Consider the following 117455-nt stretch of genomic DNA (forward strand, 5'->3'; position numbering starts at 1 on the left):
CCCAAAAGAAATCTGCAAAGGATTCATTGCCTCCCATCCATAATTCACACATCAGTGCATTGGGTTGCTGAGAAGAATATTTGGGCGCAAGGCATATGAAGTAGCGAGAAACTTGAGAAAACTACACAATGAGAAACTTTATAATTTGTAATCTTCACCAAATATTATCAGGATAATCCAATCAATGGGGAATTGGAGAAATGAGAAATTCACATAAAATTTTAATCTGAAACCTGAATGGATGATATCAGTTAGGATACTTTAGCGCAGACTTAAGGATAATATTAAAATGAATCTTAAGGATAAGACTTGTTTCATCCTGTTCAGAATTGAGACCACTTGCGAGCCCCTGTGAGAATGATCCTGAACCCTGGGCGGTAAATTTACTGACCAGCTGAGCGACTATCAGCTTCTGAAGAAAGAGTCAGCTCCATGGCGTTATTAATAAGACTACCGGATGCAGCAGTAGGGTAGTTGCGAGCATTACGGGGCAGTGGCAAACGACTCACCCACTCAGAGGCACCAGTTCACTCGCCACAACAGAGCGAAAACGATTCACGGTCACGAAATGTTATCGCTTCGGAAACACTCGTGCCTCCCCCCCCCCCCCCCCAAAAAAAAAACTTCCGTAACCTTCGTCCCTTTGCAGCTCCCAGCCGACAACAACGCAACGTTGCCCAGTGTTCACGGGTAAGCCAAATCTCTGGTCTATAAACGATTTTTCACTTTGTACGAACATAACCTCTTGTGGCCACCACCTAAGTTTTTTAACCGCATGGGGCAGAATGTATTTGAAGAGTTGATAATCGCTCTGCTAGCCTCTGCCTTTTATGAAATCAGAAGGTTGACCACTGTTCACAAATCTGCCACCAGTTCCCACCCTGACCCAAAAGAATCCGATCTACAGCCTCCCTCCCAAAGCAATGCCTTGAGATTCATTTTAATACTATCCTCCCAATTATAATTTTATAATATCGACCTTGCCATCATGCAGGCATTTTAAGGAGAAGCAGCATTAGTGACTTTCCATGTATGGGCCTGAAATGTTGTGTGGTAACATATATCTTTCATCCATGCTGCATAAATGAGGTAGTTCCACCCTCACAACTTACATCCCTTAAATGCAAATCAATATCCATCTCTTTCTTGGTCTTACAAGTGTACATATTCCACCAAAATACTGTCTACACTCATCTCCCCAATTCCAGCCACACATTTCGGCTTCCTAATAATATACGGTAAAATATATAAATCATGAAGTCTCTCATTATTTAATAATAAGTCAATAAATAGTGAAACTACAAATGAAAAGGGAAAACTGTTGATTATTCCCACGCAGTGTACCTACTCAGTTACGCAAAAGTTTATTCTCCCTAAGATCCATTTCAATATTTTACTTCCATCCTCACCCAGGTCCTTCAAATGGTCTCTTCTCTTCAGGTTTTATAACCGAAATGTTGTATGCCTTTCTCATCTCAACCTATTCGTGCTACATGCACAACCCAAATCATACTCCTTGATTTCATTACCCTAATAATATTTTGTTAAGTGCACAACAGTATGCATTACTGTAAACAGAATCCTGAAGTTACTGAGAGCAGAAATTTAGTCAGAGAAATTTTCATCCACAGCTCCAGTTTCACAACTGTCCAGTGGCAATCATATACCAGAAATGCAGCTATCATTATCATCATCAAGAATAATAACAGCAGCAGCAGCAACAGTAATTGATGGTACTCGATATTATTACACAATACATATCTGGACACCCCATCACAAATTCAGCCCTGTGCCTCAAATACAGTTATCCATGCAGGATTTGAGGTTTTCACAGCGGTCAGCCTGAACATTGCTGTCTTCTGGGTTATTGCGCCGAGTGGTCTGGTAGATTTATACCAGACTACTCGGTGCAGTAACCCAGAAGACAGCAATCTTCACAGTTATCCTCCTCACAATGGTTACAAAACCAGTGTTTACATTTTTACCACAGTTGACAACACAAACAAATTTTCATAATTTTCCTAAATCATATTTATTGCCTTGTCTGGAGCAATACTCACCAACAACAGTTTCAACTAATGTTCCAGGAAATCCTCTGGCTGATTCTTCATCTACACTTGTAGCTTCACTCTGTTCCATGTTATGCAAGTTGAATCTTGATTTAAATCTTTGAAACCATCCTTTACTTGCCTGGAAGGTTTCTTCTTGGGAGCCATCACCATGAGTTGATTTCAGGTTCTCAAACAAACTTCTAGCCTTAGCCTGAATTACTGCAGGGCTCACAGGTACATGGCAGCACATCTGATCATCAAGCCATTTTATCAGAAGCTTTTCCATTTTTGTGATGAGGCCAGCGCGCTGGCGAATGTATTTAGCTTGCATAGGGGCCTGACCTTTAACCTCTTCCAATATTCTGGCCTTATCCTTCATAATTCTTACCACAGTAGTGCGGGGAAGTTCCAATTTTTTAGCTATTTTGGTATTTGATTCACCATTGTCTGCCAATTTAATTATTTTGTATTTAATTTCCAAACTCACTGACTTTCTACTACGTTTCACAGTAGAAAAATCACTCACTGATGTGTTTTTCCTATTGCCAGTCATATTTAGCAAGGTTTAGATGGTTAAAGTCTGTAAATACACTTCAGAATAGGCTCCAAAAAATGTCACAATGGAAATAAAACTCCCTCACCAACACACGCTGCACTGTTTGGCTCTACTTGAATGGAACACGTTTTGTAAACTGGTCCATCGATTGCATCACATAGCATAATAAATGTAGGTCGCTGCAATCTGAGATATATCTGTAATGACAATAACAACAATAAGTCATCATAACAATAAAACAATAGTAATAACTGTGAGATTAACTAGAGCAGCGTTTCTCAACATACCACTGGTAGTAAGCGAGCCAATGTGGAGTAAGAAAATCAAAAGATAATATTAACATAAATAAGTTTTCCCTGAACGCATTTGGTTAATGATATATTTAATGTGTTAAATTATAATTAGTGGTATGCCAGCGAAAAAGGGTAAGAACCCCTGAACTAGAGGCATTGTGTAAAGATAATGCAAGGCAAAAGATTAATGAAATAACTTACAAATATGCTTCCAATTCCAGAAAAGATTTCAAATGAGTATGTCCAGAATATGACAAAAATACTCAGCAGACAATGACAGTAAGGTGTACAATTTTAAAATGTATTCTTTATGATTATTTGCCCCCTTTATCATCCTCGTTTATTTATCACAGGTAAAAATCTAATGTCATAGCTAATAAAGAGTGGAGACTGTACAATGCACAGGGTTATAAATCCTTTTGTTAACAACGTTACTAAAAAGTACAGATACTATACTGCTGAAGTATCTTCCTTGGTTTTATTACATGTTTAATAAAATGAGAAATGTTTTACACAATTTGTAGATTTTAATAACATCTATATTTTATGTCATGTATCAAATTTTACTAATGAGCCCTTTAAAAATTACGAAATTTCAACTTCAGCTTCATGTTATATTATATTAATAAGGGCCAACATGAAATTCACTCTTCAAATTACTGGCCTCTCTCCAATACTAAATTTCATTAAATACATAGTGAAACCTGGAATGCCTCTCTTGGTTCCTGTGCAAACTTAATCATCAAACTTTCTGCAGATCATCAACATTGGCTTTTCCAAACTGCCGATATAGTGGAGTTCCTATAGAACATTTTAAGCAAGAAATTCTAGAGCTAAAGTAATAAGATGCAGTAAAAGTAACCAAAGGATGAATGCATTAGATCATAAATGTCTAAGTGGTGATGCTGATGATAACAATACTTGTACAACTGAATTACCAGTCAACCTGATGTATGAAACCAGGAAGACCCTGCTCCTGAGGCAGTTCTGTTCTTTGTTGATGCAAAATTAATTTTGTGGTAAAACTGTCATAATTTCTGATGAATATCGAATGGTAACATATTAATGATGTTACAGACAAGCCATGATCAACATGTGGTCTTAATCCTCTGCCCTTCAGGCTGTCTGAACAAGCTGCTGTAACTGACATCACTAGCAGAATTAGGTTATGCCTATTTGGCATCTGCTGTTATCTGCCTAAAACTGTAATTCGATGTGTTCTATTTTACTTCCACTTGAAGATAACGTTTTTTTTTTTAAAAAAAAAAAAGGCTTACAGAATAATGCATAATATTTAAATCTGTCCAGGACAAACAACTGTGAGAACTGTGACACCAAAGTTAGTCTTACGGACTAGAATTAGGATTTCTGTGTGGTGCATGTGGGACCATATGTTGTCAATACTGCAGTGTGTATAGTAACACAAACTGCAAACACTACAGTGTCTACAACTATGAAACTGTTCATTAAACTGCCAAAATTTAAAAAGAAAAAACATACATTCACTGATAATTTTGGTCAATTCTGCAACATTCTCAAATAAGCTGAGTTGTACTGCTATGTAAGAGAATACCAGCTGATTGGCAGGCTCTGTGAACAGAATCTGTATGAAAACCTACATTTACATCACCAACATGGCACCTATGGCAAATTATTCATCACATAGCTTATAGAATCTGCTGCAACTATAGTTAATATTATACGCTTATCAGTTTGCTCCTCACAGCACTGTTTCAAGTCTGAAGATGGCTGTCTTCTGGGTTGTTGCACCATGTAGTGTGGTAATAGTTTACTGATGTTTCAGAGGTCCTTGCTGCCTGTATCATTAGGGCAGTCACCCTGAGCAGCAAGGACCTCTGAAACATCAGTAAACTATTACCATACTACATGGTGCAACAACCCAGAAGACAGCCATCTTCAGACTCACCACTGTGAGAACCTCAAATCATACACATTTCAAGCCTACTTATATTCTGTTCAATAGGTACTAATAAAATGCAGTACTTTCTCTGGAGACAGATTGAAGGTGACTATACGCATGCTTTCATTTCCAAGGTCTGAGAAAATCACGAAACCTTCCATTCATGTGCATTATGCATCTTCATAGTGAAGGGCTTAGAAAAAATAAAACTCAATTAAGACTCCTGATATCTGCACACCTCTCTTGGGTAATAGGAGGGTGGGAGGAGAGGTACCAGCATAATCATTGCTATCTACTCCTAAAATAAATCTATGTGACCTTCACACCAATCTGTTATCAGTTCTCATTTCTAGACTATTATAATGGGATAAAGCTGAGTCACTATATGGCATATAACTTTATCTGCAAGTCAGTTGCGTTTCACTGTTGAGTAAAACAGTGATTACAGGTAAGCTGACTATTTAATGACTTACTAAGTTTACTTATATATTACTGATCATGCTGTGAAGATAATTTTCTGATGATCTAGAGATGAGAATATTCATGGGCAGTAGACATGGAAGTGGCTCAGCTGTATTTCAAGTAACTGTACCAGGATTTACTTGGAAAGCATGAGGAAAATCATGCAAACTTCACTCCAAGATACAATTGTAAACAAACTTGTACTGTTATAGAAAGTGGTGCTAATGGAATCACTTATTTTCAGTGAAAAAACATGGACACCCTTGGATATAAATATAAATTGAACAATCACATCTCAAAACTCTAAAGACTAAAGTGCTAATTAACACAACTCATTAGTATTTACTGGTAAACTTAACCACTAATCTATGTTAGTATCAAAGTTACAAATATGTGAAGCTTCATCACCACTGCTACTGGCATGCTGCTTAGGAAGGGTATCAACTTTCTATTTACAGATCCCATGATGGAGGCTATACAGTTTGACCCCCAGAACAAAAAGCTGTCTCTCATCAAGGTTCCATTACCCGCAGATCCGAAGAAAAATGAAGTTGTGATTCGTGTGGCATATGCTGGTATCTGTGGAACTGATCTACACATAACTGAGGTGCATAACAGCTAATGCAGTTGTTCCAGTCCTTAGTCAGGGACCTTGTTTGCTTTCTCTCTCTCCCCCCCCCCACCCCCCCACCCCAAGGATCATATTGGTTTTGAGTAAGCAGTGTTTGTCGGACACTCAACTGTGGAAGGTTGTAGGCTTTTATTCCTCCTTTACCCAGCTTGCAGTTCATATACAGTAATATAAAACTGTAGGATATTTATGTGTCCAAATATGGCTAGTCTCTTTACTAATGAACTCAATCAAGTGAAAATAAACATTTATACCAATTTTAAAGTTTCAAGTCAGTAGCAATGAGTATGTCATAAGCAAATGATTCTTTTCAGTAACTGACACAGAACAAAAAGTGAAGTAGTTTTATTCTGAATAGTTCTAGACAACATTATAAAGATAGAATGACTGATTATTTGCAATTGTCCACAGGCTCAGGAATCAATTCACACAGAATGTTAAGTCATAGGGAAAATTGTATTAACAGAAATTTTGGTTCATGTCACTTCCTCTACTCTGCATGTAATGGATACGCTGCAGTGACCTGAACACCCATCTAGTCTGTAATAATATCCTGCACCTCAGTGAAGTTGGCATTAGTGGAAGGAAGGCTTGTATTATATATTATACAGAATGACTGAACATCCATGCAACCAATTCTGACACATGCTCCATTTATAAAAATATAAATGACATTGAAAACAATGCTGTATTGAGTGTTGGAAATGTCCACCACTTTCTGTGATGTATGCATATCATCGCTTAACACTGAAGGTCAGCCAGAATGCTTTCTGTCCTGCACGCTTCCTGTGCCATGGAAACGGTTCACCAAATGTGATACTGCCAATTGTTTTTGGCACAGACGACTCAGAAAATGTATCCCTAAACACTACATTAATTAAAAACAAGATACCAGGTAGTGTCTGACACTGAATACTCATTACATTGTGAAACAGTCATCCTTGCACTTCAGCTGTTGAAAGAAAACTGATGGACTGGTGCCAGCAGGTTCCAACATGATATAACCTGTGTGGGCTCTTTTATAGTCACAGTGATGTATGTTTATTAATTCAGTCAAATTGTACTGAATTGCAACCATCAAATATTTTAATATGGGCTACATGACTTTTCAATCAAACTGTACAATCTACAAATTTAAAACACTCGTGCATTTATGAACAAAGTTTAGAAGCCCAGTCACTGCAAGAAGTAATTTATTGTATTCTTAATTTGGACCGCAGGTCTCACTTCTTGTAAAGCAATGTCCTTGCAACACTTTCACACCAACATTTACCACCAGTGTTTCTTCTACCCAACCAAATTGCTTTATATTATGAGATTTCCTTGTGTAAAGAATCCTCATTAGAGTCTAAGCAAAAAACAAAGTTGTTCTTCAGATGTGATGCCTTGTTGTGCCACTGTCTGGTAACAAGCCAACTACGTCTCTTCCCATTCTAGGGTACGTTTCCCTGCCGTGAAACACCAGTCACTTTGGGACATGAGTTCAGTGGAGTGGTAACATCTGTGGGGTGTGATGTCACTCACATCAAAAAAAGGTGACAATGTGGCTGTGGATCCAAACAGGTACAAAAATGATTTGGTGGTGTTAGTACAGCAATAACAAAATACAGGAAATATTGCTTGGTAGAAGTTTACTAAAAAGCAAGCAAATAGTTCTGCATAATTTTCTTGTCCCACTACTGTTTTTACTACATTTTCCAGTAAAATTTTGTGCATTTAACTTCCTCCTTGTATACTAGAACTTATTATACAGTCTTTTTCATATGTTTCATTACCTGTCTTTGGTTCAAGTATTGGCACATGTCAGGCACTCTGAAACTTTGTTGAACACGTATATGGTATTAAGATACTGACACAGAGAATGAAGTGATGTAAGGACATAAAAGAGTTCATGCAATAACACAAAAGCAAACCAACATAAAACACCTACATTGACATTGCAGTGGGTGCTTCACATGTGATGCATGTCACAGTGGTAATTACCACTACTGCAGTGGTGGTGGGATTGACAAGATCACTGGGATATACCAAAATGGGGGGTGGGCAGAGTTTTGCGTGGTGCCAGCCGACCAGGTGCACAAACTACCCAAAAACATCTCACTCCAGCAAGGTACGTCTTAAGCTAACATACTAAGCAAGAATGTGAAAATGCTCCCAAATGGAACTAAATATTCTTCAATGCCACCATCAAAAAAGACTATCACTGATTGAATTTAATAGCATTCTCCTGACCTCCCGAGTGATGTTTCCCAAGAAAAACATTGTATATAACTTCCGTTTCTACATTTTCAACAATCACAACTTCCTTATTTAAATTCTCTTATAATAATAGTTGAAGAGTAAAAGCTATTTCCATTTTAGTTCATTCCACTGCTGTCATATAGAGTTGTCTGTTACTTGTGACGGACAGACATGATTCAACCTCTTATCTGCTGTGCAGCTGGTCTGACAGAGCCACTGTCATGTGTTGCCCATGGTTGGGACCGCATCACTCCCATTGCTGTGGGATCTAGGATCCTCATCCTTGGAGCAGGAATCATTGGCAATCTGTGGGCCAGTGTTCTGCACCTTCAGGGCCATCGCAGGGTAACAATCAGTGAGCCACAGGAAGCACGCAGGAAACTGCTTCAAAAGCTAGGTTTGTATAATCAGGACTATTTTATTTAAGTATTTATAGTTCATTTACCGAAGCTCTTTCTGTAACTCTGACTACATAGCGATGGATGAGAGGATGTGGAAGGAATCACTCTTGGTCTTATCCTAGCATTTGCCCGGAGGGAGTGAGAACAAAACAAAAACCCCAGTCACGACAGCCAGTCTCTGGGCCGAGATTTGAAACCTTAACCTCCCGAATATGAAGGAGTGTTAACCACAAGACCACAACATTCAGTTGATCAGGACTGGAAATGGTTACAGTTGCAGAATGATATGTAAGTTACTGAATGATCTGCACAGACAAGTAGAATCAACTGAGAATTTGTGACGGCATGAATGCTAAATACTTGGCAGCACTAAGGAAACTGAGTAAAACCAAAATTATATTAAATGACCAAGATTCAACTAGATACTCCCTAAATACAAGTCAGCTGTTTTATTGTTGAGGTACTTCCTCTACTTATTAGTATCTGAAATGTTTATAGAGTGACGTTATCAAATATAAACTGAATCTTTGTGTAATGTTCAACCTACTTGAAAATTAACTGTGTATTTAGGTGTTAAACAAGTCTACAAAGTAAGGGTGTGCATTTTAAAGTTCAGAAGGAAAGTGTAGTTAGGCACAACTTGTACATTTGCATGTGTACTACTAATAGATGTCTTTGTAACATGCTGCTCGATAATTTTCACATGCCCAAGTTAAAATGATCCTTCAGTTTCCACCAACACACCAAAATAATGCACATATTGCAAATTCTCATTTTTATACAAAACAACTGTGAGTTTCAAAAACCTGTATGCATGTAAAATGTCAGAAATACAAACTGAATAATGCCAGTGATGCTCCTATCTCACAAGTTTGCATGATTCCATACTAACATTCTTGATTTCAGAAAAATGGTGAGGTCTCACAGAAACAGTGTTGATTATACGGTTGTCTATAGTTCAATCAGGGACAGACGAAAGAACAGATGCATACAACTTGCTTACAGAAAATGAAAGAATAAATGGTTAAAATGTTAAAAAATATACAAGAGCAAAATGATCTATAACAAACAGAAACCTATCCATACACTGCACGCTCTACTCTCCACCTGCTTTTTCTCTCCTGTGTCACCACAATAAGTTCATATCAAATCATTAAATACAGAATGCCAGCATTAGATTCCATTTCTGGTTGCCATGGAAACTAGTATAAAGATGGCTGTAATGCAACACCATGTAGTCTGACAGATATTGACCAGCATTTCAGAGGAGCTTACTGCCTCCATCATCAGAGTGACTGACTGAGGCTGTAAACTCATCCAAAACATCGGTCAATATCTACCAAATTACATGGTGTTTCATCACAGAAGATGATCACCTTTAACTGCAGCATTGTTTCAGAAACTGGTTTTGAGATCATTACTCCAGATGAACTTAAAACATACCGAGCAAAGGACCTCAGTTGGGGTATGGACCTAGTGATTGACTGCAGTGGCTATGCCCCTGCCATGGAGGAAGCACTGACATACATCAACCTAGGAGGAACGCTGTGCATCTTCGGTGTTTCATCCCCCAAAGCAAAAATGAGGTGCAGTATTATCATTTGATTCAGACCCAAGTGCTTTTCAGCGATAAGTCCAGAGACCAGTCTGTGTGGTAATAAACTGTGTTTTAGGCATGTTGACAACAGTGCACCTATTTAGCTTTGCACTTTTTATCTATCTGCCTGTATGTAATGACTCTGATGAATGGAGTTTCATGAAATTTTATGTTGGATAGTTTTACAAAAATTTTCAACATATTTTAGTTAAAACCTGACACTTCACACGGAGCCTGGAGAACCCCATACATCCGGACAACCTTGACATTAATGGTGTTATTCAAATTCTGATGAATACACCAAAACTGTTACATTATGCCTACATTTCCTAATGTGTCTGTGTTGTAGTGTATCTCCCTACCTGCTTTACAAGAATGAGCTGAAGATCATTGCCGTTAAAGTCAACCCATTCAGCTTTCCCAAGGCTTTGGGCATGATTGATGCTATGGGCTCCAGGTAAGGAACAAACTAATCTGCTCACATCAACTGATGACTGTTTGTTGTTGTTTCTCGGCTCTACAACCCGGTTGTGGGTTTTCGCCGCCTCCTATTTCAGAGGTTTCTTGGTCTTAAAGAGTGCATTTATGATTAGTGAGTGACCAGCCCATTGACTCTGCACAATTTCTACTCAATCCTGATTTGACTGCCAGAGCCATCTAGCAGTTAATCAGGAGACTTGGGTGAGAAATGGCCACTGAATTTTGTTTACGAAACATCTCGTACATGCTCTTAAAGTTCTTTTACATGTCGTAAATCTACGACATGGGACCACCGGCTTTACTTCCACTCCGAAAGAAGTTGTGCTACAGATTTCTACCTTGGCCGGGATTGAACCCGCGAACCTTGGGTCCAGTGGCAAGCACGCTAACCACTAGTCCACCGAGGGGAACACCTGATGACTGTAGTACTTGTAAAAGTGTAAAAGCAGAAGGCACAGGTCCCAGTCTGTACACTATAACACAAACCTGTTACATTAACTTCTTCAAAAGAGAAAACCATAATACTGTGTTTCCAAAAAGTGATCCAATTTTAATTATATTTATTCATTAAACTATATGTCATATATAATTATGTTTGGTGTCACTACACAAATCAGTCTTGGTAGGAAAAGCATTTTAAACATGAGCACAGTTAGTATTCAAGGCCGTCTATTGTCATCCTTAGAAATAATGCACTGTGACCACAACTGCTGAAGTATTTTGTTTACTTTTTAAATTATGCACGGGCTGTTTCTACAATCAGAATTCTTAAGAAAACTTTAAATGAAATCACACAGGCCAAAATATGGAGAGTATGCTGGGCAGAAACAGCAATTCCTGAAAAGTGTAGGTAACTGGCTAGACAAAACTCAGTCATGAAGAAGCTAATTGAAAAACTCCAGCACTACTGTTTGCAATCCTCTGGGTTGTTGCGCTGTGCAGTCTGGTAGAAGTTTATAGACGTTTCACAGGTCCTTGCTGCCTCCATCATCATTGCCATGATGATGGAGGCAGCAAGGACCTTTGAAGCATACGTAAACTTCTACGAGACTGCACAGTGTAACAACCCAAGAGACAGCCATCTTCAGACTCACTGCCGTGAAAACCTCAAATCCTACAAAGTGAAGAGTATGTTTCATGCAGGACACAAGATCAAGCAGGTGTTCAGCAAGATTAGTTGCACTGATGCAGGCAGCATTAATCCTCTTTGATGCATGTGTAAGTAAATGGAAATCTTCTGCAAGGCAAATGAAGCCTTTTGTATGGTTAACAACATGGTGCTTCTAAAATCTAGTTACAAATGTACTAACTGGAATATTAACAAGCATGGAATGTTAACGAATACACATTTTAATGGCATTGTATTAATCAAGAAACTATTAGTTAAAGTTACCAGACTTCTTGATTTGGGTCCATAAAAATATAAATATTTCCTAGGCTAATTAATGTCACAAGACATCCATCCCTCCCCTAATATTTGAACTTCAATGGTTGCTTGACTGATTGATAACAGGATTAAAGTTGGTTCAACACCAGTTAATGTTTAAAACTGTCAATACATCAAATGGTAATTAAAAGCAAAAATCAAAAAAACATAATAATAACCTAACCTAAATTTTGTACCATAATGGCACGTTTCCTATTAAAAAGCAATAGTTTTGCCACTATAAATCAGACACCAAAGCAATGCAGTGGAATATGTAAAGATGTATCCTTCTCTTTATAATTCATTAATGAGGTTAACAGTGAAACTGCTTTGATACGAATGTCACAAATGCCTCTTGTATGGGTAATGACCAACACTTTCCTTTCTTTGCTTGCTGTCACACGCAGCTTGCGTCCGTTTGACCGGTTGGTTTAATTCTTTGCCTATCACTTCTATTCAATTTCTGACTTGTGAATATCATAGCAGAAATTAAATAAATTTCAAAAATAATTTTGCAGTACATGACCACGTTTATGTGTTCATGATTTTGAGGTTTATTTATATTTTCTAAGCCTATGAAACTATTCCAACAAACCTAGCTCACCTAACCTGTCTCGAAGCTCGGATTTCACTTAAAGTTACTTCCTAGTAACACACACCATTGTAACTTACCTCACGTAATTAATCACCAGATTGTAAAGATATGTTTAAAATCGTTCGAAACACCAGGAAGAAGAGGCCGGACTTGTTGAAAATTAGGAAGGTTCAAGCTTAACAACCCGAAACACGTAACTTTGCTTGTTTACAAATACCGCCCATATTGGTTGACAGCATTGCTGATAATGGAAGTTACGTAACAGGACCGCCAACTTAAAATGCAAATTAACTGAAAACATCAAATTTCGGTATAGAATCACAATCCTCTCATTCAGAATCGCATAAATGTATTTTTTATTGGAGGAATCAGCATGATGTTAAGCAGAACTGAAGAGCACGGCGTGACGGAAAGATGCGTACCAATGCAACATATTATGAAGGTGTGATAAAGCTCCTTATAATCTCAGTTACTGATGCGCCGACTCCACATATCCCCTGAAAAGAGCCTCGAGGTATCGGCCTGGATGCAATTTGTTGGGCATGATTGATAGCTGGGATTCAATTCATGATATGAGCAGGAAATTTTCTCATCAATAACATCCAAGCCAGATCTTGAGCCCACCCATCCTAGGCAGTGTGTAGTGGAGTTCCTTTCACAGGATAAATAAGCTGCAGCTTGAAGCTGATATCTCACCTCCATTTAGTGCTGAGACAGAGTGGGTGGAGTGTTACATCCCTTCTTAAAACCATAGTACTTGTGTAGAGAAACAATTTTACCTTCACCTTTACCTTATCGGATTGGGTCAACAATGTCTGGGCAAAAATATTAGGGTTCCATCATGAATTTAAGTTTTGGACAAAATAGTTTATAATAATCTTCTTGATAAATTTTTGATCTTACAAAGTTGTTCACATTGTACTGACAGAAAAATGACAGTAGAAATTGTTTTTGTGAGGTTACAGAGAGACAGAAAAGTCTTAGAGTCTAAACTTTGTGTATTAGGATACCGATTGTTTCTTCTTATTATAAACATCTTTTAACAATAATTAATATGATTAGGAAAATAACCAAACTGCACCGCATAACACCAAGAATACGTTTGCTGCATGTCCTGTTCATGTCCCTCTGTTATTCTCCCATTGCACGTGTGATGAATAAGGGCATGTAAGAATTTTGCTTTTTAATTGTCCTTCCAAATGGAGGAAAGTACATTGACTTCAATGTTAATTTTTCTGCACTTTTCAGCATGAAATAATGATTTCTCAAATGCAACTTGGAGTCTTCAGCACTTGATTGGCTGAGTGGATATATTAATAACTGGTATTTTAAATGTGTGTGATCTACAAACATGCTTTATGCAAGATAACCTGACTACATAAAAGTAAAGGCTACTTTATGTGAAGGTTTATATATAATATGATACTGTAAAAAAAACATACAAAGGAAGGAAACAGTAAACTCTTAAACTACATGAATCAATTGACAAGTGTAACAAAAAGTAATTTTGTAATTCTGCTAAAATATAACTACAGGGTATTTTCCAGATTAGTACTTTGTACAGCATATGCAGTTTACTGCATCCAGTCACATACAAGGTAATTCTTAACTACATTCATTAAATATAATGATCATGTCCCATTCCTAAAAAGAAGCCAGAAAGTTCATATAAACATACATGCAACCACTTCATTAGTGAGAACTTGAAGCATCAGTATATCAGATAAGTGAAACAGCATATTAGAAGCCCATTTATTTTTGTACTTAAACATACTTTAACAGCAACTTAATGTTTATAAAGTGTTTACAGAAGTTGTTTAAAATGCTGTTCACTATTTTGAATGCATAACTGAGCCCTGTGGAACAAAGAATTCTTGGTACTAGTAAACTGAAAGATTCCAGTCATGTCTTATTATCGTCACAGCCACCTGAATCAAATGTGAATGCTAGTCCTGCATGTTGACTCTTACAAGTAAATTATGCCCTTCAGATGCCCTCACAGGTACATGTGATGAAGAGTCCAAAAACTGCTTTATGTTGCAGGTGAAATGAGCAGGAGCTCCAACACGCATAAATAACACAGTCTGTTAAATTGCTACTGGTATATCCAACAGTAGTTGAGGGAAATTCTTCTGTTGAAAATGTAAACAAGACGCCCGAACGGTTTACACAGTAGCTCATAAGGTCCTATGATGAAATCAGCAGTTATTTCTGCCCAAACATTAATTGTAAACTGGTGCTTCATTGCTGCACCCCCTAACAAGACACTTACAACCGTATGATTATTGGAGCTTCTTGGCTTGATTTTAGGAGCAGAAATAAATCATGATATATAGTACATGTGTCCCGGGCCGTAGCCGCGCGGTCTGAGGCATTATGCTTCAGACCGGCAATATGGAATGCACGCTGGTTCGAGTCTTGAGTGAGAAGAAATTTTCTCATGAGCTTTCGACCAGTGTATGGGACCGGTGCCAACCCAGCATCGTGAGGAAATTGGAGAGCTACAATGGGTAGCGTAATCCGGTCAGGAAAACTAGCAATGGCTGGGGGTTCGTCGTGCTGACCACACGTCACCCTATATCTGGTTGGATGATCGTTTACCTCTGCTTAGACATGTGAACGTGAGGTCAGCAGTCAAGCTAGTCGGCTTTGGCTCTCTGGAGCTGTTACGCCACGGATTTATTTATATAGTACATGTAATTAAGAATTACCCCCCTGTATATTACATATTGAATTTCTTGTTCAATTAATTTCATTGCCTGGTGTGTGTAGGTATCTGGACTATGAAAAACTTGGCATCAAGACATACTCTTTGAGCCAGTATGAAGACGCGCTTCAAGCTCTCAAGGAGGGGACAATTGCAAAGGCGATGTTCAAGTTGGAGAAGTAACAAAACAGAGATTTAACTCTAAGCTATAAGAGAATGTAGACAGTACTGGAATTACTGTAATTCCATCAAAATTGTATTAATTTAATTATGATATAACAACAGACACATTGCAGCATTATGACACCATTTTCAATGCTCTTTCCACTTTACTGTCTGTATATTGGTCATAGGATTCATACACTTTTAGTACATAATGACAACAAAGTCTCCAGATCTTTCTAGAGGGAAGAAAGTAAAACACAGTATCATTATATCAAGTTCTTCCATCCAGAATGTCTGCTTCTGTCTTCCAGACCTTCCAAGAACCATAAAATTGTAACATTTAAGTAAAGATTAAATGATTCAATAGTAACATCAAAAATACCCTATTACTTTCAGCTTCTAAGAGACAACCCATACTGTCATCCACTGACAAAATTATATTTCTGACCATCAAGTGAGTAGTCAGCAACAAAAAGATCACAGCTGCCTCGTTTATTCAAAGTTATAGGACCACAATCAGTCAATTGGAATTAGGGAACGGCATGTCCTGCACGCCAAATATAATGATTTCACTGCCATGATTAATTAATTATTAGCTGTAATTCCTTCTTCACTCATACCAAATGATTTCCAATTGATTACTGGGTGTAAGTAACTGATATATTCTCACTAACGGCCTATTAAAAGATTAAATCAATGATGAGTAAATGTACTGACTTTCCACACGTCACATCGAACCTCTTCTGGTTGCTCATAAAAAGTGGAATGCCAAATGTGAATGTTGTCTGTGAATCTGTGACCTAATATATCTGGGCAGATTTTTTATAAAATTTGTTGGGGAAACTTTACATCAACAATTACCTCAAAACTACGTTTCATAATTGCGTCACTAAAAGAAAAATTCTGTTCAGTATCGCGCTGTACTGCTGACTTATCTTGCTGTTCTTCAGCACTAACCTAGCCATTATCATCACCGGTCGAGTTGTTAGAATTATTGCTACATATTAGGAAAGTCCTAGTGAGTCTAATAAAAATGTGCTTAAATGAAACCTGTAGCAAAATTCGAGTAGGTAAATATTTATCTGAGTCATTCTTCATCAAGAACGATCTAAAACAAGGAGATGCTTTGTCTCCCTTGCTCTTTAACTTTGTGGTAGAATATGCCATCAGGAAAGTCCAAGATCAGCAGGAGGGTTTGCAATTGAATGGGACACATCAGCTATTGGCATTTGCTGATGATGTTAATTTATTGGGGGACGATATGAATACAATAAAGAGGAATGCAGAAGTTTTACTAGAGGCTAGTAGACACGTGGGGCTAGAAGTAAATTCAGAAAAAAACTAAGTACATGTTAGTATCCTGTCAGCAGACAAGCCTGCAGAATCATATTAGGGTGGCTAATAAATCCTTTGAAAATGTCACAAAGTTCAAATATTTGGGAACAACAATAACAAATCAAAATGATACTCGTGAGGAAGTTAGGAGGAGACTAAATTCCGGAAATGCTTGCTACTTCTCAGTTCAAAATATTTCGTCTTCCCGTTTGATTTCTAAGCACCTGAACTTCAAATATACGAAAATAATTCTGCCTGTTGTCTTGCATGGGTGCGAAACATGGTCTCACACTCTGAGGGAGGAACATAGATTGCAGGTGTTTGAGAATAGGGTGTTAAGGAGGATATTTGGGCCTAAGAGGGAAGACGATGGGGCGTGGAGAAAACTGCATAATGATGAGCTTAGAAATTTGTAGTCTCCCCCAATATTGTCAGGGTAATTAAGTCAAGAAAAATGAGATGGGCTGGGCATGTAGCGCGCATGGATGGGACAAGAGGTGTGCACCAGGTATTGGATGGGAAGCCTGAGGGGAAGAGACCTCTGGGGAGACCTAGACGTAGATGGGAGGATAATGTCAGGCAGGATCTATGGGAGATAGGAGCTGAAGGAGACTGGATTTCGTTGGCCCAGGACAGGGTCTGGTGGAGGGCTTTGGTTAATTCGGTGATGAACCTTCGGGTTCGGTAAGCCATCTACATAGTTAGTTATTAGGAAAGTCCCGAGTTCAAATCTAGTCACGGATGTCGGTTATCCTGGATAAGATTATTCGTGGTTTTCCTTAGCACTTGCATACAAATGCCGGATGACTGGGGCATTAAATGATATCACGATCATTTCTTTCATATCCTTTTGAGTGCATTATCTTTACTCATTCGATGCCATAAAACCAAACAAATGACTGGGATAAATGAAGAATAAATAAACAGCGTCATCACCCCCATTACGGCTTACGCCGTTGATGTGAGCCGAACGAGGCCGATTACTACCGAGACCTGTGATGGGGTGTGCGCGTCTGGCGTCTGGGTCTCAGTTATGTTCAGCGGTGTGCAGGGTGCACTCTGCTGTTTTCGGTGTGGTACGCTGGGGCCAGTTTCTGTCCAACTCGGTCTCGAAGCCAGACCCCTAGCTGTCAGTTCAAGTTTCCTCCAGTGCTTCATTTCAATTTAAATCAACCGAAACAAAATTCCAACAACTGTGAATTCAAGAAAATCAAATATAATTAATAATTATTTTTGTAATAATAATAACTGTAATAAATACAGGTGATGATAAGAGTAAGTGGGACGCTGAAAGGCGAGCACCTGTTGGATTACGTAATAATGTGAGATGCAGGTGGATCGATTGGCGGAGAAGCACTGAATCTCATGTTCTATTTCTGTTGGAAGCGTTGTCATGACAACGCCGAGATGCTGCACGTGACTCAGTAAGTACACTCCGCATTGGAAGTCTACGACTTCAAGACGGTTTTTAGACACAGTATGCTTCTACTTTCTGTCTCTGGCTTAATCTGCATGCATTCTAAAGTTTCCTACTTTGCTTTGCGGATCTAGAAAAATAATACCTGGCTATCATGTTTCCAACTTTCGGTTAAGACCGCGGGTGACTTCAGACAGCCAGCGATAGACAAGAAAACCTCCCAACTTGCCGACTGAAGGGGTTAACCCCATCGGTTAGCTTTCTGTGGAAACTCACAGTTGGTACTCTGATGTGGTGAGTGTAAAAGGGGGCCCGCCCCCAAATCCTGTGACTAACGTACCAAGGTTCGTCAGTCGCAGGGCGCAGACACTTGGGTTACAACTCTTGCGGCTTCCAGATATGTCTGCAATGCTCTTCGGGGGCGCTTAGAGCAATCGTCGAGCACTGCAGACAATGCCGAAGGCTGCTGAGGTAAATCTTCCAGTAAAAATGAGCAGTGATAATTTGAGGAACATGGTTATGACAGCCGGGTCATTTGTACGCATGGCAGGAGGGCGTAGGCATGTCGTTCACATACAGATTACAGAGCACGGCGGAGACGTGTCCACCCTGGTCTACACCGAACCGCAAGCTACGACGAGTATATGTGGCCGATTCGAAGGGCGTTTTAAATGCCCTGAAGTGAGGATTCGGTGTTCACCAGATAAACATAAAAGATGAAGATAGTAAGCTTGTTAAAGTGACCTTCGACCCACGCGGCGTCGAAGGCTTCAGTACACGCATCGAGGAAAACCGCGCCGGTTCACAGCTTGCCAAAGGTTCTATTAACTTTATCAGCTGTAGCGTCGTGCAACGTAAGAGACGAAACCCAAATGACTAGGATCTTCTCAAGAGACGGCCAACAGCACCAGGTCGAAGGCAAAGAGGACTCCTCTCCCAGCTTCAGTACATCGTGTTTAAATCCTGGTGGAAAGTTTTGCGTTAGGAGGATTGCGTTGAACACGTCAAGCGCCTTGGTAGATGCCTCAGGACCCTATTCGTGCCCAGAGCCTTGCCAACCCCGAGTCCTTGATGGCCTGTAGACGTCCGAAGCTATATTAACACAGCGCCATTTCTTGTAACAATGTACCAGCGCTACCCTTCATGCCATGTGCAGACGTTTCTCACACCGTCAGTCCGCTGAATTTGTATTATAATTTCAAGAATATCAACAATTTCCGACAAAATGGATAGGTGTCCGTTGCAGTCCGGTGCTATGATGAAGAAACAAACATGCCTATAGAATGTTTTGTGGCTATTCGAGGCTCAACGTCTGTTGGCTCGTTGTCAATTTTTAACGAACCTCATTTTGTTATTCGTAAATTAAGAGTTGATTGGTCAAACATTGTCCTATTTTATTTCGATGGTGCAGGAACCACGTCTCGTTGTATAGAAGGTGTTCAGGTAAAGTTCAAAGAGACTGTTATGTGCATTGAGTGAATTTAGTACATGCGTTTACCTCTTTGGAATAAATATTAAGAACAGCTCGAAATAGGCCATGGCCTTTTTGACCAACTGAAGACTTCTGAGTTTATTTTCCGTATTAAAATGATGCATCCCACTCTCCAGCTGATACTTAAAGTTAGCAAATCATTACAAAGTTTAGAACTCAATTTATATCTGGAACTGCCGGAGTAAAACCTCTCCGTTTTACCGTTACTGCACTGAGAAATAGAGAATATCTTCAAGAACTCTACAAGACAATTAGTGAAATTTGCAAAAACATGGTGTTTCTATTCCAGCTTTTAAACAAAAACGATAAGTTTACTGTCATGTTGGCGACACTGCAAACACCCAGTATCTTCCGGAATCAAAACGTGAGGAAATATATATTACTTCGTTCTGGCCATCATTGGCCACCACGGTAACAGAACTCGACCTGAGATTTAAACAGGAAACTTTAAACGTAGCAACTGCAATGGACAACCTTTTGAATTTGGATATCGTAAAAGACCGGTAAAAAATGTTGTTCGAGACATCTGGGGCTTCTCTAGGCCATGGGTTCTCATCCTTTTTCGCTGGCGTACCAAGAATCATAATCTGACACATTAAATGTACCACCACAGGAAGCCAAAGTTCACAGTGGACTGTAGAGCTTGAAACGAAGAAGAAATGTACCACCAACCGAATATGTTCAGGGAAAACTTATTTCTTTAACGTTTTACAATTATATTAGTGTTCCCTAGGTGGATTATTTGTTTTTATTTATATTTCTTAATTTGTTTTGCTTTGTGTTAATATTGTTTCTATTTTGGGTTTGCCTGTACTTGGCTGTTATATTTAATACTGTACATGTATAAGTTTAGTTAATCTGTTTGTGTACTATTTTTCATTATTATTTCATTATTATTGCATGTACGAGGTGCGATCGGAAAGTTTCAAGACTGCGCGTATAAAAACCCGTACACTTATCTCAGGTATTAAATTCATCCATCACCCTCGAAGCAGTTCCCCTGGGAGTGAACACAACGATCCCAGCGCCGCTGCCAAGCCTGGAAGCATCCCTGGAAATCTTTCTTTGTCAGCCTGTCAAGCACAATCTGCGATTCTGCCTGAATCTCTTCTATCGTCTCAAATCTCCTTCCCTTTAGCTGAATTTTCATCTTTGGGAAGAGGAAGAAGTCACAAGGAGCTTAGAAAGGAAGTTGGGGTCGGTTCTTGCAAGATCTTTGAGCTCCTGACAAACGAGAAGTCGATTCTGCTTCTGGTCCTCAGACAGGATGCGTCGCATGTGGAGTTCTTCCTTTAGAATCAGCTGACAGGTCCCATAGCCTATCCCAACAATGTCGCACAAGTCGTTGATGGTACGACGTCGATCTTCGTGAATGGCCTGCCGAATCTTCGTAACATTTTCGGGCGTTGTGCTCGAAGATGGTCGTCCAGAACGCTCGTCATCATCGACAGAGGTTCGGCCATTTTTAAAACGTGAATGCCACACAAAAGTTTGTGCACGACCATTGCGGACTCCCCAAATGCTTGCTTTAGCATTTCATAGGTTTCCGTAGCCGTTTTGGCGAGTCTTTGGCAAGAGATTCAGGCAGAATCGCAGATGGTGCTTGACAGGCTGACAAAGAAAGATTTCCAGTGATGCTTCCAGGCTTGGCAGCGGCGCTGGGATCGTTGTGTTCACTCCCAGGGGAACTACTTCGAGGGTGATGGATGAATTTAATACCTGAGATAAGTGTACGGGTTTTTATACGCGCAGTCTTCAAACTTTCCGATCGCACCTCGTATTATCAGTGTTTGCCTGTTATTGGCTTCTTGCTGTTGGCAAACACGTAAATAAATTAATTGAATTGAATTATCTTTTGATTTTCTTAATTAGTTCGCGTACCACAGGTTGAGAAACGTTGCTCTAGACGAATCGGAAACCGAAATATGGCTTCTGCGAAGCGACGATTTCTTTAAGAGGAAACGTCAATAAACGAACGGTTCAATCGCTTAAACCCATGAGACAGATGCGGGACCTTTAATTCGTTCGCAAACGAGAGTCGGGATTTTGCACTTGTTCCTGTCACACGCTATTCGTGCGAAAGGGCATTCCCCGAGTTATCCCACGTTAAATGCAAGTTGCGCTCAACAACGACGAAGGACCGACTCCAAAACTTAACGCATCTCTACGTAAATCAGGACGTTGCAACATCGGTCAATGAAGATGCTGTAATTGATGAATTTAAGACAATAGTACAATTTCAGTGACATCTCGCTTCATAAAAGAACACTTCCTATATATTACTAACATTTTAAGATAGTGTAATTTCGTCATATTGTGAATATTATAACAATTATTTATTTTAATCCGTCTGATCACAATATTTAAAATTTCTTATAATTAAGATAACAAAATATCATTCATTTTAAATATTGTGATCAGACGGATTAAAATAAATAATTGTTATAACATTTTAAATTAATTGTGATTATTATTTTATTATTAATGCACTCCAAACAAAGGTAACAACATTTTAATGTAATTTAGTTTACTATTTATTGTTTAATTTAAGTTTAGTTCATTAATCATTAATATTTTTTATTTCTGTGTGTGCGTTCAAATACGTAAACAATAAAAAAAAAATTCTACTATACGACTCTAGTTCAGTCTATTAAAGTAGGAGACATGTTATAGTGATTTTATGATCGAAAGTTATGCAACCCGCCCCTGACACGTCCTATTGGTCAAAGAATAAATTTCATTGATATCAGGAAACAAGGACAACAACAAATAATGTTATATTAAGTACTGGAGATGCCCGCCGCGTTCAGCAATGAATACATTCATTCTTTTCCTCAGGTTTGAAGCAATCTGGTGAACAGCTCATATGTCCGCGAGATGGTTCGCCAGAAGAGATAATTGTCTATTTGTTTGTTTCGCACAGAAGAATCGTGAGTGGGCTGTCGTATATTTACAGCGGCATTGCGTGTTTATTAATCCTGCCAAACTGTACTGAATTTCAACCTTCAATAAATAATTTAATGTAGGTTTCGAGACTTTTCAAAAACCCTGTATAACCGTAAACGGTTAAGAAGCTCCTTGCATTGAAAACGACGGCCTAGTCAATGTGAAATATAAGAAACATTTGAAACTGAAGAGGTCCCACTCGGTACCCACAGCCTCGTTCCTAGACTGGTTTACAACTGAAGTTTTTTCACGATAATCCGGAGCCTTCAGAAGGTACTACGAAGAGGACGTAACTTTGTGGTGAATTTGTTTAGATTGTGCTTGATTGAGAAGCTAAATACTTTCACAGACATCCACAAACATCCAACGTGGCGTTGGATGTTTAACGCTGCTTTGACTAGGGGCCGCTTTGCCATGCGTCTAATCGATTCATTCGGTCCTTTGATCATCTAAACGGCATTTAAAGTTATAAGCCCCGCATCCAACAGGACGGAACCCATGAATTAATTTTGCTCACAAGATGTCAGGTTATTGACCACTAAAGTAGATGAAACACACAGTTAACCGCAATTCTAGGCGTTATAGGAAAGAACAGGGAAGGCAGTAAACTCGGTCGCATTGGTTATTCAACACTTTTTACATAACTAACAATTTATCTTTTTATATCAGCCTCAATGGTTATAACGCCCAGACTGTTTTCATTACGATTATGCAGTATCAGAATCAGACGTACTGGCTAAATTGTCATGCCTCGATCAAATGACACCAAATAGTGTTGCTTTCTCCACATTATCATCGGTGCTTACAACGCACCGACTCAATTTGAATTTTGCAATCGCGTTTCGTCGCCACGAAATATAACGGTTGCATCGCCATTACGAAACCAATTGGAAATAAGTCATGTCATTTCTTCGACATTTGATGAAACAGTTGAGTCACTATGTGTCGATCCATGGAATCGAATAGCGACTTTTCCTTCAGAGAAGGCGTAATCGATATATCGTCCTGATTTGTCCAATGAGATGAAGCAGATGAGTTTTCTGAACCACATTCTTGGTCTCTTATGTAATTTCTAAAAGTAATGGGGTGTGAGAACATCTAAACCGGCGGTTTCACCCCAAAAATGTTACAAAACAATATCGTAATTTCTGTAGTCTTGTGCAATCTGAGCGAACATTTTCTCTGTTGAGAACATCCGTACGGTGAAATGGCATTTGCTTTGTAGATGGCGTTCATGGTTGCCATCGTGCAGTCTGCCAGGTACATCAAGAAGAGAGGAAAAATAGGTGGGATGTGATAGAAAAGGGAGGTGTGAAGTTCTGGCAACACAAAAAAGTCTGGAAAATTTTCGTTGTTGTCGACCTGAATAAAACAGAAACTGTGCAACAACGATAATATAGCAACGAGTTTCCCAATTTGGACGCATTCCCACCACTGCTGATGTAATATAACGGTTGCACCTCCGTGATTGGATAATCTTCTGTCAAGTAACGACAATTTACACACCACGAGCAACGGTTATAGCCCACGGCCATGATTCCGTCATAAGCACCGGACGTGACAAACAGAAAGTCCCAACGTCTGATCTGTGTCCTCCGTGCAATGAACTGTGTTTGTTGCAGGTGGTGATGGAAGTGACCGACCTGCTTCTCACCGCGATTCCCATCACCCTGGGCGTCACTCTGGCCTTGTGCTGCTACTTCCACAAATGCGCGCCCTCCAGGTAATTTCTCACGCAACGGATTCAAGCGATATTCGTTCAGCGCAGCGCCTGACAGCTAAACTATGGCTACTTGTTGACACCTCCGAACTCCTGAATACTTTTTGCAATAATTGTTCAAAACTGGCAAATTATAGTAAACATGACATAGGTTCAGGGGACTGAAGTAATTCTTTTATTCCTGTAGGATTTGAGGTTTTCACGGCGGTGAATCTAAAGATGGCTGTCTTCTGGGTTGCGCTGTGCATTCTGGTAGAAGTTCACCGACGTTTCAGAGGTCCTTGCTGCCTCCGTCATCGCCCTGATGATGGAGGGAGCAACAACCCAGAAGACAGCCATATTCTTCTATTCATGTCTTGGACATTTTTTTTTCATAGCTGAATCACAAGTTTCGTGTCTTCAGTGCCGGTATGTTGAATGATTTTAGCTAAGTCGGCGTATTACTGAATACGGCGTAAAAGAATTCTTTCACGGCACAGAGTTTCTGGACACTAAAATTCCGCTTTTGCTGCCAGTCTTAACAAAGGGACTAAGACAGGACGGTCTTCAAAACATATTCAGTTAACTGGAAGTAAAACACAATGCGCTCGATTGTCAATTTCTGGGGCACAACCGCTTGCTGTACTTGCCGATAAGGAAATCAATCAGACAGCTGGGTGGCACAGCCGACCCTTTAAAGGGAAGCTGCCATTGCAATGACGCTGTAACCTAGGAGGTTGTTCAGTGTTTAAGCGAAAATAGCTCGTAAAATATGTTTCCTATCCACTTCCTGATATACCATACCTCGCTGCCCCTTCCATGTCATTTGATTCTACATTATCATCGCACTTGATAACACGTCGTTAAATAAATTGGTTGTGGTCTTGTCACTTGTTGCATCGTACAGTGGTTACAAAAACTAGAAGATTACAATCGAAGTCCACTGTCAATTACCGTGTAGGATGAAGAAGATATTTATAGATTTCTTAAGCGATTGACTTAGGTTGGAATGGGTTTGTAGCTTAACCGCGAAAGACACGTTAAAAACGATAAATTGGATTAAATTTTATTCAACTGCATTCATTATTCATGAACTACGAACAAAACATTTTTAAAAATAAAACAAAACCTACTTTAACTAAACTCAAATATTTGTAATTGTTATTTCCTTAAAGCAGTGATTATTCCGACATCGCGAAATCACTTGATTGCTAGAGAATTTATTTTTGTCTTATCCACTTTGAGACATCACATCCTGTCCTCATCAGAGATCTGGGGTCTTTCTGGCGGTCAAACCAGACTGTTGAAAATGTAATGTGCACAAATGTCTCGCATGTTCTGAGAACCATTCAATACTTGCAGGAAGAAATCGTTGGAGGCGGGCATTGTGACGGTCTCTATCCTCGAGTCCCTGCCCATGGTGCCAAACGTCAGGGTGTTGCCATACGTGGAGGACAGGAAACAAGCAATGGTAAGTGGAATTTGTTTGCAGAAGTAAGGACACGCGATTCTCAAAGTGCATTGGACTTATGGCTGCTCGAGGGTGATTATTATTCGCAACCTACGCAGAAACGCGACTAACCGATACATAAGAAGACATTTGTGCCGGTTGTTGACAAAACTCAACACATTAAACCAAATCAAAACCTGGACAAAGACGGATAAATTCCTCCATGTAACAAGTAACAGTGAAAGGACATTAAATCGATTCTTCTCGACTCAGATTTGCTCTACGCGTGATAGAATGGTTATAATGCCATGAGTGGTATTGGAAGGGTCTGATGAAAGCTGTAACTAGAGTATCAATGCCATGGCTGTTTATTTTAGTTTTGAATGTACCATCAGCGTGCTGAACTTACAGAAACTGTATCACGTTGTAAAGGCATTTCTTCACGTGAATAATTTTTATAATCATCATGATGTCTGCATCAGATGTAGGCAGTTTGAAAGCAGTATTAAAATCTATATTGAAAATACACTGATATATTAACCTTTAAAAGATACAACACTGATTTCCTCACACTTCTTACAGTAAGACCTGTACATGGCTTCCACAGTAAGTGCAAAAGTAATGTAGGTAGGAGTACCTCTAACACTTTAATGTGATCTGTACCTTGGGAAAGAACTTATATGTTGTGTCAGAGTTTCAACAAATCCTCCTTTATTGCATGTGTTCTGTTGGCGTGCCTGTCCCTACCATCCACATTTGGAGAGCACTGTAAATTGCTGGACCATGTGCAGAATGTCTTGCACATTTTGTTAAAATACCAAAAGCAGTACAAAATGCAGTCTTGGACAATCTTATTTCAGAATCAACAATAGGATGCCCAACATATTACTTCAGACTCACTGCACGCTTAGATTCATCTTCGTTTAACCCATCTATGAATTTGTATTAGTCCAAATACGTACGCTGTCTGGCTGTCATAGTCGACCCAGCTATAGCATACAACAAGGACACTTTCTTTCTCCTCGTCTGTTATTTTATTTCCATGTTATTCTGAAAAGCATCACTTCATTTTCAATCCAAATCTTCCTATGCACAACCTCTGTATTCATGTATTCTTGGCCTTAAGCCTGTAAAGTCTTTCTTATATTGTCTTTGTACTCCACAATAATTCTCTTCCCTGACTTGTTTTCCAGAACAGAAGTGTCTTTGTCAGAGATGCACTGATATTTTCAGTAGTAATGGCAAAATCACATTATGAGTCAAACACGATTGTCATTGGCAAAAGATCTCTCATCTACATACATATATCTGTCTTCTTGTGGGTTTTTATTAATTCTCTAAGATCTCAAAGATATAATTTCACTGTGTTCAATAGTGACTTCTTGAATGTCCATCTGAAGAAAAAGGTTCATGACAAAAGACATCCACAAATTTGGCAAGAGATAAATACTGTAGAGAATTTTGTGTTAAAAAATGTGTTTAACATCTAAAACCCAACTTCATCACCTGTTTCCTTACTGATGTCTTGCCTCCTTGGGAGCTGGCATTTTCTTGGATGACAGGAATTAGGGAGACTAGCCTAAAGTGGCATACTACAAATGTAAATTCTTTTAACACATCAGATTTGTCCTCTGCATATGTGTCTGCATGTCTTCTGTAATGTTCGTTACATGCAGCTCTTGTCTTCTTATGGGTATATTTTCTTCTTCTTCTTTTGTAATCAATCCTAGGATTGGTTGGCAGCAGCTCTTCAGCTGCTGATACTTGGGAAATCCTGAGGATCTTTAATGCGGTGGATTCCCCTTGCCTTCCGCATCCTATGCCGTTGACCCATCCGGGTTCATCTGCCTTTAGGGGTGATTTCTCACCCCAAGGGCATGAGTGTGCCCTGAACCTCCACCCACTCATCCACCCTCCAAAGAGGCTGTTGGCACTTGGTAGAGGGGGACCACTTATACCAGTGGTCACGCGGTCTGTGGACGCAGTTTAACGTCATGCCCGGGAATAAATATTATCAAAATGTCCACAATATTATTCTAGGCCAAGGCTCTGGATGAATTGACAAACTTATGTTCTTATCATTATATAGTGATAAGTTTACTAATAAAGGTAAAAGAACATGTAATTTTGTCATCATAAAAAACACACTAAGCACAGAGGAGCTAAAGAGAAAACAGAGAAATATAACACAGTAAAAGCAGAAGGCTGTTATTAATGACAAAGTAAAAAAGAATTCAAATAATCAAGTTCTAAAAATTTTGTGCAAGTTAACTTCTTCATATAAAGTGTAAGGCAGTAAATGAAGCATTAGTAATAAAAATATTGACTGACAAAGGAAGATACTCTGTGCTGTTATGTCTGTGTACAAAGCTCACAAAAAGTCTGGCTGTGTGGCAGACTCCAGCGCACAGAGTGACACCATTTACAACATTTATTTTAACCAGTGCTCTCCTGATTCTGGCTGACTGAATCAGCAGACGCAAGCAATGTGCTCTTTAGACAGGCCCTTCTATTCCTCCTCTTCAACTGAAGGACTAAAGAGCAGCTGGCATTTTGTAGAAACCCTCTTGAGACATTCTCCATTCATTTTCTTTCCCTGCCCACAACTTTGGTCTTGAGTTCCGGTATATATGTACTTACAGCCAGTAATTAGTTCCCAGTAAGCTTGCCAGCTCCTTTCCTATAGAGAAATGAGGAACTGGAGAATTTTTTTCTATAATAAGTTTAATATTTTTATTGTTACTGCATGAACTTTCATCATTTCTCATCATGTTCTTATCTGCCTCAACAGATTTAACCTGTTTTGGGCCAATGTCTTTGTCATTAATAGCATTTGGCAGACGCAGATTATCTGGAAATATATCCAAATCAAGTGGACTGATTCCATTTGTATCAAATCCAGATACAGCATTCTGAATAATGGCATCTATCATGTATGCTGCACAGAATGTATTTCAAATATAGAGTAACTGTTACTCTAGGGTGACTTTTCGATCACTTGGTCATTTTTGTTATAAAATATGTCCAATGGTCTAAAAATTAAACATATCTAAAGGTCTGTGCCTGTGGATGCAGTGATGGCAGGCACATCACCACTTCATACTGCTTAGCATATCCAAAAGCTCTAACACCCATCAAGAAGTAAGAGAACCCTTCCCTCTGCATTATGTGAGACAGACAACAGAAAGTGTTCCAACCACTGAAAAAGTAATTCCCTAGTCACATAACCTGATTCCTGGTACAGATATAGATTTTATGGAGGTTTGCTATTGTATGGTAAGGAGATGAACCATTTCCTATGGGACATTAAGGCTGGTGGAACATTCTATCCAGTTGAGCTGACACAAACTACAACTGTGATGTTCACCCCCCATTTTGCACTTGTTGAAGTACCATTGTGCCTTTTGGCTTTGAAAGCAAATATTTCAGCTGGTTTCTGAACTTTTTTCAAAGCTAATTCATTCATCTCTTTTGATTAAATTTTTTTTCTAAAATTTTTGTGGTTGATTAAATGCTTATGCACAAGCTGCAAAGGTTGGCTCAGGCCCATTAAGATAAATTTCTGGATGTCTGTTTCAACAACAAATCAGCCAGCACAAACCTGCCATCCTTGTCATCCTCTTATTCTTAATAAATCTGTCCTCAATAGCCATTTTCTCTACCTCATCTAATGCTACATTTCTGAACATCAATAGCTCCAAGTCCAAAAATATAAGATTCCAAATCTAGAATATGTACTACAACCGGTTTATCCACATCTGGATTAAATATAGACTCTTAACAGTCCAATTTCTTTGTTGTATCTTTATACAAGTTTATGTTTACATAACATTGATGTTTCAATGCTGCTTGGAGAACATTAAATGTTTTTGTAGCTTTAAGCCAACCAACTTCCTTGTTCTTTATTGAATTGATTGCTCTGGCCACATTTCCTTTCGACCATGAATGCCTGTACATTTTTCTTTTTGTAAATAGGTACCGTTCTCTGAGAGAAATTAAACCTATCTTTTAAAAACAGCTGTGGCAGTACCTGGTATGACATTTCACCCACAGTTGGCTGTACTTATACACCAGAAACACCGATCGAAGTATTTAACATTAATCATGACTAACCTTATTGGATATATGTTTCAATGAACTCTGGGGCTACTGATAGTGATGAACTCCCACTCATATATCGCAAGGAAAAAGCCAGGAAACATATTCCAAACACGGAAACCGCGCTACTTCAATACACCATCTTCCGCAGGGGTACCAAAACAACGAACCTAATGGCGCGAAATTTGAAGTCATTCGATAAACACATTTGTAACATAGGTGTGCCACTTTACCTTCTCATGTCAGGCCAATCTCCCCTAACAATTTCAGAGCCGGCCTCTATTTTCTTGTAGCTTAAAACTGTAAATAAGTCTTCTTATGACTTTTCAAATTATCTACTGCTGCATAAATCGTCTTCCGTCTTTCCTTCCTTCCTGATACTTGACTGTGCTCGTTTCGAAATACGTGGTTTTCCTCATTAAAATGCATAGGGTAAGATAAAATTAAGAGTGCACTTTGCATCCCCCTGTTATAAGTGGGCCATCTTATCTCAGTGTGGCTACTCATATCACTCTCCAGCCACTCACACAGTGCGACTTGAACATATGTCTAATAACAGCATAATAAACTGTTTCTTGCTTGCAAAAATGTTAGCCCATTAGAAAGTAAAAGACTCATTAATGCATAAAAAGCAAACCATGTTGCTTCACTTCCCCATGTGACAAATTGGGAGCAGTTCCTTTAAAATATTCAGTTCATTACATATCAATAACAATGTTGGCGTACTACTGATGCTCTTGTAATCATTGCTGTATGTATGATATTTTCTTCACTCCTAAATGTTCAAAAAACAATCCAACTAAAATACAGAATTCATTAACTAAAAGTAACTAATTGCTTTTCAGATATGCCAACTAAAGATATACACACATCCACTCGCAAAAACATGGTAGTGGCTTGTCCTCCATATCAGAATTAATGATTTTATATCTATAAGTAAGATTTGAGATTCTCACAGCTGAAAGTACAAAGAAGATGGCTGTCTTCTGGGTTGTAAGACTATGTAGTCTGATAAAAGTTTACCAACATATCAGGAGTCCTTTTTGCCACCATCATCAGGGCAATGAGTGACAGCCATAAGTTGGCAAAATGAAATACGTAGCAACATTTGCAGTGATAAAACTGCCATGACACAATAGCCACAGCCACATTTGTGGTAAAGGCCTACACCACATAAATGTGAGAAAATATAGTAGAATCTTCATATCATGCAATTTAGCCTTTGAAACCTGAGCTCTCCTTAATTTTTAATTAGTCATTCAAAGAATCCTGAATTGCTGTATACATCAGCTACATCATTATGATTGCCTCTGATGGAGTTCACACTGACACAGGCCAATGTGTCGTGAAACTGTTTAAAAAATTAATTGTCTTTTCTAGGCACAACAGCTGCAGCAGGATCTAGTGACCCTGCAGGTGGACAAGAGCATCATGGAGCACCCCAGGGGACATATATCTTTCACTCTCAAGTACAATGCACATGACACCAAGCTCAAAGTCCTCATCCTGTCCGTAAGTACATTCTGTGCAGTCTCGGTGAATCTTTTGTTCCATATCAGTGCAAACTACATAAAAGAATAAATTGTATTATTTAAAGACCTCATGAAAGCATTCCAGGTCTATTTATTTATGCTAATGCCAACATCTGTATCCTTTGGATGGTACACTGGACAGGAAGGTGAAAGAAGATCAAAACCGATGTATAAAGTGAAGCTTTCACGGTGACTGAAGTTGATGAAAGATTCTCAGGTTACCAGCTGCGTCAGGTGGCTGAATGGTGAATAAACCATATCTTCTGCCAATGTTTTGAGAGTCTTTCATCAAAATCAAAACCATTTGGTTATATATACCTCAAGAAATTCTTATCAGTTTCAAGGATTATGCCCAGTGACATGTTCCAGCCCCCTTAAGATCTCCATTGGTTGGTCCAATATTAATTTTTCCTTGTGAACAATAATCCAGACCTTCCTTCTAGTGTACAGTTTTCTTCCAATGAACTCATGGCCTGCTTGTATTTCAGCTTTAATTCTAATAGGTGTATAATTTTTCTGTTCTAATGACTATTGTTGTACAGGCCAGGAACCTCCCAATGACAGATTTCTTCCCTGGGAAGTGTGATCCCTATGTTTGGGTAACGCTGCTACCTGACAGGAAACAATACTTCAAGACAAAGGTCAAGAAGAACATGCACCATCCACACTGGTGTGAGACATTCTGCTTCGAGGGTGAGTTTCACAAACTGCTGCATTTGACTGTGGTCACATATTGAATCTGATAGGTTGTAGATGTCAGGTTCCTACAGCAGAGTCTAGTGCTCTAACTATGAACTGAACCAAACTGACCTGAAATTAATTAAAATATGTGAAGTTTCCTTGGAACTATTGAAGCATGAGACCTGTTTGCTGAGAGACAAGTTTAATGCCAACAGGATGGAGAAGGCAATTCCTGATGAGGATAATCAGTCCTGCAAACATTTCAACTGCCATTTGTGATGACAGTATCAGAAGGGGAATGACACTGTTATAGGATTGTCAATACTGGTAATTCCCACACTGATAACATTTTAAATTTACTTCAGGTAATTAATTCTTGCAAACATTCTGCAGAATACAGTAGATAAAGCAATGCATGTTGTATGTAGGGATTATAAACAGATTTAATTGCTTCTCTGATTAATTTTTCCTGAAAATATTTTTTGTTTCGCATGTGGAATATATCCACAAAAATGAAATTATTTATACAAGTTTTGATACTAAATATTGAATTGTACTGAGCTAAATGTTGTTACATAATTATTGTACAAAGTTATCTTGAGATCACCTTCCATTATTTGTAAGAATTAATTTATTCACAATCACAGCACACAAATATCACTGCAGCTAGAGCATGAATTTATAACACATGCTACAAAAGCATAAAAGTCCTCCTGTTTGTGTGCAATCTAGCATAAATGTATATAAACACATATGGCTTATAAAAGTACATCAATCCATTATTTATTGAAATCTAGAGTCTGACATATGTATTTATTTCACAACCCAAATTAACTCCACATATTAATAACAGGATGGGAGAGAAATATTATCCCAAATTTATTTGGGTTAATATCTTTTTGTAAAAATCATCAACGTGAGATATCCTGCGATAATCAGAGAAGTGGTTAAGAGCAAAGGGGCCTTATGAAAATTAGACTTTGGAATGAGCTTCAAATTTTTCTGAGCATTTTGTGATGACAGCTGACAATAGAAGTTTACAATAGAGTATCTGATGGAGTCACACTTATGCCCACTGCCTTTAAAAAACACACACACACACACACACACACACACACATATATATATATATATATATATATATATATATATATACATATTATATAAATCTTTCAGATTTTAATATGAAATCATGTAGAAGTATCAGATTACAAATGAATACTGATTTGGGTAGGTTATAAGAAAATACACCTATGTTTGCGAAAGTATTATTAATTAAAGAAGAATAAACCATTGTTTGCTGAAGACTGTTCTAAATTTTATCAAGGGAAGTAGGTTACATCTTCCATAATTCTGTTTCTTGGACTGGTCAGTGGAATATTCTATACACTAAACGTAACGGTTATATCACGATTCTCAACATTCTTGAATTAGGTTATAAATTCTTCCACTTCAGACAGACCTCTGTGAATAATGTATTCTATTCAGTGATTAGGGTTGGCAAAATTTCAGAAGACTCTCGCGTATCTGCAGAGTGAAGAAGGAGGTAGCTGTAGTCCAAGACATTTCAAATAACCAGCACAAGGATGAGCAATATTTCTACACAGAAAGCCTCTGACTGTTACTAGTTTGATCCCTACTTAGAGCAAAGAGCTTTAGCAAAGCATGTGTTAGGCTTGCTTCCATGTAGTGATCAGGAGCAGTAAGAAATTTCTAAATGGTATTATTAGTATCTGAATCTAACATTAGTAGTAGAGCATTAGAAGTACTGTAGCTCTGCATGTTGACTGACATATGATTATTCACAGCCACTGGCACTCACCATTTTTGTGGTTTGGTCATTTGTGCATTATGAACATATTTCATTCCTGCATGTATAAACACAAGAATCTCCAACCCACTCTTTTTCTCTCTTATACATTTCACTGTGCTCAATGAGCAAAGTTGTGAATTTTAAACTAGTGCTATGCACTGTTTCTTTTATAATGACAGGAACTGATTTGCTGTATTATAACAGAGTTCTTAATTTACCACAACAGTAACAAAACTTCAGGGTTTCATCACAGAAACTTAATGGATAATACTTTATTTAAAATAAAAGATGCAACATTGTTATAGAAGATGCAAAAAGAAAAGAAAATGTATACAGGTAACCCTCAATTTACGCCGGGGATGCGTTCCTGGACGAACCGGCGTAAATTGAAACTCTTTTATAATGTAAATCAGTGGGAAGTCAATGACATGCGTTCCCAGCGCCCAAACATTGACGAATTAAGTTACTCAAAAATTGACTTCGCCTTATCCATGATAGCAATTTCAGTCAAGGGAATGTTTTTTTGATTCATGTCATCCACCCATAGCAATAGTAATTCCTCCATTCTTTCTAAAAGTTTACTTCTGCTATAACTCACTTGCATTGCACTTACTCTCGTCGCCTGTTGCTTTGACTGTTTTATTTTATATGAATTTTTCATTATGGTAGTTACAGTGGAAGGAGGCAACTTCATACTTCTGCACACATTACGACGGGTATCACCACCTTCTATTCTACGAATTACGTCCATCTTATCTTCTAACGCAATAGACCTACGCAACTTTTTAGCAACACATTCACTTCTCTTACCAGACATGGTGGCTGTTGAACAATGTTGGCAGATTTTTAGGAGATTATCTCCCAACTACTTAGCAATGAGTGCAGAGGTGACTGTATTTATAATTTTTATTCAAAATCAGCGATGTAAGAATTACGATTTAGTATAAGAATCAGTATGAGAAACATTGTAAAACGTTATAAATAATAGTAAAATATATTTCTTTCACTTTTTGACTTGCTGGTTTCAAAAGCTGCGCAAATCGAGGGTTACCTGTATATCAGATTTGGACAATAAGAGTTTCATTAAGTGTTGGCAGCGCATATCACCTTGTTTTCAGAAAGGAAATGTTCAATGTGGAGATATGACAATGGCAACAAAGTGCGAGACGCATTAAAGAAAAACATCCTATTACTTTATCACCACACTTTACTGTCCAGCTGCTCTTGCAAAAGTGAGCCTGTTATTGCACAGATCAAAACATCTGTCTGAGATGTCATGTACACTTTCAGTAGAGCTGTGGGTCCTTGGATATTATATCACAGCATAAAAACTTACATAATTTTGAAAAATATTTTCCTGTTATGGGCATTGTCTCATTTATGTATACACAGGGTACTGATAGAATGATCAGTTTGTAAATTGTGCCTATAGGAACTTGTTTTATAATGTTGTCTTTTATACCTACATGTTATATCTATGCACCACAGGCAGAGGGATTTAATTTTGTTACTATAGCAACAAACATGGAAGAAAAACTTCGCAGCCGCCACCACGACCAGAAATCAAGCTGCACACAGTCTTTATACCCCATCAAATTCTACCGCCATACTTTTATTACCATCTCAACCTCTGTGGCATTACCAACGTTGTGACACATGCAGTATTGGTATCTACTGTTACTTAGGGTTTGATTATGTGAGGTTAAGTGAAAACCTAATCTGTACCCCTGTCTAATCCATACTTATTTATAAATGCTGAATAACTGGTCATCCCTGAAAATGAATTTCAATCATGATGTTAAAAAAAATGACAGAACTGGGCAGCATCTGTCCTTCACTAGGATTTATGACTGAGAAATCAAGAGCAGACAGCTAACATCTGAATAAATGCTGCAGTCACTTGGGTACATTCATTAACACACCATTTCATCAAGTTTATTTGTCAGTTTTGATGTCAAATAACTTCCCCATGGTAAAAACTTGAAAGCTAACAGTGTAAGTTGGTAGACAGATACCTAAATGTGAGATGTATAGAGTACCTGGATGAGAAGATAATGTTAAAACGAATCTATAACAGAATGTGTTGTGGTGTTGCAGATATTCCAAAAGAAAAGTTACAGACGCAAGTTCTGCAGCTGCACGTGTTTGATTATGATCGCATCACAAGGGATGACTCCATAGGAGAAGTTTTGCTACCACTCTGGCAGGTATTGTCAATAAATGGATTTAAAGTTGATTCAACTACACTGGTTATATGCAGATGCCAAAACAACAATGAACGCAATGCAAACACAAATATTTAATTTAATTAACCTACATTGTGTTTGCATTATCACCACTACTGTTATCAGGGCCTTGTTCATAGAAAGGGATATGGAATGGAAAGATGAGCTTATTATTGAAGTGCTAAATGTAACTAATTCACAACTGCATAGTTTTGTTAGACATGATACAGTTTGATTCTTACTAGGTACAAATGGTGACATTTGCTATACACACTAAAGATGACATAAGATGAAAACCTAAACACTTACTTCCACACTGTACTGTAGGTGGACCTCCATGAGAAACAGTCATTCTGTGAGCCTCTGAAGCTAGCAACAGAGTATGGTGACCTGCTAATGTCCCTCTGCTATGTGCCCAATGACAGGCTCACAGTCACAGTCCTTAAGGCGTGGGACCTCCGATCCATGGATATCAACCTAAAGTCAGGTGAGGAAGATTACAAGTGAGAGTGAAACAAATGCTGCCAAGTTGTACCCACATGTATTCATTTATGACATTATGTCTGTTATTTTTATGCTTTCCTTTATTTGTAGCTAAAATTATTTCATGTTGCTCATTATATTAGCTTGGGATATTAGAAGCACTACAGTTCTAGTTTAGAGGTATTTTTTGGGTTTATTTTTGTTCTTTCAAAAGCTACAATCATTAGATACACATGCCCTACAATGCAAACCTTCAAATCTCAAGTGTCTTGAAACCTATATCTGCAGAGCTGTGCTTGATCGTGTGACATAACTAGGGTGTTAGCTAGCTGGTTTGCATGCTTCAATGTGATAAGTCATTTACAATACTTATTGACTGTCATAAATATACCATATACACAGAAAAATGTGTGTTGTGTATAGATTCATTGCAAGATGCAGGTCTTGTATGCATACAGCTGCCTAACCAGTCTTTGATAGTTAATTTGTGATAACCTGAACTTGCAAACTGCTACCACTTGGTCTATCTTGCTGATAAATGAGCGTACATATTCTGTCTGTGCTTGCAGATCCATATGTGAAGTTATGCCTCAGGTCACCAGACAAACGGGTAGAGAAACGAAAAACAAAGACAGTCAAGTGTACACTCAATCCAGTATTCAATGAGGCATTCAACTTCAATGTGGTTAACATAAATATCGAGGAGAGTTCACTGGAAGTTGTAGTGATGGACTTTGACAACATTGGGAGGGATGAACTAATTGGTCGCATTATGCTTGCAGGTGAGGTGAACACTTTCTATTATCAGTAAGAAAATACTTGAGTTTAATAGCAGTGAAAATAAGGAAACACTCAGCCTGTGATCTCTAGCAATACCAAATCCACAACTGACTTAGTCCTCAATCAAGGCATGTGCTAATAATATGTAATTTGATAAATACCTTAATACAGCACTCATTTAAAGTCATCTGAACTTAACTGGTTATTCAAAACTTAGATATGTGAAGGAACCAATTTAAAAACAAACCTAAATTTTAATGTGTACAATAGTGGGAAATTTATACAATGAGAATTTTTTCTTAGCGCATCAACACCAGGCATATGCAACCTTTAAATAGCCATGGGCCAGATCTAGTTTTCTCATCATGGCTGTGGGCTATGATGTTACATCAAGTACATTATTACCAATAGTTTAAAAAATTATGTCCAAAATGTAATGATAAACTAAAAATATGCATCATTCTTACCAAGCTAATATCTGGATGTCATAAAACAAATTATAATTCTTTTCTAAATATTACAAGTAAACATTACAAATCCTTCTTAAAAATAGAACCAAGCATTATTAAAACATTTAAGTAACAATTATGCGTTAAAAAAACTATAAAACTTTACACAGGCTGGATTAAAAGTGACAGTATGCAATATCTGGTCTGTAGGTCAGGGGTTTCCCATGCCAGATCTACACCTGAAAATGCCCCAGTCTGGCCATAAAGAGACATGTCCTATACTACAAAGTGATCTTTGTAAAAAAATTTCAGGCAGGGATGGTTCTGGCGAGTCAGAAACCAGACACTGGCAGGAAATGCTGGGAAGCCCAAGCATCACAGTGGTGCAATGGCACAGACTGAAAGCGGAGACATCATCACGAGGGAGAAAATCAGCCCACTAAGGTCATATAGTAATTGCAATGTTACATATATTCCAAAACTGTACTTTCTGTTGTCTTTATTCTGTTAAAATTCTTACCATTAAAATTATTTTTCACACCTGTCTGTCCAGTAATCCCTTGCTTCGTGTGAAAGAGAATACATTGTGGTAGCCCAGGTTCTCTAATGTTTTGAGATTCTGCCAATTCTGAATTATTGTATTTCAAATGTAAAAAGATGCATCATAACCTTCTTTACGTTTTACTCAAACAGACATCCTACCAATGGACATAACATGGACAATGTCTCTCCTTAGTTATGTATCTTTTAATTACAGTGAGACACTGTAAATCTGTTTTGAACATAAATGCAGAATTAGCTGAGATATGCAAAATTCATATTTCGTTAATAATTACTATCTTTTGGTACCAAATTTCAGGTGCTAAAAGATGCAACAGATGTTCAAGTAGTGAGATGCAATAAATAAAAGATATTTATGAAGTGTAAATTCATTCAATGTGATGGAAAGAATGTTAGTTGAAATATCATGTTGTTATTGTTATACTAGTTCTGGTATTTTACGTTAGTGGTGCAGTGCCTATGCTATATTTTGGAAGACAGTACATGAAGTAGAAGAAGTACATGATGTTCTGTTAAAACAGTTCTTACTGTGTTATTTTATAACAATTTAAACCAATTTGCATCATGAAGTGTAATTTTAAATGTGATAAGGAAGTGTAAACATTGTTTAAATGGGGCAAAGATACAGTTCAACCAGGAAAGATTTGGGGGGGGGGGGGGGGAATGAGACACATTTGCAGTTTTTTTTTATCATCCTTCACTTTGCCTGCTATCATATCTTGTATGGTATCAGACTCTATACACCAACAACAGCTGCTGCTAGTATAACAACTACCTCTGCTCTCACAGGTGGTGGATTTTTGTCGTCATGGAATAACCAGACTTAATTCATTAACAATGATCATATAGACCTGGGTGTTAAAATTTCCTGTACAAAAGTTATTCTCTCATCACATTTCAAAGAAAATAGACAAAATGATATAAACTACTGTTTCTCATCAGCAGTGTTTCTAACATTATGCTTTGTACAACTAACATGAGACAGTTATCAGCAGGTTATTTGCATTAAGTGCCTAAAAATTAATGTATGGAAGTGAATTCACATTTTTCTGACCACCAGCATGTTTCATAATCAAAACTACTCAGTGGATAACAGTCAAATTTCATACTGGGGGGTCCACACTGTAACTTGTCAGCAAATTTAATTTTAATATTTGTTGGTCCCTATTTCATGTGAAGTTCAAATGCCACTTTTTTGATTTTCATAAGAATTGATCATTGTATAAAAAATAGATCTCATCAAGATGCATAATTTTATTTCAAATGTTTTTTAGTATATTCACCATTGTGCACGGAAATGTGGTTTTTGTCTTTATGAAATACTGTATCTGTGCTATTCAACAGCTCAGAAATGACAGATCTGTATGTGAATTAACTAAATTAGAACTATACCAATTTAAATTAACTCAAGTTGTGACATTTCCCCCTCATCAGATGTAACTGTTATACTGCAATGCATGACTCAATTAACTGGAAGGAGGTAATGCCATTTCCTCTACAGCAAATGCAATGATCATACTGTGATGACTTGGCTAAGCAGAATTACGTAGTGGCATTTTTCTCACATCACCATGACTGTCTACTGGCACTGGGGTAGCAATGCATAGGAAAGGCTTAAAAGATTTAATCATTGTTCCTAAAACCTAAATAAATGGCATAATCTGTCAGTTCAAGAAACACTGCTTACTAGATCAGTAGTTTACTTAATTGTAAAATTTGAGGTTTTCACATCTGTGAGTGTGAATATTTCTGTCTTCTGGGTTGTTGCGCTGTGTAGTCTGGTTGATGTTAACCAACGTTTCAGAGGTCATGACGGAGTATGACATCTGAAATGTTGGTTAACATCGACCAGACTACACAGCGCAACAACCCAGAAGACAGAAATCTTCAGTTTACTTCATTGTTATCTAAAAAGGAATGATGATAATAGGACAACACCGTTGTATGAATATACATGTAACTAATTGTTAAGAATGTATTTCATGTTGCATGACAACATTTTAATGTTCTTCCCTGTACAGCTACCTATAAACAAGTTACCTTAGTGGACACATTACATAACATGCATGATAGTTGGTATAACTCTAAGCAAGGTGACACACATAACTGTGATTCACTACTTGAACCTTGCTAATTGTATTCGTGTTAAGCTACAGCATTGCCCACTGATGTCGGAAACACATCAACCAATAACCAATATGCTGGAATGTCGACTTCATGCTACTGAAGTATAGAATTTTTTATTCTACATAAATTTAACAATCATTTGTTGCTTTAAGTTTTGAGAAAGCAAAACACAAAAAGTACCAGGTAGGAAGACAGAGTTCTGGAGAATTCTGCAGTGCATTCTATAAACAAAAGGGTTGTTTTCTTTAATATGAGTTTATTCCAGCTGTACCAACATTTTGCAGAAACAAAAGCAATCACAGCACTGTGGTACTAGCGAACAGCTTTAGAGACTGATCCATTCATGTTATCATATTGTAGCATCTTATAATATACAATACAGATTTGCTACTACTTTATTACATATTAATTTCATCATAACTCTTTGACATTTGGTGTTATTATCCTTTAGATTACACAAAACAACTATAAAATCCTGCCCCTATAACACTGAAACTATGAAATGAATTCTCTGAATAAGAAAAACGATAAGTTAACCGCAAAACCATACATCATTTAGAATTAATACAATATAATACATCTGACCCCACAAACTGATATACTGCTTCATGGGTACTGGAAAAGGGATACAATAGGTATCTGATTACTCCAAAAACTGTAGTGGTCTTAAAACCAATGGTGTTTGCACCATTATCAGCTCATCTTTGTTTGTCCTCTTAGTAGCAGTCAGTCACATTTCAGTGGTATCTGTGTTCATCCTGTGCAGTCTTCAAGCAGTATTTCAGATGGTGAATGATAAAGATCTCACTTGGTGCACCAGTTGTGGGAATTTTCCCCCTTTCATTGTGTAATAAACACAGAAAGAAACATGTTTCAAGGACAGATACAAACCTATAACAGGAAGCAAGCTGTCAAATTAACAAGTGAACAGATAGGAATTAAATGGTGATTGCGAAGCCAGAACAGGTACCTGCCTAATCCTTGGAGTGAAGGAGATGGTGATAGGTGTTCATACACAAAAGGAACCAATAAATAAAGAGAATAAAGAAATAGAACACCAAATGCCAGTAACAAAACATGAGAACTGCCTTTGTGTCCCCCTGTCTGGATGAGGACTGATTTGTCTTTATGGGAGGACATAAAGAAAAACAATTTTTATTAGTTGAGCAAGTTGTTAACTACAGCACAAGGTGGTAGCTCATCAGTTACATTGTGTCCATGTTAAAGGTACTTCACAATTGTAACCAATCAGCAAAAAGTAAGAATATCATGACACATAACTTATAAATGTTTAATGAAATAGAAAAGATATACATCAAGAGAGGCTTATTTATTGTACAGTTTATACAGCAGCACAGATGTTAACTACCTCCCATGGAAGGCGATCAAACACGTTAAACTACAGCTCTTGCAAAGGGGGATCACAGTACTTGTCACCAGGGATTTCTACATATTACAATATCCATTCGAAATCAGTAAAAATGTAAACCATCATTTTCAGTTTCCAGTGGGAAATGGTTAAATGTAGATAAATGTTGTTTAGGCAGTCATCACAACAGCTCATCCCAGTGAGTTATTGCAGGAAAGTACAGGAATTCACAAAAGAATTATACTATATAAATTGTAACAGATGGTAGAACTGCTGTATACCGTTCACTTGAACTGTCTATTACTGTATATTACTTCTGATTTTTCTGTGTTATGTAAAAGATGTATTTGTGAAATGAGCTATCAAAACCATACTTGATATTTCTGAAATGACATGGATGTAAGTATGAGTAATGAAATCGGGGACAGGCCTGAATAAATAAGTCTTTATGAAAAACCATATTAAAAATAATGTGTCTATCAAGTGTCTGAAATCTACCTTCCTTGAATCCACTGCAGCTGAGTCTGCCAAAATCAGATGCTGCTTCCTTCTCAATGGAAGTACCACAGCAGTCACAGACATCAATTTCCAGGGGCAGTCCTTGTGACCAGCATATAACAAAGTCTTCAAACTATACTGTGACTGTACTGTCTTGTATAATAAATTTACATAAAATTATTACACATCGCAGAATAAAAGGTTTCAATCTCAGATCAGTTATCCTGATGGAGGGTTTTGGTAGTTTTACTTCTAGACATACTGGTACATTACATTGAAGTATGTCAAAATAGCTTCCTTTCAAATTAATCATCATTCATGCTCTCATTTAATACCAAGAACTGATAACTCGATAATATGTTAAATAACAAAAAAAACTGTTCATCTGGCATGGTTCCTTTGTGAATACTCTGTAACTGGAGTTGGACTGTAACATGCCAACCATTCATTTCTTCATACAAAATCTGTTTAATACTGCTTATAAACTGTGGTGTGTTAGAACACCTGTTTATATAAATCAAAAGTCATTTTGCATTTGTGACATATGAATCAGTCATGATAAGTGAGCAGAATTTCATTAAAATTGGTCCAGGATGTGGATGGTCATCATGCTGTATTTGGTGAGGAGCCTGATGAATTTGTTCGACAGCTTTTTGAAATGTTGCCAGTGCTATGTCTGTCGGCTTCTCCTGTATCTGTGATATCTGTTTTGTGATTAGGGCACACTTGTCATCATCCATTTCGTATAAAGGTCTTCCTCAGATGGTCAATTTCCTTGTGTAGGCTCTCTGTATCTTTCTTACCATCTACAAAATTTTATCCAACATTCTTCTGGTGAGGTTGACTCCATACGTCAGTGAAATTATTGGGGTTCACCAGTGTGGGTTCCATCATAACAGATCTAAAATTGATCAAATTTTCTACATTTGCCAGATACTAGAGAAAAGTGGGAGTAAAATGGGATAGGCCATCAACTATTTATAGACTTCAAGAAAACCCATGAATCAGTTAAAAGAGAACTGCTTGAATTTGGTGTACCTAAGAAGCTAGTCAAGCTAATTAAAATGTGTTAAGTGAAACCTCTAGCAAAATTTGTGTATGTAAACATTGGTCCGATACATTTAATATTCAGAATGGCCTGAAATGGAGATGCTCTATCACTGCTGTTTTCAATTTTGCCTTAGAATATGCCATCAGGAAAGTCCAAGAAAGTCAATTGAATGGGATACATCACTTTTTGGTCCATGCTGATGATATTATTCTGTTGGGTGATAATATAAACATTATGAAGACTCTCTCTGAGATTGTGCCTATATATGTGAAGTTTCACCACTAATGGTATGCCTGTTTCACCACCGTAGCACCTGCCACATTCACAGGGAATGCTACAGACGTAATGTGCGATCTGCTGAAGATTTCTTTCCAGTCTGGTTCTCATAAGAAAACTCCTAATTGTATGTCTTGTTTCAAAGATTGTCCTAATGTTGTAATAATTCCCTATATGGTTGAACTTTTCTGAAATGCCCTTCACATGACACACTATCATTAGAAACTTTTAAAATTGACTAGTATTAATTTAATTTAATTTAATTTTTTAAAACCAATAAAACATGGAAAATGTAAATATATTGTTTTCTCAAACACATCTTACATAACATTTTGGGCTTTCTTTTATGAAGTCAAGTTTATTCTTTTCTAAAAATTAGTATATTAGGGGCTTATTTAGAAATGTTTATTAACTCGGTTTCATGCTTGAATACCCATTTTCAAGTGAATACTAGCTACACTCTTCAGATTAAAGAAAAGCAGTTTTGCTTAATGTCCATGACATTAATTTTTTTTGCGGCCCCAATAGAAATATGAATAGCCAATGCAGCACACAGTAAGGAAAAGTTGGCCAATCCCCGGTGTAGCTGATTAGTATCTACCAGTCTACATGCTTCAACATTACAGAAGACAGCCATCTTTACGCTCGAGTTGTTTCTGTATACAGATAGCATACAAAGTATGTCTTGTTATTGATAAGTGCCAAGTTAATTGAGAAGTAATGTAAGTTATTCATAAAACCAATGTCTTTCATGCACTGACACACAAGTTTACGAGTGTTCTGCTGCAGCATCTCCTCAGGACATGGAGCAGAAGGTCCTCTTACTTTGTTAATTCTCTCATGCTTAGTTTATGATTGATTGACTCAGGTTCTGGTGACCTGACTTGGTGCAAGGAACGCATCATAGTTTTCAGGTGGTGGGTTGGTATCAGACTGCTGAAATGTATGTGTGTCATGTGGCTTTGGTGCAGTTGGTCTGGTACCCTGGAATGCAACAAATTATCTGTCATATGTCAGAATACTCTGTAAAGTGGAGGTACTATAAAAACAGATGTCATTACTGGTTTTACTAATTTCTACAGAAAAGTAAGATAGTAAAAACTTCACATATTAGAAATATCTCTGGTACACTGATTGATAATGTCTATGAGTGTGATGACGGTGAAAACTTATGAATATTGTCGACTAGTAAATATCACAAAATATGAATATACACTCATTTTATATATGAAAGTGTATATGGTTGCCTAGCAATGACAAGGATACATTTGTTCATTTGAAGACTTCTGAAGTTTGAAGGTACAGGTGTCCAATGTATGAATGAAAATAAAATTTAATTCCCCTACACTCATACATGTGTTCAAATCTCATGTATGTACCTCAACTATAACCTTGATACAGAGTCCCAAAGACTGCTAACCCCTCAGCACCATATGATGCCAGGTCTGCATATTAAATGTCACCATCCAATATATTCGGTATTTTGGCAAAAACACTAACTTTGGACATCATTTGTGTGATTAATTTCAAAACATTAAGCATTTGGTATGCACTGGAAGATAAACATCTAAACTTCCTATTACTTTTTTGTGCTAATTGCGGTATTTAAATTAGAATGCCTTGAGGTGCCAATAAACTATGCATTACTTTGGGTGTTAAACGTCATGGCAACCAAAAATTATAGAAAGAGTTTAGCTGTGCTGTCAAAGCAACAGCATGGTCGAATTAATAAAATCTTCTTGTGCCAGCAGCTGCGTCACTTGGTTAAATTCTACCGACATTTAGAAGGCCATCTCTTTCCTCACTTTATCACATTCACATGGCACGCAGTACACACCTACAGTTTTCAGGCCTGAAAACTGCAGGTTAAATTGATTTAAATTTTCCAGAGCTGAGAATTTAAATGATGGAAGGAATCTTTTCTTTTTTTTGAGCCTCAGCAGTTAAATAAATGTAAATTTAATCATAATCTGTGAAGAAATAGTAAAAGAATAATAATTTTAGGATAAATACAGTCAAACCCAGTAGCACCTCCCTATATACAGCAACCCTTACATTTCAACCATGAAAGACTACAAACATTTAACCAAGTAATTTAAAAGGGAATCCCCAGTAAAGTGCCACCTTCACTAGCTGTCATCCATTGATGTCTATGGTAAGACAAATGTACCATTAAACATTACAATCCAGTCCAATACAATGCCATGCCATTTTGTTTCTATCCTTTATACACACAACAGTTAATTGTAAAATATTAGACTGGAAAGGGTTAAGTCATCAAACAGAACCAGAATTCAAGTATATTACTGTGCAGGTTGGCTTAGGACTGGTTACAATCTCATGTAAACATCTGTTACCATCTGTTTTCTCTTTCATGATTTTTGTACTAACCATCCATAGACCTTTTGACATTGATTTATGGATGCCCCATCACCCAGTTGTCCAGCAACTGGAGTCACTCTACCCTGTTCAGGAAGATTAGACATGAGGCTGCAGAGCTGCTGAATGGGACAGAACACATAGCAGTTGACCCCTGATGGAGAATGCACGCCCCTCAAAGTAGCTACTATGTGCTACAAGGGACAATAACTTCATGAAACAACTACCAGTATCAGCTAACAATTTATTAAGTTTCAGAGATATGAACTCAGGTCCACAAAACCTGTATGCTGAGGAATTAACACTCTTTTGACAATCCAAGCCGACTAGATTTCCACAGATTTACAAATCTAAATTTTACCAAGGTTGCTTGTTGGCAATGATGTTGTATAGTGTGTGAAGGTTAATCAGTACCAACATTATTGGCAGTAATGAGAAATTGATGGGATAAATGGCACTTACTTGGTCCATGGCAATGGACTGGCTGACAGTGAACAGCTCAAAAGGAACATCTGTAACCCAATCACCCACTAGTGGGTGTACATTGGGGCCTGGTCGTGGTGGTGCTGAGGGTGCATATTGATGATGTCTGAATGGGAAAGTTGTGTCCGAGTCAGTAAGATCCTGCACCTGCATGACTCCTATTTGAGTCGTCCGAACATGGTACGGGAACACTTTGTTAGCTCTGGATGGCAGTGTGAGGCACTGAAACAGGCACATTGTTCACACATCAGAAACTGCAATCTAATGACTAGTCATGTAACCATTTAATAACACTATATCAATCATAGCCACATAATAAACAGCAACGGATATTTTCACGTGTCTTAGAACACTGCTACAGCAGTTGAATGAAAAGTTTATGATGGGTCAGACATGCAGCTAAGATAGAAGAATTATGAAATATATTAAATATTTTGATTGGCACAGTACAGGCCATTCACTTGAGGGGTTAGGCACAGTGTCACCAACTCTTGATTATAACAAGTGCTGTATCATAAACATGCTTGGGATGGGATAGATTCTGTGGACAGAATAATAAAACAATTCACATGTGCATTATCTTAGAATATTAAGTACTGTTTTACTCTTATCTGAAATTAATGTCCAAAGTCTTCATTTTCTGCAGATCATGTTAGCTGTACGATATTTTGTTTCATTACAACACTGTGCACTCACAAGAAACAAGACGTGGCCGAGAAGTGCTATGCTGTGTAGCACACCACATACAACACTCTCACGCACCCACTTGTCTATCATGTTGTTGGCTGCCAGGATAAATGCTGGGCCAGCCATAAACCTGCCAAAAGAAAAACAGACTCTAATTTTCCTGAATTTTACTCTGCAAACCAAGTTTATACAGGCAGCAACTCAACTCACCACAGGGTGCCCATTACATTGAATGGGTAGTAGAATCTTGCTTTCTCTGGATAGTGTTTCAGTGTGAATAGAGTGGAGTACATGAACATCCACCAGGCGATGAAACGCAGGAAGATAAGGCCATAACCAGGCGGTGACTCGTACAGGTACAGAACCTCTCCAGGATCAAATAACTGCATGGGGTAAGAAAAAATATAGTGTAGGTGGCTGTTTGTGAATTCACAAAGTATGTGGACCTATTAAGCTGTAAAATCACACTACAAGCATTGAAAAATTGGTTCTTCCTTATGCTTCAAAGTTTAACAACTGGAAATATTATGAGGTAGTATAGCTGCGTCATATTGTGATATTAATTAAAATAATTATTATATTTGTTTACCGTCAAATCACAATAAAAATAGCAATCGGTTCAGATGTGTTCAGAGGATCTGGATCTCTCCTCTGAACACATCTGAACCGATTACTATTCATATATGACTGGTATAAACATCAATAACACCACCTCAACAATAATGTTATATTAATAATATCTAGACACAACTTCCATAAAATATACTGAGAAAGATGATAAAATTATAAAATTGTAAAAACTATAAATAATTGTAATTTGAATTTAAAAGTTTATAATTTACACCTGATGACGGTTTGATAAACCGAAACATGTTGTGAATGTTCCGATGTAAATCGAATGCTCGATATGGAACATAAGATGATATTTTAATCATTTTAATTATCTTATCTTACTATTTTATTGTGATTTGACGGTAAACAAATATAATAATTATTTTAATGGAAATATTATACCAAAAAAATGATAAGGCAGTAAATTATTTTATTGTGTAACATTTATTAGCCCTACTTGGTACAACAATGGTCAATTTGCAGCAGTTCTGCCAATTTCTGCATTGCCAATGTATTACTGCCCAGGATTATGAACAAAACCTACAACACAGGAATAATTTATCACATCCCTTGGGTATACAAATGTGGTACAAACAGTTATATAATGTCACAAACAATAACTTCAACAGTTTGTATAGCTATGCTGACAAGTGGACTGGAGTATCCAGTCTTAACACACTCACTGCTGAAACTGAACATTTTTTAAATATCCAATTTCAGCTTTGAAGCACCCCGGTTTAGCGTACCTCTCCTTATACAAAAATAATATCAAGAAACATACAATCAGCTACCAACAGATGTTGCTTGAAGGGTCATGTAGATGTCTATGCATCATGTAATCATTTTATTTGCCTATTTATTTAATTTTCTCCCTCTATTCCCTCACATTTATTTCACAGCTCTGTTCTGTGTATGTGACAAGTATCCAACCTAAGTCTAAATTACAGCAGTTTTGTGCTGGCTTCCTATGAGGACACAGTTCATATCATGCATTCAAAAATCCCTTTTTACATGGTTGTGAGACCCAAGAAAACACAGTAACAGAAGCAAAGAAATTAAAATAAATGAATGAAATAGCTGAAATTGCAAATGACAGTGATAATGATATAGATGTTATCTTAAATCAAGTCCATCAGAATCATGATCAGAAGACAATAATCTTGTAGTGGAATTCATAGTCCGAGACAGTCACAATTTGTATGGACAACAGCAAATTATGGCAGAGCTGCCAAAACCATGCACAAAAAATCAAGGTTGTGAGCAGTGGTCACCCATAATGGTTCATATGGTGTGAGAGTACAGTGGGCTACATTTGCACCATGTAAATTTATGATGTAGTGTGTACACTTGGTTGACAGTGGGGTTTTGCTACAGTGTTCTGTGGGGAAAGGCTACCATGTTTACCAGAACAAGAACTACAAAGTACCCAACTTACAGAAACCCTACTAGACAAAACCATCAGTATGTGAAAGTATCTGAAATCATTATCTTCTAAAGGACTCAGCTGAAGAATCTAAAAAGCTAAAACCAGGTAAAGACACTTGCTGACAGAAGCAAGGCATTCTTAGCCTCATCGTCATGGACAAGCAATGCTAAATATGGTATCAACCCTCCACATAGTAGAAACTACATAGAACCCATGGAAAACGGCAGACATACCAAAGATGAAGCCAAAATGTGTCACTGATTATAACATCTATGAACAAAACATGAATTCTAATGACCAGTATCTTTCTTATTACCCATAATATAAAAGATGATAAAATGGCCAAAGAAAGTGTTCCTTATCTTCAACAGAGTGTTCTTTCCAACTCTTTCATTATCTACTTTAAACTCAACAGAAGTATGGGCTACATAACTAACACAAGTGAGTCATTAATCCACATTGACTGTGACATCATTCTTCTTCCTCTGATGACTGACCATGAATTGCCACACCCACCCCACCAACATGGATACTCACAAAAAAACATCATATTTGTTCTTAGGCTTTCACAACTGGATTTCACTGTACAGGGCAATTACAAATTAGGTTACCAGTTTGAAGAGACTACAGCATGAGCACTACTGATAATATTCACAGTAAACTAATTGTAAATGCAAGGTGCATACCTGAAGTTTTCATCTACATGTGCTCGATGTGGCTCCCCTGGGGAACACAGCAAATATCCCACCTGCAGGAAATATTCCACACTCTCTGCAGCATGTCCCTATCCACAATGGCCATAGCAGAGACAGTTCAGTTTCTCAGCTCATCCAGTGTTTATGGGAGAGGCGGAACATTAACCTGATCCTTGAAATACCCCCACAGGTGGAAATCTAGTGGAGTAAGATCCGGAGACCTTGGTGGCCATGCAACAGCACTGCCTCATCCAATCCATTCTGGGAAAGTTGTATCAAGGAACTGTCTCAGGTTCATAAATGTCTCTGTTTGCTTGTTACAGCCTCTTCAAAATGGTAACCTAATTTGTAATTGGCCTGTATAAATCTGGCTCTTGAGGACAAGCAGCAATAATGTTGAAGGTTTTCCAACACCCCACTTTTTGTTCTGCCAATTTGGATCCTTCAAATCTCACCTGCCACCAACTACCTGACCTATATAAGGCTTCCAAAACCCCACAATACATATTCATACTAAAGATGGCATCTGTAATATTTGTCAAAATGATGGAAAACCTTCAGTGGTTGATCCTGCAGTGACATATCATGCAACAATATGATTCAACCTGGATGTCCTATAGTCCTGCATTTGCTTCATTTCTTGAAATACTAATCAACACTATATTCTAGTAAGTCATGCATACATTCAATATCACAGTCATCTGACATAAATTCTTCTTCATAATCAGAATTAAAGCAGCATTTTGATCTTGTTTACAACATTATGTGGAAAGTTTTTCCAATGTGCTAGCAGCGAAATGAGGGTTTTGAACTGCATCATATGTAAATCCATATGAATAAAAACAATAATTTTGCATCATCAGTTCATAACTGTAGGCCAGAAAAGTAATATAGTACCACACGCATAAAGATGAAGTCTGTGTGTGCTAAATTCAAGCCTTCTTTTGTAATATCACGCAACTAAAAAATTATCCACTCATACATGCTAATTAAAAATGTCATTGTGGTTAGAAATTAATCCTCTCATTTTCATTAAGTCTTACAATCACAAATACAATTTTAGTTGCTCATATGGAAAAGGTTAAAACAATGAAAATTACAGCACAATAACTTTAATCCGTGTCCTTGCAGACAATGAAACAAATATTTTGTTACTGGTCTGCTCAGCAGATTAAGATTAATAATTTTTTTTTTAATATATGTAAAAGATAAAATGAAAGCTATGAGTTAAGACAATGTAGTTGAGTTCTGTATTTACTGCTAGTCCCAGAATAACATAAGGGTCCCTCCTTATGGTATGTACCTGTCTCTCATACACAAACAGCACTGTGTACGTCACAATGTACAGACACATGAAGATGGTGAGCTTGATGGAAGAGGCAAGCCGCAGTCTGCCTCGCGTCACCGTGAAGCCCTTTGCCAACAGAAGCAATAGGAGCAGGTACAGGGTCTCACTGGCAGACTCACATACACGTCCTGTACAAAGTGCAGAACCAATTACTTTGAAATAACAGTATGACCTACACACTGACTATAGTTTACAAACCCTTTAGTGACATGCAATATCTTCCAAGGGAAAAAAATTGGAATGGTAGATTTCATGTACATCAGCATTAATTTAAAGCAAAGCAAAAGACGGAAATAACAATAAACATGGCCACTGATGCTCTTCTTAATTTGCATTTTTCATGCACTTTGTTATATTACACTGAACAGTACAGAAGTATAATTATACTCCTGTCATTCATTAGAAAACAGATTTGTGAAACAATATGTTTAGCTTTAGTTGAATGATAATGTCAGGTGAACTGGATCTCTAAAAGTAAGGAAGACACAAAAGGAAAAATGTATCACAAAAATATGCCAGATGTGGGGGTTCACATAAGGTGACACAATAGTACAGTGTAGTGTAGTGTAGCATAATTTCAAAGAATGTCCGTCAGCAAAAAGTGTTTAAGCTCACCCAGTGTCTTTGTTCTGGAAAACCCAATCCCATCGAGTGCATACTTCATGTACGCCACACTCTGGAGAATGTTCCCCATCTCCTGGAGCACCACAGAACCAACAAACAGTTTGTATGTAGTGTGGAACAGATGACGTGCCCTCAACTCCACTGTAACATGTGCATGGACAATAGCACTACTGAAATTATCATTACTGGTCTAAGTGCTACTAACCCACTGAAAACGGTGACTAGTTGAAACAAGTTAACTTGAATCTTTGCAGTACATTTAATGAGACTTCTAGCCGCGAGGTGGAAGAATGTATTCCACAGGCCAGGTCTGGCAGTAAACACTCACATCTTCCTCTGCACCATGCAGTGGCAGAGGTGCATGTTACCATTAACAGACATTAGAAGTGTGTGAACAATGACAAATGTCTCACCTGTGCACATCACAATGGCCAGAATCATCAGCAGATATGCAATGCAGGATGCCATCAGGTTCGGCAAGATATCTGCACATAACAAACCTACTGTCAGCTGACACAGAAACGTTAATCTGCAGCAACCAGCAGAACACAAAAGCAGATAAGTGTTTAGTAATGACTAGTCAGTAAACTCTAGAAGTAGGAATGACCAGTGTATATATACACAAGGTGATTTATAAATGTTCTTTACACTTAACAATTTTGTTCTAAGAAGAAAATTGTGTACAATAATGAAATTTGTAGAGCATAACAAGAGCTGTCAAAGACTTAACTGCCACTCACCTGATTTCAGTGTAAGCCCTATTGGTGATTCTACGTGTCAAAGCAGTAAACAACCTCATTCAAATTTGGACAACATTCTCAACTCAATTTTTTTACAAGCACCTCAGATGCACATTTTAAGTTAATTCAGATTTAGAGACATTTAGGGAGTTCAGACAGTCTCTCCTTGTCACCCTCGGTGGACTAGTGGTCAGCGTGCTTGCCACTGAACCCAAGGTTCGTGGGTTTAAGGGTGACAAAAATCCGTAGCACAACTGCCTTCAAAGGGGCAGTAAAGCCGGTAGTCCCATGTCATATATTTATGGCATGTGAAAGAAACTTACAAGCATAAACAAGATGTTTTGTAAATAAAATTAAGTGGCCATTTCTCACCCAAGTCTCTCCTGATTCACTACTAGATGGCTCTAGCAGACAAATCAGGATGGAGTAGAAATTGTGCAGAGGCACTGGGTTGGTCACTCACTATTCATAAATGCACACTTCAAAAGACAAGGAAACCTCCCACATGGGAGGAGGCCAAGGCTCGGCATCAGGCTGTTGTGCCATAGAGTCAGTCAGACAGTCTCCTTAACACATCCCCCATAAATAAAATGTATCAGAGTTAGATCTGGGGATGTAGGGGACCATACTGTTGGCCCATCTATTTCAGACCATCTTCCTGGTAAACAGCTGTCAAGAAATTAAATCATATTGCAATGAAAATGGGGGCAGTATAGCATCTTGTCAAAAGATTAAGCCGTGTTATCAATCATAGTTCCATTGTATCAAGGCATGATTTAGTGAGGGTTTTCCACGTTCCATATCTGCACACTGTGACAAGTGACAATTCCCAACGAATGAAACATGGCTTCTTAGCTGAAAACAATCTTGGACAGCAAATCATATTTGACAGAAATCTTTTTCACAATTTCAAAACAAAATGTAGTATGCTTAACATTACTGTCTGGTTTAAGTTGTTGTAAAATTTGAAATTTGCAGCATTTCAGATCTGAAAATGGGTTTAGGAGTTGAAAAACACAAGAGAAGGGAATGTAATGCTTATAGTATTCTTATATTACTTGATGCAAACAAAGCCTAAAATTATTAGCTCCTGTCAAGGAAATTTATCTTCCTATATCCTTACTCCAAAATAATTATCCACAATAAACGTACAAACATTTCAACATAGCTTACTCATAACTACTCCAGCTTCATATAAAAACTGTAACTAACAAACTTTTCATTCAGGCTGAGAAATACTACACATAATATATATTAAATTTCCCACAAAAGAAGAGTAACATACAACTTGTGAATCCCATGGACAGCATAAACTACTCACTCACAGAATTCATCAGCTGAGAAGTGTTCATGCCAGTAATCACCAGGTGGACCATTTGTCATCAGAAATTTGTACCGCATGTTGAGCCCCTGCAACAAAACCCCTATAATGTGAAAATGTGCCACAAAGCCTTTAATGTGGGCATGTTGAAAGGTAATATCTCAATTATTCTTTCTAAGAAACACACCCAATAGCAGTGTGAACTAAACTGCACTGATTCAATGAAGCATTCCCACATTTTTGTGAGTTTCATAGTTGTGCCAGTAATTGTACCTGAATTATAGCCATGAAAATGATGCAGTGGAGAGAGACGATGTCAGTGTGGAATAACAGTGAACCATGATCAAGTTTCTGACTGCAGAAAATGAACGTTATATGGGGGAAAATGTGTACACATCAGAAGCCCTACTGTTTGACATTGGGCTGAACCTGTCCACAATGTAAACCCCAGACATGCCGGTCTGAACGACAACAAACAGCACAACAGGAGACTGAACAGCAACTGAGGAGGCTCAACAAATCAGTACTGATTAAATAATCAAGGAGACTTATGCTTCACAGCAGACAGCAGAAAAAGAAACTGCCATTTCATGTGAGCAAGTATAGGCAATACATGCTATCTCAGATACCAAATGTTGTACAAATTATGGGTTCCTGAAATGATAAATGCTCATTGATAGACTGAAACACAAGCAGATGAACACCTCCTGATAACTATTGCTGTGATATGAATCAGAAGGCAATGAATTTCTGTGAAATGTTGTCACCAGTGATGAAAGATGGGAGCATTATTTCAAGCATGAAAACAAGAGACAGTCAAAATAATACCATCACAAAGATCAAGTTCACATATTCTGTTGATAAGTCAGCTCATGGCTTTCTAGCACATTAATAGAATAGGGCATTCATAACCTGTACCGACTGGTGCCACCATGCACTCTAGAGTGCTACAAATATGTTAGAATGTTGCAAATAATGAAGGCACATATTCAAAGAGTTTATCTTTAAACGTAGCAGCTTTCTTTCCTCCAACACAAAATGCAATGCCTCAAATGAGAGTAGTAATGACTGCACAGATTCTCAGCCTTGGTTTTACTGTCTTGGACCACCCACTATACAGCCCAGACTTTGCTAGATCTGACTTCCATCTCATCTCAAAACTGAAGGAACATTTTATAAAACATCATTTCTTGTCAGATAATGAAATGAAGGCTGCAGTGAAGTGTGGTTATGTCAATGACATGCACATTTATGCTCTCATAAATGCATATAAAATTACCTAAACTTTGGCAGAAGTTTAGACCACAGAGGTGATTATGCTGAGAAGTAACTGCGCTTCACAGAAAACAACTGTAAAACCAAGTCATGTTCCTCTTGGAGAGACAACCCAAAGAGATTTTGGCTTCTCTATTTCAGCTTCAAGCTTTTGCCACATTTATCCCTGCACCTCACAACAATACTGAACACTGTTCTGAAGAGAAAAATTCCACAATTGAGTACTTAATTGTGTCTCTGCAATCCATAGCCAGTCATCTTACTGACTGTGCCATCACTGCTTCTACAGAGCCTTTCTTATTGCATGCAAAATGCAGCATCTCTCTTGAGTCACCTTGGTGGCATTGCAGTTGCTGACGCTAAGAAACCACCAACGCTCCCGGGCAGAGCGGAACCTCCTTACATTGTGGCATCTCAGCCAGCCCTTCTTATTCTGGGTGCCATTCCGAAACACACAGCCTGATGACAGGCTGACTGCTCCCACTGCAGTAAGGTTGACTACCTGATACAATGTCACGTTCAGGACAGACTCCTTCTCCAGACATGTCTGTGCAAAAGACAAGAGTGCTTACTGTACAATGGTTTGCACACAGAAATTAATAGGTGATATTAACAATGAAAATAATGTCATGCCACAAATAAATATATTGTTATGGGAAGGATATTATTATCAAAAATATGAACCTATGCTGTTTTCAATGCTGAAACAAAAATCTAAAATGTTTATTGGAACATAAACCAAGACAAACAAGATATGATATGTAAGATTTGAAGTTTTCACAGCGGTGAGTATGAAGATTTCTGTCTTCTGGGCTGTTGCGCTGTGTAGTCTGGTATATGTTTACCAACGTTTCAGTGGTCATACTGCCTCCATCATCAGGATGATGATGATATTCATCACCCTGATGACGGAGGCAGTATGACCTCAGAAACGTTGGTAAACATCAACCAGACTACACAGCTCAACAACACAGAAGACAGAAATCTTCAAGATATGATATGCTGTTAATTTTTAAAAATATGTTCACTGAGTCACAGAATTAAGTCTTGTGATTACATTTTGAAGGACTTAGGTTACACTGGATGGAATTTGTTTTATTTGTATTGGAGCTCCAAGTTTCTGAAACACAAAAACCAGTACCAATGTCAAAGGTTAAGGGAGCAGGGAAAGCATTTTAAAAGTAGATTTTTGGAACTGCATTGGACATTGCTATGTATTTCTCAGAGAACTTCCATCAGCCTCTATGCCACTATTATTCTTTGCCAGTTACTTCTCTTATCACTTCATTATCATAATCTCTCAGGCTGAGAGCCACTTGGTATTCTGAACTACTTTATAAATCATCAATCTACACATCTTGATTCTTTAGCCAGGTGCAGACCTGTAAGCAGGGAATCTAGACCCCATCCAAATCTCACAACTAGTAATACTGCAAGCAACTCAAAAATGAAGTGACCTCCTGTGGGGCCAGCTACCTCTGGTGATACATCATGGAAACTATAAGTTTATGCAATTCCACCTGCCCTCACCTTGCTTGTCTTATATACTGCTGGCCACTGGGTGTCTGAATCATAGTACAGCAGCAGATTCTGAACAGCATATTCCTGCGGGAGGAGGGCAATACACCATTTGTAAGCTCAAACTAAGGCATTAGAACTCATCCAAGTATGGAAATTATGAATAATGAACACAAGTTACAACAGATGTACAAGTGATGTTAGGAAGCTAAACAAGCAGCTGGTCAGATGTAGAAAAACTGCCAAACGTCTGTTGGTAGATACAAACTCCAGATTGAGTTTCAAACACAAGACATTCCAAACTTGAAGGAATGTTAACCATTACACTGTAATAATTAGTGTGTGAGTAGGTCAGGTAAATAAAACATAAGATACACATCCAGTCTCATTTTAGCTGCTAAATGAATTTACATTTGTTTTTACTTAAAACACCGGAGATACAGCCTGTAAAATATTAGCCCTTCAAACACTGTATTTCTTTGTTATGTTGGACAGGAGAAAGTATGTGCAACGCATTCTGCTCTGTTTTGTCATTAATGAAAAACTACTTATTCTTATGCATGCCACGACAGACTTCATATGCCAGTTTCAACTCACCACATCATACTCTATCACGTACTCAAACTGGCCCTCCTCTGACAGGAAGCAGAAACGTGCAACAAATGCCCAGTTCTGCAAATGAGGGAAAAAATTGTTTCAGCTGCACAATGAGCAGTATGGAAGTCACATATTCACATCTGTTCACTGTTATATGAACAGTTCACATGTGAAAATAGCTGAGCTGAGGTATTGTATGTTATGCCAAGGCATTTCTTAAACAAAACTTGTCACTCAGCTAATTCCTTGTATGCAGTACCCACAAAAGATCCTAACAGCACTGTATATTGATGCTCTCAAAACAAGTATTTTGCGAGAATTAAAATCTTGACATTATTATAATGAAAGTGTAACAGCATAGTAAAATATCACTAATTTTGTGTTAAACATTTTTAATGTTTGACAAAATATGGCTACTTGTTCAGTGTATTAAGAATTTTACAATTCTGATATGCTTGAGTAAACTGTTACAGAAATGACCTTCAGAATTCTTGGTCCAAATTCATATTTCTGGTAAGAGCTGATTTTAGAAAGTCATGTGATGGCCCACAGAAAGTTGAGAGCAATCTGTCCCTCTGAGTGGCAATGAAATTCAACAATGTTTATTTAAAAAAATAAACTCTTCTTGTTCAAGCTATCTAATGATAGGTCTGGAAAATGAACATGCAACACATCGTAGGTACAAACTTCATGAAAGATTAATATTTCCCAACCAAATTTCTTAAACACAATCAATGCAGACAGCAACTTACCTCAGCTGTTCTTAAATGACCTTCAACATATTTACTGAAAGTCATCTCAAACAATGAACCCAATGGCAGCAATAACAAAAACAGAGATTCTCTAACATTCAGTGCCTGGTCTTGATGCATGGCTAAAGCCTCTCTACACAGACATGCAAAGCTCTTTCAGGTAAAATATCAATACTGTTACCATGGGAACAGTGCAAAGCAAAACAAAGCCTTCTCCCTTTGTGCTTTAGAAATATAATTATGCAACAGTCAATGCCTGTCTTATTTTGTATTTCATCAAGGATGCTTTGCAGAAAAGTGTTTTTAGCAATAAAATGACAATTACTAAATTTTGTACAGAATACTTACAAACAGATGTCTCAAATTCTGTCATGCTCTATACTTCTACATAGAAGTGTGAAGAATATAAATGTATCTAATAAGTACATTTCAGCACTCTAAAATCAGATTTCCCAAATTTTGTCATGCTAAATGGCAATTCAGAGAGGAAAATTGGATAAAACTATTTCTTTTCACAAACATATTCCAGGACTTTCAATGTGTTCTTAAAGCATGTGTAAGAAAATTTTACCTTTTATCCTATGAACTTCAATTATTCAACAGCAAATAAACATTAAAATAAACAAGTATAAAGAATAATTAAAACTAGTAAGTAGGCACCACATCCTCCAAACTTACAAGTTCTTTTAACTGCTAAATTAAATTAATTCAAAGAACCTTCTCACTTTTGCCATATTCTGATTGGAAATTTTCTGTGATTTGTATTTGTGAGGTATGGAAATTCCGTGATGAACCAGAAACTAGTTTTTTAAATATTTTGTAACTACATTCATTCTGGAACATAATGTAATCCCCAAAATTATGTGCACATGATACACTTTGGTCGTGGAACATACATTCAGACCAGAGGTAATAACAAAATTCAACTGTCATCATTTTCCAAATCATGCTTGGCTTATCACAAGTCAGTACGGTGCAAAACCCCCAAATGTTGGAAACTCATTGTGTACTGACACAACTAATCACCTGGAAAGATACTGTTCAGCTACTGCAAGTCTTCAATTTCTTACTAAATTTACATCACACTTTCATCTCTTCATTGAGAATATATGTCTTTCCTAATGTATCATATGGTTCATAACACTTGAACAGTTTCTCTCTCCCAGTGCATCATGCCTGTACGCTGCATAGTACTATAGTCTATATGAAAAGGTTGATAGCATAAATGAAATGTAATATGAAACAAAGTTCATCTGAAAGAATAAGTAGTAATATTGACACTCTCTTCCCCACTGTCCTACACACATGCAGGATTACAACACAAATAAAAATGCTCCACTTTATTTAGCATATTTAATTTAATATCCTAATGTCATTACATGAAATTAGGGACACTAAAAATGCATCAAAACTTGTCCTTTCATCTTGAAGCCAGAGTGACTGATGTCACATGATTTTATGCAAGTGAGGATAATGAATACTGCGACTTCAAACTGGATGTGTCTACATGACTAGTGCAAACAAGACAATCATAAACATCATCACTCACAACAAACACAATTTTCAACTGAAAATAATTTCAATAACTACCCATTTAAAATGTGTGTTAGGAAACTGGGTGCAAATGTACTATAATTCTCTTAGCTCTTTAATAGCTACATGGTAGCTATGATCCAGAAAAATATGTTTGCAATATTTAATTTAATTATTAGTCACATACTTTCAGCATTATATAAGAATGCGAGTGTAACAGAGAGGACGGGCCATCCTTAACTGCAACCATTTGACTGTATCAACTCACAATCTAAATAATTCATCATTACACTTCCTTCTAAATAAGAACTATACATCAACTACTTCTGTTTAAGAGTAAAAGCATCAGGCATTCCTTTACTAGAAAAACATAAAAATCTACAAAAATTCAAAGTACTTGTTATAGCAAGACAAAAAGTATTTTTTTTAAATTAAAATATTTCATATTGAATTAACAGAGGCTTTGCCACACAATATTAAAACATTTATTCCCTGAAATAAAAAAATCAGACTGTCACATTGTTTAAAAATGTATACAAATTGTCATATTAAGACAAGCAAGGGGGCTTAAGGATCACATGATGCTCTCCACCATCAGATGATCAAAAATAAATAAATTTAAATATTACAACATATACACTGGCCACTAACAGGACAAGAGACATCACCAAGTTCTACAAGTAGTGGCAAAATACCTTCCTAGAAACAATATTTAATTTCTGTACAATGGGCTGAGTGATATTTACATGGGGTCAGTTCATTACACAACCAGTCGCCTACCTGAGCACAGCATTCATAATCTCTCATAAAATTAGAGACACAATGCATGCCTCTGCTGCACTGCTCATTACATCCACAGGCAACACTACCACTTTCCTGGGAGCAGATGAGTAAACAAAAGTGATGCTCTTGCCCAATATCAATCCACGAGTCCATCGTGCTAGATTCATTCGTCTCTACAAAGGCCACCAATGGGATAAACATCACGACAATAAAAACGTCTCTTGCCACAGCTTTTACTTCAACAAGACCAGGTCTGAACACACAGGTACTAATTAAAGTGCACTTCTACAGCAGACTCTTACTACACAAAATACACACAATATGCGAGTTTTCACGGCAGTATCAAGATGACTGTCTTTTGGGTTGTTGCATCCTGTGGTCTGGCAGAAGAGTACTGATGTCTTCGAGGCACTTGCTGCATCCATCATCGGGGCGGTGAGCCATCTCATCATCCCGATGAAAGAGACAGCAAGCACTCCTGAAATGTCAGTAAACTTCTACCAGACTACACAGTGTATCACCCCAGAAGCCAGTCACCTTCATGCACATAACAAGTTTTGTGAAGCCCATTTCATCATTCTATGTAACATTTCTGCATGTGTTGCTGCTCCTTTCTGAGATATATGAACTGTGCAAGAAACAGTCACAGCCAATGTAATATGATGCTTCATGCTCATTAAAATGTATCACTCAAGATTCACAATGGCCCCTGAAGTTACTGTAGTCCTGCCTCTTGACCATACCAACATTTTGTTGCAAAGCCAGTACAGAGGAGTACCCAGCCCTGCGTACATGATGTTCCCCAAAAGTAATGAGCGCTGTACTTAAAGTGAGACCACAAGAAACAGTTTATTTCCAGTGTTCACTACAGGCTGTGCACCTAACCATCTGTGGCTGTCAGTTTCAGCATTATTTACATTTATTTTGCAAAAAAAGCTCTTTTGGTTGCACATAGAGTAAAGTAAAGTAAGTGGTGTGAGAAAGCTGCTGGTACTGGCCAGTAACATCATTAGCCAATGGAGAAAAAATTCTCATTTACTGTGCTAAATATAAAAAAATTGACTTAAAAAATAATATTCATATCTGACAACTGCAATCTGACATTTTGCATTGAATGTGTGAAACTTACAACTAAGTTACTGAGGACATATTCTTTAAATATTGTGTTCAATCCTCAGCTGATATGACAAGTTTTTAATTACAAAACCATGTGCTTTTAAAGTCTATCTACTCTCATTTTCACATCACTGGCTATCAATACAATGACAGATTTTCATTTTATGTTCTGAGTGGTGGCAGAACTGAACCAGACACCTCTGCACATTCATTACACAGATTGTCACTGCTCAACAAACAAAATTAAATAAAATACAACTAGAGCCTTCATGGAAGACCCAGATATAAAATGAGAGCAGAATAGTGAACTGAATATTGGATAATAGGTTTTGATCTTGTTAAAGAGATTGAACTGACTTAGGAAAGGGACAAATTGCAGTCTCAAACTCAGTCTCTCTCAGATCCCCTCTTTTGATGTATTGTATCTTTAAACTTATCATCATGCTGCAAACAAGTCACGTTAATAAAGTTTCACATAAAAACCAATTCTTAACACAAAAGTTATAATAAAATGTTACATCATCTTTACACACACACACACAGATCAAAAAACCACTTATGTCTGGCAAAGAACTGTCAATTGACAGTATCACAAAATCTGCATTATTAGTTTATTCTGACAGAGGATTACAGGTTGGCCACCTCACTAGCCATTACTCTGCTTTTGAATGCATTAAGCAGGTTTAATGATCTAACATGATTTGTATTCAAGAGGTATCCAGTTCATGTCCAAGAGAAAGACCGGTGTTACAGAATTAATATTTTGTACCTTTTTGTGATTTTCCTCAGTCAATCAAGTTAAGGCAGGACAGTATCAGCTTATCCTGATTCAGCATTCATGATCAACCTCACAGCTCAGTGTGACCTAACCTCTCCAGTTAATAAATAGTCTTAACACTATACAGAATAATATGAGTAAACCAGAATTATTTATGAGTACGTAAAAATGATACAGTTACATTTCAACCAACAAAAATGGCAGCTTTCACAGCAACCAGAATGAGTGCTGTCAATACTTCATTCTGAGCTTTATACCTGCTAGAGGTCACAACAACCAGCACTGTCAAGGCACAGTGGTGGTTCTGATGCGACTGTCATGATGCTACGGGGATTCAGTTCTGATGGGTTTGAGTGGCCTCTGACATTGCACTTTACAATCACACTCTATGTCAGATGACAAACACACACTCAGCATCTACAATTTTTTTCCAACCATTCCTTGTACACACTGACAAAATTGACGTGTCACTGATGATATACGAACATTTCGAATATCTGACCAAACACATAAATGACGTGAGAAAATATGAGCACCAATTACAATCGGTGTTTATCCTCCTCATGCATCCTGACAAAAGAAGTGCATATAAAATGTTCACTGGAAAAATATTCTGTAGAGACTTGAGAGATCAAGACAGGAATGGAAAGGAATTTTTTATTTACTTGTACTTCATTTAATGATGTAAAGAATTACTAACTGTTGAAGTAGATGGGACATATAACTGCCATTGAACTTAAAAGGATTAATGTTCCTTGCAACTCTACTTCATCTTTGCTCTGTTCAGAACCTTTGTCACACGCTTCTGGTAATCTGGTTTTGGAGCTCCTAAGAAACAAATATGCTGCAAATGATGTAATATTTATTAATGTAAAGGTCTAGGGACTAGGTAAGGCTTCGTTAACTGTATTTCTACACATGAAACTTTGTAAACAGTAAAGGGTACTCTACTTTCTCACTCATTTCTATACATTTAATTTCAATATTCAATTTTGAATGAAACATCTCATTTTCTTTAGTCTCCAACATACATTCCTTCTCTGGAGTGTTCCACCAAAGTCCATTGTCTCAGCAGAAGTAAATCCCGTGCCTACGTTTTTAGGCCATCAATATACCATCTTTACCCAAATCTAAGACAAGATGTTCTTTAGCCTTAAGAGGTCATTATAACTTCACACACCACAGAAACGTTCATATTTCCAGATCAGTAACAGAAATTTACAGTGAAAGCATAGGCTAAGTACTCCAGTAAATCAAGTCACTTCTTCTATAGTTGTAGGTATTAGCGTAGTATTTGCGTTTTGAATGTGCAAAAGTAAATCCTTGTTTCTATGTTCCTGGAATGTATGTTTTCCCATAACCTTTTTCAATCCCACTGATTTTTTCTAGAATTGCTAATACTTCTGATTCTGCAAAATAAATGTAATTTCATTTTAATTTCCTGGACTTTACACCCCTTTCATTAACTGGTTAACTTTACTGTCCAACAGTTGGATACTCTTATGAGTTAATCACAATCTTCAAGCATCATTTTAGTTTTTAATGTGCAACTGCTATAAAGTTAGATATAATTATTTATTCTGTTAACTAGGGATGGTATTGAGAAATTCTTAAACAGTTTCAATAGTATGACAGAACTCAATCAAATCTTAAACTGTTCGAACACTTGGAAATCAATAATTCCGCTACACAAACAGGTCTCAATGTACAAGAAAAATGATTGCAATACTTCCCACATGGTTAAACTCATGGTGATGGCTTTATAAATGAGAAATGAACAGTATGTCTATGTTATTTAACAGCAGTCATTCCTATGCACTTTTCAGATAATAAATAGTGACATTATTACTCTGCACAAATCACGAATAAATATATACTAATCAGACTAAGAAGTAAGCAAGTTAATAATGACTGTAACATGTGCAGGAACATACTAAACAAACAGGATAGCAATGAGTGATCACACTGCTACTCAAGATAGCAAGATAAATAAAATAAAACTAAGAAGGCATATCATTTTGATTGCACCTGTGTTTAATATTCTTCTGCAATAAGAATCCACCATAAAAATGTTGGGAAATTATACATAATTAATAAATGTATTAAATTATGTAACTAGAAAATCTAGACAGATAGTTACTGGTTAAGAAACTTGCCTGGAGAACATCTAATGGTAGAGTTGAAAAACTCTGAGGAATGCAGCAGGTTATGTTTCTAAGAGCGTCACTGATGTTTAAGTTGCATACTGTACCAAGACAAATTTGGGCACAGACCTTGTTTTTTAGAGGGCAGTAATTTCTAAACATTGGCCATTTCCAGACAGCAGTCACTTCTAGATATAAGTAATTTCAGATGACGGTAACTTTGAGACTGTATTAGTTAGTCTATAGCACAGAAAAGTACTTAAGTGGCTTATCGGACTGAGTCTAATTCCACGAAGACCATAGCAACCTGGATACCAGTTCGCATTAGCGACCGCTGAGCACCAAACAAGTGGTGAGAAAAGAAAATTAAGTACAGTGAAAGCAAGACAATGAGAGTATTTTCTTGGAAAACATGTATTTCATACAAACAGTAGCGATAGTAAATGTTGTGAAGTCAATGTTTTGTGCACTGTACGATCACCAGTGCCTTCTCCTGAATCCATGGCAACGTCTTGGCAAATGTTACAAGAATAAAATAAATTGTGATTTCAGAGTAGAGCAGCCTACCAATAGGAAGGGAGAACAAAGTTAACTTGTGCTAGTGCCAGTGGTGCTTTTGATCATGGCATGTAGCAACTTAAAAAGTAAAGTAAAGTAAAGTTTGTCCCACTATACGCCATGTAGGCGTTTGGGGTGAGTGGAGGTATAGCTCCTCTCTTCCTTGACCTCGACACTAGATGGGGGTGAGTGGTCAGCATCACGCCCCGGCCGGCTTTACCCCCGGGAAAGGACCCCGGTACCCATTGTAGAGGAGGCTGGGTGGGCCCCAGAGCCGGTCTGGATGCAGAGGCTAGAGGAAAAATCCTCTGCCCCCGTCGGGGATTGAACCCCAGTCGTCCAGCCCGTAGCTAGTCACTATACTGACTGAGCTATCCCGGCTCATATGTAGCAACTTAACAGAATAGAATCATATGATAAACAGAGTGATGTTGGAGATTTAATATAGACCACACTTGCCAATTATGCTTAACTGAGCAATTCAATTTATAAAAGTACTAACAACATCCCTATGCTTGCAGTCAGCTATGCACAAGTCCAGTACATAGACTAAATCCTGCTGCTTGAGTCTCACGTCCTTTTGACAAAATACAAATCACTGTCCAAACAGCTCAGACAGTATAAAATATGCCTGAACATAGCTCATGATACTCTGCTCAAACATTCGAGCACGATGGTGATTGAAAAAATTCAAAGATTTGAAATTGGTCACCCAAACTACTTGAGCAGTTGTCCCATCCCTACTGTTAATTGACTCTACTACATGTACTGCAGTTGGTTTATATGGGTTTATGAGCTTAATACTACATCACTCCATGGTGCAGGACACTCTTTGAAAAGTAGACTGTATACTCGGCTTGTCAAAGAATAGCCCACATTCTTCATGCAACTTGGAGGTTCTTCACCATGTTCAGAAAAGAACACCACCAGACAGAATCTATTCTGAGCTAGCTGCACTCAGTTTGCTCCATGGATTCTTGTCTCCCTAAGGTCCCTCTTAATATTATCCACCAACCTACACCTTAGTCTTCCCAGCGGTCTTCTCCCTTCAGGACTCCCAAACCAATAACTTGTAAACACCCCTCCCCTATGTGTGCTGCATGTCCTGCCAACCTCATCCTTCTTGATTTAATCGCCCGAACAATATCAGGAGAGGAGTACATGCAGTAAAGCTCATCAATGTGCAATTATCTCCGTGATCCGTCTTCCTCCGTTTAAGGTCCAAATAACTCTGTTCTCAAAGACCCTCAGCCCATGTTCCTCCCTCAAAGTGAGAGACTAAGTTTTGCACTCATACAGCACAACTGGCAAATTTACACTTGCGTATATTTTATCCTTTAGTTTTTTATGAGATGGGAGGACAAAAGATTTTAGACTGAACGATGGCAAGCATTTCCTGAATTAATCTGCTCTAGATTTGTCATGAATGTCATTCTGACTTGTTAGTGGTGTCTCCGAGTATTTGGACTTTGTCACATTTTCAAACAATTCATCAGCTATCATTATATTATGGTTCTGTCCTGAATTCTTATGCCAAGACATGATCATGTGCTTTGTCTTTTCTGCAATTATTTCCAGACCATAGTAACACATGATGGCAACACAAAAGGAAAGGAAAACAATTCCTTTATAAGATCTGCTGAAACTATAGGACACTGACAAATATGTCGTGATTTGTAATTCCATGATGAAATTACTTGGATTATTGATATCAGCTTTGAATACAATCATCAGAAACTATGTAAATCAGTGTGAAATATATCATATTATTTTTTAAAAAAGTAAATATAGGCAGAGTGCAAAGAACTGATTTCGGTAGTATGAGATGGACCCGTCCAAAGCATGCGATAGAGGGCTGTCTGCTTCAATTGGTTTGTAGCTCTAGCTGTGTTTAGATCGGTGCGTCATCTGCTATAAGCAAACTAAAAACATTGCTCTACTCGGTGTTTTTCTATTGATTGTCGGTATAAAAGTTTCAAAGTTGTTTGATACATACATTTTATTCATTTATCAATTTACTTGTATTGACAGCCTTTTGGCAAGACATGGGCATGTTGCACTTCGTTTGCTACCCTACCACCCAGAACTAAATCCCATTAAAAAAATGTGGGCAATGGTTAAAAACTGGGTGGCGATGAAGAACGTCACATCCCAATTGCAAGACGTTCAAAAACTGAAGGAAGAAAGATTCTCCTTCATCACTAAAGAAGAGTGGTTGCCCGTATGTAGACACATACAAGAAGTGGAGGAGAAATACATGCAAAATGAACACTTGGACGATAACACTGTTGAGGAATTGGTTGTCAGCCTTGAGTCATCAAATTCAGACATGAGCAAAACGGATGAAGACACCAGTTTGGAGATTCAGATTCAGAGCAAAGCAGTGATGAGGACCAGAGGTGGGAAAACCAAACTCAATATTTTTAGAAAAGTTAATACTCGTAGTAGTTCCCCTCCACTCATGTGACCGCAGCTGAGGCTGTGCAACCCCAACTATTACTGAACTATCCTCTCTCAGCTTACACATCACGCATACACCACTATTCGCGCGAGGTTTACAAATATTATATTGTGCAGAACCTTTCGTAGTGTCTGAAAAATGACTTTAACCTGCATAATGATATTTCTACATTCTGGGAAGGACATGTGTAAAAATGTTCATACATTGCTAAACAGCTTACTTGAATTATTTGCAGGGTACTAAAATAAAGGTTTAAAGTGAAAGTAAGTATCAAGTTCATGGTATCCACATTTCCTACAATTTACACAATTTTTCATAACCGCCCCCCCCCCCCCCCCCAAAAGCATAAATAAGAGGTTCCACTGAGTGCCTGTGCGTAAAAACACTCAGAAAACTGAAGCAGGGAATGTTTGCTAGTGTTAATAACAGACTTCTCACTGTGAAATTTTGTGGACATGTAGGTGGATAACAGTTTGGCTAAAGACTGAAGATGGAAGCAGTTTGTTCCTCCAAAATGTTTGTACCCACCTCTAAGACTGCACGGCTTCACAACCAAGAAAACCAACAACATCTTTACTCCTACGATAACTTCGAATCTCATGTTTTCTAATGAGAATAATCAGAAATTTTGGGATAAAACAATGTATACAGAAAATCTACATTTCTGAAATGTTAAAACAAAAATACTGACACTTTGACTTCTAGCAAAGTCTTTCATGTTTCATGAGACAATGAACATAAGTCAATGGGTGGTCACGTATAATACAGCGTAAACACACCGTTAAAAGTACTCATATATTGCACTGTTCGGTGTGACAAGTTGATTCCTCAAAAAGGGAAGAGAAATTATGAAAAATGGGGAATGTTTTGGTACAGTATGATTACAAATATTAAATAAAGTTGAAGCCTTCTATAGCAGTCCCAAGTAACGGCAAGTTTTAAAAAAGGTAAGTAAATAAAAGAAAAATTAACCATATCTTGCAGATGTATGAAGTACATACAAGATTATTTGTATGTAGTAAAATAACCATTTCACTGACAGTGAAAATAAACAATCAAGTGTACAACAGTACACTTGTCAGAAATTTGATCTATAAAAATTACTACGAGTTGAACATTTCTACTTTTCTCTTCTTTTCACTTTTAAGCATCTGAAATCTTAGATTTGTGTAAATACGGTGTTACTGAAAAAATCATCACAAGATGATGATAACTCAATAAATAATTAATTTATCCACAGCTTATAGCCATTCTTTGTCCAAATAAATTATGTATAACAAAAAATAAAAATTAACAACTTCAGCACATTCATCTTTTAAATAAGGACACAACCATTTGGCCAATAAAAAAGATCGTAAGATTTCATCATTATAAGTGTGAACTGTGGCCGGAGAGTTCAAAAAAGAGCACATAAGCTTCACTTGACACCACACTTCGAGATGAAATGGAGGTCACTCTGAAACACAAAAAACCATATTGCCAACATTATAAGTTACCCAGGAGGGAATGTGCACTTCACTCTGTAGTACACTACGAGCTGAAACAGAAAAGACATTACACACACATCCATACACTGAGAAATCTTCATGGTAGCCAATACTTTTTCATGAAAAGTTACTCAAAATTATAAAATTATGTAGTGCAAAGAGGACAGGAGATTTGTGGAATAAGAAATAAATGAAATTAACTCTGAAACTAAAACTGGAAATGTTCATTCACACGGGTCAGTCCTTGACAATTATACTGGATTATTTTATCACCAAATGTAAACAATCATTTAAGAATTACATAATTTGTGTTTATAATATTTTTAAATAATTAACCCAGCAGAGAAGATTGCTTCTATAGAAGCAAACAATACACTCTGGTAATCAAGAAATTCCCCATATCTTATGGAACCTAAAGGATCATTACCATGTTAATGAGAGTACATTCCTGGTTCATATCCCTGCCAGATTAATTCAATGCACACCTTCCCTCCATACTTCCCTAAGAACCATTTTAATAACAGTTTCTCATTTACATCTAGTCAACACTCAATTTAATTCATAACAAATAAATACATTATATTAAAAAGAAGATAATACATCGCACCAACAACCCAGAATTATTTCAAAATGGGATGTAACTGACCTGGAGTCATTGTATTCATGCCATTCCGCTGTGTAGGGGTGCTTGCAGTATGCTGTATAATGTCCTGAATAGGTTGTACCAGAGTGGTTGGCTACTCCATACAGATTATACATACACCCCTGTCCTCGATTGGCTGCATATGTACTTAAGTCCAGTCCGTTGAGAGGGAAATCCACAGTTACATTCAGCTTCCCACGAAAACGCTCCGTGGGTGAAAATCGTTTTAGATCTTAGTTCAGCGTTAAGGAACAGAGGTCAAAACGGAACCTTGATTGAAACCACTTCAGCACCAAAATATGGCAGTTTCTAAATTTTTCCACTACATTTACTGGTACCTAACAACTTTACAAACCTTTATGCTGCAACATTTTACTTCAGTCAAATAATCGTGCATTAATAGATACCGCAAAATTCAACTTCAGTCCCAATCAAAGAGTAATGTTTATTGTTTGCTGTGACATTCATTTTTACTCTCTGAGCTACAGAAACCCATTCGTCTGGGTCTACATAGCATCTAGTATGAAGGATCTGAAATTGTATATAAATGTCGTATGGTTGTCAAACTACTGATTGTGTTTTAAGTGTGACTGTAACACTTCTGGTGATATTTCTCAAATCTAAACAGTTACAAGTTTGTAAAATTGTGTTCTGTAAATACAATATTTCAAACTTGTTAAGTTTGTTGGTAATTTTGTGACTAATCCACTTCTTTCTCTTGCTCATACACACACACATGCAAGTACGCACAAGAGCACACAAACACACACACATATATACATTATAACCTAACCCTCATAATGAGATCAAATTTTTATCTCAAAATTACATTCCTTTAGGAAAGCAGTGAAAAAATAGTGTTCAGCATAAGGGTTAAAATACAACACAACTATAAATTAAATTAACACAGCAAAATCAAAGGTGTCAATAGAGTTTGTGGTTACATTTTTTAGCAGTAACTACCGAACAAACATAAAAATAAGCATACAAACAAAACTGTTTACACTATAAATGACACTAGTGCCAAACGCCTTTTGACCTCAAGAGGTCATCATCAGTGGCAAAAGGGGGGAATTAATTCATATAATCAAAAGAATATGGTTTCAAACAGATCATAAACGTGAGTTCTTTACAAAACTATATTAACACTTCACTGAATGTTGGTTTCACAGGGGTTGGTGTATTGTATTCTGCACTTAGCTATTAGTCCACCGGTCTGGTGGCCGTTGCTGGTCTACAGTTTTGCTTGTATGCTTATTTTCATATTCCAATACACTACACAGTATGCAAAGTTTTAAGATTACTGAACAAATGTAAGATTTATTGATGTAAATCTACCAACGTATGGAAAGGATACAAGAGAATTTATGCAGACATCTCATCCAAAATAAAACACAATAAAATGCAAATTTCACTATGGCTCAAGCATTACTCTACACCCTCCTTTCAAATGTCAAAACATAAAAACACACTTCCTAACGTAGAGAAAAGTACTGTTACGGAGTTAGTTAAGAGACATGAGATCGGCTCACCAAAATATGAATTTCATAAAACCAGTCACATGCTACTGAATTTGGAAGATCCTTGCATACCTACTGTATGGCATTCATCATAACCTCTCCTACATCACAACACCTAAGACACAGCAACAAACAATCACATGCCTGAACGTGAAAAGGATACGAAGAACAAGAATTTTGGGAAACTTCTGAATGGTGAAACTCTTGGTGCATTTCCGGCGCATCTGGCACTTTGAACATGTCTGGAAAACACAAATTAGCAACATAAGTACACAACAATAAGCAAAAAATACACAGCAAATCCTCTGTATTATTGTTTTGCTGAATTTTTAAAACTTCACTTGCAAAAAGTGATTGCAATACCAAACACGAAAATGACATCTTTATTTAATTAATATTTAATTAGTCATACTGAATAGTACAGTTCTTAGTTTGCTTAATTAAACACAGAAAAACATGAAGAAAGCCAATCCTTTTTATTTAACAGATGACAATGTAGCACAACAATAAATTACTGTAGGGTTCAAGAGCTCATATTCGAGAGCTTCGTCAGTAATACAACGTACTCACCGGTTTCTCGTCACCATCCAGCACTTCTTCACGAGTGAAGTGGTCAAAGCACTGCTGCAGTCGCACCTGGCCTGTTCGAACAGGTATAGGCAGAGAGAGATCCCAGAATGGGTCAAACGTAACAGAACAGTGCCCGCAAGAGGTGCACCTAAGTGTTGACTTCAGCTGTCCAACAAAGATATCTACCACTTTGCTGTTATCCATACGCAGGTATCGTTTCCACGATTCCACAGCTTTTTGTTGATCACTGCAACACACAAAGTATGCAAAAATTAGCTCATGTTAGTGGGACATTCACACTGATATCTGAAAGGTTTGAGTGACAAAGAAATCCCAGAATTCAGATCTGTAACTCAGGTTAATTAATTACTCTGTTAATTATGATCTGTATAATAACAGTAATAAGAGATTCACTCATTTGGAAGTAAGAACAGCTGGCAGAGATAATTTCCTTATGTATCGAGTTCCTAGATAAATACCTGGAAGACATATTTACCTAAATTAATATGAAATGTATATGTTAAATACAAACAAACATTAGGAAATATATGAATGTTGTATCATAAACATTTACCTCCATGGCCAGTGTTCTGGCCATGAGAGAACCAATGACAATTAGTCTCAAAATGGCATCTTTGCCAATCTGGATACAAAAGAACAATTCCATTAATTTCCCTAGAATTACAATGGATTTTGTCCCTACAAAATACATGCCATTTAATTGGAATTCCCTGGGTTTTATGTCACATTCTGTGGTACGACAACTTTCCATTTCCACTTCGACTGGCTACTCTGAAAAGTTGTTCACCATACTGTAAGTATCATTTCAGTTTGTAATGTGTGACAGCTTTCAAGTTAGCTGAGTCAGCTGCATGTACTGCAATTTTATGTTTTATAAGGTATGAGGGCAACACAATATAAAGCAGGACCATTTCCCTACAACAAAAACACAACATACCAAAGGACATTTCATATTTCCTGGGTGAGTGAAATTGGATTATCAACATCAACTCTGAATATGACAGTCAAAAATCCTGTCACTGAACAAACTGCAAATCAATGTGGGAGAAATAAGATTGTTTTTGAAGAAATACACTAATATACTAATTACATGCATAAGCTTTCATAGCGTTTGACATATGATTTTAATATGCATCATGGTACTGAATATTTCTACTTTCTGGAAATTACACGTTGTAAAAATGTTAATACACCTCTTAGTTTATTTGCCTACATTTATTTGCTAAGCATTCCAATACATGGTTAAGTTAAGGTACATGCCAAGCCTATAATTTTGGCATGCCCTGCAATTTACGCCACTCCAAACTGAGGAAAGTGTAAATAGAGCGTTCATAAAACAATTTTTTTTAAAAGAGGAATATCACGTTTCATAAAATAATACTCCTTAATTTTGCCCAACCCTGGTGCTTTGATGAGGAATGTTATATCTGTGTTGAGCTCATCCTTCTGCTCCTGTAATTCTGAAAATTCTTAAGTCCTTGAAGCATAAAAAATAGTTTTATATAATCATTAATGTTTATTCCTTTGAAAAATATATTCAGCCAACTTTATAGCATGTTTATGTGACAACTGCAACTGACATAACCTGAAAATTAATTTTGTTAATAAGTCTTAATGTTCACGAGTTAAAAAATATACATGAATTCTTTCTGACTAACCTCAGTTGTTCATCAACATCTGTGAGGATAGGCTTTGGCTTGGTGGTTACTCTGTTCACATCTTCATGCAGTCCCTCCAACAGGTAACGCAGAAACTCCTGAGCATCCTGCTGACAATATCCCATGAACCGAGGGGCAAAGCGCTGGATCTGCGACTTGAGAGCTGTTGTGTTCACGACTCGGTCCTCACTCTCTGCACGCCACAGCTCTTGGATCACAGTTGAGAATGCTGCACGAATGCAACAGTCAGTTTAAGGGAAGCTATTTACATGAATATCGAAGATGACAGCTTTCTGAGTTGTTGTGCTGTATAGTCTGGTAGAAGTTTACATATGTTTCAGATGTGCTTGCTACCCCCTCACTGCCACAATAATGTTTTCTGACTTCATCATTACTGTAACGATGGAGGCGTGTTGGTAAATTTCTACCAGACTATACAGTGGAACAACTCAGAAGGCTGCCATCTTCATATTCACTGCCACAAGATAATCAAATCTCACTTACATGAATTCTGGTACGCAACTAGGAACATGCAAATTAACAGAGAAAGAGTAGTATATGATTTGAAGCTTATGCGGCGACATAACTCAATAAGATGTTTTAGGGTCATTAGCTGCGTCAAATGGTCAAACGATGAAACCAAAGTTTCAGGGACTATCTCTGTTTCTGTCTCTTGGGACATAAATAGTCCCTGAAACATGGGTTTCATTGTTTAACCATCTGACGCGAATAATCACAAAAGAAAATTTTATAGAGAAAGGGTATGTTTCCACGTATGAGCCGGGATAGCTCAGTCAGTATAGTGACTAGCTACGGGCTGGACGACCGGGGTTCGATCCCCGACGGGGGCAGAGGATTTTTCATCTAGCCTCTGCGTCCAGACCGGCTCTGGGGCCCACCCAGCCTCCTCTACAATGGGTACCGGGGTCCTTTCCCGGGGGTAAAGCCGGCCGGGGCGTGATGCTGACCACTCACTCCCATCTAGTGCCGAGGTCAAGGAAGAGAGGAGCTATACCTCCTCTCACCCCAAACGCCTACATGGCGTGTAGTGGGACAAACTTTACTTTACTTATTAGTTTCCATGTCAGAATGTGTCACTTCACTTGCATAATTACAACAGTTCATCAGGTACTGACATAAAACCAAAATATGCCCAACAGCTAACCATCTTGAGCAAAAATTAACTCAGCAGGTACATATGTTAACTGAGAATGTCCATTCTGCAGACAAGAGAAGTACTGTACCTTTGATCAGAGCACCCTTCATGCTAGATATTGAAGTGTTGATGTCAGACAGATGGCAGTCACCTAGCAGGTACTCCAGCAGGGGCTTCGTGTTGCTGAGACATTGGATCACAGAGTTCATGAAGCACTGCACAAAAAACAGCAACACATTAAAACTAATTTCCTCACACTGTGGGCTTTCATCTGTGTATCATTTCACTTGTATATATAGTGGGGGTCCATTATTGTGTGAAGTTTGAAGGACATTCATAAAACTCACATTTACATAAACAGACTAAATAAAACCATAAAAATCCATTTTCGTAAATACATAATGCTATGGCAGACAATAAACATTACAATAAGACTCTTATCATGAAGATGACTGTCTTCTTGGTTGTTGTGCCGTGTAGTCTGGTAGAAGTTTATTAACATTTAAGAGATGCCTGCCACCTCCATCATAAGGATAACTCACCACACTGATGGAGAAAGCATGCATCTCTGAAATGTCAGTAAACTTACTCCAGACTACACAGTACAAGAACCCAGAAAGCAGCCATCTTGATACTAACCACAATGAGACTTACCATGACTAAATGTCAAACTTGTGGAAGTTTCATAATCAATGTTTTGAATACTCTTGTGTGATATGTTGCAACAATAAGAACGTTTATAACAACGTAGAGCCACAGCACTGACAACAGACCTCTACTTACAGTGTTGCCAATATTCCGCAAGCCTGCTAAGCCGCCCCGATCAGCTGAACTGCCTGAGCTGCCACGCAGACGTGAGAATCGAGGAGAAGCACTTAAACAGGCTGTGTTGTCATCCTATAGTGATAGCATGTCAACAATTAGTTAACCTCTATCAGCAAACATGTCAACAATATCACCATGAGAAGAGCATTGGCCGTTCATGATGTCTCCCTTACATTACTTTTGCAAGGCCTTTATTTGGATATAGACAGGTGCAAGACCTCATAGAAATTTAGAAGTGTTATAAGTATACATTATGAGTCAACATCATGAACATGCTATAAGCTCTCTGATGAACAAAGAGAAAAATGGTGGCATTACTCAGCAACACATCAACACATGTCTCTCAACTGAACATGTTACAAACCTCATCATTTCAAAGTAGCTTCAGAATACAAGTTAATGGCAGCCATGTTCTACGTGAATGTCTTCATCACTACTCTGTCGAGGGTATCACCAATGAAACATGAAAAATACAACCCAACTCAATGGGTCAACAAGTTTACACAGAAAGCGGAAAGTGATTAAAACTCTTCCGTCAACATATTCAGACTCATGTTCACAAATTTACAATGTGAGCCAAGCTTTAAGATTTGCTGTTGTTTATGCCAAAGCAAACTGATAAATTTTTCAACCTGGTATCAATCAGAAAAGTTTAGATATGTACAGAGTATCTTATTCAGGCATAAATATTTCAAGGTGTTCAAAAATATGAGTGTAAAAACTTGCCTCTTGCAAAAGTGGTCAGCCTGCAAAGTATAATAAATATGAAGTCAGGTGCCAATGTGTTCTGATGTGATGTTCTCAATGCACAAACCATATTAAGTTCTCAAAACCCAAATGACGTATCAGATAATAATCTTCAGCACAAACAGGAAAGACGGAAACCACCGTGACACGTGGTTCACTACCAATGTGCTGGCAGTTATCTACTGTCACAATAAAAATGTTTCTTCACAGGTGGTTTGCACAAATTTCAGCTATTCAATCTGAATATTCACAAACTCCCTACTGTTATAGAAACTAAAACTTCATTACAGTCATCAAAAAATTAAAACTCTGGAGTGGATACCAAGTCATCTGCATTAGGCACACATTGCTGCAACCTAAATTATCTGTTACATTTAAAATTACCCTCAAATTTATGCTTTAATATTCACAGTAATTTATTTCCATAAAGATTCTAACTAAAACCTTGTAGGCATTTCTTGCTTCCCCCATTCTCATCTGTCCAGCTACTGTAAATTGTGTATAATTTTAAAGATGAGACGAGCCTTCTGGGATATTGCATTGTGTATTCTAATAAAAGCTGACTGACATTTCATGATGGAGGCAGTACACACCTCTTAAAGACTACCAGAAGGCTGCCATGAGAATCTGAAATCTTGGTCTACAAGTTCATAATAAATGCTACAAGTGAGTTACAAATGGCACATACCAAGCTGGTTCAACTAATTATAAGTATTTAGGCTCAAACCATTCCTTATTACAGTAAATGTAACAAAACATCACAGATATATACAGCAAACATGACTGCAAACTTTATGGCTGTTCTGATAATTACATCAATTTTAAGTTTTGCTTTCAGGTTACGACTGTTCTGCAGCCACAAGTACCCCTTATGTTGGTAGTGTATATCTGGCAGCAATGTCCCCACTGCCAATAGTGTCACTAAACCAAGTGTCCCACAACAAAATCCAGGCATATTCGCATGTGACATTTCACTGCTGGGTTTGGGTACCAATAGAAAGCATGTTAAAATTACTTTTGTGCCTTCACTGGAAAATTATGTTCCTGAAGGCAAGCTACAGATATACAAAACTAGTGAATACAGGTAAGCAACATACAACATTCACCATTGCCCCACACAGTATAAGTCACTGCAGATCATTTAATTAACGGTTCAGTACAGTGCTTAGCTACATATTATTATAAATTGATTCAAACTTCACTAGTGACAGGTTTGATCACTGCAAGTTTTATTTTATACGGACAACATACCCAGGAACAAAAACTATTACGTTCCAGTTCTGCAAAGACATTTTTTAAATTACTTGTAAAACAAGCACGGTGCTTCATATTTCTGCTAGTACTATAAAAATGTCACACAGGAGTATGATATGTACCTCAGAGTGGGCAAACAAACATGTCAAAAAAGGAGGGGGTGCAAAGAAATGTCTTGGAAAATAGCTCAGTACTAAGACGCTGATGGGCAGATACTGAATAATCAAATAGTCAAGCAACCCACATTTACCGATAACTCCAATTCAATTTGATGGATTAATTAATACACAATATCACTGTGACTACATAAGAGCCCACACACGTCATGTCACATAATTTGCTCATGTCAGTCCACCAGTTGTCTTTCAACAGTTGAAATGCAAGGATGTCTTTTTCACAAGTGCAACAAATGTTCATTGTTTAACACTACCTGGTATCTTGTTCTTACTTAATTGCCAGAATGAGTTCAGGGATACACTTCCTACTTCTCCTGAGCAAAAAAGATTGACAGTACTGTCTGGTGAACCTCTTCCATGACACAGGAAGAATGCAGGACAAACACTTCCAGTCAATCTCTGATGTTAAGAGATGATAGTTTGGAAGAGATCCGCCAAACTTTCTTACACTCTACACAAAAGTTATCAAGAAAGCTCTCTCTTCAGTGTGGATTATCCTACACAAGTGTACATAAGGGAACAAAGATTTTAAAACTCTGTCCATATCACGTGCATGTCACGCACAGACTCGAGGAACCTGATAAGAAAGAATGACTTCATTACTGCAGATGGTTTCCACGCTTCATTTGAGGGGGTTCAGATGTTTTAGATAAAGTTTACTTTTGTGAATGAGCCGGCATAGCTCAGTCAGTATAGTGACTGCCTACGGACTGGGCGAGCGGGGTTCGATCCCTGACGGGGGCAGAGGATTTTTCCTCTAGCCTCTGCGTCCAGACCGGCTCTGGACCCCACCCAGCCTCCTATCCAATGGGTACCGGGGTCCTTTCCCGGGGGTAAATCCGGCTGGGGCGTGATGCTGACCACTCACCCCATCTAGTGCCGAGGTCAAGAATGAGTAGGAGCTATACCTCCGCTCCCCCCAAGCGCCTACATGACGTATAGTGGGACAGCTTTACTTTACTTTTGTGATCAAACACGATTCCTCATAAGGGAATACATGAAGAGGAAAAACAGGAGAATATGGAATGCTGAAAATCTGCATAGTTTTCTTTAAATACTGTTACATGCGTTAGAAGTCAGAGTATAATGTGCTTGTCTCTTCACAGAGGAAAACTGGTCCAATTTTTTGTAATGAAGAGATACCAGCTGAACAAAAGTAATAATTATGAATTTTAATTCCCTTTTGGAAGGTGATGAACATGATTTCTGGTTTCAGCAAGATGGGGCTAAGATGCATACAGAAAATTTAACAATGCAGATGTTGAGCGTGTTCTTTGGTGCCTGCATTATTTCTCAAACACTGTAGACCCCTCAACCTATTTCCATTGAATTTCTATCTTTGGAGCTTTCTAAAGGAGAATGTACAAAAACAACCATTACACATTAGAATAATTTTAACAAAATAATAAATTGTGCATTTTAAATATCACTGCAGAAACTCTTCACTCGGTTGCATCAAACATGGGCAAAATAACAAATAAATACATGCATCATTGAATGCAGTGAACATTTTGAACATGTAATATAATTTTTTTCTGATTTAACTGTAATTTATTTTTTTAAAAACAAAACATGCATCAGGAATGACTTGCATGACTTTCTGATCACCCTGTATTTAAACTGGAACCCACAAAAATATGATGAAAGGAAGCCAACTGGACTTCATATAAGTACACTGTTCCCACACCATATTACTTCTTGCCTCTGTGTCTTTTACAATATGATGCTGTTTACTTTTACTGTACAGAACGTGGTTTGTACTGAAACACTTTTTGTTAATTTGTAAAAATGTAATACCCATGATGACAAAGACTAAAATTATTAAATTTCAATTACGGCTTCATCCCAATGTTAATGTACGATCAGCTCAATTGGCACTAATGTTGTTCTCGATCAATATAAGCAAGTTTCATATTAAAGTGATACCTCTTATTTCAACATACTTTGGTCCATTCAACAATGGACAACAGACAATGAAAAAGTACACCAATGTTGTCATATCTATTAAAATAATTTCCCCTTAAAAGAAGAAATTATCTTACATTTTACTCAGAGGACTTCATTTCAGTGATTTTACATTTCTCTTTCATCAAACATATTAAATATACACACATGGCTGCTTACTTTTTAATTTCCTACACACATTCCGAGTAACTGTGTGTGGTATCACAAAAAGACGGAGTTTCTTTTCAGCAAAAGAACTAAGTTTTAAGTTTCTAAACCTGGAATGCTACAAATTTTCCAGATACTACAATACCTACATATTTTCAATTCCTTGTTCTACTGCTAACCAGTCAAATTATCGGAGAAAACATGTACACAGATACACATTCTGTTCTCTATCTCGGCTGCATGCTAGCACTAGCAGATCAGTTACTTTAAATGCCCTTTAAGTGACCAGGCAACTTGTACTACGTCATGAACAGCAAAAGGCTCTGCAGTCTAAACTACGTACAAAGTAGCATTTCTATGCAAAAAGTAAAGCTGTCCCACTATATGCCATGTAGGCACTTCGGAGGAGAGGTGATATAGCCTATTCATTCCTGACCTCGGCACTAGATGGGGATAAGTGATCAGCATCACGCCCCGGCCGTGCTTTACCCCCAGGAAAGGATCCCTGAACCAGTCTGGACGAAGAGGTTAGAGGAAAAATCCTCTGGCCCCGTTGGGGATCAAACCCTGGTCATCCAGTCCATAGTCAATCACTATAGTGACTGAGCTACACTGTGAATCCTTCAAAAATCAATTCACAGTAAGTTAAGCAAAATTAAAATCCACCAAATAACAGAAACATGTTTAGAAATATTCAAAATGGAGTTATTATGTTAAATTATTCAATATGGATACTGTACTACACATTAAAAATTATTCTAAATAGTTTTTGCACAGGAGAGAAAGAATTTGTGACCAACACAGGATTCAAACCACATTCCTGCTTTGTACACAAGTGAGGAACCTTGCTGAAAGATGTGGGAAAGTCTTTTCTTTGAAAACAGACTATCTACCACAGGTTAGTTCCTTACACATAATAAATTTTGGTGGAAATTTGTGACTAAAAATAGACAAACATCTTGACAAGTTTAAATAACATGGACAAAACCTATTAAGTAAATATGAAACAATGCGGCACAAGATTTCCGATTCACGTGAAATAGAGTGACGACAGCAATGCTTCACTTGAAAGTAATACTTACGTATGTCTGATGGTACCCATTCAGCAGGAGTGCAACTTTGTGTGTTAGGACATACAACTCGACACAAGAAGCTGCCACACAATTAGAACTAGATCTATCTTTTTTTAAAAAATAGTTCTGAGCATTGCTGGTTAATGCCACATTTAAGCTCCGTTAAAATATGAAAGAAGCTCAAAAAAATATAAACGTAGTGACAATAAGAACCACAAGATATTTCTAACACATCTTGCACAGAGAAGAACACATGCAGCACCAAACTGTCCGAGATCTCTGAATAACTTTTATACACACTAACAGAGGATTTCTTTTCCATCTGCACTGTCAGAATGTACAGGACAAAATGGTGTCCATCTGTATGACAATAACAAAACGTTAATAGTGTGTCCCGTCTTGAACAAACTGAATCCATTCCATAATTTTACAACCAATTTATAGCAAGAGATCTCATTTAAACAATTGCTCCATGAGATGTTCAAGGAACAAGACAGAAAAGAACAAAGCCTGATGCCTTTGTGTGGTTTAGATCTGCGCAAAGGTGCTCACATCAGATATTATCTTGTGACTCTTCAAACAAAATTATTATCAGTATAAAAATATGAGTGCTAAAAATAAAAATAATTAGAAGAATGAAAATAAAAACACATCACCAGATCTAAAAATAAAGCAAGCACTGTGCCAAAGGAAGAAAATTAAAAAGAGTATACTGACATCAAGTGATACACACTACGGAAGAGGAGTTCAAACTTGCAAGACAAGTCACAAAAAGGTTAGATCAGAAGGTGGTATCCATACATGTCAACTGAGAACTGATGAACATAACAAAATAACTCACCGAACTTCTTTCTACAATGATCATAAGCCACATAAGCTCCTGTTGCATTTTGCAATACATAGTTAAGTGATCTGAAAGATCACAGACATTCCTGACTTCTATAGAAATAAAGGCAGTATTTTAAAGTTTCCAAGCTTAGTGCTATGAGCCCAATGCCAGGAATTTGTATCCATTCATTTAAACAGCTGATGATTCAAGCCTCACTTCAACACAAACCAAACATCAATAAGATAAATAACTGTTCAGATGATGTGAACAATGACATCCCATCACCAGCAATAGGCAACATACGTTAACCACAAGGTCGGTCTTCTGTGTTATAACAGCATGTGGATTCACAGGTAGTTACCAACGTTTTGAATAAAAATACTGCCTCCATCAAAGATGGTGTTACAACCCAGAAGACTAACACCGACATCTACGCTGCCACGAGAACCCCAAATCTTATTGTATAACTTGTTAATTAATGTGTTCCTTCAGATTGATGGTTTTCCACAAAACTATGAAGATTGATGTCTTCTGGTTTGTTGTGCCGTGTAGTCTGGTCGATGTTTACCAACATTTCAGAGGTCACACTCCGTCATGACCTCTGAAACGTTGGTTAACATCGACCAGACTACACAGCGCAACAACCCAGAAGACAGAAATCTTCATACTCACCGCTGTGAAAACCTCAAAACATATATAAACAAAAGAATCATTACAACTACTAATTCAAACACTATAGTGATACATAAATGCATCTATAAATGAACAGTGCTACACTGTAGAGGGAGAAAATCGATAAAATCTGTCAAATGGCTGAGTTTGAGCTTAATTAGCCATCACATTTTTGTCTCTACTACTGTAGTAGGAATTTCTGGGCAAAAAGATGTTAATTTCTGGAATTACAACTACAAAATCAAATTTATTCATACAAAATCAAATCCTACAAAATGCTAAAATTGTCTTTTCCACATAAAAAACAGCTCAAAGAGCAGAGTTGTGAAACAGCAGCTGCAAAGTGCACAACAAATGTGGCTAGGCTTTTTATCATTCTCAAAGCCAGTTTAGACAAAGTGGACATTTCCTATAAACCTATCAAACGTCATCATACTGCAGGAAGTATCGAACCCAGGTCTTTGACAACCCCACTAGATCTCCAGTGAAATGATCACTGCCATCCCATAACAGGGATCCTGCTGTCAGTACCTTGTTAAAAGTGACCGTTGAGGTTATTCTGAGGTACGATTCCACCTGACAACTGTTGTGATGTGAGAAGGGCTGGAGAGCGCCTAGGACCAAGGAGTAGAGGGCCCCAGGCAGAAGAAAGGCCCACAACAGCCAAACAATCCATTCGAGCAATGTCCACGCCACCTTCGCCCAAAACCAAACACATTCACAGCAAGAACATCTCGACTGTACGTCACCCTCCCAAGTTCCCGTGCGCACAAGTTACGAAATTGTGTGCACTAATTCCCGTCACCATCGACCAATGGGGCCCATCGCCTGTCCAAAATACATTCACCCACTTCACTGGCATTCACACTGCACGGAAAGCGAAAGGGATCGTCCTTATCCACCCCCGCTAAATCGGTAACATGTTATAACTGCGCGAATATAACTGGGAAACTTTTACAACCAGACGACGATACACCGCACGCAGGCGCAGTGCCAACTGCACCAAAATACTCATGTGGCTAAATTACAGCCGGCCCGGGCCAATCCGCGGCAAGACACAGAGCCAATTAAAACAGGTGACAGCGAATTAAAATGATAGCGAAACAAATGCAGAAGACGTACCCAGTTTGAGAGTAGGCTACACGGGTCCTTCAGAAGCAGCCCGATAACACGAAAGCCACAAATAACAAACGCGTAATAATGGACCCATCCAAATGATCTCGTTGTTTATTCTAAGGGATTGCGGGTACAAGTCCCAAACGTTGCACTGATTGCATATACCCGTTATAATCGCGCATAAAATTGTCACAATCTTACCCTTTTAAAAAAATTCATGGTGGTTCCGAGACAATAACCACAAAACACTTGGAACTGATTTCCAAGACCGAGAGAAATCAGGAAATTCTGAAGGGTAAACGGTTCTAAGAACTTACAAAACCAACTTTCCTTCAATCAATATGGTCCAATTAACAGGCACCAGTGATCCATTTTAGTGCATAATTCTGGAAAGTACTGACAGTCTAGGTCAAACACGCCAGATGCAAACAAACTACAAAATTTTGAATCATCGTGTTGTAATTTATAACATACGAAATTTGTAGGCACGTTAAAGATTTGTTTCACACAGAATTTAAAATTCCTAATTCATTAGTTATGACCAACAAATCAAACGCTAAATAAACGTTTAATGCGGCCACTATGTTGCTGCTTGATATTCTACAGAACAGAGGACTACTAAGAACTCAAACGCTTTTAAAAAAGGAACAAAACACAAGGGCAGTCAGTCCGTAACACAGATAATACCAACATACCTCCATATTTACTTAGAGAACAAGGGAAACAGATCACAACCACTGCATTAAAACCTTCCAGTACAAAAATTCCACCTAAACGCACGTTAATACTAGGAGATATCCGTGAAGATTCTGCCCCCCAAAACAGGCCACGACCAATACAACATACAAACACCTGCAAATTTTACCAGACTACACACTTGAAAATGAGGAAGGTTCATTTCACGAATCATTTAGGCTCCTTATAAAATGTAATTAGGCTGTGGGTGTTAGTGGACTACAAAACTGCCTCGAGTCAACTCAGCAGCGAGAACCACGACATTGACATACATTGAACGGGTTGTACTACAGAATTATTGGCGATTGAACGCCTCCACGTCAACAGATACTCCAGGGCAACTTGTATCTTACAAGGCTCATTACAAAGAAAAATCCTGATATGGTCCAGACGTGATTAAAACCGGCCAAATACCCGACAAAAGTAACATTTAAGGTTCTCAAGGCGGTGAAGATGTCGACAATCTGCAAAATGACCTCCATGAATTCTACCCTAATGGATGAAACGACCAGTTTACCCCTGATTTAACCCACCTTTCCAGCATCTTAAAGGACCTTTTCCTCTCTTTCAAAACCTAGCCTTCCTCTCAGATCCTTGTGTGATCTGTCTCTTATCGACCCAGACCTTTCCTTGTCCTGTACCATTAACATTACGAAGACCCTCCTGCCTAAGAACACGTAGGCACCTGGAATCGAGCTCTGGACATGTACGATGGATACCACACTTTACCAGACCACGTGCAATGTTACGATTCTCAAACGCTTGGCGGAAACCACAAGACTAGTATTGTTACTTAACGACGTGCAGATACAACAGTAGTCTGGTGGTACGTCGAGTAACAGAACCTCACGATCACTGTCAGCGTGTGATTTAATTTCGGTTCCAAATCGACTACGCGAGGCCAGTAGTAATGAAAGACCGGCTCAAATCTTGAACTGGGTATCACTATTACGTAACGTCTGCATGTGATTGAATGTTGTTAAACAAGGAACGGATGCAATATGGTTTCCGAAACTGGGAAGTTTCTGAAAAAGAGTCCGATCCAAAATATTTCCAGGATTCTACGATGTGGCAGTTTAAGATTAAAAGTGAGGTTAAAGTATCTCATATGAAACCCTAAGTTCCATATCCTTACTTTACATTTCTGTCGAAGGAGACAGAATTTTATACGTGACACTTTCTTTCATCGTTGAAAGGCGACTGCTCGATGACCCCGAAGGGAAAATTAACGTCAGCGTATTTGCCATCACGTCAACCGAACATTTTAGCTGGTGATCTCGCGGGTCGATTACTCCGTGGTAGCCGCCACCTAATCGCATCTTTCAATTTTGACGGAAAGACTTCAACCATTACGTGGTGACCTTAGAGCATGAAATTTGGTGACGGTTACCATGGTGACGTAACCTGATTACAGCTCGATGGAACGACCGAATGGAAAAAAAGTGATATGAACAGACGTAAGATAAATTAATAAACAGGGATAAATGACAGTTTAACTTGGCTGGGATCATTTGGTGCAGGACAGCAAATTTACTTCGAAACAGATTCGGATGCTGGGAGAAGCGATACCTAAACGTTCTCTCTCACAGACCGACGTGAATCAAAACGGGATTTCACCAGGTAACCGCACGAGAATCTGGCTAACTGTGCACGTGGTCCACAGATCGGCAAACTGACACAGAAAACGCCACTTACCGCGTCCGCCGACTGGTGTCCGAGCTTGCTTGGCTTTGGTGACTCGGGTGGGGGGGTCGCGGAGGAAGGGGGCGTAGTGGCGCCTCCCGCAACACCGCCAGCCGGCGAGCGCCTGGAGATTACGTCGTCATCTCTGGCCTCCTCCCCCTCCTCTTCCTCGTCCTCAGAGGAAGACTGCCTCGCCTCGGCCTTGCTGCTGCAGTACACTTTCCTGCTGAGGACAGGGGAGGGGGAGGACTTGACGGAGTGCCTCCTGACTGCCCCGTCATTCTGAGGGGTAGCAGCTGATGGAGACGAACCGTCGAAGCGGCGGCGGTGGATCTCGGCGACGGACAGCTGTGCCTCGTTCCCATTATCATCGTCGTCCTCCTCGGACGATACCTGGTTATTGTTGTTGAACTGTAAAATTACCTCGGTGGAGCTGAGTCGACTGCGACGCTGCTCGATCGACGACGTGGAGCAGCCGCCCACGGCGCCTCCGACGCCCACGGAGCGTCGAGAGCTCGTAGTGGTGGCACTGTGACTCCTGGAGCAGACGCTGTCAGCGGTACTGTCCGTGCTGCACCGCGTATAGTTGGAGGGCGAGTACTTGTTGAACATCTCAGTCACGCTAATGCCCGACAGCGTGCACGTCGACGTGCCAAACCTTCGGCCGAGCGTCGTCGTCGTCGTCGACGTCGTTCTGCCGCTGTCCCTGACCCGGCTGTACCCCCCGATGGAGGACTCTCGACTCTCGCTTCTCTCCCGCCCCCCTGCATTACGACCCGACGACAAGGAGATTCCGGAGTCATCGGACAGGGAGCCCTGGCGGGAGTACGACGACGACGACAATGTAGATCTGCGAACACGTACATACGAATGCAGTGATGCCCCACTTAGGCAACTCTGTGGGTCACGGAGTCCAGTGCCTACCCTGTGACCCCTGTAAACCGCTGTAGGTCGATAATGATAAAAATTAATGTCAACCGGAAATGCATATTAAGGTAAACAGTCATTCACTTGGCGAAGACAAATCACTGGGGAACTAATCCACACAAACGGAAGTCGAAACATCAGAGCGCACAAAAGAAATTGTTCAATTACAAACCAAAGACGGGAACATTCTATGGACAAAATGCACTGTTAGTGGCTGGTAAAGCTAGTGGTATACAGTTACCACTTGAATTCAAACCAACTCAGTCCTGTTTACACCCACCAAACTGGACCAATTAAAATCTATTTTCACGTGCACATCAGTCTCCCTACTGGATACTTTCCAAAACTCTTACTTCTTAACCATCTGCACCACACACAGGTCAATAATTCATCATAACCTCTTTGATATTGAGATATAAAAGCGCAATGAAATTTTCCACGGGGTCATTCCACATCAAGACACATATTTCCAATATCACACCCTCAGAACTGAATAATTCTTCTTAGATTGTGGTCCCAATTTAACTTCTAGATCTTTGAGAGCAGACAACTGAAGTTGTCAAAAGACAGTTTCGTCTTTTTTCGGGGACCGGGGGGGGGGAACAGTTTATCTTAGGAAAAGTGGTGTATTGTCTGTTCCAATTCACATACCAAGCTCATTTTATGTTCATTTCAAAGCTATTACCTACTCCACCAATAAATTAAGCAGTTCAGTATCCAAGGTCTTCAAAATGCTATTTCTCAAAATGATGTATTTTTACTTTTTTAAGAAATAACTGCATGCATGCATATATGTGTGTGTTTTTTATGACCGACCCACCTTCTCTACTCGGTTTGTTCAGCTGCTCAAGGGTTATCTAAAGCGTCGCTTAACAGGATTCACACACAAAACTCAACAGCTGTTTTAATCTCAACACATCTACACCATGTCCACTCCCTTTAAGCGACTCCACAATACTAAAACTGAGAAAACAAAACCACGACTTGCTCATGTGGCCCTCAATCAAAATAACAACTAAAGTACACAAACACCTCAAAAGAAATCGACAATTGGTACATGTAAAACTCCTTAATCTTGCAAGTCACAAACTGCAAACATATTCCAGATATCACCAACAATAGAAGTTGAGTACGTGCACGGACATCAAAGCAAGGTCTGCCCGGTTACAGTGTATTATTATTATTTAGTGTTCTGTCTGACGACAGGTCCATATGAACAGGATCCTTCCATCCTTTTCTCGGACTGGGACCTGTTCATATACGTTCTTGGCAGATGATCCAGAAGTGGTTTGCCATTGCCTTCTTCTGTGTGTGAATGGATTAATTGTTGGGATGCCACGGAGAAACCGGGGAAGCCCCCAGAGGAGACCACGGCCTTGCCCAACAGAAGTTATAAATTCAGGCACCGCCGGGAATCAAACCCGAGACCCCAGGATTACAAGGCCAGCGTTCTAACCGCTAGACCACCATGGCGATTTACAGTGTATAGTGAAAGAAATATTATAATTTATATAGTAAGACACCTTCTTGCAGGAAAGCTACTTGCTAAAAAGCAAATTAAAAACTGCCTTGCAAACACTCAAAGGCATTAAGCCAAAACACATTTATTTTCAATAACGTACGTAATGCAGTGTTAGGACGAAATTTGATATCACTGCTGATTGAGTAAGTCGCAGAATATGTGGTGCAGCTGGATATTATGTATGATGCAGAGTCCATGAGAATAAAGAAATATTTTTATGTTATTTGATTCTTCACTGACAGATAGTACACAACCTAGACACCAGAAATTATCATGCATAAATGTTACAAATCCTGTAAGTCTTCCAATTCAATCATGTGTTTCAGCACACTAAATCAGAGTTCTCTGTACAGTTACGAGACGCCAAATAAATTTTTGTGTTAAGTACACCTTTCTTAACCAGCATAAATGCATGGAACAACTGGGTTCCAAGTAGTTTCATCTGTTCCAAATAGACTTGATCACAGACCTCTTTCTTCTTCGTATTCACAAAATCAAAACTGAAGTTGTGTACACTGTATTGAACTCATTCATACAGCTGGTGGGATGTCATCATTTGGTCATTATATGGTCACAGCAAGCTGGCTTTTGTTCCAAGCCTCTTCAGAGTGCCACCAACCCCATCACAAGCAGCCTTCTCATGGGACGTCACTAAGGAGTGCCACTCTGCTGGCAATCCAGACTTCATTGTGGCATGTAATATTTAGACAGAAGCAATTCATATGTGTTTACAACAGCCTTCACGCTGCTGAAGGTATGTACCAAAATGGAATCATGCTTCAAACAATCTGATATCATTACAAGATTCTGATGCTCTGTATTTATGGATGGATGGACAAATAGATGATAAAGTAGAAGTAACAACTGAAGATTGCTGTCTTCTGTGTTGTTGCACCATCATCGCCCTGAAGACGGAGGCAGCAAGGACCTCTGGAACATCGGTAAACTTCTACCAGACTACACAGCGCAACAACCAAGAAGACACCAATCTTCAGACTCACCGCTGTGAAAACCTCAAATCCTACATAGAAGTAACAATTGTTCAAGCAATGATTCAACAAATTCTTCAGTTGACTTTACAGTGATTACTAATTCACACCTGTCTGCCAAAAATCTGCTGTCAGAAGGTAATGTTTCCAATTGCATTATCAACTAAGTGATAGTTGCATTCACACAACATACTAAAAAACTTTAAATACATTGTGTGAAGTACAAGGTCAAAGGTCAAATCAGAATACATAAAAAACATAAGAAGTAAAGCTATCCCACTACATGCTATGTAGGCACTTGGAGGGAGAGCAGTATAGCTCCAACTTATTCTTAACATCAGAACTAGATAGGGGTGAGTGGTCAGCGTCATGCCCCGGCCACACTTCATCCACAGGAATATTCAAAGCATAACTGTGATAAATGTATTGGTGTAAATGGTCACTGGAAAGGGCACTTCGTTATCTTTTAAATGAGCTCTGTATCTCAATTACAGCAAACGTTATGCCTCTTTTTCTTTGAAAACTTGTGCCCAAAGAAAGTTTTTGACATCTTTGGATATCTGATCTCAAAAAACGACATGCCATAAAGCAATAAAATTCGGCAGGAATACCATCTCCATTGGGACTAAAATTTCACATAAAATCATTCAATTTTGTGGTCAGGTTGTGACCTGTGATGATTTGACTTGGAATGACCCCATCACCTTCTCTCTTACACCAAATATCTTATCCACAACTTAGTTTAGATATGTAGAATTTAAGAACATATTATTTATTGTCTTTCCCAAAGAGTAAGAGGTCATATTTTCAGCACAGTTCTGAACCATGTGGAATAAAGTTTCAGTTCGAAGAGTAATTTCATATTCCAGTTGTGTTCAAGTTCAATGACTCAAGAGCTGTAAAAGATTCCATAACTGGTTCAAACTACTTCATAAAATGCAGTAAATCACAGAAACAAGTCTTGACACTGTCACAGAAGCCTGCTACAGCGGCCCAGTCGACTGCGTGCACCAGCTTCTCGAAGCTCCCACCAACTTCTAAACTGTGTCACCAAGATTTGTTAGTTGTCGTTTACAGTAGAAAAAACTAGTAATGCCAACAGCGCTAGAACTTGGTCCCACACAGCCATTCTTAGTTCAGAGTGGGTCGTGAGTGAACAAGCAGCTGATTCCATGACACTGCAGGAATGCACAATTACCAACTGTGGCGGAGAGCGATAACAGTGGAGTCATAAACAGAACTACTTATATTCAGTGTGAATTCTGGGAATTCATAATCAAGGTTGTGATACTAAACCCAAAGCATATTAATGAGGGAAATAATTAATTTTTAAAGCGCGGAATAAATTCATCTTTCATTCTGAATAATCCAGAACAGCTTAATCACTGACCTCCTATATGATATAAAACACATGGAAAGGAAAAAACTGATGCCAATGACATTAGCACCTCTGTTAAAAATGCTAAGGCTTCTGGCATCAGACAGAGCAGACTGAGTCACAGCTGAAATAATCTTTCCAAAAAGCTTACTGATTCATGTGATGCGAGTTGGGTTTATTCCAAATACAGACCAGCATGCCTTAGGCCATTTTTCTTTTTAAAACTATTCACTGTTAATAAAGTGTTCTGTAATCAGACCACAGACAAAGAATTCTCAGGTACATTGTATTTATTTCATGAAGATGTTTGGCAGACCAAAGAAACGTGTCCGTAGCAGTTCTAAGCCAAGTACAGTCAACTCTGAGAATATCTACCACTGTAAACAGGCAGTATGGGGATAAATTCAAAGAGTAATCAATTAAAACATGAAGAAAATTTAAATAACTGAAAATAACTTAAAGCTGATGATCATATAAAGACTGGTTATGAACCTTCATGTGTGGGTAAATGGGTTAATTCTAAATAACAAAGTGTTTGAATTTTTAGCTTAAAGATGCAATAAATACATTGTATTTTATAACATGCAGCACTCAGAGATGGTTCAAATTCCAATTAATTTTGTATGCATATGCAGACCCCAGGAATTTAAACATAACACCTAAAAGGTTAACACACAAAAGGATAAAATATCTGAAGTCTGGCACAACACTCAAAATATTTTTCAGTAATCATAAAGCTGGACAGACAGACACCCAACCAACACCACCACAGCCCACACACATCTGTATTTATACTATTCATTTTACAGGGTTATTCATAATTCCCTTACACATTACAGAAAACTGCCAGACTTGAATGGTGCAATGGATGGTAACATGCAACATGCCAACAGAAAGAGAAACTCTCTGAGTTTGCAGCAGCTTTTATGAGGTTTGTAAAATAAACTTGGAGAGTTTCAATTTTTATCAGCATGTCCTATGTTACCGTCCATTGCACCATTCAAGTCTAGCAATTTTTTGTAATGTGTCAGAGAATTATGAATAACCGTGTACATCTAGTTTATCCAATGAAGCACAGTTCCATCTAAATGCCTCATTCAGAAAGCTCTGCTGATTGAAACAGACCTCTCCCCTTGGTGGTAAGTCTGTTGTTGAAGAATATACAACACAGAGCAGAGATGGCAGAAAGAGCATGTGTTTAACAGACTACAGGTTCTTTTATTATGAGTTTTCAATATTTCCATCTAAAACAGGCCCAGGAAGAAATTCCAACCACTGCTACTGATGCTCACAATGTTAAAGTAAACACATTTTGTGTTATACATAATTTAAAAGTGCATAACATTGCCAAAAGTAACATGTTCGGGTGACTGTAAACCAATTTCAATCACTTATTAAAGATTCATGGTTCACACATCATTCATTTTAAAAGTCTGGTTCATTTCAGTTCAAACCACTGGTTTATAGTCATACAAAGTAACAAAAATTTTATTTATGTACATAATTTTCCACAGTCTGTGAAAAAATAAAGATGTCTGAACTGAAAAATAACAAGCATTTTCTGAAAGCCTCTGAATGCACAAAGTTGTGTGACAATTCTGTATTCTTAGCCCTGCAGATGAGAATGGAATGCAAACATTGAACACATAAGAGAATTCAGGTACTCACCTGGACGGTGATGTGTATTTTGATTTATAATCTAAGGTGTATGACCTTGGGATTGTTCGTGTAAGGCTGGTGTAGTAAGATCGATCTAGAGAACTGTTGAGGGAGGAACTGGTTCTGTGGCTGCTCCCTGACACCAATGAAGTGAAACGACTATGAGACGCTGGAACTGGCATCTTGTAGCTGACAGATGCAGGTGAAACCGTAGCCACAGCTCCACTGCGGTAAGGCATCACCAATGTGCCCAGTGGCCTGGACAGACAAATAACACTGCCTATTATGTCTGTCAATTCTTGAACCCTTTGTTACATTTATACCTGTGATTGCTAAAAGGCAACACTTTTCTTTTAAATGCTCTAAATTTAAATCTCAGACAGCCTTGTGATCAGGAATTAGATATTATTGTAATATGTAATTAAACACTAACTCCATGGAGGAGAATCCTTTTTAGAAGCAAATAGTATGCTCAGCTATTGATGAACATCTTACAAAATGCAAATTTCATTATCATATTCACAACAACCTGCCACTGGTCACTATCCTGAACCAGTTTAAAACCCTTGAAATCCTATTTCCCTAAGGCCCATTTTAATATTATGCCCCATTTATGCCTATGTCTTCTGAGTGGTCTCTTCCCTTCAGACTTTCCAACCAAAATTCTGGACACATTTCTCATCATTCCCATGCAAGCTACAAGCCCTGCCCATTCTCATCCTCCACATTATGCAATATTCTCCAGCCTCTTGTCACTTCTTCACTCCTGGGTCAAAATATTATCCTAAGCTCCTGACCTCAAACATCCTCAATCTGGGTTCTTCTTTTAATCTGAAGACAAGTTTTCACATCTACACAAAATAACAGCTACAAGTATAGTTCTGTACATTTTAATTTTTACATTCTTTGACAGCAGACAAAAAGGGAAAAATAGCTGATATACAGTCCCACTTTACTAACATTCATTTTTGATTAGCAGTTGATCAATTGTGCCAAAATCTACACTGGTCATCGCCAATAACTCTGTCCATGCAAGGCCATGACTTTGACAGAATAAAGTTGGATAAATGTTTGTATATAGTTGACAGCAGTGACATTCCTAGCCAATTACTAGTCAGTTCCATCACCCTTCTTACAAATAGGTACAATAATAATGGACTCTTCTACTGCTCTGGCAATTCTTCCCAGTTGTAAATACAATTATGATGTTTGTGGATCTCAGAAAATAATGTATTACATCCTACTTGGATCAAATCTGCCTCAATTTAATCAATACCTGGGTATTTACATATTTTCTACTTTTCAATAGCAACTTCAAACTCAAAAAAGTTAGACTGACAGACAAACTAACTAAATGGCTTACAGAACCCAAAGCTTCATCACCGAATTAACCAAAGCCCTCCACCGGACCATCCTGGGCCAACAAAAATCCAGTCTCCTTCAGCTCCTATCTCCCATAGATACTGCCTGCGATTATCCTCCCATCTACATCTAGATCTCCCCAGCTGTCTCTTCCACTCAGGCTTAAAGACCAATACCCGGTACACACCTCTTGCCCCATCCATGCGCACTACATGTCCTGCCCATCTCATTCTTCTTGACTTAATCACCCTGACAATACTGGGGGAGGAGTACAGATTTTTAAGCTCATCATTATGCAGTTTTCTCCATGCCCCATCGTCTTCCCTCTTAGGCCCAAATATCCTCCTCAACACCCTGTTCTCAAACACCTGCAATCTGTGTTCCTCCCTCTGAGTGAGAGACCATGTTTCGTACCCATACAAAACAACAGGCAAGATTATTGTTTTGTATACTTTAATTTTCAGGTTCTTAGAAATCACATCTATGGTGCTTTGGCAAAAGTAATTCTTCCATGTATTCATGAGGGAATAATGTGGTAATCTGGAAGCAGATTACCATTCTCATATTTTAACAAATTACATTTAGGTTAGTAACCCTTCTTAAATCAATTTATGCCTCGGCACAGGTATCTAATATTTTTGTTATTACCATTTAGTTCAAGATAATTAATACAGTATTTCAAACATTCCCATCTGCCCATATTACTTTCATTCACCTGGCTTGTGTTCTGTAACCACATCCACACTGTGGTGAGAGCAGACCCACTAAACAGGAAATCAGACATACTTTTTCCAATTTAAAAAAATATTAAAGGGAGAACCTAGAACTACTCACAAATCTTTAGCTATACAAATAACAAGCTGATTATCTATCCAATTGACTGAGGTGTTTACACCCGTAATTTCTCTGTAGACATGTGCCTCAATTTGTGAGATATGAGGTTTTGGAAGTGACAATGTTGACGTTCTTTAGGTTCTGGTGCTGTGTGGACTGGCCAGAACCCAAAAAACATCATCAAAATTTTTACAGAATGTTTTGTTGTGCATTAGACAATGGATATGGTTTTTGCATAACAGTGCTCCATAAAATTTGCATGGGACTGGTTAGGCAGTCATTATCCTGGATGCCACACCAGTCACAGTTCTGAGGCTGCTGTGATGTGGCCTACTACGGTTACCAGACCTTCATCTGAGAGACTTTTACTTGTTGGGTTCCATGAAAAATGCAGTTTATGACAATGTTGTGAACAGAAGACACCATCTTTGGAAATGTATACAGGATGCAGAAAACGTGATTTTTGGTGCACCTGAGGTGTCTGAATGCAAATTATCCTTGTTCCAACATCGTATTGACACATGTTTATTCCCATGGAGGGAATGTTTAGCATTTATTGTGATATGTACAATAAGTAATCCCTCTCTTTGTCAAACATGCCACATTTCATAACTTCTCACAGCTGTGGGAAAAGAACAAATTTGAAGATTTCCGTCTTCTGGGTTGTTGCGCTGTGTAGTCTGGTTGATGTTAACCAACGTTTCAGAGGTCATACTGCCTCCGTCATCAGGGCGATTCAGACTACACAGCGCAACAACCCAGAAGACGGAAATCTTCATACTCACCGCTGTGAGAACCTCAAGTCTTACAAGAACAAATTTGTATTCTGCAAATTCTTTAAACTACTTGCATTACAAATTTCTTTCTGAATGTGGTACGAAAGAAAAACATGTCATTTTAGTAAAATTTTGTGATCTTTGAACACAAGCAAGCCCTTTTTTTCAAAAGAGAAAAAAGTTTTGCATATAATAGTCTCATTATTATCCTGAGTTACATTTATGATAACTACTACTTCAATGGTTCCATCTGGTGAGAATCTGCTGAAATTATTGCAACATGAACAGAAGAAACTGGGATAATAATTCGTACCCACAAAATTTAAACTGCTAAGAGTTAAGTTGAAATAATATATTTACGAGAACATTTTAAACCCAAGTTAAATCAGGATTAAGGAGGGAAGTGGTCAAAGACACTACACTGAATAAAAAAGTAATAGGTAAAACTGTTAACAATCAAGCAACAAATTTAGTCTGTATTGTTTATTTCAATATTTATAGTTTTAAATTAAAGATAATTTTTTCCAACGCCCATGAAAATGAAGAAAAAATAATTCTCCATAAATGTTCTGCTAAGTCACTGCATTTCAGGTTCAATAATATCAATAGCAATAAGCTACAGTGCCAAATGCTGTCTTTCCTTGTGTTAAGACAAAAGAAAATAAGCAAGCAAAACTGTATACAATGATTTAAAACACTGCACTTACTCCCACAGTTTACAGCTCATTGATAATGGTCACTGTACCTGCGCAGGATTTCCAACAACCATACATTCTGAAACTCACATCTAGAACAAAATACCTGCCATGAGTTTGACCAAAACAGATTCCCGAGTTGTTATAGCAGTTACGGAGTTCAGATTGTGGTCTAGCTGTGACACGATGTAATCTTGCAGATTGTTACAAAATTTGGGAGGAGCTTACTGCCATTATCATCAAGATATGTTGCTCCGAAATGCTGTAACCACCTATATGGTCTAAAAACTCTGAACACCACAGTCAGTGGAGATGTGTAAAGCATAAGTCACCACAATGATGCTACAATAATATTCCACCTTTACAGCCCATAATTCATATTCTCATGACATTTGAACAGTACGTTACTCACCAGAATTCATGAATGCTGCCACTGTGACAAAAACCTTAAACACCATAAGTCAGACCTGCAACAACAAGAATTTTGCTGTTTTATCTTTTACTCTTCATTTCCATAGGATACACAACTTTCATGTTGATGGCTGTCTTCTGGATTGTTGTGCCATGTGGTCTGGTGCAAGTTTACCGATGTTTCAGAGGTCTTTGCTGCCTCCATTATCAGGGCAATGATGATGGAGGCAGCAAGGACCTTTGAAATGTAAAAATACTACCAGACTATGCAAGATTAATATCCATAAGACAGGCACCTTCAAATTTGAAACATCATTCTGGGTACATACTTTTCAAAGAAGATGAACTTATAAAAAAATTCAAACACAATAAAGACTGCAACTGAAGAGTCACTTTTAAAACCACAAGAGTTCATTTTCTTTGAGAGCAATAAACCACTGCTACCACGGCAAGTACCAAGGGTAAATGCATGATTTTACACAAGAATCACATTGTCCAAGCATTTAATGCATATGGGCAACCTTATCCATGGTCTGTTTCCCAGTAAAACAAAATTAGTCCTTGACTCAGTCAACTCACCATAAAGAAACCACTGAAGCCTACACAACTTAGATGTGTCATTCCAGCAGTGAAAGAGACATATAACTTCATGAGTCATCAGTATTTTAACAATTATCAGCAATTAAAGTGTGAATTATTTGCTTTACAAATGTAAATTTACTACATTCACTATGACTATAATTTATTTTCTTGCCCACAGTTCTGTTAGTTTATAAGTCATGATGCTGTTCATTCTGCCCAGACTCCACACTAGTAACAATTCTTAACTTCACACTGCAACTGTAATGCTTCAATGATGCTCTCATGGCTCACAACTCACCACCACAAACAGTGCACATCATCACTATAACCCAGTCCCTTGCCACAAATCAACTTGCTGCTTCTTATACATAGGTCCACTCAACTAGGTCAATTTCCAATCCTTCTACTGCATTTGAGACACTATTCAATGAAAGTTTGTAACAATATAATATGGATACTTTTAACACAAAAATAACTTTAGCTTATACCCCTAATGTAAGATATGTTAGTGAATTAGAACTGTATTAAAATATTACAGACGTATTATTATTATTATTATTCAAGCAAAATGAATACAGTGTAAAATAAAGAGTGTGGTTGCTATCATGTCTTTTTTAGTTCTCTTGTGAGTCAGTTCTGCAGACTCGGACAGTTTTGCAAATGACTGATTCAATTTAATTAATATGTTTCTTAAGGCAGAAAGATGCATGAGTTGGCAAACAGATCAGTTACAAAGTGAATGTCATGAATGGCATGTGAGAAATGTAACAAACAAAATATGATTTTACTATAATTCTGTCAGAAGACAAGGCAGTGGTGTCTCCAACAAATGTTAAAGAAGGATGCTTATATGTGTTTGCATGCAGATCCACAATTCACTTGCTGCACTGAAAAGTAAGGATAAATAAGATGTGCACTGCTTGCCATTAAGCAGCTCTCGGTCTTTTGCCCATGGTTTATCACGTAGCATAATTCTGCCATTCATACAGCCCAGCATATCTCAATGGACTATTAATCAGATTTTATACATTTAATTGCAAGATGTGATCATGTACATTTTCTAATATGGCAAGCAAACTACATTCACATTACCTCCAACTTCCTAACATTCATTTGTCCAAAAACTGAGGAAATAAAAATTTAGACTCTTGAAGGCTCAATTACTAAACATAAACAATCACCAGCAGTTTGTGTTTTAACTGTAAATAAATCCTAGCAATTAGGTAACAAACAATATTCTGCCCACTTTCCATGGTGGAGAGACAAATCAGTCAACAAACACTGAGTTCATTTCCAATCGAATGGCTATCCACCCCTGAATTCACAAATGGAAACCACCATTCTGTGGTTTTCAGGCATTTCAAGATCACTTTTTATTTACGTACGTGACACTTGTGGTGAGAAACAGTCACCCCTTTCTTCTCAGAAAAACAGAATCACATTTCTGGTTTCCAATTTTGGAGGTATGCCTTTCACATCAGTCTCTTCAAGGTCAATTGTGATTTAGTTTGCACAGCTAATTAACTGAACCGTCTGAACACATGTGAAAGGGACCATCCCTCCAAGATACAATTGGATGAGGTAGGCGTAACTTCCGGAAAACTGAAATTCGATTAGCACAAACGTACAACACCACATTCTCCAGGTACGTATCTCATAAACTGATACAATGACTGTGAAGCATATACCTACATCTCCTTGAACACGCATACGTCACTCTTACACTATTTTCTTTTTGGCCAACATGCTTACCTAATATTCTTAGGTTATTATTGAGCTGTCCCGAGGCCGTTTTATTTGGAAGTACTTTAGTTTCAGTTACACTATTACTATACAAACGGCATACATTCACCGTTAACAATTTCCGTACTAAATCAACACACTGTCTTGTTTACCTTGTCACACACCAACAACGTAAAAAGACGCTCTTGTTTCTAAACTTTTCGTTCAGCCGGTGCTCTCAAAGCTTCGCCCAGTTTCCATTTAAAGCTCAATGACGTCATTTTAGCAAGTATGCAGACTCGCTAGCCAACCACGCCACACAAAACGAGAATGTAGGTAAAGAAGAGCACATGGAGCTAGAAGCGAATCTACTACGTGTTACAGCAAACGTCGTCTGTATTCGCGTGCACAAATGTTTAGTATGTACCACTGATTGCGTATATAACCGTAGGAACAATGAAGGCGTGTATAGTTTTACTAGAAATGCATATACGTGTCTCCACACGACGACGATATACTAGGTCCAATATTTACATCGTAACTAATGTATTCAAAATGACCTTGACATAAATTGCATGCGTTACGAAAGTAGGTAAATTCGAAACGAGAATAAATATAGGAAAGAAAATGACGCATGCTATTTGAAAGCAACCTTGTCGCATATAATTCTCACCTTCACCAGGTCGATATGCATACCTGACCGATTTGTGTTTGCACAGTAAGTCACCTTCTGTAACTTGTACAATAAAACAATGAATTTAAATCCTATAGAACTTTCGTAGTACTAGGTAAGGATGTGTAATAAGTAAAAGTGAAGCTTTCTCGGCGACCGAAGTTGATGAAAGACTCTTTGGTAACAAGCCGCGTCAGGTGGCTGAATGCTGAATGAACCATTTCTTCCGCCAACGTTTCGAGAGTCATCTCTGCTCTCATCCTCAGGGCAGATGTGTAATTTGTCTGAACACATCGTGCAAACACAACACCAAGCTATTTCCAATATTTTGTAAACTCCAGCTGAAGTAATTTCTTCTCCAGAGCCGGTGTCAGACGAATATTGATCTTTCAGTGGTGTTTAACTTTGTGGCACACTTGCGATATTATTTATTTTTTGCGGCACACTATAATTAGAATAAAAAATTTTAAAGATCACTCATATTTTTAGAAATCTTACTTGGCTGTCCCACCCGGGGTTTTACGTTAATATTTTCACACGTTACCTTGTCACGTTTTCTCGCAAAAAATCTGTACATTTTTAGGGGCACTACTTATAATTCCTTTTTCGGCGAAAATTGTTTTCAACAAAGGACACTGCACCCAACACAACTTGTGTAAAAATTGAGCAACACAATCTTGTGTGCACAAACTTTTTTTCTGTTGGTGGCAGACTCTGTCGACAAACGGAGTCGGTATGAATTAATTTTTGGCAAGGAGCGAGATCAGATATCTTCACAGCCATTGTTGTAACACCTCCACCAACAGTAGCTGCTATTATCATTGCCTCACACATTCTATCAGATGATCACCTTTGCGCCAAGAGTCTTAAAAAGTTCTGCAACGCAGTAAGTTTATTTTTATGTTGCATAGCGCTGTTTTGACAGTGCACTTCGCGCATTTTATTCCGACAAAACAGTTTTTAGCAGCTGACTAAATTTCGCCGGTACTGTCTGCCATTACTTGCCAAGTGCCGATGTATTATGATCATATGCAGACAAAAAACAAAATGGGACGTCAGCAACCCAAAATCACTACTTAGAAGTGATGCCTGACGCTGGCCTACGTTTTGAATCAAAATAAGGCCCTCGGATAGGTCCCAATTTTTCCTCTTTGGTAGTCTAGAAATAACGCTAAATAGCTTGTTTAAATTGCGTTGGTCTTTAGTGTTGTAGGTCAACCTATTACCAAAATGTATAATTTCGGATTTCTGGAGAGAAATGTGGCGAATGTTTGCTATTAATCAACGGCAAAAACTGAAGTTGTCATTTTCAAGGTGGTTGATCTTGGTAAAGGTTGGCAGCATGTTCCTGACCGTCCGTCCCAGGAGAAAGGCAAAATAGCTAAGAAGCAGGTCCTCGTTTGTCGGAGGTAGTCCAGTAGTGTGACGTCACTGCATGCCATATCTAGACTTCAGAACTGGCCCCACCTCATGCTCACCTTGAATATGGCAACTGCAGTGTTTGTTGAAGCGTTATTTAACATTCAAACTGACTCTCACCATAAATTATGAATAACCATGCGAGTTTCACATTTTATGTGACTACCTTGTTACTTTCTACCTTAAAAGTGACCTCAAGAAAATTATATAATTTTTAAAATATACCAAGAAATGCAATGGACGGTTCTTGCACTGAATGGCATTTTTGGTGCTCCCGTCCTCAAAGTCTGTATTGCTGCCATATTGATGATGTGTCTGTCAAAATTTTGAAGATATACTGTGATTAATAATGTCATCACCCTGGATGTAAGTTTAATGCAAACCAGCCAATCACATAATAAGTTATTACAGGAAATATAAAGAGAAAAAGCAAGTGTATACTCTGCCTGAGCAGATAACTGACTCAACCTTGAAGCCATGAAGTCATCCTGAATGCTGTCCTAAAACACTGCCTCTTGATATCATGGGTATATTACTAATGACCTGACTAATTTATTAAATTCAATACGTACATTGAAATCCCAAAAATACAAGAGACAAAACACCAGAAAGCTAGAAAACTAAAAGAGAACAGAGTCAGCTGATGTTTCGTTTCTGCGTATTAGCACAGCTGTGCGCCTGCACACATGGGTACCTCTGTTTGAAAGTCAAGTGAATTCTCTACTCAGACAGTATTCATTTCCTTTCAGAAGCTGGTCTAAGACATGTACATCACATACGTTCATCACTTCAGAAATTACATCATAAAGAAAAGAGTCAAAATAGAATTAAAACATAATTTAACAATACCATGGTCTATAATTTTTGTTGGAAACATTCCTGGTAAGCGGCTAACAATAAATCTTCCAAGTTGTGGTTTTAATTGGCTACCTCAAAACTAAACATTGTCAATGTTTGATGAGTAATGCAATCTGCGACAAACAGGAGGAATGAGATGATGGATGGATGGATGGATACACAGATGGGATAATATCTAACGTCACTATACCAAAGTACATAATATAACCATTTCATTAATACATTATCAGTTAATCAGTCATCATCACCAGATCCATACAATCGTTTGTGTCTCTTCTTAGACATAAACACATCATCATCTGTAGGCTGCAGTGTCTTAGGGGGGATCAGAGCACCTCCAACACACCTGTTCTCAGAATTTAAGAAGTTGAATGTTGCACAAGCTTGTTCTGTAGTTAATACTTCTATGCTGATGCGATATTTTGTCATAAAGGTAAGGACGCTTTTGTCCAGCACTGAACTGCTCCTAACATCTCCTACTCCCAGAACAAGGATATCTGCAAATATAAAAATAGTGTGGATAATTGCAACCTTGATCTGCAACTTTGTAGAAAGAGATCATGTCTATCAGTGAAGTGTTTGAGCCTGACTGGATGAACAAATGTAGATACTTTCCGTGTCCACCTTGTACGTCTGAATATATGCTGTGATATTCCATAATGAAATTTCAGGAGCTAACCTGCCAGAATTTCTTGAATTATTAGAGATCATAGTACAAGTTTTACATCATCTGCGAGTGTTACCCTAACATGCATCTTTTAACATTACAGAAACAGAAAGCAACATATCTGAATTCCTTCCCAGATAGATTCTGTTATAAGTATTTGAAGAACACTGTGAAACAATGAAATCTGTGAAACACACTCTCTTTCTGGTATCTCTGCAGTCATGAATACTGCTGTCAGTAAACAAGTGACTTACCATGGGGAGAGGTCAGTCTTGCAAGTGAGATGCTGAAATTAAACATTTCTTTTTAACCAAGCTTAATAAAGAATAAACTAAATGCAATAAATACATATTTTCTATGAACAGTGGTGGTGCTGATCCACTGTGCAACATTACTGAATCACTGTTTTGACTGCAGAGTGGTTAGAATGCTGTGTTAAAAAGTACCAATAAGTTAAATAATTCTTTGTCAGAAATTGTAACATTTATTTGATAGAAATTACACAAATTACATGGAGAATATGTTTCTACCTATCATCTGACACATGGATGGCTACTCAACTTAATCAGTTACAATAACTTTAGGCATGTTTTTGGACCCATGTGTGGAATGTGTTCACTGGATAGCCGTGCCGTAACATTCATTTTTCTTGTATTTGTACATGGTACTTTTCCACCTGAACTTCGTGGATGCTGGTGTTATAACTAAAATAATGTACTTGGGAGCTAGGTATGGTTGAAACTGTTGGGTAAACCACATTTTGAAATCCCTGAATTCACCTTGCCATATTATCTGTTCAGGCATTCAATTTAGACTGAAAAATTAACTTAGCTCTGTGGAATGAATCCTGTCGGGGCTGAACCAGGGAACCATCCGCCAGAATCTTGTTTTGTATTCTGATTCACCCAAGTTTCATTCAAAAACAATGCTCTTGTGGCTTCCTCCCATCACTAAATTTCCATAAATCCATATGCACCAATACTCACAACATGGATTTTCAGCTGCCTTAAATCCTGCCTCTTCTTTCATTTTCACAACTAGTCTCTGTGGCATAAGAAATTCTCCAGCCCCATACATATAAAAAATTATGTAATGCAGCAAATTTTTATTAAAATCATCCAATTTAGTCACTGGTTTTTTGCTCTGGTGAATGAAGAGCCACACTACCACTTGTATTGATGGAAAATTTTGTCTCCCTAAAAATTCCTTGTATGGCCCAAAGTCTGATTTTATTTTCTTTGGCCGTCCACTCCCTACACATGGCAATGCTGTGAAATGTATGATTTGACGTTTTCATGGTGGTAAGTCTGATGATGGCTGTCTTCTGAGTTGTTGCGCCGTGTAGTCTGGTAGAAGTTTACCGACATTTCAGATGTCCTTGCTGCCTCCAGATGATGGAGGCAGCAAGGACCTCTGAAACGTCGGTAAACTTCTACCAGACTACACGGCGCAACAACCCAGAAGACAGCCATCTTCAATGCTGTCAAATGCTTGGCACATAGCTTTCTTTTGGAAATACTGGTTAATGCTGTACATCAGTCCTCTGGCTCATCTACAGAGTACTGTGTTTGTTTTAGTCTTTCAATTGTGAAAGATTCATCATCAAAACTGTCTGAATGAAGAGCAGGAATCATATCACCACAATGACCATCAGAACACCAACATGTGAAGAACATCTATACATAAGCAAGCACTTCAGCCAACTGACACTGACTGGCCTGCAAGCATGTAACCAACCTTCCTTGCTATGTTGCATCCTGCATTCTCCTGCCTTCATTTGTGCATTTCAGTCAAGTACCTGTTAGAAAGAGAATTTTTCCAGATTTTATAAATAATCATTATGTCAAGGATATACTGTATGTTCATACCAATCTTTGGCTCAAGCAGGCAGAAAAGTGACAGAGAGTCCTCATTAATATCTCTCTCACTGCCCACATTCCAACTGAGGACTGTGCGAGGAAATATGGCCATAGGTCCCAATATGTACATTCCATTATTCAGTCGGAATCCAAACTGCAACAATGAGACACATAAGACTATTTTACTAAGCAAAGAACTACAATTTTAAAAACTAAAGTTTATGTACAACCCTTCACCAGCATGACAGAATCCATCACACAGCCACACAAAACAAATAAAATATTTTGTAAGTGCATTGTTGGAGTTTTCAACGGTTAATGATATGATACAGTCTTTAAGACTAAAATAAATATTTCATGAAGCAGGCCCTGTCTGTGACTGCTGGTCTCAAGAATTCAAATTCTGACACATTTAACAGCCACAACATGGCTTTGTTGCTAACTGTGCTTACATTAAGTAATTAATTATTTACAAATGTTATACCTGACTGTAAGAGTTAATCATCAACCCCTCTACATTTCTGTTCAATATCTGAACCGTCGTCTTCCCATCAGGATCATAGCTGTGATGCCGCACTGAGATTATGGGCAGGTTCTCTTTGTAAAACCTAAAATAAGGGCTTATATTAACACACTGAGGAACAATCTGTCACTATAATAAGAGTAACATGTTTTATTAAAAAGCCAGATGATCCGTCATTAATGTCAGCTTTTATCACATCAAAGGTAGTACAAACCACTGGGTATGTAACTGAGAGGTAATGTTGCAATCTTAGCAAGGACTCACTAAGTGCCTTGTACATACTCACAAGAAAATTGTACATGCTGTTAAGAACACAAAGCTTCATTATACAAGTTCTTGGCAACAAAAGCTGATGATATATTCATAAAGATAAAGGTGAGAAGCGGAAGCACATATAATCTCAAAACTTTTCCTAACATCCAAGAATTGTCAGTGATGAGTGCAAGACAGTGAATTTTGAGTTGAGACACACAGCTATATAAAAAAATGGCATCACACAGTTTCCTAAACTGCAATTAATAGGGGTGCCATACTGTGTCTGAGTCTTGACAATGAACTGACTGTCAAGAAACTGGTTCTCAATATAACATTACTGACTGCACCAAAAATTGCCATTCTTTGTTACGATGGTAATTAATTCTTCTGCACACACACTGTTTAATAAACCTTTATAATATAGAATTTGTTTAGTCTAGAAACAAAACATCAAATCTAAAACTTCTTGACGATGGTGAAGAGTCAATTGAATAAAAATTTCCTTGGATATTATCCATCGTCTAGTAAATATAAAACGTAAAACGACGTTTCGGAGATGGGACTCTATCTCCGTCTTCAGGTTCCTACACAGTTGGGCCCACTAGATAGAGCTAATCCCTATCTCCGGACGATAGGGATTAGCTCTATCTAGTGGGCCCAACTGTGTAGGAACCTGAAGACGGAGATAGAGTCCCATCTCCGAAACGTCGTTTTACGTTTTATATTTACTAGACGATGGATAATATCCAAGGAAATTTTTATTCAATAGAAACAAAACACATAAAATTACATATATTCATATTTCTTTGTAAACAACATCCCTGAATGAACAATACTTCAAAATTAGTTTACTTTGCTTATTTCCATTCCATCACGTCATATGGAATTAACGTCTGGGGGAATTCAACAGACAGCAAAGAGTATTTATAATAGTCTCATGCAGAGAACTGTTTAAGAAATGTAACATACTCCCCCTTGAAAATTAATACCTTCTATCATTGCTATATTTCATTGTGAATAAAATGGAGGAGTTCCAAACAAACTGACGTACATCTTTATTACATCCTACAACATAAAGACAAGGTATATTCATCATCTCCATCAGCCAAGTGCAAACTTCATCAGTTACCAGAGGTGCTTATTATGCAGGGATCAAATTATTCAATACCCTTAATCACAGCATTTAAAGTTTAAATCATGATATAAAAGCATTTAAGCCAGCACTGAAAGATTATCTTTTATCTCACTCCTACTCCGCAGAAGAATTCACTTCAATTGAAAATTATAAATACTGCAAATATTTATGTAAATAACTGTAGTAAGTATGAAGTTACAATTTTGTTTTGACATTTATTGTACTTGGTGCTCATATTCATACTATGACATGCTCCACATCCTTGGCTTGTATTATGAAGGCTCTATAGAATGTAAATAAATCCTAATTCCACACAGAATGTCTCTTAAAATACAATAGGAAGCTCAGAATAAGTAAGGCCGAACATCTCGTGTTCTGGGGCGCTTTTCTTATCATAAGATGTCCTTCCTGGCTGTGTGTGGCAAAAGAAAAGCACCTCTTCACTTTGCTCCGAACTACACATGTTAAATATTTGAAAGGTATGAAAGCTGTGAACTAAGTTGGTAGTGATGAGTCAGGTTAGGTCTCTCACACAATAATTCGGGGAATAACAAACACCTACATACACTATGTTATATTACCCTACTGTGCAATAAAACAACATAACCGACTTACCAGTACTTTTTGACGTAACCGGCATTGCTTCTTACTATATTTCTTAGTGCAAACACCATTATAGTAACGTATCGGAGATGACCTGCTACTACAATGCGTAGTTAATTACAAGTGGTATTGATTTCGTTGTTTACTTCTAAAACTGAACATTGTCACAGGTATGAAAGACTACACAGCCGAAATTACGACGTCCCTAACCTACAAACACGAAAGCCATGTCTCACTGCGTTATACAGCTAAAACATACCACGACTTATTAGGTATCGTGTAGCATGGACTCGTGTTGAGCACTCATAACCAAGGTGTAATGCGGTTATTCCCATTCGCTACTCCATTCCAGTCGTTTATAGTTTCGACAGCTGATTGCTGAGCTTTGCATGGCAGATATGGGGTCATTAAGTATAAGTAGTTATTAGTTTACTTTCGTTGTACAGGAAGTAAAGTGGAGACATTACTGAAGTGCATTCGAGACCACTGTTTTAGTATTTGGAAGATCTTTCGAAATTAAATACGGAAACATTACACTATGCAGGTAATATGTCTACTGTGATTCATACTGTTAAAGATGACCTAAATCTCAGAATCAGAAAGTTATAAGGATCTAAACGTATGTTACCACACCTGCACAATGAATTATTATATTCTCTCCACCCCTATAGTCCGTAGCGTACGCAAATGAAAACATATTTATAATTGAAAACATAGAGACAGGCAAATGATGTTCATGCGATTTAACCTTTTCACTCTTTTCTTGATTGCCTGTATGTTATAGTTTCCATTAGATCAAAGCTTCAGTATGCCTCAGTCATTTGGAACCCTATTATAACTACTGATGCCAACAAACTGGAATGCATCCAGCAAAAGTTCCAAACCCTTTGCTCTAATTGTTGCTTCCCCCATGTGCATTACAGCTATGCTAATACTTTATGGTATTAAAACTCCAAACCATATGTAAGAGGAGGTATTGCAGTGTTCCTTATCAAAATCTACTGTGGTTTGAAAGATTGCCCTTCCTTTCTGGAAGCTGTTGGACTTCAAATTCCTGCTTCATACCTGTAAGACTTTTCTGTGTTCAGTTACAGCCCTTCAGCTAGATGTGCATCAGCTGCTAATGTTACATGCAGGGACCTTAATATATTTGAAATAAAAATTGTTTCTCTTAACCACATTCTATAACTGTTACTATCCATATATTATATATTACTTTCTCTCCTACTCTACTCACCATTGACTATGTTATGATCATAATTATATCAATTCTCTGATTTAGTACCTTTGTTTGTCTTACATATTTTCTTCTCCTTTTAATCTAATTGCCTTAAATTTAATTATTATTACAAATCATATAACTTGGTAATCATGACTGATTTGCAGAATCCAAATGAGGACACAGAGTGGAATGATATCCTTCGGAGCAAAGGGATTCTTCCCCAGAAAGAAAAGGAATTTACAGAAACAGATATCATCAACATGTTGGAAAAAACGATAGAAGAGAAGCAGTCCAAAAGTGAGGAAGTTTTGCAATCTGGTTCATAAACTACTAACAGTCAGAGTTTAAGATTTGTAATTGCCATGTTGAGAAATAACGAATGTTACTGCAGCCAGGGCATTGGAGTCAGTACTAAAATCTTTGACTCCTTCATAAAATCTCAATATGTATTAATAAGGGTAAACCTACTAAAATGGTAAATGGCACCATAAGAGATTTCATTATCACCACGTGAATCATCAACCTACTTTTTAGACTTATAACCCATATTTAAGTATGAGTATAATGATTTTTGCAGAAATCGGTTGATTTGTAGACAGTTTGTATTCTTAAGGTACTGGAGCCAAAGTTACAAAGCATTATTCCCACACCATGTGGCTCAACGCGTCATTGAATCTCCCTAAGCGTGAGGCCACCGGTGGCTCTCACGGTATAGAAATTGTTCTTAAGATTAAAAATCGAGGTCAGAGTCAGAACATTTTTACCGACTCTGACTGTAGCAGTACTTTCTGGAATTGTGCAGGTGGCAAACAGCTGGAGAGACTGTCCATTGATGAACTTGATGAGCTGGAAGATGAAGAGGATGAGAAAGTGATCCTTGAATATCGTAAGAAACGCATCGCCCAGATGAAGGCCGAAGCAGCAAAAGCTCGCTTTGGGGAGGTGACGGAGATCAGTGCAGAAGATTATGTGCAACATGTAAACAGAGCAGGAGAAGGTGTGTGGGTTGTGCTGCATCTCTACAAGCAAGGGTAAGACTGCTTGATTAATCTTCTTACGTGTACATAGTGATTTTTTTTCTACTTGCTCATCTTCCAGTTATCCTGTTATCTTGTTAGAGATAATTTTGGTGCAGTGACTTGATGTTTTATGTTATAAAAATAAACACAATATGTTCAAATTCCTACAAGACTTGCATTCAATCTGTCATTCCCATAAAAGATCTCTGATATTGTAAGTTTCATGGATGAGTGGCATGCAACACTTGAGCAGGTTTCTGCTGAGTAATGATTTAATTAACGTGAAGAATTGTGTTTGTGCAGGATCCCATTGTGTTCACTGCTGAACCAACACTTGTCAAAGTTATCAGTGAAGTTCCCAGCCACAAAGTTCCTGAAGAGCATCTCCACAACTTGCATCCCAAACTTCCCTGACAGTAACCTGCCATCTATTTTTATATACTTTGAAGGTGACCTAAAGAAGCAGCTTGTGGGGCCACATGAATTCCGAGGCACGAATCTGTCTGTGGATGGTGAGTATGCAATAAATGTAATGGAGGGAGCACCTAACTGACCCCTGCACCATGACCATTTGTATATATTTTGTGCAGCACTATTCATCCCATGAAGTACAGTATCCTACATAGCAGGATCTTGTAATTGTCTTCTCAGCTTTCCTGAGTTTGGCTGATGCTGTCAGCTTCCTGAGATGGTATTCCACTTTCTGGCTTCCTGCTGAGAGGAATCATCTTTCAGATGGAGGTCCTATACTGAAGGGCTCCTTTATGTGACTTCTGCCACTTTATTTTTAATTTACCATGTTCCATTTTGTCCCAAAGAAAACAAGTCAATGGTTGGTTGTCTTCTCAGCTTCCCCAGGTTGGCTGATACTGTCACCAAGGTGATAAGCCAGAACTGCTGGCTCCCTGCTGAGAAAAGTCAACCTTTAGATGGAAGCTCTGTGGTAGCGAGTTGTTTTATGGGTAGCCATAATTAATACCTTCCTGTAAGTCCCTTGTCTCATAAACTCCCTGGGTCTTTGTAGAGGGTTAACCTCTATAGTGAGTGTGTAAGGATGTCTCAAGTCAGCACTAGTCTACCATCACCTTGTCAGAGATGTAAAATTCCTGGAAATTTTGAACTGTGGGGAAAAAACCAGGAGGAAAAAGGAAAGAACTAAAAATTTTCAACACGAAAGTTACTACTTCCATCTCCAAGAACTGAAGATGTAGCACTTTGACATTTTATATTTTTGAATTTGAGTAAAAATAATTTTGAAGATAACTGTCTTCTGGGTTGTAACAGTGTGTAGTGTGGTAGAAGTTTACTGATGATGGATGCAGCAAGTACCTCTGAAATGTAAATAAACTTCTGCTGGACTACATGCCACTATAAGAACCTCAAATCCTAGAAGTAATTTTCCTGGCATACTGTAATTTGTCAAAGACACATGATGGCACACCACAATATTTTACCTCTCAAAAATGGGGTACAAAACTGTACATGACCATAGATATGTATTTTCATTTTCAATCCTTGCACTGTATGTGCGCAGGCATATGAAGACAAAATAACATTCTGAATAAAACTACTGATGATGAACCTGCATTATATAAATTCTGATTACGCACAATAAAATATTGCCTTCTTCTGACTATAATATCCAAAAAAACAATTTATTACAAAAATTCATGGCACAGAAACCTTGTGATGGTACACCGGTTGTGGACCACTGATCTAGGCCATGTTAAGTGGGTCCCATTTCACTAAGGCATGGTGCATTCTCAGGTTGTGAATTCTAAGAGAGAAGGCTTGCAGGTGTGGATGGTAGCTGCAAATATAATGAATTAGCAGTTTCAGACAGCTGACAAGGGGTGGTTCTCCAGCTTGGTGGTTAATACTGCCCTGCCATAAAAATCAGGATGTTTTGGAATGTTACACAGTCTCTCAGACTTGGGCAGTGTATTTGTAATGACCTAAGGAATGGAACATGGACATGAGATTGGAACTTAGAATGTCAGGAGTGTCTACAGCAGTGGTTCCCAAACTAACTGGTGTGAGCCATAGTGGTGCCTGAAAAACAGAAATTTGTGCAAATAAAAATTGTTAACATGAGCATGAGATGCCTAAAGATTAGGCAGTCTGAGCATAATTGCAGGTGGTATTCTCCAGTGAAACTGACCCAAGCGCATTGGTAACGATGACAGTAATTGTTGGTGGATTTTCTTAGCCAGGAATAAAAGAAATATTAAATACATCTGTTAAAGCTCAGATTATTAGAAATCCTTGTGGTCTCAGATATTCCTGATATTCATAATGGTAGAAATTAGAATGGTGTGCAGTTTAAAATCAGTAAGAGTACAAATATGAATTCATGGTTTATAAAACACCCTAAAAGTGGTGAGCCTGTCAGTGACATCATTGCAAGCACTTCAACACAAAAAAGCTGTGGTTCTCATACTATAAACAGAAAGGATAAGAAAATACCAGATACAACTTGTGAATGAAGACTGATGTCTGCAATGTGTTTTGTGTGTGGTGAAGTTCTTGTAAATAACAGTTTAAATGTAAGAAATGTGCACAGGCATATGTCAGAAATACATGCATCTTGTATGAATTAGTCACTAGAATTCTTTGAATGAAACTGTTAGAAATCTGAAAACAGCAGACTACTTGACAAAATCATTTAAAGCCTCATTTCAAGTCTCATATTTAATTGCTAAAAATAAGAAGCCTGAGGCAGCAATCAAAATGTGTGAAATTAGGTATGGTAAGAACTACCATGAAGCACTTAAAGAGGTTTCTCTTTCTAATAATACTGTGATGCAATGAATTGGATCACTGTCAGAGGACATCAAGGAGCCACTGCTAACCCAGGATAAATGTAGTCCAACTCTACCCCACTTGCAGTATTGTGTGAGGAAATGCAGGCAGATAACAAATCACTTCTTTTGCACCTGTTAAGTAAATACACTTGTTTAGTTTAAAATGACATTATCCTTACTTTCTTTAAAATAGAGCCTATCAGCTGTAAATTTCTACTTACAGAACTGGAATGGATTCTTGGGCAGGCTGGAGCTGTTCCAACAGAACTGGAAGAAGACCCTCGACCCAAAGTCAGAGATGTGCTATTCTCCAAGCTAAAGAGCAATGTCGATGACTTGAGTGATGATAATGATTGGTAGCCAAAGCAGAATTTTGAAGTTGTTTTTGACGTGCTTGTTTTTATAGAACTGCAGACAACTGCCATCTTTAATCCTCCTGTTGGTGCCAGTTTTAAACTGCAATGTAAGGGGTGCATTTTTGCTTCTCAACAGAAAATTACAGTAATTGTAACATGGGTACTTTTTTCTAGAAAGTTTTTGCAAAACTTATTTTGTGAATTATGAAATTTAACTTGTACACAGGTCAGTGTAAAATGGAGAACCCACTGAAAATTTGTGCTACATGTTACTTCCTCACTTTGCTACTGTCACATATCTGGTACTTATTGCATCTTCCTGTCCCCATGTACTGGGGTACAACATTTAAGGTGCCTGGTTCAGATTTCAGATTACATGGGATTAACTTCTCTAAGGAATGGTGAGGTGTGTGACAAGGGTTCTATTTGTAAATGATGGAATGGACATGCAGAGGATAATGAAGCACAATCATATTCAAAAGCAAATAAAGAAAATGTTCATTATGAGATCTCTTCTTCTGAGTTGTCACTAAATGAATGATCTGGAATATGTTATACTTCCACATATAAAATTAAATTTCATTTGAATATTCCACATTAATATGTGAATGGTCAAATTGGTTAACTACACCTTGTATTATCCACTCATGACAAAGATAGATGATAACTTCTGGCAATGAAATACTGTTCACCACCACTGCAGAGAACATCTCTACTACATACATGTAATTTCAGACAGTCATACTACAGTTGAAAAATTTTGTAACGTAGTTTATTAGCCTACAGATAGTAACAGGCTAATCAATCTAAATAGGCATTTAGAAGCACAAATCCCATTGATTCTTCAAAGGAACACGCGTGAAAATAAATTAATACAAAACCCTTTGTAAATAACACAGTAGTTAAGAACTGAAAATCAAATATTAATACATGAACTTAAAGCCCTTTATGCCATATAGTATGACATGGTAATAATCCTTTCATACCAACCACTTTTAACCAGTTAAAAGGATCATTTACTCCCTGCTTCCTACAACATACAGCACAGAGAAGTGGTCACAAATGACTGCTGCTTTTTTCTAGTAGTACTGTTTACTACATATAGGGATGAAGCATGGAATTAAAAGACAAATGCAACAGCAGAAAATATACTACCTGACCAAAATACATTATCAGAACTGCCAGATTACATAATTTGTTACCAAAGATACTCCCCTTGAACTCTGTTCAGCAATTACATCATCACTGCTCAGTTCTTGAGGTAAATGTATACGATATTTCAAGAGTCTGGTTGGTTGTTCATATTGAAAGTTACGGGAGATAATTTTGCAAATGGTCATTTATATTCCCTGTCACTAGTCTTGATTGTTATTGTTCTAACAAGACTGTCAGAATGTGGAAGAGTTCTAATAACAAGCAAGCTCCCATGTCATTGGAGGTTAAGTTATCATTCAGAAGTATGATTTCACCACCCTGGATATTTCCTGGATAAGTATTCCGAAGACCAGCACTGTTTTTAGTAATGGGGTGGCCACCATTCACCCTGCACATTGACACCTGAAGTGCCCAAGAAGTAAAAATGTACCACAAAACGGAACAGAAATAAGAAAAGAATGCACTGTAGGATTGAGCTGCTTCATCAAATGCTTGTGATTAGTTTCCTGTTTATAATTTATAAAGAACAATAACAGACTAACCTGTAATGGCAACAGCTATGATGCTTCTCCACTGTTCATGTACATATGCACCAAGCTAATTTTTGTAATTTGGGGTCATTGTTAAGTTTTGCTGTGACTGGCCATGAGTGCTGAGTATTCCTGATTTTTCAGTATCACTCAAACACATGTTAATATAGTTGTAGCAGTTTACTGTCCCAACAGTTACCCCAGATTTCTATCATATTAATAATGTGAAGAGATGATGATTACAGTATTAGCTCAACAAGTACTATCCAATGCAGTACAAATACTTAATCAGCAATAATGGGGCTTTACATTTTCTTGTTACAACATTCTACCCAAAATGAAGCTTGATTCAAGACAGTAGGTTTTGAAACAAAGCACAGCAACTATTTGCAACCTGTTAGTGGTGATACGTGTTGTACAGTATAACAGGTCTGGCCCATCATCTTGCGAGGACTCACGAGGTCAAATTCCAAGAGTCATCGGCATGCTGGAGTATTGGGACAGGCGAGTCTATGACGCCGCAGCGCAGGACCAACCGAACACTTGGAGTGTTCAGGGCTCTGGCACGAATTATTCGAATGTAAGACCCACTTCTGACTTGTACACATTCAAACTGGACTGTGCCAAGAACATTCTGGAAGGTAAGTAGTCCACCGACTAATTACAATGACTGGCTGACCCAACCGAATTTCACCATAGTATCGGAATTAAAAGGGAACGAGAGGCCAGGCTGAGAAACTCATCTATTCTAAGGCTTCAAGGGAGGGGTACACTGCCATTGTGAATTTGCAAATGTTTGATGGAAAATTGGAACTTTGCAATGGTGAAGTTTCAACAAATATTGCAAATGGGTGATTAGGCTCATTTTATACACCATTATGAGTGAACTGTTATTTAAACAATATGCAATACTTAAGTGTTGTTTAACTGCACAACAACCATGACTAGCAGTGGCAGAGATAAATGGTGAAGGCGTAGCTCAGGAGCTGAAAAAATAATTGGGAAGAAACTTTCATATGTGGAAGTTTCATTGATGAAGGCTTACCATCAACGGTAATGACCTCTTCTCTGAAATCACGTGTTGAAAGAAAACCTAGAAGGTACTGATTTTGCACTTCAAGACCTTCAGTATGTAAAATCATGAATGAGGTTATCACAGTCACTATAAATATGAGCTTGCCTGGTCTTGAAATGAAGTGTTTCAGTGCCCCAAAAATGGTTTCTATTAACAGGTCACTTGCCACTGCTTTAGTGCAGAAACAGACGAAAACCGAGATATATCCCTTGCATTATGATCAGCCTGTTACCCAATGATTTCTTAGCAACATTATAACATGTTTATGTTCCATTGGTGTTGAAGCATGTCTTCCACTGACTCAAAGTGATGACTCATGAATAAATGGATTCAGACATAACAAATGGTTCTTTGAAGAAAGCGACTTTACTTGTTCCAGGCAACTCAATTCCATGGAAAATTCTTTATGTTGCACTTGTTTGATTAAGGATTTAAATGCTTTATTAAGCTGTGCTGAAGAGAGGCTATCAAGATCCCTTTCTTGGCATGCTTATCCGCAACTGTAAATGAATCGAAGGCATAACACCGTGACTCTTTGCAGTGTTGGGTAAGATGAACATATCTGAATGTGATCGAAATGTATCGAATTGTGCATACATTTTACTGCTGTCTGTGTTGTCTTTATATGCATCTTTATTTTCCATGGTACTTGTCTTAGACTTAGGCAGAACAGGGTTAGTCAACCATGAAGGCCCTAACCACCATAGTAACTGAGACATCTCAGTAGATTGAAGTCCACGGGAAGCATCGGGTTTTGTTTGCTCTTTACATGAGACCATCTTTCATAAGCCAAGCTATCTTGCACCTTTGATACACGATTTGCAACAGAAGTCTTGGGTGAGCAGCTACCCAAGCTATGACAGTTACTGAATCACTGCAGGTCTATCTCTCTTTAATGTCAAGTAACAATGGCACTGCTCTAGTATAAAAGAGTACAAACATATGAACACCTGAGCTCAAACATCACCTCCCTTCTCATCTTCCAGTTCTGATTTATAAGGCCCAATCTGTCAGTTCTAATAAAAAAGTGTTATTTCATGCTTCACTAAACATTTACTCTTCTGAAGTTCTTACGAATTAGATGCCTTTGCAGACAGTAATAAGCAACACAATTTAAATCAGCCTGTTGATAAATGTACTTTCATCTCCAGTAACCACTGCACACTGAAAATCCTATGTGTGATGTAAATGGGATTTCTTACTTCCTGCAGTTTGCTTCAAGTCTATTAGCGATAAAGCATCAAGTGTACACAGCATTCCCTGCGAGTGTGGGAAGGCGTACACTGGTCAAATTGGACGTTCCACTGAGGCAAGGGTCAATCACCATCAATGGCAGATTCTTCCATCCTGATAAAGTCTGCTTGTGGCTGGACACAGCATAAAGTTGGGTCATGGCATCTAGTTGCAGAATACCAGTGTTCTGACCAAAAAATCCATACACATGGACCAGATCATCAGAGATCAAGCTCCATCTCTACAACATGAACACCATGCTCACCCTAAGCAGGTCATGAACACCTCTCATTTGTGACCTCAAAGATTTTCCTTGAGAGTTGATCCCCTGAGGCTTGCTGCCCACCCTTTTATAGCCTACATCCAAACATTTATTGTCTCCCAGCCATCCTCCTTCATTCCCCTCACTAGCCTTTCTCCCACATATGGTACTGCATCACCCATCCTTGGATTCTTGAACTTTATCCTACAGGTTTAGCTCTGTATTTCACCTTGCATCAACCCTCAGACTGGTCCCACAAATAGACGATTCTTTCTCTCACTTCTGACCCAGTCCCCTCTCTATCTCCTGCATGGAGACTCCCTACTGGCCCGACCATCTCTTCCTTACTCCTCAGCTTTAACTGGCCAATTTCCATTTAGTCTAGCCCTTCTGACTCTATACAAACTGTTCACTTTCCAACACCCCTACTTCAGCCCTGAAGATGGAGACATGTTTCACTGAAATGTCATTATCTACCTACGAATCCAAAGTGCCACAACCCAGAAGAATAACTTCACGGTCTTCACTGCTGTGGGAACCTCAACACTCAAGAACTATCTATATCAATCAAAGCAGACTTCTGTTCAAGTAGTTTGGTCTCAAAGAACATCCAATAACTGAGTTTGAATGTACTTGATCACTATAAATAAATAAAGTTATACATTTGTCTGCACATAATAACCATTGCAAACATCAAAATTAAAGCTAAGCATATGCAAACCAACAGTACATTACCTATCAATAAATAAATTGTCTACAAATAGCTAAATCACAGTGTGTAAAATCCTAAGTCTAAGCTGAAGTTTTGAAACTTAAAAATTTTTATTATAGACTTCCATTATCAAGATGGCTGTCTTCTGGGTATTTACACCATGTAGTTTGGTAGATGTTTATCAACATTTCAGAGACGCTTGCTGACTCTATCAGGGTGACAGTTGATCAACCGCCTGATGGAGGGAGCATGCACCTCTGAAACACTGGTAAATATCTACCATACTACATGGCGCAACAACCCAATACACAGCTATCTTCAAA

General features: G+C 38.0%; 6 protein-coding genes and 1 long non-coding RNA gene across 17 annotated transcripts; 3 read left to right on the plus strand and 4 right to left on the minus strand.

Annotated features, from left to right (window-relative positions):
- The first annotated feature begins 647 nt into the window (after window positions 1-647).
- On the plus strand, window positions 648-15905 carry LOC110829307 (uncharacterized). Its single transcript, XM_022062909.2, is given in 10 exon segments — window positions 648-690; window positions 1632-1733; window positions 5742-5890; window positions 7352-7441; window positions 7443-7477; window positions 7858-8024; window positions 8355-8552; window positions 9956-10142; window positions 10503-10610; window positions 15427-15905. Coding segments are annotated over 9 exon segments (1113 nt in total). The 5' UTR covers window positions 648-690; window positions 1632-1672; the 3' UTR covers window positions 15545-15905.
- A 1647-nt stretch (window positions 15906-17552) lies between these two features.
- On the plus strand, window positions 17553-42454 carry LOC110829306 (synaptotagmin-7). The gene is made up of 9 exons (XM_022062908.2): window positions 17553-18285; window positions 24339-24439; window positions 25778-25886; window positions 31344-31475; window positions 32038-32188; window positions 36087-36196; window positions 36542-36701; window positions 37267-37479; window positions 38239-42454. Exons 2-9 carry the CDS (start codon window positions 24345-24347, stop codon window positions 38367-38369), a joined length of 1101 nt encoding a protein of 366 aa, XP_021918600.1. The 5' UTR covers window positions 17553-18285; window positions 24339-24344; the 3' UTR covers window positions 38370-42454.
- LOC147874469 (uncharacterized) lies at window positions 24351-30109 on the minus strand. The gene is made up of 3 exons (XR_015534173.1): window positions 29979-30109; window positions 25772-28545; window positions 24351-24433 (listed from the first exon to the last, which is right to left on the minus strand). It is a non-coding gene; the product is annotated as an uncharacterized LOC147874469 (long non-coding RNA).
- Window positions 41892-59470, minus strand: LOC110829305 (transmembrane protein 145). Its single transcript, XM_022062905.2, has 12 exons — window positions 58266-59470; window positions 57514-57588; window positions 56929-57003; window positions 55733-55945; window positions 54128-54212; window positions 52476-52547; window positions 52054-52203; window positions 51394-51566; window positions 47568-47740; window positions 47367-47487; window positions 46650-46892; window positions 41892-44792 (listed from the first exon to the last, which is right to left on the minus strand). Exons 1-12 carry the CDS (start codon window positions 58383-58385, stop codon window positions 44673-44675), a joined length of 1620 nt encoding a protein of 539 aa, XP_021918597.1. The 5' UTR covers window positions 58386-59470; the 3' UTR covers window positions 41892-44672.
- A 134-nt stretch (window positions 59471-59604) lies between these two features.
- LOC110829304 (ubiquitin carboxyl-terminal hydrolase 2) lies at window positions 59605-99890 on the minus strand. 6 transcript variants are annotated; one of them, XM_087345162.1, is made up of 12 exons: window positions 98803-99890; window positions 98436-98652; window positions 96470-96524; window positions 92400-92648; window positions 85928-86765; window positions 75477-75590; window positions 74782-74908; window positions 73538-73766; window positions 71859-72105; window positions 71452-71530; window positions 69772-70000; window positions 59605-69094 (listed from the first exon to the last, which is right to left on the minus strand). In XM_087345162.1, exons 4-12 carry the CDS (start codon window positions 92627-92629, stop codon window positions 69007-69009), a joined length of 2181 nt encoding a protein of 726 aa, XP_087201288.1. In that variant the 5' UTR covers window positions 92630-92648; window positions 96470-96524; window positions 98436-98652; window positions 98803-99890; the 3' UTR covers window positions 59605-69006. The 6 variants fall into 6 exon arrangements, with proteins under 6 accessions (XP_087201288.1, XP_087201290.1, XP_087201286.1 ...); XM_087345164.1 differs by lacking the exon at window positions 98436-98652 and having other exon boundaries at window positions 98946-99890; XM_087345160.1 differs by lacking the exon at window positions 98436-98652.
- Window positions 99891-101207: 1317 nt separating this feature from the next.
- On the minus strand, window positions 101208-107035 carry LOC110829308 (NADH dehydrogenase [ubiquinone] 1 alpha subcomplex assembly factor 3). Of its 6 annotated transcripts, XM_087345165.1 has the most exons (5): window positions 106405-106648; window positions 106016-106091; window positions 104733-104856; window positions 104258-104402; window positions 102851-103657 (listed from the first exon to the last, which is right to left on the minus strand). In XM_087345165.1, exons 2-5 carry the CDS (start codon window positions 106036-106038, stop codon window positions 103302-103304), a joined length of 648 nt encoding a protein of 215 aa, XP_087201291.1. In that variant the 5' UTR covers window positions 106039-106091; window positions 106405-106648; the 3' UTR covers window positions 102851-103301. The 6 variants fall into 6 exon arrangements, with proteins under 6 accessions (XP_087201292.1, XP_021918609.2, XP_087201291.1 ...); XM_087345166.1 differs by lacking the exons at window positions 102851-103657; window positions 106016-106091; window positions 106405-106648 and adding exons at window positions 101208-102219; window positions 106777-107002; XM_022062917.2 differs by lacking the exons at window positions 102851-103657; window positions 106405-106648 and adding an exon at window positions 101208-102219 and having other exon boundaries at window positions 106016-106104.
- Window positions 107036-107113: 78 nt separating this feature from the next.
- viaf (viral IAP-associated factor) lies at window positions 107114-112672 on the plus strand. Its single transcript, XM_022062918.2, has 5 exons — window positions 107114-107308; window positions 108151-108283; window positions 108789-109017; window positions 109309-109517; window positions 112033-112672. Exons 1-5 carry the CDS (start codon window positions 107303-107305, stop codon window positions 112167-112169), a joined length of 714 nt encoding a protein of 237 aa, XP_021918610.1. The 5' UTR covers window positions 107114-107302; the 3' UTR covers window positions 112170-112672.
- The last annotated feature ends 4783 nt before the right edge of the window (window positions 112673-117455 follow it).

This window comes from Zootermopsis nevadensis, unplaced genomic scaffold (assembly GCF_977971745.1).
Source record: "Zootermopsis nevadensis isolate Lab colony 2312 unplaced genomic scaffold, Znev_1.0 Znev_ptg000008l, whole genome shotgun sequence".
In the NCBI taxonomy this organism is placed as follows: Eukaryota; Metazoa; Arthropoda; class Insecta; order Blattodea; family Termopsidae; genus Zootermopsis; species Zootermopsis nevadensis.

Excerpts from the sequence above, each read along its gene's own strand:
- viaf (XM_022062918.2), top strand. Across the intron at positions 108,284-108,788 it reads AGAAGAGAAGCAGTCCAAAA|GTGGCAAACAGCTGGAGAGA; the intron begins GTGAGGAAGTTT and ends GGAATTGTGCAG. Across the intron at positions 109,518-112,032 it reads CACGAATCTGTCTGTGGATG|AACTGGAATGGATTCTTGGG; the intron begins GTGAGTATGCAA and ends TTCTACTTACAG.
- LOC110829304 (XM_087345164.1), bottom strand. The coding sequence starts at position 92,629 with ATGCCTTACCGCAGTGGAGCTGTGGCTACGGTTTCACCTGCATCTGTC. Across the intron at positions 75,591-85,927 it reads GACACCAGTCGGCGGACGCG|GATGACAACACAGCCTGTTT; the intron begins GTAAGTGGCGTT and ends CTATCACTATAG. Across the intron at positions 73,767-74,781 it reads GAAGGGTGCTCTGATCAAAG|CATTCTCAACTGTGATCCAA; the intron begins GTACAGTACTTC and ends GCATTCGTGCAG.
- LOC110829306 (XM_022062908.2), top strand. The coding sequence starts at position 24,345 with ATGGAAGTGACCGACCTGCTTCTCACCGCGATTCCCATCACCCTGGGC. Across the intron at positions 24,440-25,777 it reads CACAAATGCGCGCCCTCCAG|GAAGAAATCGTTGGAGGCGG; the intron begins GTAATTTCTCAC and ends CAATACTTGCAG. Across the intron at positions 32,189-36,086 it reads TGAGACATTCTGCTTCGAGG|ATATTCCAAAAGAAAAGTTA; the intron begins GTGAGTTTCACA and ends GTGGTGTTGCAG.
- LOC110829308 (XM_022062915.2), bottom strand. The coding sequence starts at position 106,128 with ATGGAGATGATGAATATACCTTGTCTTTATGTTGTAGGATGTAATAAA. Across the intron at positions 104,403-104,732 it reads TGATTAACTCTTACAGTCAG|TTTGGATTCCGACTGAATAA; the intron begins GTATAACATTTG and ends TCATTGTTGCAG. Across the intron at positions 103,658-104,257 it reads CCTGCTTGAGCCAAAGATTG|CATTGCCATGTGTAGGGAGT; the intron begins GTATGAACATAC and ends TACATTTCACAG.
- LOC110829305 (XM_022062905.2), bottom strand. The coding sequence starts at position 58,385 with ATGCATCAAGACCAGGCACTGAATGTTAGAGAATCTCTGTTTTTGTTA. Across the intron at positions 52,548-54,127 it reads CTTCTCAGCTGATGAATTCT|ATATCTTGCCGAACCTGATG; the intron begins GTGAGTGAGTAG and ends TGTTATGTGCAG. Across the intron at positions 44,793-46,649 it reads AGTCCATTGCCATGGACCAA|GGTACCAGACCAACTGCACC; the intron begins GTAAGTGCCATT and ends GTTGCATTCCAG.